Raw genomic sequence first — 133231 nt, 5'->3', positions numbered from 1 at the left:
AAATGGTCAGGAAGGCCAAAAAAAGACGACCCCATTGAAGATGGTTTTTTGGTGTTGTACCAGTCTTCTACTCTGAACGTCGAACTTGTCGAGTTGTAGAAGCTGAGTAAGGTCAATAATTCTCGAGAATTTTCTACAGATGAGTCCTGAAACTAAAGGACGTTCTTATCCCTCTACCTTCCCAGTATCATCATCTATTCCCACATAAATAAGGCATACTAGCCTACTTTTATGTCACCAACTCCCATCCAACCTCCCACGTTGTAATGACGAAAAATCTAGCAGCGCTCCTATCTCCTATGCTCCTTTTCACTCTAGGTAACCTAGCTGAATTGCTGTTACCGAATCCCAATCTTTCTTTATACATCAGAATGATGAATTAACATCAACTGACTCCTCACCCTTTCTCTTCCTCCCCAACCACCTCTCATCTTTATTGGGCTGGATCTAAAGATCAGCCTGGCTGGGGGCCCAATTTAAAAAAAGCCCATTCTCTAACGGAGTATCCGGATACCTGGCAACCTCCGGATTAACTAGCCTTATCTGTACATGCGAATCTCTGTGCAGATGGACCAAAATGAACAAAACCAATGAGACCGGTAGTAGTACCCGTAGCATGATGGTTAGTGCGTTGGACTGTCAGTCGTTATTTGACTTCCAGCGAGTGAAGAAGTGTGCATTAATCTTTGTTTTAATTTGCAATTTAAATTTTAAAGTGTTGAGCATTTGCTAAGTTGGCATTGTGCCACAGTTTTCAATAACTAATCGATAGCCTAGTGGAGGTGGCGGCCGAACAAAGGAGAATGTAAGCTGGGGAATGAGCGGGTTGAGGATTTGACCCTGCTCAAGTGTGTCCTTTGTGGAAACCAAGGGCACCCGGCTAACTATAGGGGTTGCCCTAAGGCCCAGCAAATGAAACAGAAACAGGTCAGCCAAAAAGCCGAAAAAAGTCGACACAACACAAAAATTCGTAGATCCCAAATTTTCCTACGCCCAAATGGTGTCAGGGAATGAGAACACGAGACAGGCTCCACCAACGGTTGCCCCAAAGGCCCCTGTGGCTAAGGCACCAGAGGTGCAGCCTGACATTGTAGCCTTGTTGTTGAGAATTCAAGGTCAACTAACAGGACTGCAAAGTCAGATAAAGGAGCAAGGCAAAAGGGTAGATCATCTCTACTCTTTGTTGCCTGGCCTGGCGCAATTTAGACCATAATGGGCGCGCTGCCGGAGACGCGCCTAAAAGTCCTAGCTGTGAATGTAAATTCACTGATTAGGATTGAACGAAGAGCCAATATGTTCCAATTGTTGAAAGACTACAGTCCCGATGTGTTTATGGCTAGCGAAACTAAGCTAAACCACAAACACAAATTGACTCATAAAAATTACAATATCGTAAGAAGAGACCGGCCCGACTCCACTCAAGGGGGCGGTGTCGCTCTCTTTATACGAAAAGGCATTAATTATAAAGTCATATACAACGATGAATTGCGAAAGCTCAAGACGCTAGAAGTTTGCGTTGTATGCATCTCTCTCTCTGAAGAGAAGCGGATGTATATGATTGCGGCTTATGCGGCTGGAGCTCCGCAGGTCACTTACTTTGCATCAGAACTCGAGATTGTTTTTAGGGAACTTAAACTGAGCTTGGAAGAAAACTATTTCATCTTGGCCGGTGATTTAAACGCAAAACATGAAGATTGGGGAAATCAACATAGTAATCCCAGAGGTAATCATCTTTTTAATTTGATGAATCTTTACAGCGTTGAATATGGCGTCGACCTGCTGGCTACTGAAAGGCCATCGTATCCAAGAAGCGGCTCCTTTCTGGACCTTTTGCTGTACGACACCAGACTGACAGTTACAGACAAAGTGGGTAATCACCCGCGAAACTGCTTACAGACAGTAGAGTACGACAGTGATCACTGCGGACTGGCTGCTGTAATGCAGATTCCGAACGAACGCGTGGAGTTGGAGGAATACGTTCCAACGCATTCTTACAATTACAGTAAGATGCGGTGGCCTCGTTTCACCAATGCCCTAGCGAGAGAACTTCGTTCGAGTGACATAGCCCCACCAAACAACAGAAATCTGACAAATACAGAAATTGACTAGCACTTACAACAGATGGACGAAACAATAAAACGAACGATGGAACGGACAATCCCAAAGTACAAAGAACGGGACCAAATAGCCGCTTACAGAAACGCGACAATTGACACACTACGCAGGCACAAGAGTGGCTTACTGACAAGACTCAAAAACTTGCACAGACGACTTACAGACCCACGCGACTTGGAGGTTAGGACACTGAAATCGTCAATAAAAAATGTCAATCTGTTGATTAAGGAGAACTACAGGTTATCAATTAACAAGTACTGGGACCGCAAGATCCGGTTAGTTAATTCGTGTGACCCTAGTATGTTCCCCAAAATCAACTCCAAAGAACTGAAGAGAACAGAGACGTACTCATGACAGTGCAAATTGATCCAGAGGAAGCCATCTTTGACGATGGCTTTTACATAATTGAAGATCCGAAGGAAAAAGTGGAGGCGGTGGGAGCTGCATTCCAGCAAGTGTACAGGGTAAATGTTAGCATTCGCCCCAACCACGACCTGGAAAACAGAGCCCTACTTAATCACTTTTACCTCCGTAATGATATCACACATTGGCGATCTGAGAACCGCGGTTTCATGCGGTTCAATGACGATTCCTTGGCAAATGCCATAATCGCCGAGCAAACGGGACCAAACTCATCTTCAAGTCAATAAAAAATAAAAAGTCAGCAGGTGTCGATGGTATATCCAACGTTGTACTAGGACATTTACCGACGGAAGCAATTGACATTCACACCACACTCTTCAACAATGCACTGAATAATGCATATTATCCAGTGCATTGGAAGACCGCTGTGGTTCATCCTCTCCCGAAAAAGGGAAAGGACAACTCCAACCCGTCAAATCTTCGGTCGATAAGTCTTCTTCCGAGCATCAGCAAAGTTTTCGAAAAAATCATTAATAGGGCTCTGACTAAGTGGGCTGCGGACAACAAAATAATTCCGGATAAACAGTTCGGGTTCAAGGCGGGTCATGACACAATTCATGCTGCGTCAAAACTCGTTTCTGATATCCAATGGAATAAATCCAAATAACAATGCACAGGTGCTGTTCTGGTTGATTTGGAAAAGGCCTTTGACACCGTATGGTTAGAGGGTCTTTACCTAAAACTGAGCAGGCTTGGCATAAGCAAGCCATTGTTGTATATACTTTATGATATGCTTAACGGTAGAAAGTTTGTTGTCAAAAGTAGTAATGTAACTTCTACCACAACATTCTCAATTAAAAATAGTCTTCAACAGGGAGCGGTGAATTCGCCGATTCTCTTCAGCATTTACACCAACGATCTGATAGGTAGTCTTACAAAGGCAATTGCGTACGCCGACGATTTAATTGCGTACAGAACGGCCCGAAAGGTTGGGTTATTAGAATTCTCTTGCAGCTTGATTTCGACAAGATTCAGTGATATTGCTACGACTGAAAACTGAAAATAAATGTCCAGAAGTCAGAGACAATTCTGTTCCGGACTCCGTTGGCTAGGGCCACGAGGGATACGTGCAAGAATTGGTGCAAGATGGTCATCGTTGATCTTCATGGGCAGCCATTAGCGAGCAAAAGTGTTGTGAAGTACCTCGGTATATGGTTAAATAATATAAATGCTGCTCTGACCAGGACCAGAGGAGCCTTCGCTCTGACGAAACGGCTGTTTTTTAGCAGTCGGCTTGACAACAGAGTGAAGGTAATTTGCTACATGGCCCTTATACGGCCAATGATCGTTTATGGTTGTCCTGTGTGGTTCAACGTTGCCCCTTCCCAGATGGAGAAGTTTCGGGTGTTCGAGCGGCAGTGTTTAAGACGCTGTACCGGCTTATATCGAACAGCCGAATCTTCTTATGTGCATTACTATTCCAACGAGGTCCTATACAACGGGGCTCGAATCAACAGAATTGACAATTTCGTGATAAAACTCGTTCGAGTTGTCTTCACATTGCAAGAGGTATGTCTTCGACCAACAATTTAATTTTCGGGGCCTTCTATCCGAACGACGAGTATTTTGAAAGTGCACGCTTGAGCGGCTTTATTCCACCAGAGGCATTCCTCTTTTAAGACAAATGCGGTCTGATACAGGATAGATTGACAGTCCCGTTAATCTACCACGTCAGACGAAGATAGGCGACGTGGATAGGCGACTCCTGTACAATCGGGACGTCATGGCACAAGGTGGAGCAGAGCTCCTTCGGTTCAGTAGGGCTGTGTCCGAGCGGGAGCGAACTGATAGGGTGAAGCAGGAGAACCAGTTTTGGTGGCTTCAATCGGCACTTGATAGTGGGTAGTCGGGATGGGGTTTAGGCCTTGGCCGGCTTACATACTTGTTTTATAGTTTTAGGGTTTATTTTTAAGTAGAAATTAAAAAATAAAAAAAAAAAAAAAAAAAAACAAAAAAAAATGTAAAAAAAAAGGAAAAAAAAAAACAAAAAAAATACATGCAATATAAAAAAAAACAAAAACAAAATAAAAAAACATACAAAAAAAAAACAGTAAAATATAAAAACAAAAAACGTTAGATTTGCTGCTGTGGTTGTTCTAGTTAAGTAGTTTATAGGTAGAATAGGTAGTTTAAGTTAGTTTTAAGTTTTATATTAGGGACCTTATTTAAGTAGTTTTTAAGCAAAAATAAAAAGGATATTGATATTAGTTTTTTTTTTTAATTTTCTAATTAATACAATAATAAATAAAATTCAATTGAAGTTAAAATAGATCTTAGGGCCGAAAGGCATTAGTAGTTAGTGTTATAGTTTAACTTAGAGTGTCCGTATGGGACCATTAAGTTAGTTGTAAGTTATGGATAATTAGGCTAGTTTTATGAATTTTTGTCTAGCTTTAAGATAGGTTAAGAATGAATTAATAAAAATGAATTTAAAAAAAAAAAAAAAAAAGTGCGTTGGACTGTCATGCAAGGGGTCTTGGGTTCAATCCCTGCCTGTGCCACCTTAATTAAAAAAAAAATAAAATGCTGTCAAAAAGCCTTTATAGACAAAGGTGGCGGCAAGCGGCAAAAATCTTAAAAGCCTCTGGTGCATCATCGAGGGCTGCAAGGACACCGCAGCAAACCGCTGGCTTCGAATGGGCTAAAAGCTTGCTACAACGAGGTCCAATAAGGACTCTACGTCCAAAAGAGTAAGGTCTCTTGAGGGGGCCGTACCGACACCAAAACAGCCTCGGGTGCACAACACCAGCACTCCCCTCAAGAAACAATCCAGTTTCAGTCGAGAAGGGCAAAGTCGTGGTTGCGGTCATTGACAGGAGCGATGATGATGGCACAATATCAGCTGATGGTTGGCAGTTGGTCAAGGTTAAGCTCTCGGGTGGCTTTTTGAGCATTTTGGGGGAGCTTCCAGGACCACTTCCTTCCAAAGGCGATGGGGGTTGGCATCAAGGACATGTCAAACTCATGGTTTGTGGCGACCAGAGGTCTTGTGACCTATACAAGCTTGCTGTCAGCCGGTTAGGTGAAATTTGGCCATTCTTAGCAGACCTAGAGCCCGCATTTGGATACCAATTGAACCTGCTGGTATCGAGGACATTTTCGAGATGATCAGAGTTTGCAACCCGTCCCTTCCGACGCATAATTGGAAGATAGCCAAGCTAGAGGAAGTGAAGAGTCTTTATAGGAGTGCCATTGTGGTACTCAATAAAGAATCCTTGGCTCCTCTAGCCCTAAACGAGGGCTCCATAAACTATGGCTTCGAATCCATTAAAATTCGAATCTATGAAAAAGATGAGGTTAACGCGAAAAGCGGGCCCAGGTGGGCCTGAGACGTCGTCTTCTCTCCTAACAGAGGGTGACGATGCACAAATCCTTCTCCAATCGCGACTCCACCCTCTACAAAAGTCGTAGACAGCCTATCCTTAATGGAGACTTAGGACGACTTTAACATGATCCTTCTGAGCGAGGACGAACTCTTGGGTTCAGTTCTTTTAACTGATTTAGTCTTTTTAGTCAGTACAAATTCTTTTGTACTGGGGTATTAGAATTTTTAGTCAGTAAGTTAAAATTCAGTTAATTAACTTTAACTGATTTTAGTCTTTTTAGTCAGTACAAATTCTTTTTTACTGGGGTATTAGAATTTGTAGTCAGTAAGTCTTTTAACTGCAGTTAATTAACTTTAAGTCAATTAACTTTTTTTTAGTCTTTTGACTTCTTTTAGTCTTTATAAAAACAAAGTAAAGAGATAAATATAAAAATAAGAAATATGTACATATGTACATCTGTATTTCTGTTATTTTTTTTTCAAAAAGTTTGAATACTGATGCGTTTTGAAAACGCCTTTAAAGATGTTGTTCAGATTTGTCATACATTCATGTAAACATAGTATAATATGTATGTATATAATATTGTTGTAGTATTTAAATAATATTTTGGTTTTCCCAAATGAACTGATATCATTAAAATATGCTAATTCAGTCTTAGAAAGAAAAAAACATGAGCAGATGCTTCTATTTCTTGCTTGATTGATATGTTACGGGTGGGTGTTTTAAGACGTTCGTGTTGAATGGGCCTAAATTACCTACAAATAAAGACATAATTCTTTTATTTTGTTTCAAAATTCAGTTGTAATCAAATAGTTTTGAAAAATTGATTATCAAATATTTTTTTTAAAGACGATTTTAATAATGCACACATATATGTATTTACAAAAATTAACAGATGATATGGAAAATTGTTCATCTAAGATCAAAGCTGACGGTGACGAGAATTACGATCTATATCTTGCCTAAAAATCTTCATCTTTGGACTCTCTTGAAAAGTTCAAAAACATAAAAAAAACTTTTATAAAATACAATACCCCTGTCCCGTGAGGGTTAACTCTTGGGTTCATCCTCAGGCACAGAACAAAACCGTGGTGGAGGTTGATCTGCCTAATTGCAGTCAAAATGCTGCAGTTAGTACAGATTAATCTCCAACACTCCATAAAGGCCTCGGCCTCAATTCTTCTTCGTCTGGCAAGAAACGGGGACGACATTGTCCTGATCCAAGACCCATGGATTGTGGGATCCGTTGTTCGAGGACTCCTGAGTACTACACACTGTGCGTGACAGATAAAGGTGAACCTAGATCTTGCATACTAGTGAAACGTAGCATTTATGTATTTTTACTCCATCGGTTCAGTGACAAAGATACCACCGTAGCTAGGCTGGAAACAACCAAAGGAAGTTTCTGGCTAGTGTCGGCGTGTCTTGGCCATGACCTCCCTGGAAAACCCCTGAAGCAAGTCGTCGCTGAAGCGCCTAATTATTGGAAGCGATGATAACGCTCATTATACTGTATGGGGCAGTACGAATATCAACGACAGAGGTGAGTCTCTTTTTTATTATATTCTTGGTACTAACCTCTTATTAAGTAATGTTGGAAATGAACCAACCATCATAACTAAAACTCGACAAGAAGTCTTAGACATAACTCTTGTCTCAGATAGTTAGTTAGTTAGTTTTAAAAACTTTATTTAAACAAAAAAAGCTTTGATTTACAATTCACAATTTTAACCTTAAGTTTAATATGGATTGGCCAATGGCCGTCTAGCAGATTGACATTTTTTTTAAGTTATATATGTAGGTATAAATATTAAACATTGTAGTTTTTGTTTTTTTTTTTTTTTTTATTTTAGAAGTCTCCTTCAGTAATACGCTTTCTATAGCACAGTGCGCTTGACGTGTATTTAGTATATAAAATCTCCCAGCTTACTTTTCCATTCAAAACTTCCATTGTGTTGTTAAAATCCATCGAGGCCACCCCAAAATATCTCACTCGAAACTCTTTTAAGATGGGAAACCTGGCAATAAAGTGAAATGTATCTTCCCTTTTCTTCAGATTCCATAGGCCACATAAAATCGGCAGATCAGGTCGATGAGGAATGAAATTTAAATTTAATAATTCTCCTCGTACTTTGAATATAATGTTTATCATATGGGTTTGTGCTTCTATGTAGATATTTTGCATATGTGGTGTTGCTGACTTTTTCTAATATCGCTGTAAATACTTTTCGCAAGTCCGTTACACTAATATCAGGTAAACAGCGGAAGTTTTCTCCTAGACTATTCACCAACTCCTCCCACTATTTGACTAGACCTCCCCTAGAAGATAGCAGCTTCTTAAGAACTTTTTTTGGCAATCTAGTATCATCCATCTCCATCACTTTCAAAATATATTCAAAATGCAGCTTTAGTGTGCTTAAAAACATTGGCGGTTCAGTAGTTTCCAAATGCAACATATAATTAGGTGTGCAGTTAGGTAACCGAAAAATGCGTTTTGAGAAATACCTTAGGGATCTTTCCACCTCTTCGAATTGGTTGCACCCCCAAACCTGAGCACCGTAGAGCATTATAGAAGCTGCGGTGGCATGAAAATTTATAATCTTTGCCCTGTGTTCGATGAATTTATTTTCAATACAACGGGCCCACTCTGAAGATACAGCTCTTTTTGCTTCCGCTAGTTTCAACTGGAAATTATTTTCCATGTTTAGATTTGCCGTGATTAATACGCCTAGGTATTTATATTCTCGAACGATTACAACACTGTCTCCCATATAAGTCCACTTTTCATTACTCGCATATCTACTACCACCATCCCTGAATATCATCATTTTGGACTTCTCTAAATTAACATTTAAATTCCAAGCTTTGCAGTACCTCTCCAGACGATTCATCGTTCGCCGCATTCCTTCAACACTTTCAGATAAAAATACAATATCATCCGCAAAACTGAGCCCTGGTATCTGTGTATTTGCAAACTGGATGTCTCCGCCAACTTCTTCCACGATATCGTTTATAAGGAGATTGAACAGTAACGTACTGAGGATACATCCTTGCTTTACTCCCATTTCAGCTGGAAACTCTTCAGAAACAGATTCCCCATCCCACACGTAGGCTATATTCTTTTCATACATCGCTTTCAGTAAGGTAACAATTTAACCTGATATCGTAATTTATAGAGCTTATAAAAAAGTGCTTCCCGAGCAATTGAATCCAAAGCGGCACGGAAATCGACAAAAAAGGCATAAAGTTTTTGTTTTCTTTTTTTGAAGATCTCCGCAAAATTAAACAGGCTGAATATTTGGTCCAAAGTCGAATAGTTTCTCCTGAATCCAGCTTGATTTTCGTTGAGTATTTTGTTATCCTCGATCCACTGTCTTAACCTATTGAAAATCAGAGTACTAAAGTTCTTTACAGAAGCATTCAAAAAGGAAATGCCTCTATAATTTTCTAGTATAAGGACCATATGATAATATGGTCCTTTTTTGTGCAAAGGGTATATAATTGCTTTTTTGAAGTTATCCGGAACATGCGCACTCTCAAATATTCTATTATATTTCTCAGTCAATGCGGACAGGAATTCGGTTGTACAGTTTTTATAAAACTCTACTGGGACTAGGTTGTCTCCCGGAGCTTTTCCCGCTTTAGATTTTTCAGTATCCTTTTTTACTTCATAAATTGCAAATGGAGCATCTAAAAAATCATCGACGAAAAACGGAGCTGCGTACTGTGAAAGCGGGGAAGATTGAGGTGCATTAAGCAGAGTCATAAATTAGTCACGAAGTTCAAACGCTCGGAGAGATGTTGCAATTAAATTGTTTCTCCCGTTAATATATTTGGCCGCTTTCCAAAATTCTGCCGAAGATTTTAAAGAATTAAGGGTGCATATGGTTTTTTGCTCCAGGAACTTTCTTTTCTCAAGACAGAGTTTCTTAAAATCCTTATTTGCCGCTGCATACATGTTTCTGAAAAAAGACGTGTTGAATTTCCTTAGCAGTCTTAGGAATGAAAACGATTTTTGTCTAGCTTTTTGACATTCTTTATCAAACCAGGCTTGTTTAGAAGCATCTTTAGGTCTCCCCTTCGCACTTGCTGGCGCAGCCTCAACTATTATTTCGGTGAGATCATTCATATACAGCAGGTTGTTGTCTAACCGTCGTTTAGCAAGTTCTATATTTAATTTATTTTGGTAAATATTTTGGTTTCTATCACTCCATTTCAACTCAGGTAGTAGGCCCAATTGTTTTGTGTTGGGCATTTCTTCACATCCTGAAACTATACAAGAAATTTCCAGGGGCATATGGTCTGAGAAAATCTGCGCTGATATCCTGAAATCTCTCAGAATTGCATTCCACTTTTCAGACACAAAGCAGTAGTCTATGACAGAGCATGACGCTCCACGAAAAAACGTGAACTCGCCATTCGTGTCCCCATTACAATTACCGTTTACCAACTTTGATTGATTATTGTAATATTCGTGGGCTTAGATCGAATTTTCTTTTTGTGTACTCCTATACTGCATTAAACAGGCCAGCTGTATTGGCACTAAGTGAAACCCAAGTGGGTGAGGATTCCGACCCCACTGAATTCTTTATTCAAGGGTATAACTTGGTGCCATTATTCTTTTCCCACCATGGTCTCGCCATATACATTAGGAATGATGTTGCTTATCAGTTTTTGCCACAATATGGTCCCTTCACAAATTCTTTTTTCAATTTTATGTGGTTTAAATTTTCCGTGAACAAGCAAATCATTTACTATTGCTTCCTTTTTCGAAGCCCAAATCTAGACAGAGTATCAACTTCTCGTGAATTTGATGCTTTGTCTGATTCCATCCAAAGAATTGTTTTTGTTTCGTCCTATCCTCGCACTGAAATCGTTGTTACGGGCGATTTCAATGTACACAATTCTTCATGGCTTCAACATTCTAGCCAGTCAACACCAGAAGGAGTGTGTATTGAGATCTTCGCTGAGTTAAACCACCTAACTCAGCTGGTCAACGAGCCCACTCGAATATCGGACGTGGTAGGTCGAGCAGAAAACACTCTTGACTTGTTTCTTACCTCTGACCCTGGTAAGTACACTATTCGTGTCCTATCTCCTCTAGGCACATTTGACCATTGTGTCATATCAGCAAATTTCTCGTGTAAAAACTCTCCAGTTAAAGAAAGAGCTCCTAAGAGAACCGTTTGGCAATACGAGAAAGCCAACTGGGACGTTCTCAATAATAACTTCAGAATCTTTAACTGGTCACTATGCTTCCTCGATAGTGACGTTGACGCCAGCGCTGATATGATCACAAGTTTGATTCTCCTGGGAATGAGAACTTTTATCCCGAATAGGGTTAAAAGAATCAGACCTAAGGAAAACGCATGGTTCGATGCGAGCTGTAAAGAGGTTATTAGGGTTAAGAAGGTAAGTTTCCGTTGTTTTAAAGCCAAGAGAGGAATTCTTCCTCTTCCTCGATTCCTACGCTCGTTGTGAATGACACTCCATTTGTTAGCTCCTTAGAGAAAGCAAATCTCTTTGCTAGGCAGTTCGCCGCCAATTCAACTCTGCCAGTGAGTGTTATGACTCCGCCTGTACTTGAGCGAGTTAATGATTCTATGGGGCAAATCTTTTTTTGCACTCGTACTGTAGCGAGAGTCCTAAAAGATCTTAACATACACAAATCTGCTGGTCCGGATGGTATCCCCGCTATTGTTCTGAAGAGGTGTTCTTCATCGCTGGCAAAACCACTTCGTAAGCTTTTTCATCTGTCCTACTCCTCGTCTCGTTCCGAGAGGATGGAAAACCGCATTTGTCCAGCCTATTCCCAAAAAAGGCGAATCTTCCTCACCGTCTAATTATCGACCGATTGCACTTACGTCCCTTCTTTCCAAGGTCATGGAAACGCTGATTAATTATCAGCTGAAGAAATATCTTGAAGAACGGAAGCTTCTTAATGACCGTCAGTATGGCTTTCGTAGCAATAGGTCCACTGGTGATCTCATGGTTCATCTCACCGAACAGTGGAACAAATCTTCACATAGTTACATAGTTTTGATATTTCAAAAGCATTTGATAGGGTTTGGCATCAGGCTCTCTTATCGAAAATGCGTGCTTTCGGTTTGCATGAATCCCTCCTTCATTGGATTAGTAATTACCTTTCGAATCGTTCAATACAAGTTGTATTGGATGGATTCAAGTCTGAAAACCACAAAATGCTGGTGTGCCCCAGGGCTCTGTTCTATCTCCAACACTCTTTCTCATTTTTATTAATGATCTCCTGTCTGCAACATCTAATCCAATACATTTTTTTGCTAACGATAGTACTCTTAGCTTTTCATATTCGTTTTCAGATTCACACCCCTCTTCTTCGGATGTGGAACTGCAACGACAAAATATGATAAGCTCATTAAATTCCGACCTAACCAGCATTGTACAATAGGGAATAAGAAACCGCGTGGAATTTAATGCTTCGAAAACGCAATGCTGTCTTGTATCGTTAAAGCGAAATATACCCCCCTGCCATTATCCATAAATGGCACTTGCATCGAGGAAACTGAACATCTCGATGTGTATCTTGGTATGTGTATCACCAACCACCTTTTGTGGAACGAACACATACGCGATGTCGCCAAAAAAGCCGCAAGATGTTTGGGTTTTCTAAGGCGATGCAAGAAGTTTTTCTCCCCCTCTGATCTGGCTGTTATTTACAAGTCTTATATACGTCCAAAGCTTGAGTATAACTCCCATATATGGGCTGGTGCTACTGCAACTTACTTAAGCCTCTTGGATAGTATTGAACGTAGAGCATTTAGATTGATTGGTGATATTACCATCATAAGATCATTTACGTATAATAAGGGTAATATATCCCCTTGAGTGTGCGCTTATTATAAAAAAAAAAAAAACTTTGCATCCAAACTATAAGCAATTTCAAGTATCTTAGCCCCCTTCCCATCACATACCTCATCTTTAGATCTGCGAGGTGTATTTATGATTGGTGCTGAAATTCCACTAACGAAGTTTTTTTGCGACAGTCCGACCCTTGCGTTAAAATCCCCAACCAAAAGCACATCCATTGAACCTAGTGTCAGAAGCGGTTCACAAAGCCGGTCGTAATCCCTCGTCCAGTGTGAACAGTTCAGGTAAATGGGAATGATATATACAGCAACGTCATTGGTTCTTAACTCCAAGATATCCATGTCTTCAACTAGCTTAAAATTTAGATTAACCGCTTCAAGATGTTTGCGATAGCCGAATAATTCTCCGCCCCTTCCACTTACAAATGTTTTCGTCTTAACTGCAGGAACCCATTTCAATTCATAATTCATACATTTTTTTTTAAATTTATCAATTTCATCTTCTAAAACATGTGTTTCAAATAATACGAATATATCGAAGCTTTTTACATAATTAAAAAAAAAATGATTGCAAGAAATTTATTTTTAAGTCCTGCAACATTATAACTTACTATACTTAATTCTATATTTCTAAATTGTTTCTGGTAGACGGACACTCCTCATTCCATTCCATCGTGTAAACGACCATTTGTTTTCAGTCTTAAGCTCGAGCTTGTGAGTGCACCCAAAAGATCAAAGTTGTCATTGACATTACGAAGAGGTTGAATTTGAATGCAACCAACTTCAGATGACATACTTGAATTTAACATTTGGTGATTGACGTTTCTCACAATTTTATTACCACGTTCAACTTCATTCATAAAATTCTGAAGATCGGAAAACAAATTATAATCACTTCCAAAAATGTTTCTTAGCACCTCCATGTGTTCGTTTGAGCAACAGTTTAATCCACGCGTTAAATCCCATGTAAAAAGTTTGTTGGCTATGAAGAGTTTGTCGTCTTTCAGCTGGATTTTTACTCGGGGGAACTTTGCACGCAGAAACTTGGCAATTGGTAACAGCTTGGTTTTCCTACGACGTGTATTGTGAGAAAGGTCCTTATGCACATGGATCTGCGTGCCTTTTAAGTTTTTTGTGTTTCTCCGTACATATTTTCCAAGCAGCAGTACGAGAATTAAGTGTATCTATAATCATTGCAGTTCGACTTGTAGTAGCAGATACCGAATGAGCATTTTCAACAACAGAGCTTGTGTCCGCAATGGCCAACAACCCAGCACAGACCGACTTAGCTTTTTCGTTCATATCTGTGTTGGCTTCCAAAGGCATGTGAACTACAAAGTTTGACTCCAGACTTTTTTGCAGCAAATCATCAATACGATCCTCCAATTCGTTGTTTCGCTGCTCCAGGCAAATGACTTTAGCTGAAATATCGTCATATTTTGTTTTCAAGCCAGAGAGTTCAGCGTGCAAAACTTGAAAATCAGCCTTGGATGCGAGTTCGTTTATTAGCTGTTTGTTGCTTTCGTTAAGGATTTGCTTTAATGTATCGATTGTTATTGCTATAGTACTCATTTTCGACTTTGAAGGTTCAGTTGCTGATAGAGGTGGATTTGAAATAAATAATCTACGCTTTTCCTCTCTATATTGTTCAGGTGAGATTTCAAATATAGTCCTCTTATTCATTAGTTGAGGTTATGATTTTAATATTAAAACTAACCCGCTTCAATTTTTCTTGATTTCTAAGACTTACGAGAAGGATTAGTTTCTTTGCAGATATGTTTGAATTTACAACTTTTTGATTAAATTTGTAAAATTTGTTGTGCACTTTTTCTTTAGTTTTAAGGATTTTTTTAGGAGCTTTTTCTCAAAAAAATTACCACTTTGACAGATCAAATGTCTCAGATAGTATACACCATATGATCTTGGATTGGAAAGTATCCAAAGAACACTCGTTCTCTGATCATAGATATATCCAATTCAATATAAATGTGGATGATAACCCGAGTCCATTGACTTTTCGAAACTATTGGAAAACTAACTAACTAACTTTGCCAGGAACGGTACAGTACAGCCCATTCTACCATGTTTCGCAAGTACTGACATACCAATCGCTGCTTGTAAACTGCTTCTAATGGAAGACGCTTTAAGGAGGGCAGGCACCAGGTGGAACAACATCCCCACGTGTCAAGTCACAAAAAACATCTGGCCAACACTGGATTTAAAACGTTCAAGGTGCTTGCTCTCTAAGCAGATCGCATATAAGCTCGATAATAGGTGTCATAACCAGACACTGTCTAATAGGAAAGCACGCCACGAGACTAGGCGTATTCTCAAACGACGTTTGCAGAAGCTGTATGGACGAGGAAGAGGTTCTTCATCTTCTCTACACATGCCCTGCTCTATCTCAAAAACGTAAGAATTACCTAGGAGAATTCTTCTATAACGATCTAAATCATATCGGTATAATCAGCTTCTCACGTTTCGTAAGGGATGTAAGCTGGACCTATTGAGCTTAGGAGGTAGCCTAAAGATTCATGTGGTATCACAATGGGCAATTAAACTGGCCTAAGTGTGGCCATTTCCTTCTTGGACAGCCACTCTATAACCTAACCTAACCTATCCAGTCGTCGGCATCGGTTCAGGACTTCGGTGGACCATAAAATCAATCTGTGTCGAGCTACAAGCAAAGTATTTTAATCAAGATCAGTGCGAAAAAGGCTCGTAAAAGCTGGGCTTAGAGCACTCAAGCCGGTACTGAAACCAGATTTTCCAAAAAAAGTCAAAGAAAATCGATTGATCTGGGTTCAGGAGCACCTAAATTGGACTCAAGATGTGTAGAACAATGTCATCTTTTCGGACGAATCCGTTTTCAAAATTTGGTTGGTTTAACACAATATTTTCTTCTAACTTACCTAGCTCTATCGATAATAATTTGCTTTTGGCATTACTATTCTGCTTTACTTTACTATACTTAGTTAAAGGCTTGCTGATCATAGCTTAATTTCTTATGAATTTACAATAATAACAGATTTCACTGTCTTGTATTTTATTACCTTAACTGTCTTAATATCTTGGTTCCGGGTTTTCTTAAATTGTTTGAACTATCGTAAGAACATAACCTAAAAATTCAACTTCTCTCACGAAATATTTGCTTTTTCGCTGTTTATTTTCATGTTGGTTTCACTGTCATCTGTCATTCATTGCTCTTTGAAATAAAGAGGGTGCATTCTTTATCCCAAATTGCATACGAAAGAACCCGTATTTTATAAACGCTAAAAGCAGTTTTTTTCTACCTTCCTTTTTCATCAAAATTTAATGGAATGCTCTTTCCAAACCTTATGTCATAAGGAATTAAGATTTTCCATAGTTGAATAGAATAATAGCGAAAGCGTTTAGCTTCTTGTAGACTATGACTAATCTATGCTTTTTTGATCCATCTTTGTTTAGACCTTTTTTATCAACTACTCACATTGGTGATTTATAATATTATTTTCTAGCAGTTCATTAATACCATTACCAACCAATATGCTTACAGCTTTAGAATATGGGTATGATTTCGACCATATTACTTCATCGGTAGTTAAATCTTGGCGACGACGTTTTAAAACATATTTTCGTTTTATCTGTACTCTTGCAGATTTGCAAACTTTTAACTATTTTGTCATTGAATATTAAAGGTAGTACTCCAATTTCATATTCTAATGTAGAAGCATCAGAAACAGTCCAAGCCCACTTACAAAATCACTGGAGTGGAGTAAAATGTGAAATGTTTCACTTCCAGAGGCAGGTCTAATTGCTGATTGCCCATCGACTTCAGCAAAAGCCAAGCAGCAACAACAACAGCCACAAAAAAAGACATCAGCAACAACAGCCGCAGCAGCAGAAGCAACACCAGAAACAACCACAGCCCAAGAAGGAGAAGGTGCCACCAATTAGAACCTATTTTGTAATAAATAAAATAAATAAAAAACAAAAAGTTAGCAAGTTTCTTTTCAAAAGTGACAATTTAACTTCTACCACAACATTCCAAGTTAACAATGGTATCCAACAGGGAGCGGTGAATTCAACGATTCTCTTCAGCATTTACACCATCGATCTGATAGGTAGTCTAACTAAGGCAATTGAATACGCCGACAATCTAATTGCGTACAGAACGGCCCGAAAGGTTGACGTTATAAGAATTATCCTGCAGCGTGATTTTGGCAATATTCATCGATATTGCGACGACTGGAAAATGAAAATAAATGTCCAGAAGTCGGAGACAATTCTGTGCCGGACTTCGTTGGCTAGGGCCACGAGGGATACGTGCAAGAATTAGCGGATCTTCACAGGCAGCGATTAATAAGCAAAAGTGTAGTGAAGTACATCATATCTGGTTAAATCAGTATTTATGTTTCGACAGACATATACATAAATGCTGTTCTGATCGTCGCTCTGACGAAACAACTGCAATTGGCTTGACCCAGAGTGAAGGTAATTTGCTACTTGGCCCTCATACGGCCGATGATCGTTTATGGTTGTCCTGTGTGGTTCAACGTTGCCCCTTCCCAGATGGAGAAGTTAACGACGGTGTACCGGCTTATATCGAACAGCCGTGCTATCCAACGGGGCACGAATTAACAGAATTGACAATTTCATGTTAAGGGTATGTCTCCCGCAGAAGCGAACTCAGAACTCATGTAAATGTATTTGAATGTATTAGTGAAAGAACGTTACTCTCTTCATTATCAAATAAATAGAACAACGTTGCATGATATGGTTTGGATTTTATAAAGCAAGTGGGTATTTTGTTATCGAAGGAGATGTTTTTTTTGGTCGACATTTTCTAATTATTGAAAATACCTATTTTATTTTAATATTTTTTAACTTCCCATTGGAAGTTATTGTAATGGGTCCTATTTGTCAAATTGAAAATTTTGCCATTTCTCGAGGTTTCAAGGTCCCTAGAGTCGAAATAAAAGGTTTTTAGAAACATGTCTGTGCGTGCGTGTGTACGTACGTTCGTACGTCCGTACTTTCGCTACGTTTTTTCGTCATCCATAGCTCAAGAACCAGAAGAGATATCGACTTCAAATAAATTTTGTTATACAGATAATAAGGCAGAAAGATGCAGAAAGGGCTCTCAAAAAAATTGCGTAGGTGGTTTTTTTACCATAGCAGTTTGAAAAAAAGGTAAACATTTTGGTTAACCCTAAATACCTTACGAACCAAAAACGCTAGAGACTTGAATTTAATTTTATATAATATATTGTAACGTGGTATCAACCAAGTATATTTTTTGAAAAAAAATCATTTAACGGTTAATTTTAAAAATCAGAAAAACTGAAAAAAAAATTTGTCACCTCCCAAATTTTACGACTAAAATATGATTTCATCTCCAAAACAATTTTGTGCAACGAAGAATAATGTTTTTGACATCTGATAAAATTTTGAGAAAAATCGAATTGACAGTTTTTTTACAAAAAATAAAAATCTAAAAAAACTTTACTTAAAGTTGGTAAAAATTGAATATCGATTTAAATATCTTTTCAAAAAGTTGAAATTTAGGCTTCAAACTTATTTTATCTTATAAGAAATATTATTTTCAACATTCAGTAAAATTTTGAAAAAAATCGAATTGACAGTTTTTGTACAAAAAATTAAAAACCTTAAAAAAAATTAACAAAAGTTGGTAAAAATTGATTTTCGACTCAAATAGCTTTTCAAAAATTAAAAATATTTTCTTCAAACTTATTTTATATTACAGAAAATATTGTTTGCGATATTCAGTAATTTTTATATAAAAATCCAACATTCCGTTTTTACATAAAAAATAAAATCTACAAAAAATAGTACGCAAATTTGGTAAAAATTGATACGAGATACATATAGACAAACTTTTAAGCAAGACAAATCGACAGACGGGTTTGGACGTTAACAGTGTGGGTCGCATTCCAGCCTCTTTTTTAAGAATTTTGTTCGTGGCAAGTGGTTATTTTAACGTACATACAGATTTATTACACAATATTCAATCAAAAAACGATCAAACCATGCAAAGTGACAGCGAAATTCCATCAAGTAGGTAGGTGTATTACATACGCGTTGAAAAAAAAGAACATACATACCTACATACATAGCTATCTTCCTTATTTTATTTAGCTGACCATAAACAAAATAAAAAAAATGCAATACCCAGGAGTGATAGTACGCAAAAAAAATCAAGAAAACAAAATATATGACAGCGAATTCACGATATCTACAATACCTCTTTACCCTTTTTTATACCTACACTACAATGTGCAACCACAAAACTTGCCGAAAGTTGAACCAAAAATCAAATTCTGCTTATACTACGTAACTACGTAATACCCAAATCAAGTCCATATTAGAAATAAAAAAATATTTCTTTTTTTTATATTTTCTGTTATTGTATACGGTAAGCAAAACAAGGAATACAAAAACTAAATGAGCCATGAGACCAACAACAAAAAAAATCTAAGAGAGGATGGGCGGGCGAAATTCTTTTGCAAAGAATTCTCTTCCTGAGCGCTGAGATGCAGTGGCATTGTGTGCGTTTACAAAGAAATTTGTTGTTAAAAAATGCAAAATAGACCTCTTTCATAAAAATTAAATTAAATAAACAGTAGGTGCAAGAACTTTTTACTTTTTTAAATAGAATAAACAAAATGCCAAACAAAAATTAAAAACATATTTTGGAACTATATAAGCACCCAATCCCTCACAATTGCACCACAAATGTTGCTATATTGAAATGTATTTTTAATCATGTTGCGACAAATATTTTTTTTTTCACAGTATGAGTAATATATATAAAAAACTAAAACTAAAAAATTCAGTTCGCCCCATGAATTCGCAAAAAATACTGGAAAAAAAGAATGCATTTTGTATTTTTTGTCTAAAAAAGTTACTATAACTATTAAAAAATTTAAAAGCAAATATCTGAACATATATTTAGAATTTAAAAAAAAGTTAAATTGACTTAGCTAGCTGTTATACTTTGGAAGTTTTATCAAATATTGCACCTATGCCACAATGCAAATTTGCCCTATTTTTCATAGTTTTCTACAATTTTTCTTGGAATAAATAAATAAATTTAAAAAAAATCGATGCTATTTATAAAAATTTATTGTTTTTTTGGAAAAGAATATAAAAAAAATAAAAAAATATATTTAACACACTGCCCCATTGCTTTTCGCAAGTAACTACCTGAATTTAATGATTTTTTAGTGATTCTAGTGCAGTTAAGGAACAAACATTTTTTTTTAATTTTTTATTCCTTTATAAATTTAGCCCAATATATTTTGATTCAAAACCCGTTTATTTCTTTTAAATATTTAAAAAAATGTAAACGCTACAAAGCTAAGCGCAAAGCACCAATCAATTTTTTTGCATGCGACATGCCCTTAAACCTCGTTCGAGGTCACAAACAATTTAATTTTTGGGGCATTCTATCCAAACGACGAGTATTTTGAGAATGCACGCTTTAGTGGCTTCAATTCGTCGAATTGATAGGGTTAAGCAGGAGAACCAGTTTTGGTAGCTTATGGGACCAGTAAGTTAGTTGTAAGTTATGGTTAGTTAGGCCAATTTAGGAATTTTTTGCTTTAAGACTGGTTTAAGAATAAATTAATACAAAATAATTGAAAAAAAAGTGTGTTGGACTGCCATGCCAAAAACCTTGGGTTCAATCCTTACCTGTGCCATTTTAAGTTTTTTTCACTGGTACTGCCTCTTGCGAGGAACTAACACATCCTACAAGAGTAATTCTTCTCATGAATTTAATTTTATTTTTTACAAATAAGTCGTTCGGATTCAGCTTAAAACTGTAGGTCCCCTAAATCCCTGACAACAGTACTCACACACAGGAACGGTTGAGAGCTATTGTCCTAGTTCTGAACGGATTGTTGCTCCACCTTAGTTATTTTATTTATTTTAGATTCCTTTATTTCCTACTTTTTGGACTCCTTTTTTGTATTTCAATTTATCGTTGTCTATTTTTATTCTTTATTTCACTACATTTTTGTATTCTTCCTTTTTTATCACTTTTTGAATTATTTTTTTCCTGTTCTATGAACATACTTCTCGTAATCTGTTGGGTTGTTGTCAATGCAATATTTCTTTTTTAAATTGTACAGTATAATTTTGTGTTGGTGTCATTGGTATTAAACTTTGATGTCCAAATTTTAAATAAAAGTGTTCCTGCTTGTGCGCCTATCAAAGGTTTAACTGCTATTAATATTTTAAAAAACCTTTTAAAAATATTCAACTAAAATGATTTTACAATTAAATAGCCGTAGTTGATGACTGCCAAATTAAGAGTGATCATCGATACTCAAAGTCTAATTCGAGATGAAGATAGCATGCTTGTTGTGCACAATTGCAGCCAATATATGTTTATGTCTATCAAGAATGAAATGTTGTTTGATATTACTATTAAAAATTGTTTACCAAACTTATGGCTTGGTCTTTTTTGACTAATGCATCAAATTAGGATGATAACTCGCCGTCTTGTTGAAAACACAGCTCTTTTACGTCACGGTTGTTCAATTGACGAAAGAAAAGGTTAGAAATCATGGCTCTACAGCGGTTACCATACTTATTTAATGTTACTTAACGTTATATTTATTTACCTTTTCCATTCTTAAATTTCTTTAAGTTAAGGGTTGAAACATTGAACTTGTTTTAAGGTTTCTTTCACAATTCTTGCCCTTTTCCCGGAGACTAACTTGTATTATATTTTCTCCATGTTGTCTGGTTTTAGAACTAAGGTAGACAATAAATGTCAATATCGAGTTAAAATAGCTCACCACAATGACCAAATGACGGGTACGTCTTAGCTGGTTGGGGTTAAATAAACACAGAAATAAAATTTATAAAACATTTTTTAACAGTAATTTTATTTTAATTATATTATCAAATGTGGGTGTTTTATATCACTGAGCCCTAATTTATTTATTATCAATTTAATTTGTATTTGTATAGTATAGTATAATACAAGTATTAGTTTGATTTGTTAAGATAGTTTTAAGTTTAATTGAGCTTAAGTGTTATGTAGCTTTCATTTTGTTTATTTCATTTCATTTAAATTATTTCTAGGAAAGATTCTTCAACGACAACGTATAAAGATTTATATCTTTTAGAGTATGGATTATTCGAGTTACATAGTTTTTGAAAATTAAAATATATTTATGTTATTAACATCCCATAGGAATTTATTGTAATCGGTCCGTTTTACAGAATGGAAAACATCGACATTTCTGGACGTTTCATGGTCATTACAATCCAAAATCTGAGATTTGCAGAGATATATATACATATATACGTCAAAATAACTGAAAACAAAATATTTTTTACCTAGATATTATACGAACTAAAAATGATACTATCTTCAGAATTATTTCATTATAAAGAAAAGTTTAAGTTAAAAATACCTTCCCAATCTAACCCAGGTCTGAAATAACAATTGATTTGCACATTTTCTAAATCGAATTTTCATTACGAAATGTTTCTGCTCTGGACATCGACGAATCAATAAAACATACTAAATGCCTATTAGAAGTGAAAACTCGCAACTTTATTAACGCAGTGAAACCAGGTTTAGAAATTTATTCATTTCAATTGTTTCTCTGTGAAACGTGTTTCAATTATTATATTTTTTTCTGCTACAATTGCGACAATAATATGCACAAGAGCAAGTTTCAACTTAAGATTGCGGAGCTATAATGTACCCATTATTTTTGTTTCTATAATTTATAGTCATACCTCAATCTGTCAGCAAAATGTGTGTTAGGAGCTCATCACTTCTTTTGTTTCAATTACATTCACTTTCATATTTAATGTAATGTTATGTATAACGACAAACTGTACACTGTACATAAAAAAGTTGACTTTTAGCTCCGAAATGCAATTTGACATTTTAGTTAAATTGAAATAATCAATAAGAGCTAACAATGAACGCACTTTCAAAATTACAACAATTTATTTCAATCATTGTGTTAATAATTGTTGAATTCAATTGGTATCCAACTGTAACACGTTTAATTTATTTGTGTTTAATCTTCTCGCCTGCATGTAAACTATTTCCTGATCTACATACATATATATTTTAGTGGACTTGAGTAAATTTATATTGGGACAAACAAAATTGTGGCCGTTTACGGCAAATAGTGTGTGGCCGAGTCGTAGAAAATAAGGCCCAAGGAATTGACCGCTGGAAACGTGCCCTTGGTAACTATATGAACGAAATCGAGCTCCACTCATAATTGATTTGAAAACTGAAAGCAGAAAAAAACAGACTTTCATGTTGTAAGTGTGTGCCGCGACTTGAGTCTAAGTTTTTTTCTCACGAGTATACTTTATTAATAGTGAGTGTTGAAAGGTTTGAAAAACAATAATTAAAAAAAAAAACAAAAACGCATGATCAAAGGTCAAACAACGTCTTAAGAAAAATTATATCACGGAAAGTACTTGGGCTTGTATTAAAGTTTATACCTCTCTCAACGCATTCTTTTCAGTAGTGGTTTTTTCTGACTGTGCTAATCACAGTAGTTGAAATAATATAATAATAAATGTATGTATATATGTATACTAATAATAATATAAATACTAATTCCAACTTTTGAGGGTCATCTAGGAAGGGTAAAAATAAGAAAGCTTTACAAATCTATTGTATATTATTTAATTGGTGTTAATTGTAACGCACAAGTGACAATACCTTCGAGTGTTTTAAGAAAAATGCATGATTTTAAACTGAAATTTAAACAAAGAATAAAAACATTTATTTTATTCCTTAAATGGTTACAAATTATATATGTATGTATGTACATACTTTTCAACAAGTAAGAACAATATATGTATGTACATATGTACATATAACTGACGAAAACAAATTCAAAGTAAATATTTTGTAGTTTTAAAGTAATTGCTACGAATACTTATGTACATATGTAAGTCAACGTTCTTTAAAGAATTGGTAATCTTCAAAAAATGTACAAACAATTTTGGCTTTAATTAATACAAAATGAAAGACAAATATAAATTACTCTCATCTATTTGATCAATTCATTTTCTTACGTTATGAATTATTAAAATATTTTCCTGTGTTTTACAGGTTTATATGAGCTTACTGAAAGAGTATTTTTTATTCATGAATAATTTCCTGAAAAAGTAAAAAAAACATTGTAGTAATTTTTTTATTAAACGCCGTTAAAGTTTCAATTGGTGAGTGGCTATGAATATATTATAGGAAGATATTAAATATCGCAAAAGTTGTGGAGCAATGAGAATGTTATTCAATTGATCAAAATGTATGAAATAAAAATACTTTTGACGAAAATTTTGCAAAAAAATCAAAAAAGCCAATCACCCCTATTACCGATGTCGAATACGACATCGAAAAAAAACGACACGACACCATCTGTATTCCATAAGTCGTTTTCGATCTTGTACACTCATTTTGATGTCGTGTGTAAACGTCAAACGACGTTGAATGCAGTCATTCTGCATTCCGTTCGACGAAAGGATACAACGGCGACAAAAAAAAAACCTTGATTTGTCGCGTTCAAAAATTCGATCCCGACATAGAAATGGAAGGCCGCAAAACAGTAAGTAACCTTGTTAAATTAATTTATTTTGAAAAATTTTATAATTAATAAAACATTTGTTGGACTTGAATGGAATCAACGAAAGCCTTGGTAAAATAGAAAAATGTACCAAAGAGATAGAGAGATACTTCAAAAAGTGTTACAGATTAGAGGAGGACAAGGCCAAAAGAGAAGAGAAGAAAAACTTCTTATATATAAAAGAGAAACGGAAAGAAAAGAAGCGCAAAGAAAAGAAATAAACAAAATAAAAATAATGGACCTGGAAATACGGAAAAAACAAAAAGAGATCGCCGAAAAGAAGCTATCTCTTAAATAAATCATCAAGTCCAATCTTATCCAAAGTTTATTTTTGTTATGAAGTTTTTTAGTTTCTGTAAATGTTTTTTTTTTTTAGCTTTTAGTGAAATGAATTGATTGTTTTTGGGTTTTTAATGTTTATTTAGTTTTTAATAAAAGAAAATTTATGAATTAACGAATATATTCATTATTTGGTTTCTTATTCTAGCTTCTGTAGTGTTATTGTCACTAAAGCCCTGAATACTGTTTTCGAGTTCTACATCGACTGACAGATTTGTTTCTGTTTCATCTGTTATGTATCCGTAATTGATTGCAATGTTGTATAAAGCACAGCAAACATTCACAATTTGTGTTCCTTTTTCGAGACTATAATGCAGCTGTCATGCGCTGAGAAGGCAACGAAACCGATTTTTTAAAATACCAATCGTCCTTTCGACTATATTTCTTGTCAAAGCGTGCTTTAAGTTGAAAACACTTTCAGGGCTTCCTTCTTGCGTGGATCGAAAAGGAGTAATTAAAAAGGGTTCGAGTGGGTATCCTGCATCACCTTTTTGATAAATATAGTGTTTTATATTCAAGATTTATTAACAAAGAATTTCAATTACCTAAAAGATAACTATTTGTTTCACCACTATTGAAGTTATCTTGCAGCATTCCCTTTACTTCACTTAAGCTCCAAACCATTGCGTCGTGACTAGCTCCTGGTTGTCTTGCATCAACATACCGAATACGCATTTTATGATCGCAAACCTGAATTTTAGAATTAAAAAATTGCTTTTAGAAAAAAGAAAAAAAAAATACTTACCAACATCGTATTGAGGCTATAGAAACCTTTTCTGTTGTAGTAAGAGTGTTGGAATTCTTTTTTGGGCGTGAATATTCGCACATGTGCCATCAATACATCCGATGACACCAGGAAATCCCGTCTTATTAAAAAAGGATAGCTTCGCTTCTGATTTTTCAGCCGGTGTCATTTGGAAGCGAATCCATTTGGGGCAAATATGTCTTTCTATGACATTGATAATTTCTTTTAAAAACTTGCTAACTGTTGGTTGAGCTAATCCCAAATTAAAGTCATTCCCGGCGCCGTGTTGGTAACTTTCTTCAGCTAAAATTCTTAAGGTGACTGCGAGCCTCAATATAATTGGAATTGTTGATGAACAATGTCGAATGCTTATTTTATCACTTATTTCATCCAACAAATACTTAAATGCTTCTTTTGTCAGTCTGAAGAACTGCTTGAATCTGTTAAAACGTAAACAATTTTTATTTAAAAGCAACTTTTGGGATAAAAATGTGAACTCACTTTGAATCAGGCAAGTCGAATGGATTTGAGTTGTGCCGTATCTGTTTTCTTCTTATAATAAATTTTTCTTTCAGAATTCTTTCCTCTTCATCTTCACTTTCACTACTTGTGCTGTAATACATTTCGATACTTATCATTTTAATATCCTCTTTATTTAGGTCCCAATAAATCAATAAAACCGCATTCGAGCTCTAAACAATGATTTTTTATTGAAACTTTATTTCAATTTCTTTTGATTTTGACAGATGTTTGTTACTTTTTCATTGTTTTAAAATCTGTTACAAAATCATCGCGTCGAAGAAGTTATGGAATGCCATTTAAAAAACGAGACGACAGTGAAAACGAGAGACGTCGAAAAAACGAGACGACATCGGTAATTGGGGTGAATAATTTGTGTGTCATTTCCAAAAAAATACATTTTGAAAATGATGAGGTAGATAAAATATCATGAGGATATAACACGATAGGTACTATCAGTGCTCCTTGTTAAACATTCCATTTTCACGTAAAAACTGGAAACAGAAAAAAATATTTCAGGAATGTTTCTTAAAGCATCCACACAAAAAAAAAAACAATTTAGAAACTTTAAAACATTGTTACCGAAATGTGTTCCTGTTTCCTGATAATTTTCTTTTGTGTGGACACACCTTTATAATAGTAATACAAACAAATACGCGATGTCGCCAAGAACGCACGTTTGCGTTTGTGACAATGCAGACATTTTTTATATCCTGAACAGCAATCCAAGAAGAGTTTTAAAAATGGTAGCTGATATTATCACTTACTTGATTACACCACTCGAAAATCACATTCTCTATCATTGTATCGCAAAAATTCCAGTAAACAATTTGCTAAAGGTAAAATCAAGGAATGGTTACTTAAACTTTTTAAAAATTTCTAAATCCATTCGATATCTGTACAATTATTCTTATAAGAGCAGTGGATGGGAACTCCAATTAGTAAGTCCGTTTAATAACTGTACCTCTGTAGACTGGTTTGGGTGCTCGTTTTTTTTTTAAAAGGCAATTAGCAATTTACAAGTTCGCAAAGCAAAGAAAGGTTTAACATTTGGAATCCCTCATGGTAAGTTGCTAAAAAATTGCAAAATGGAATGTAGCTCTAAATAACTGGGTACCAAAAATATTTTTAAACTGAAATTATTTAATTAATTTTAAGTAAGCTGTACCAATTTTTATACAAAAATTTTGAAAACTAAGGTTTTTGTGATCAAATGGAGTTTAAATTTGGGGAGAGTACGATAGCTTAGGCGACAAGATATAGTAACGGTTTTTCGTAGAGTATTCAATATTAATTTGCACCCACCCCAAAGCTTATAGTAAGCCCAAGCATAGGGGTACCGGTTGCAGCATAAATCCAGCCACCCCCAAAAATATTTGCTTTGTTTTTTTAGGTATTTACCTTTAGGATCATTCCGTGGCACAGTCAGTTTATTTTTAAGTAAGGGGCCAACTGAATTCAAGCATTACATTTTTGGGGCAGGTCAAAATCGAAAAATCATCAGTATATAATTTTTATTTCTAATCAAATGGAAGCACATTCAAATATTTATTCAAACAATTTACCGGATTGATTTCAATGGTAGCTATAACTGGCCTCTAAGTTAGGAGTTTGTAAAAAATATTCACGTCAACTTTCAATGCATTCAAGGTGTGTAAAGCTCGTAAGTGAATTCATCATCCGTACTACTGTCACTGTAGAGCTCGTTAAGTTCTAGAGCAAAAACAATTTACATGCTCCCATATGATACAAAAGTGTCGTTTTTGTTTTTAAATTTTGTTAAAAACTCTAAAACATATAAAACAGCATAAACAGCTATTTGCATTAATTGCTCAATTATTGATTGAAATAACTTACCTTAAAATTACAAAGTTATAAAGTGTAGAATTCTGGCTTTTGAAACAAGTATAATTTCTTACTGCAACTGTTGCCGTTGTTTAACGTACCAATATATTTTGTATTAGATTTAAAGTATTCGAAACGTTTTGAATGTGTGATAACTACTGTTTTTTGTTCGCGTAATGGAACTGCATTTCAACATTAGAAAAAAAAATTCAAATTGGCAAGTCAAAAAATGAGATTTAGGATGTCTACAAGAAATAGTTTGTTATACACAACACTGCTGATGATTTCGAAAAGTTATTGTCCTTATTACAATTTTCATTCATTCGAGTTGTTAAACTGAGTTAAACCGTTAAACGCAACCTGGATATAGCACGCGGAAAGAAAAGTAGTTTTAAGACTAAATTTGTTCTTGTTTTCTATATCACTTTCAGAATTTTTTCAGTGAGAACTATTGTGATTCTAAACTTAAATCTTAAAATTGAGCAATTACTCACACTTTCGTCCATACGACAGCTATAATATTGGGTAACTTCGAGCGATAATATCATTCTCATTCACAACGATAATTCCCGCTGTCTAATTATAAGTCTTAGTTAAATATATATGTATGGTACTATGTTATTGAAAATGTATCTTCCTTCTGTTCTTATTTCATGGAAATCAAATTAAATTGTAATTTGCACTTTGAGGTTACCATATACAGTGGGTTTGGTTTTGTATCCAGAACGGTATGACTTCTTTTAATTGGGTACCTATTTTTAGTGCCGTTCATATTAGTTACAAGAATTTCTCGACTGGGGAAACTGTAAAAAAAAAACGAACTAACAAAAGTTAATACTCTTGTTGTCACTTGGTTCACTTAAGAGGGTTAGATATAGGCATTTACTTTCACATTGTAAGTTAATTTATACTACATACTATTCTTTAAGCAAAGTGGCAACATAATCCAATTAAAGTTTTTCTATATTTCGATTCCATTATTTGTTTGATTCCTTCTCAATTTTTTCTTAGTTAAAATTGTTCAACTGTGACGTCAAGATGGCGACAAGGGAACACCAAATCAGCATATGTTTTTCTGATTATTATACCAGTGCGTAAATCTAACAATCAGATTTTCAGCAGTTTGAGACGACATACGAGTAAGTTACTTTATAAACTTCAAGCTCATTCTACGAGTATGAATGCAAAATTATACTAAGATAACTTGTTAGTTTTTCAGTTTTCATAACATTTAAACTTGGAATTTTATTTCTGTTACCTTATGTATTTTTTTGTATGTATTTATTGCTTTTTTAATGTGCAAATGTGTTCAAACAAATTTTTAAACGACATGATCGACCTGATGTCTTAACAGAAGAAGACGTTCACTTAAATTGCTTTTCAGAAAGATTTTTTGTACTAGCAAATCAAATTTCCAAAAAAGTTGCTTTAATTGGAAGCACGTTCCTGGAAGTTGACGTTTAAGATATTAAAATTTGCTTTAGCTTTAAGTCTTGTAGGTCATCTGTACCTGTACAATATATTGACAACATTTACTGATTTAAATCGGTTTTCTAGCGTACGTAAATATTGTATTTGAAAGTGACCCAACTTTTGCATTTTTGATTTTGCTGATTTAAAGTCATGTGTTTAATTTCTGGATCACAGGGTGTGGTCAATCTTTAGTTCTATTTTAAAATTGAAAAATTGGGTATCTTTTTTGTTGGCACTACGCCATACAGCCACACAGGCCAGCTGTTTTAGCACTAAGTAAACCCAAGTAGGTTAGGATTCCGATCCTGCTAAATTTTGTATTCATGATCTTAGATTACTGCCTGACGCAAGGAGATTGGGTTTCTTTAGGCGATGCAAGAAATATTTCACCTCTTCTGATCTGGCTGTTATTTACAAGACTTTATATACGTCATAAACTTTCGTATAACTCCCATCTCTGGGCTGGTGCTCCTGCAACTTACTTAAGCCTCTTGGATAGTAGTGAACGTAGAGCATTTAAATTGATTGATGGTAATATCATCAAAAGTTTATTTACTTCGCTTGAACATCGTCGGAAGGTTTCTTATCTGACCCTTTTTTGCCGTTATTTTAACGGTTTATGCTCTAGTGAAATAGCCACCTGCATTCCTCCCCTTAAACAGTTCAGCCGTAATACTCGAGCTTCTAGGAATGCTCATCAGTATACCCTCGAGTACAACTTCGGCTGTACTGCCAAATTAAGGGATTTATTCCTTAGCCGTACTACGCGAATGTGGAATGCCTTACCACACTCGATTATTCCTATTCATTGCAATATTCAGGAATTCAAAACCAATGTTCACTGACATCTCCTTTCAAAAACTCTCTTCCTAGTGCTCACATTGTGTCTGCATAGTAAGGGTAATAATATCCAAATGAGCGTGTGCTTATTATAAAAAAAAAAATTGCCTTATTTTTTAAAAACCAGATGCTACGAGTACATATTACAAATTAAAACTAATACCATCATAACATGCGTTGTTCAAACAATGTTTTCTAAAGACAAATTATACTAAATCCGACTAGGAGTGATAAAATTTTAGTTAATCACATGTTCTTTATATTTTGTCTTTCATGCTTTAATTGCCCACTAGAATAGGAGAACATATTGCGATATATTTTGCTCCAATTACTAATCGCACATTGAAAAGGTTCACTGCTCATACAGCTCACCAAAAATAGTGGTAATGAATCACTGTAAGTTATGCCGAACACAACCAAGCGCCATCCATTCTAGTGCCAAATAACAGTAACGAAGAGTTCTTCATTATTCAAACTATCCGCCTCCAAACTGGGTCATTAGGAAGAAAAAGTTATCTTTACTGATTCAGCACCACGTACGAACATACTCGTATGCCAAGAACCCCATTGCTATTGCCATCATATCTTCAGTAATTAGTCGAGCCGAAGTTTTTGTTTGTTCTTTTCATCATCGCCATGTTATCAGATCCACCATCATAATCGGTGGGTTCTAGGTTCTACCTCAAAAACAGAAGTCAATTAAATGTTGTTTCAGATCTCACCTAAAAGTTATGTTGAATTAATTTGAGTTCAGCTAGAAGATGACTCTGATGAGATAAATTTGATCTTGATATGAAAAAGAAGGGGGGAACAATGCGAATATGAATATAACTATAGCAGAGAGACGAGGAAAAGGATTCTGATGTCATTTATGATGGCATTGCGAACCACACTTCAAGTAGGTATCTGTGTTAGTCGGTCAACGAAATTTTGCATCTTAAATAGAAAACGGACTGCCATCAACCAAATCCAAACATAGAATACTCCCAAATGTTGATTTCATATAAGGAGTGATGTTGGCACCATAAACATAATATAGGACCCGACCGACGAGAAGCGACGATACGACGAAGAACGAGACATTCGCGTTGACGACAATAACAAGCAGAACCACAACAAAACGACGACAAGATGAATATGAATTGAGAAATGGAAATTAGCTTAGAGTTTAGACCAACACCAATTCAATAGTAAATAAGTAGATATTCGCACCAATGGAGAATCTAATTTTTAAGTGGTTCAGTTAGAGATTCAAGATTTGAGGAGGTATTAGGGTCAGAGTATAGGTGAACCGAATTGAATCTGAATTGAGGAAAACAAATCAATGGCCGGCTTTCTGTTTACTCGTTTATTGTATCTGCATCTTTATTCATTGTTGTCGACGGTCGATAGCAGTTTAATACAACGAGCTTGCAAGACAGTATTACAGGCTAATAATAGGAATAGGCAGAGTCTGATCCTGAGCTGATTGGTTCATTGCTTGAAATAGTTGATTTGTGTAAAGTATAAGAAACCAGAAAAGCAAATGGGAAGCTGACCCAATGACAATGGAATTCCAGAATGTATTATTAACTTCCCATAGGAAGTTATTATAATGGGTCCGATTTGTCAAATTGAAAATTTTTACATTTCTCGACGTTTCAATTTCCCTAGAGTCAAAATAAAAGATTTTTAGAAAGATATCTGTGCGTGCGTGTGTAAGTACGTTCGTACGTCCGCACGTTCGCGACGTTTTTTTCATCGTCCATAGCTCGAGAAACAGAAGAGATTCGATTTCAAATAATAATATAATATTGTAACGTGATATCAAAGAATTATATTTAAAAAAAAAATCCATTTGACGGTCTTTTTTATAAATCAAAAAACTGAAAAAAATGTGTCACCTCCAAAATTTTACGACTAAAATATGACTTCATTTCCAAAACAATTTTGTGTAACGAAAAATAATGTTTTTGACATCTGATAAAATTTTGAGAAAAAGTGAATTGACAGTTTTTTTTATTAAAAATAAAACTCTAAAAAAAACATTACTCAAAGTTGGTGAAAATTGAATATCGATTCAAATATCTTTTCAAAAACTTGAAATTTAGGCTTTAAACTTATTTATCTTATAAGAAATATTGTTTTCAACTTTCTAAAAAATGTTGACAAAAATCGAATTCACAGTTTTTTTTACAAAAAATAAAAACCAAAAAAAAATTAATAAAAGTCGGTAAAAATTGATTTTTGACTCAAATATCTTTTCAAAACTATGAGATATTGGCTTTAATTTACTTTTAAATTCCAAAAATTATTGTTTTTGACAGTTTTTGTACAAAAAATTAAAAACCGAAAAAAAAATAACAAAAGTTGGTAAAAAATGATGTTCGACTCAAATTTTGTTTTCAAAAATTTGAGATTATAGCTTCTTACTAATTTTTCCTCATAAGAAAGATTGTTTTAAACATTAGGACAAATTTTGAAAAAATCGAATTGACAGTTTTTCTACAAAAAATAAAAACCTAAAAAAAATTTATAAAAGTTGGTAAAAATTGATTTTCGACTCAAATATCTTTTCAAAAATTGTAGATATTGGCTTTAAACTACTTTTATCTTTCAAAAATATTGTTGTTAACATTCAGTTAAAATTTGAAAAAAATCGAAGTGACAGTTTTTGTACAAAAAATTAAAAACCTAAAAAAAAATTAACAAAAAATAAAGTTAAAAATTGATTTTCGACTCAAATATCTTTCAAAAATTTTAAATATTTTCTTCAAACTAATTTTATCTTATAAGAAATATTGTTTTCAACATTCGATAAAACTTTGAAAAAATCGAATTGACAGTTTTTTACAAAAAATAAAACTCTAAAAAAAAAACAATACTAAAACTTGGTAAAAATTTACTCAAACAGCTTTTCAAAAATTGAAAATATTGTTTTCGATATTCAGTAATTTTTATATAAAAATCCAACAGTCCGTTTTTTCATAAAAAATAAAATCTACAAAAAATAGTACGCAAATTTTATAAAAATTGATAGGAGTACATATAGACAAACTTTTAAGCAAGACAAATCGACAGTTGGGATGGGAAGTTATCAGTGTGGGTCGCATCCCAGGTTTTTTTTTCGTTTTTAATACTAATGATTCTAAAGCTCCAAAAGAAAAGCAAAGGGATTACAAACGCAACATCTCAGTAATACGATAAATGAAAAACAAATTGTTTTCTTTCAAATCAGTTTACTTTACTTAGAAGCAACTACGATGTGCACTGATATGTACCGGCTGGCTTGAATAGAAAAAAATATGCAATTTCTGTCTAATATTATAAAGGAATATCCAATTTCTACAGTAAATTATAATTATAATATCCTCTAAATCATAGGTTAAATAGTAGGAACATAACGCACCTCCGGTGCAATATCGACGCAATTGCAATTTTTTCTGAAATTGAGTTAAGAACGCCATAATGTCCCAAATGTCAAGTTTTATCCGTGGTAAAATTGACGTGATTGTATCTTTGCTAATGCCCAAAAGAGGCCACTTTTTTGTTTGACACAAAAGTTTAAACTATAACATTTTTCGGAGCAACAAAGTCGTAATGTACCTTGCGCTCCACAATAGTTCAAACCCTTCACAAGCTCAAAAAGAAACAGGTGAAAGATATAAAAGGTAAGAATATGAACTCTAACTCACTGAATAGTCAGCTATTTTTAGGACTCTTGAAGTCGATTCTGTAGGCCTATTTTAGGGCGATATAGTATTTTCAATAAGCAAGCAAAATTTAACCGTGATTCCTGAACATTTAAGAAAATTACATTTACGTCATTATTGCACCGGAGGTGCGAAGTTTGGCACATTTAAGAAAACATGAAAAAGAAGATTTTAAATTAAAACAAAATAAGACAAAAAAACAAGTATGTACAATAATATCACATATTATAGTTACATATACATATATTTTCAAGAATTCACTTTTATTTTTAAATGCTTTGACAAACACTTTAAATGAGAAGGTGCAGAGGAAGTTATTTGTTCGCTAAGTTACTAAGACACTGAAACTAGTGACCCAAAATTAAGTTGTTATGGAACTAATAATGAAATGCCGAGCATTGCGCAGTTTTTTTAATAATCATTATCTTATCATCTTTCTTATGTTTCAGATTCCTATTTTTCTAAAATTTCTTATCCAACAAACTGTTTTGCTGTTCTCGGATTTAAGACTAAAAAAGTCAATAAATTCATATCTTAACAACAGTATTGTACAATGTAATGGCAATCGATTGTAGAATATATATGTATATAACTTGTCGCAAAAGTGTCAAAAAGTGTAAAAAAGTATATATGTACATACATTAATAATGCATTTGTCAATTGATTTTTACTATAGAAGAACTCCTAAAATGTCCTAAGAAAATTATCAATATAATCAATAGTTGAAACAAGTCACTTGGACTGGATACGTTATCATTATCTGTGAAACTATCGTAAGTGAATTGATTTCTGCAAGTAGGTAAAACATTTGCCATTTTATCACAAATAACAGTACCTTAGGCTTACACTGACGATTCAAAATTAGCAAAGAAGTAGAGTTTGAGACCTGTTGATCAGTTAAAAGCAGTAGCCCCGAATAAGTTAATTAACTCGGCTTAATCCATTAAATTGCGAGCCCTGGAATAAAGAAAGTTACAAATAAAATGAATCGACAATTAAAACAAAATTTGCTTTTAGAATTTATTCAATACTAAGATAACAGTATAGTAATAGTACAGTATAGTACTCGTAGTGTGATTGTTAGTGCGTAGGACTGTCAGTGTCATGCCAGGGGTCTTGGCTTCACTCCTTGCCAGAATATTAAGGAAATATCGCTGCATAATAGAAATTAAAACGACACCTCAATTTCCGTCATATGCCATGTTAAAAGTAGCATCATGCATCAATCAATTTGGCACTCAGATTCTTCAACCCAAACACGGAACCTCACTAACAAAAACTGTTTGTTCATGATGGTACACCTATGTAGCAGGTGTACGTTTTATGCAATATAAACGAACGATAACGATGAGGACGATGGTGACGACTGCAACGCTGACGACGAAGAAAAAAAGCAAGTCTCTAAAGCAGAACATTTACACCCAGCACAACTGGTAAAATAGAGGAACCTTAGTTGAAGCTGAAGATACTAGCCACCACATTAAAGCGTATTCGGGTCTGTTTATAGTTCTTCTTTTGGTAACATCCTAGGTTCAACTTCGCGCCACCGCTGCTGAGAAAATCTTTCTTGGATGGAAACAGTTAAAACAAAACCCTCAAAACTCATCAAGACAGTTGTCATCTTTATGCTTCTGAAGGTTTTCTAATGATCTTTCTTCCGCTTCTTCCTTTTTATTTAGTGTCGTACTTTTCCATTTACCATTGTGTTATTTTTGTGTTTTTGTCAAATGAACAAAACAAAGATGATGATCATGAAGGTGATGGAATTCAATTAAAACGTGTTTTGTGACTCTATTCACTTTTCCAGACCGAATAATCTTTCTTAAAGTTATAAACTCACAAAATTGTATATGTACCTCTTGTACACTCAAAGAAAACAATAACACGCTAGTGTTAATTTGAATATACAAAATACAGAATTGTGTAGGTGGCGTCTCATTGGTATAGAACTTCAAGCAATGAAAACATGGAAACCCAAAAAAAAAATGTACTTATATGTCAATGGGGCTTACAACCCAGAATCACGCATTGGCTTTACACATCGGTAATCAGACCGATTTTAATGGACGCTATATCAGTGACTGATTTATAGAAAGCTATAAACCGAGATAAAGTCCAACATTCAGCTTGCCTATGTATTTCCGTGAGTCATTTGTTAATAGCCTTCAAAAAGTTGATGGAGTATATTTTTATAATCTTTACTCCTTTTCGCAAACTAGCTGCAGTCACATTCCTGTGCTACAGAGTACGGAACTTTGATATTTAATCTGCGTTGAATCATGACTGCTCAGCCGGTCCCGATGGTATTCCCCCGATAGTACTAAAAAAGTGTAGTAATGCTTTAGTTGAACCCCTTACGCTCTTATTCGAAATTCTCTAAAAACGGGCAAATTTCAAAGTATATGGAAGAAGTCATATCTAACACCAATTTAAAAGAAAGGTTGTTAAGGCGGATATAACAAACTACAGGCCCATTGCAAAGCTTTCTTGCATTCCTAAATTGTTTGTGAAAGTCGTAAATTTCGTGAAAGTGTAGCATTTTTTAGAAAAATCTCATTTGCGAACAGCAACGTAGTTTTGTGAAAAAACCGTTACTAATTTCCTCACATTCTCAAACACATGTTCAAACAAGGTTATGAAGTTGACTGTGTATACACTGACGTTTCTAAAGCTTTTGACTAACTTAGCCACGGAGTTTCACATTTTGGTGTTTGAAAAATTACCTTGCTCTCAACCCTTTAAAATGCCAGACAATAACTTTTATTAAAAACGAATTGTTAGTGGCGTATTAGAAAGTATTGTGTGCGTGTGTTAGGCTTTAAGTGTATTATTATCTTACTAACAACTAACACATGCACTTATGGTGAGCCTCTGATCGTAGTTTTAAGCTTGCTACAGGCTAACTAGGTAGGTAGAAATGGCGATCTCAAAGCAACTTAGCCTGAGATCCAATTAGCGCTGTAGTGCGCCGTTTTGATACCAAAAACTCGTTTGAACTTTGATTGAAAGGGATAGATTTATAGAGAAGTTAGAGCCATTTTGTCGCATTGAGAAAAAAGATTAGGTCTCTAATCATGAACTCCTATAGGCCAATGTCCGGTACAAACCGCAACAATCCTGGCTATGTCTTGCCTTGGCCCAATGGCGGATCCACGGGGGGGGGGGGGGGGTCGTAGGGGTTATGACCCCCCCTGGGAGATAATTTGTTTGCTTTTTCCCTTCAATTCAAAACTAATCGTATTGCGTTAATGGATATGACCCCCATTTTATTTTGAATTATTTATTTTTTTGTATATGAAAACAACATTTGTATTTTACTTCCTTAAACTTTGTTGCTAAAAGCACTACTTTTGACTGAAGATTGGAATAGGAGCATAATATGAATCAGATATTCAGCACTATTCCAAAAACACTGCACAAATTCATCAACTTTTGACCAATTGACGATCAGGGGGGGTCATATGAGCCAAAAAGCTCATACAGTTAAGTTGTATAAGTAAAGATTTCATTTAAAGATTTATTAGTAATTTAACGACATTTACCAAAAAGTGGTTTGCTGTCAAAAACAACTCAAATTTTGATTTTCGCTCAATTTAGAACTTGAAAAAACTTTAGTCATCCTTTAAATTATTTTCATTAAAATTGTTTCTAAGAAAAAGAGCAAATATTCAAGTTCTTAAGAAGAAACCTTGAGTAAGAGATCATCAATTTTATATTAAGTTGTCTTTGTCTTTGTCTAGCCTTCAATTTTATAATTACATTTTTTTGACACACATAAATAGTGATTATTGAAGTGATTTTTACTATGACATATAGGAACTATATAGCAAGTTTTGCTGTATAGTATAATAGTTTTTAATTAAATATGACATAACGACGGTAGAGAAGTCAAAAAAAGTGGGTACCCAAATTCCTTCCGTCTGTCTGTCTTTCCTGGCCCCTACAGTCCAAGCAAGTTCTGATTGAAATTGAGATTTTCAGCTGATCAGAGTAGAGAGTTTTTATCATTTCATCAATACAAAAAATAACAGCAGTCCCCACACAAATTTTTTGGTTCAAACATGTGAATTTTCTAAAATTTTCTCAAAATTTTCTGTTCTTAATTTAACTTCTTTCTACAACAAAAACATATTTTCGTATTGCTCCAGAAGAGTACCCCTCAAAAAATCATTATTTTGTTTTTAAGATTTCTCAAGAACTAATGAACCGATTTCAAAATTTTTCTCTTTCTGTGCAAGCTCTTGTCAATGATCAAATTGATGATGATTTTGTATGATCAAAAATGTATTTTTTTATTTTTAATAAAATATTAATTTTATTTACAAAACTTGATATCTCAGAAAGGAGCCAACATTTTTTTACGAAATTTAAATGTAAAATGTTCATATATTTATAAGCTCTTTATTTAGTGCTTGTACCAAAATTATTTTTAGGACAAAATTTAAAATGATTTTCGAATAAATAGGTAAATCTAGATTTTTTGACAAATAAAATGGCATTTAAATTATTGAGAAGAACTTATTTTGGAGATATGTACATTTTTAAACCTTAAAATATAGGCAATATTTTTAAACAGACATTTTGAAAGAAATTATCAAGTTCTTGCGACCAAGTCGTGCATTTCATTTCTTTCAAAATTGGTTTTCTGTTGAATACAAAAGATCTTAAAAAATTAAATAAATCTACTTTTTGAAGTGAATTTGCTTTGGATGCTCTAGAACTGAGATTCAAACATGAATTTCAATAATACAAATGTCCCAAAAAATCAAGTGACACTTTTGTTAAACTAATGGCTAAGTAAAAAACATAATAAACGTTTCATATCTATTCATATAAAAGCTTTGAAACGTGTAATTTATGAGTGCTACAAAACATTTCTTCCCAACTTTTTTGTTTTTAAGTAAAGTAAGTAAACCTTACTTTGTTTTAATTTAATTTTTTTAGATAAATTATGTTCTTAAATACAACTATTTCCTTGAATTCAAGAACCAAACCTTTTTGTCTCTACAATTTTTAAGTTTTGTTGACGCCTTTATAAGATCCAAATACGAGTAAGCTGATTAATAACGATAATAATAAGAGACTCCCGGAAATTGATTTCGAAAAAACTACGTCAAAAAAAGCCCGACATTTTTACATTCAGATCCTCTCTTATTTTCTGGATTTTTAAATTTTTACACAATTCTTCGCATTAATAGAAATGAAAACAAAAAGAATGTGTTTTGTTCTTGGAATAAAGCAACGTTTACATTTCAGCGCGAAATGCAGCAAAAAGCCTTTAAGACTAAGCTATTGTTTTTAAGCTTTTAAATATGGCATATTTAGACAACTGTTCGAATCTTGGAATGCTTTCATATGGGTGTTCTAAATAATTTGATAGCTAAATTTGTCATTTAAACAATTAGCATCCTTTACAAAACATTAGAGAAAATTTTTAAGCGGTGAGTAAAAACTCATCTAAGTGTGTGACCCCCCCCTGATGAAAAGTCTGGATCCGCCCTTGCCTTGGCCTGCAAAGAAGATCGTTTGTACGGATTTTATTATAGGTGGGCCATATCTTCCTATATATAATGCAGTTAGGTAAATTGCTCCACCTTCGGTTTGATTCAGTTTGGTAGATAGAAAAGATTTTACTCTTCATAGCACCAAGAGGAATGTTAACCATTTCCGCCGATCCTTACCTGGCTAGCTCGTCAGTTCGTTCATTTCCCAAGATACCACTATGGCCCGGAACCCAGATTAGGGTGACACCGAGGTTAATATTCTGGCTCGCAAGCTCATCGCGACATTGCTGGACCAATTTAGATGAGGATATGTCCGAGTTGATGGCTTTGACAGCTGCCTGACTGTCTGTAAAGATAGCCAAATTTCGGTTTTGGTTTGAGTTTTGTTTAAGCATCTTACATGCCTCCCTTATTGCCATCAGTTCAGCCTGAAAAACGCTAGCAAAGTCAGGAAGCCTAAAGGATTTAGCTACATTTAGGGACTCAGAAGAGATCCCAGAACCAACTCCGCACTCGAAACCTATCGACACGATTTCATCCTCCCAATCTTCTCTCGATGGGAAAATAACCTTAAAACCCTTACTAATTCTCAAAGTAGGAGTGCAGTAGTCAGTGTCTACCGAGATAATATCTGAGGGAATCAATTTCTTTGTGGTGCTGTGACCATAAGGTTTCGACAACCAGCTGTTTGATTCCTTCAGCCTGATAGCGCTGCAGGAAACTATGTATTTAATAAAAAGCTACAAAATAACGTTTAAGGCGTTCGTTGGGCAAGTACGCATGGCCCCTGTGGTGCCCACGCAAGCTGTTCTCTGAACCTTCTTTAGCTATTAATATTATAGGCTTTGCTAAGATCAGGCCATAACACAATCGAACCATATGTTAAGATTGGACGTACTACGGCAGTGTACGTCCATAAAATCATCTTCGACTGAAGTCCCCACTTTTTGCCAAAAGTTTTGCTAGAGGCGTAGAAGGCAACACAGGCCTTCTTAACCTGTACTTCAATATTTAGTTTCCAGTTTAGTTTAGGGTCGAGTATAATTCCCAAATATTTTGCACTGGAAGATAATGATAGGATTTGACCGTTGAGTCGAGGTAGCGTGAAGAGCGGTACTTTAGTTTTGGTGGTAAAGAGCAACAGTTCAGTTTTACTTTGGTTAACTCCTAGTCCACAACTCGTGGCCCAGTTGTTAACTTTCTTCAAAGCTGACTCCGTGATTTCACTAATAACAGAGGTGTACTTTCCTGACACCAATAGCACCAAATCATCCGCGTAGGCTACCGCCTTCACTCCACATCTCTCTAATTTAACTAGAATTGCATCCATGACCAGAAGCCATAGAAGAGGCGAAAGGACACCACCCTGGGGTGTTCCCCTACTCACGTGTTTTGTTGCGATTGTATTGGCTAGAGTGGCTCGAATCTTCCTAAAACTGAGCATGGAAATAATCCATTCTCGAATGAAGTCTTCTACACCGAACTTAACGAGCGATTCTTCTATGGATTCTGTAAGGACGTTGTTAAAAGCACCTTCTATGTCTAGGAAGGTGGCAAGAGTAAATTCTTTATAATGGATTGTTTGTTCTACAGTACGCACTACCTCATGGAGGGCAGTCTCCGTAGATTTGCCCTTAAGATAAGCATGCTGAGAGCTTTCGAGAGGTCGTCCAGGCTAGGCTAACTACTTTCTGAAATTCTGAAGTGAAAAAAAAATCTCTAAGCAGATCGCATATATGCTCGATAAAAGGTGTCATAACCAGACACTGTCTAATGGGAAACCACGCCACGGGACTAGGTGTATTCTCAAATGATTTTTGCAGAAGCTGTATGGACGAGGAAGAGGAGGAAACAATTCTTCGCCTTCTTTGCACATGCCCTGCTCTATCTCAAAAATGCAAGAATTACCTAGGAGAATTCTTCTTTAACGATCTAGATCATATCAGCATAATCATACCCTCACGTTTCGTATTAACTGAAACTGGTTACATTGAGCTTAGGAGGAAGCCTCAAAATTCATCTTGTATCACAATGAGCTATTAAACTGGTCTAAGTGTGTCCGTTTTCATCATGGACAACCTCAACCACCTTAACCTAACCTAACATATGGACATAAGAATAGATATATCATAGAGGGAAATAGTTATTGCAAACAAATTTTATTAATACAAAATCTTGTACAAATGTTTTTAAGTAGCCATTAAAACAAAGAATTTAAAAACCAAATGATCGATAATTTTTCCTATATAATTTCCGTGTTACTGTGTTAATAGACTGTGTTAATAATATGTCTCGAAAGGGACCTATTAGGCATTCAGAATATGTAGTCCCCCTCTATTTATTCTAATGGATTCAACATCAAAAAACCAACCAAGAGGTCGATATTTAAGAACAAATTGCTGACATATCGTCGTCGTTCGGAAAATTTTTGCACAGTGTAATTTAAAATCTATACCTAGAAATTTGTATACAAAGAATGTTTGAAAATAATGAAGATGGAGTGGAAGTAAACTTTTCAGGTGCTAATGTTGTTTCAACGGTATTTGTGCAAAACATCACCCAATGCGCATGCGCAGCGCAACTGCAGCACATCAGTAAACGAAATATGTCTTCCACTTCCACCGACGTCAGCAGCAGCACCACCAACAACAATCTACAACATGAACGGCTTGGATAATTACTGAATGAGTAATTCATCGTTAAGGTAGTTTTCTTTGCTCAGTAATTAAGGAGCTGCGAGTGTCGTTCGTTTGTAGTAGATACATATATAAATAGCCATATTTGCTTTTTTATAAATTTGCCAGCGTTGTAAGTAAGAAGGCTGTATTATTCGTCTATCTATGTTAAAGAATAGTAGAAGAATTACAAAAATATTGGGCTGAGGAATGGCTTTAGTTTAACGGCACTCAAACTCATGTTTGTCTAGAGTTTTGAGATAAGTTAAATATGTTTAAAAAAAGGAACAAACAAAAACAGAAAGACACATGAAGATGCTTAGAAGAAGATAAAACGGTTTATTGAGAGTTTCATCGCAATTGTATAATGTAACTTTGTGGGTAAGACAGTTTGTTTAATTTATGTGACCTATTTTACGTTACCCTTTTTCTTTTATTTAATCTATCTGTAATGAATTAAACATTTGAATGTCATTGGTTTATTTTAAGTATTAAAAAATTGATGTCCAAATTTTTAGATAAATAGATCGATGTTTGACTATAACGAGAATATTACCTTTTTCGACATAAATGACTGTTTCCCATGATGGGTGGTATTTTGTTAAACATGCTTATAAATCCAATAATTTTTGAGGTATCGAAGGTTTGAGACTTTACAATAATTATGGATTAAGCTAACCAGCGAACTTCAATTGATTAGCGTCTATGAATCAGAACCCCTATAAGATTTTGTTTTTAAACTAAACCCACTGTGAACAAAGTAGATCCAAATGTCCTCAGTATCTTCTGAATTTCTTTTGTTTCGGTGACTTCTGCAACCCTGAATGAGTAGCTGCTTCGTAATATTCTGAAAAGCAAACAAATTCCTACAATCGCAGTGACCATTGTAATTTATATTTTTGGTGAAATTCTTTTGATTTATAATTTTTACAATCTGACTAAAAACTTGATATTATTAAGAAATCAAATCTTAATCATTTGTACGTTCACTGCAGATGTGTACATTTCTTGACATCAGACCGCAAGTTTAGCTGTAACTCCGGTTTGCAGTTAAGGCACTCTATTTTTTTGTTTTTACTGATATGAAAACAATGAATATAATAAATGGTGGAGATGTAATTCCTATCTACTACTCTATGTATGTATTTATCCATTTATAAGCTATAGTTCTATCAAATAGGTTCCGAGTACTAGTTAAAACTGGGTAGTTTCTGGTAGGCTAGGGCGTTAATGCAATAACGTTTATTCAATGTTGTTTATTCTTTTTTCAATTTTGATACACATGTATGTATTGTATATACATACATATAATTCTGTAGTTTTTGCTGTACATTTATGTTTTAAATATCGATTTAGTTTTTAGCGGCGAAAGTTTGTTTCATGTTTCTGATGATACTACTTCAGAATTATAACGTCGTTAGAAAATATCGAAGAATAAGTGCGTTGCTATAATGCATAGCAAAAAGCTAGGTATATGGAAATTTAATATAGCAAGAATAATAGATAAAATCGTTTATCTATTGAATGGCACGGCGAAAATACCAGTTCACATTGGTCTTAAAGTTCTGAACATCAAAATAGGAGGGAAAAAACAGAGTTGGCCAAAGCATTCCACATTCTCGATGTGCGGTTTAAGAAAGAATCTCTGTACTTGACAGTACACCCGAAATTGGGCTCAAGGGTAAATTAATGAGTATTTCTGAAAGTGCGTGAATTACGGCTAAATCGTTTTAAAGGGTGGATTGCAACTGGCTTATTGGACAGAACATTGTTTGTGAAAATATTGATAAAACAACGAAAGGCATGCAACATTGGAGTGGTTTCCAAGCAATGTAATGGTTTCGGTTATAGTTCTATTGCCATTCAATTGCAAAGCTCTTTTTTTAATTCTATCCAAGAGATTTAAACTTGTTTTTGGGGCATCTGTTCAGATATGCGAATTATATAAGGAGAAATCCTAAGCACATATCAGCGTTTTTGGCAATATATAGATTATGTGATCATTTGAAAAGAGGTGATACACATACCGAGTACTGAAAGTTGATTAGTTTCCTGGATGCAATTGCCTTTCATCATCATCATCATTCAGCACCATCAGGGGGGTATGTTAATCTTTAACGACAGTAGACAGCTTTGACTTTTTGAAGCATTAAATTCTAGGCGGTTTTTGGTTTGCTGTCAAGATCAGAATTTAAATAGTTTATCATACGCTGCCGTTAAAGTTCCACATCTAGAACGAATATGAAAAGCTGAGGGTACTGTTGTTGGCGAAACAATATAATGCAATAGAAGTGGCAAACAAGAGATCATTTATGAATATAAGGAAGAGAGCAAACGAAACCCTTAGGAACACCAGCATTTATTTAATGAATTTCAGACTTGAAACCATCCAATGATGCAAATTTTCGAAAAGAGAGCTTGGTGCTCTATTAAATACCTTTGAAATATCAAATGCAATAATCTTACTTTCTCCAAAACGATGTAAAGATTTATTCCACTGTTCGGTGAAATAAACCATGAGATCACTAGTGGACCTATTGCTACAAAAGCCATACATTTGTTCATTCTTCGAGATATTTCTTAAGCTGATAACTATTCAGCGTTTCCATGGCCTTGGAAAGAAGGGACAAAAGTGCTATTGGACGATAGCTCGAGGGGGAGGGGGAACAGGCTGAACAAGTGCTATTTTCCATCTCTTTCTTTTATTTTTTGTATTGTGTGCGAACTTAAAGGGATATGAATACCCTTATAATGATTATACACAGTGCGAGCAACCAAGTAAATTATAATTTATATCCTACTAGCGACTCGGTACGTGCTTCGCTACGTATAAGGCATAGTAATAAAAAAAATAATTAAGTTCATTTAGTCAAACAAAAAAATATTTTACATTGCTAGCTATTTAAAAGTCCAAATAACCCAACTAATATATTGTTTATATTATATTTATCAGCAAAGAGTAACAACTAAAAAATAAAAAAAAAATTCTGTACTCTTACTATGGTGGGTCTATATGGGTTAGTCTAAAACAGTTGGATAAACAATAGTTTTAGTTTTTCCATTTTGAGCATGAATAAATAAACAGTTGGGTGTACGGGCTTTGGAACAGACAACATAAAGTTGGCCATATGAAAAACATGATTCTTCCAAATTCACACCACAAACGTGAAGTGTTTGCCCTTATAGGCCTTACTTATGAACATCGCAAATAATAAACGCACAGGATATTGTAATCTTTTGAATTCAAATGGAATATCAGTTGGAATCATAGGGATACTCGGTATCAAACACACTTCTCCCTTTGATTTACCAGTTTATATTGTAGCTTCAATGAAATTTGGCAATAACTTTTCCACTGCCAATTAATGTTTTGCAATAATATAATCAAAGAACCAATTTTCATATTCAAGCAATGCGGTGGTATACCAGCCGGGTCCAATGAATTTAAAAATTCAATCGGATAATTCATTGCCTCATGTTGATTCATAGCACTGTCAATTTATTTATGTATATGTCGTGACTACACCTGGCAGTTTCGCTTGAATTTGAAAATGAATGGCATTGATATAAATGTTTTTCGGTGCTAAAATGGTGCGTTCTCTCAACTAATCATAATTTATGTAATTCTGAAGAATATTCGGAAAAACACATTCAATCAACTCATCTATAGATTGCGCAATTGATCAAAATTTTTTCGAAAAAGTGATCAGTCCGTTGGTTTCTAACAGTTGTTTTGATAATTCATGGGCAGTTGCATCATTATGCAGATGAATACGCATATTAATGTTCAGTATCAATTTTCGTCCATATCTCCAACGAACTGATGACTTCAAACAGGCGTTTATTTCATCAGTAGGAGTTGATCGAGGAATGACAGGCAACGTTTGGCAGCACCAAAACAGCTGTTGATTACCGCGTAAGTCTTGAATTATTCGATTAAATGCTTCATTTGTTTTCTTAGTCGCTCTTGTGCACTCATCCCGTAAAATAATTGACGTTAATCGCAGAACTTTTGCCATAGCAAAATTTCTCGAAATATTGCAAGTTGGAGTTTTAATCACCCGTACATTCAATGGCAATTTTAATGCAGTGTGCGGTCCGACCACCTTCTAATAATGTAGCAGCAATTCCCGAAGATGCAAGTGCCAATACATTTTTCTGTTCCGATCGAATAGTCGCTAAAATCAATGATACAACGAAAGTTTTGCCTGTACCACCAGGTGCATCCAAGAAATATAATCAACCTGTGTTATTGGAAACGGCAGTCAAGATTGTGTCATACACATGATTTTGTTGAATATTCAATTTGGTTATATTTAATAGTACAAATAAACGTAGATCATTAGAATTGAACTCCTTCTCACGTTGCAATACACGATCAAAAAAATTATGTATCTCACGATTTGGTGCGGTCATACCCAATTGTGCTAATGCTTTATTTACAATCGTTAGACACATATGTTGAATTATTATTACAGCTCAGTTGTACATTTCCAAGTTAATCAACAAATCGGGATTTCTTTAAGTACCTATTAGTACAAATTATTTGTACATATATGGGAGTATAGAAAGATGTTGATTTTACATTTTTTTAAATTTTCTCTACGTACAAACCTTCTCTGGACTTCCACAAATAATTCAAGACCAAAATTAGCCAAACCGGTAAGGGTATTGTTGAGTTATAACATTACAACGAAAAGTGGCATTGATTTTTATGTATATACTAGCTGCCCGGTACGTGCTTCGCTACGTATAAGGCATAGTAATAAAAAAAATCATTATTAAGTTCATTTATTCAAACAAAAAAATATTTTAAATTGCTAGCTATTTAAAACTCCATTATATTTACATTATTATATTTATCAGACCATTGACTGTTCTCAATTCTTGAAGTGATTTTGGGTCATTGACGTTAACTAATAACAATCGCAAATAAAAACACTCTGCAATTTTTGGATGTACTGTATATATTCTCACAATAGCATCTGTTTGGAAAATGCCTGGATTGAAGACACATTCCATGTGTAATACTGGGGCACATCAGAATATAACAAATTTATCGCAAATGCATCAGTTTCGCATAATTTGAAAAAAGCGGTCAACATAGTCGCTGGTGGGTGTTCTGCTCTTTCCAATACATTTGCTTCATTAAAATAAATACATTGGCCATTCTCAAGATGCACAGCCAAGTGAACAACTACCGGATGTCTTTCGTGCATTGGAAACGACATAATCCTCCAGACAGCTTCATTACTACTTATATAGCGCCCTATTTGATACTGAGTAATTTCATCATTTCTATTATCACCAGTAACACCGAAATGAGCCATATCGCTTCCTTTATTTACATACTTGCAAATATATTTAATGGATTTGACTGAATTACAATATTCCACATTTATATGAGCATTGAATATTTTCGATAATAATGGACAATACGGAACCACACAACGATTATCAACTTCAACGTCCTGATTACGCATTCTATTGGTTGCCGTTTTGCCATTATCATTAGGTGATCTACGTCGATACAAAGGATATCCGTCATTGCCAGTTACTGTGTTTGAAGTCAATTGCCTTGGGTATCGTTTCGAACACTTTCCATCAATCATACATATCGAATTCATATTTAGTTCACCGTACGGACCATGTATCATGTTTTTAACGACAACGTGAAATAACTCAGGATCGACAGTTTGATCAGGAACTTCAGCTGAAATAACGTTATCGATTTGATCCGGAGTTATGTACCAGGCAATCCCCTTTTTTGCCATTCGATGGAATACATATGGCAACGAACCTCTCCAAATACACATAATTTTACAATTAAATCCATAAATGCTTTCAATTTTTGCCGAAAAAACACGTGCTGTAATGTCATGACGATCAACTGTAGTCTGTCCTTCAAATAAATTGTTTTTGATGTCATACCACTTTGGATTACATGTAAATGTAATGAACAGATCCGGTCGACCTATTTTCGTACATAAGACATTGAGTCTTGTGCATATTCGTTCATATGCCGTGGGCTACCAATATACGGCGATGGCAATATAGTTAAACGTCCAATGTTGTTAACATTAGCATCATTCATTATCGCATCCCGCAAATGAATATATTTCTCGGATCTTAATTTTGCTTGGTTGAAAGGAATAAAATTCAGACGTTCAGTTTCTATTTTGGCATTCATATCAACGATGTACTGATGATATAGTTTACCACATCTCAAGATATAATTTTGTTCTTGTGGACGAACCATCAATCGATACGAATAAAAGTTCATGGCACTAACTTTTTTCTGTACATGTAGACCTGAAAATAAATGCAAAACCTGACATTAGAAAATTATACAAATGAAATGTTAACACAATTAAAATAGATCAATTATTCACTGGTTCGTGGATCAATCATTGGTATATTAATATGGTAGCCATCGTCACCTTTCCAAAGCAATATTGGGTATTGTAATGCATCGTAACTACGATGCAGTTCCAAAACACGTTGCAATTAATCATTTCTGCGATGAAGTACAATAATACGGGATCGAAACTGATCATCAAAGATAACAATTGTCGGTGCATTGAATCGCCTTGCATGTTCTCCAAAAGGTGTTCTATCAGCCCTTATTACAATTTTGTGACTATCAGATGGCATACGATCAAGAGCAATTTTGAACAATTGAACTAATGCGTTATGCTGATGGAAAAACATTTGTAGCTCACGAATAATTTCTCGTCTTGTATTTTAAACAATTGCACAACGTTGATCCAATTCACCATTTTCATCACCAATAAAATAAATATGCAAAAATTGATAATCAGCGTCGGGGTATGGCAATAACGAACCAGCTTGATGATAAATCTGGCCCTGAATCTGTAAAACATGTAAGCAATTTTAGGTAGATGTTGATTCAGAATTTTTAAGACTTTATGATTCAGATTGATATAAGCATGAAACAATCCTGTTGAGGTACTTACCTTAAAAGTCGGCATAAAATTATCTCTAATAATTTTAGTAGCACCAAAAGAAGTCATTTGAAATGCCGAATTGAATTGCTGAATATTACTCAAAAACTGCTTCGACGTTTGAGATGTCCCAAAAATAAATGAATACAATGGTTCGGGTGGAGTTTCTAATGGTGGCAATCTTACTTTACAGCACAACACATGCCGGGCGTTTCACCTTGAAAGTTAGGTGCATCACAATGTGGACATATTGCGTCCATCATTCCAATGTATCCGTACATACTATAATCAATCTGACTATTGTAAATAAAAGCAGCACGCAGCATTTCATCCAAAACAGCACGACGTATTCGTGATCGCCGTGCAGGATTAAGTACAGGTACAGGGTCAACAGATCTATTCTGTGCAGTACGTTCACGCTGCGATGCATTAGCTTGTGTGCGTTCATCTGTAGTCTGAGACCGTCTTAATAATGCCACTTGATTTGCATTACGCGTTCGCCGGCCTATGTTTAGTCGTCTTGCTCGTGGCATTGTAACTTCACTCAATAATTCAACAATATTTTGGAAAATATAAACCCAACAAAGTAATAATTATCGCTTATAAAATGAAATGACATATGATCACATTAAATTTGTTTGACAATACTAACATTACTTTCTTCGATTGTTTTTCCAAAGGTTCAAATTGGCTTTTAAGTATTAGTATAAATTGTTTGTATATGGGAGAATAGAAAGGCGTTGGTTTTACACTTTCTCAAGATTTTTTTTTTAAATTTTCTTTACGTACAAACCTTCTCTGGACTTCCACAAATAATTCAAGACCAAAATTAACCAAATCGGTAAAGGCATTGTCGAGTTATAAGATTACAACGAAAAGTGGCATTGATTTTTATATATATAGATGATATAGATACAGATTTTTGGACCTATCATAATGAACATTTTTAAATTTGTTTTATTAATGTTTACATTTTTGTTTGGCTGTAAATACCAAATAAATATAAGCATAATATTCTAAATGCCAATTCAGTGTCAAAATCAAAATTAGAACAGCTTTGGGCGTTTTATTTACTGTGACTAGGTGCGAAATAAGGTCGGGTAATGGTGATGTGAAGAAATGTAGTGATAGTTTTTTGTAAAGACTGCGTATTAGGCGTAGTACCTGGCCTTGCCATACTAGGTACTAAAACTATTTAGGACGAATGTGAAGAAGTTGTGAATAATTATAACAATCATTTTTTGTCAAAGTAGACGTTGTATGTGATACGAAATTTTCTCGATTATCCCTATATATGTAGTTACCTAATAGAAAAAAGCATGGTAGGCTCTATTCGGACCGATGAAATAGAATAGAGTAAGATTTGTTCGAAACCTTATGGGTTGTGAAACTGCAGAATATCAGCTCACCACCGAGATATGTGAAAAGATCAGATGATTATTTTGCAAACTTCATTTTTATTGGAAACAAATGAATAAATAAATTGATTAAAATTTAATCTTAAAACTAAATTTTCGTTAATGCATCAAAGCTATAAATTAATACATATTTCTATACATACATAAAAGCTATTGAGTGTGAAAGAAAAGAAAACAACGCTAACGTTTATAAAATCAATCAGAACCACCAATCAAAGTATAGAAACAAAAGATAATCGGAAAAATATTCACCGTAGGTATAGATCTTCTCCCCAATAACAGTAATTAACTTATCTCTTATGTGTAACCCACATGCACTATTATGTATCAGTCAAGCCAGTTAATTTCTATTCTAAACACGAAATAAATGGCGGTCTACTTTTAACACATCATCTTTCTAAGCATAAATGCATATGAATACCTACATATATTGCTTTTAAATGTTTTGTGTTCTTCTTCCATCTGATGGGTTCTAAGAGGAGACATGAGAGAAGTCACACACTCGTTATACATATTTTGTTCTAGAGCTGAACCGCATGCATACCATGTATATGCATGTAAGACGTGCACCCAAGACCCCTTTTTTTAATTCACCTTTAAATTGCTGCAATTTATTATGTCCCAAACCTAAGCAATTTTGCCTTCTTTATGTTCTTTTGTATAATTTAGCCCAGCTATTTCACTCTGAGACCGGGAATGAAGAATCGATGCAATCGAGCCCGCCAAAGAAAGAAAAAGAAGATGTAGCAGCAGAAAGTTGAAAAGAATTTCCCTCGAAACTGAATCGCATAACAATAATAACGAATTGATTGTTACTTAACTGACAGAGCGGTGCTGGAACTACTTTGGCACAGGTCGTCGGTCGGAAGGTTCTTCTTAGAGCATCCGCTTTCTAATATTTGAATCGACCGTGCAAGCCAGTAAGCGAGCGACGCGACGCAACGCAACGATAGTAGTGGAGCTGATAGTTGATTATATTGGTGGCTTAGCTACCGCAAAAATTCCTGGACTATTTGTATGATGTGCATGTATACGCTGCGCATCCATCTTTTGATTTATTATTTAACAAATATTTTGAGCTGTTATCGTTGTATTTGTAAGTCTCCAAAAAATACCGAATTCATAGTCATAGGAAATCTAAATAATGATGGCCTAAAACTTTTATATATTTACGCGCATATGAACATTGGGACTCATTACAAAGAGTTAACATCACGAACGTGAAGATGATGTTGTGGAACAAATGCAAGCTAATGAGGAAATCTCTTAATAATGCAATCATTTAATTACAGTTGGAGTCAAAAAGTGTATGAAAACTTTATTTTCCCAGGCTGTCATCCTCGCATATTCGACATACATACAATTTAAAATCTGGCACTCATGCAGAGAGTTGAAGTGATGAACTCTTGAAAAACCTAATTTTCAATAGTTAACTTATAAATTGAACCCTTTTTCAGATTTTTCATCATAATAAGCAACTCGACAAAAATCAAAACTATCGAATTTTACACAAGGTGCAAGTGATAGGTTACTGAGAGAAATCAAATAGATAATATATGCGATATTAAAGAATTTATTGCAAATATTAGTAGATTTTTTATTGAAATAAGTATTGATATTCATATAATTCTATTCTATCTATAGAATATAATTGACATTTCAAGTCTAGCTTCTAAAAAGTTTATCTCAATCATTCTCCTGACCCATAAACGAAGAAAACAAACATCGATTAATCATTAAAAAACCTAAATTCTTGTTCCATTTGGTTTAAATAAGTTGTAAGGGAATTCATTTAACTGTTATAAGTATGTTAAAAAATCTATGATAGCAATTCATCATTGAACAAAAACAGTTTCGTTCTTAAGCTTATACCTACATTCAATTATCATATTTTCGAGTTATCTACTCAATTCTTTTGTTTGAATGTTACATACATACGTAGGTATATTCTTTTTTTTTCTTCTGAATAGATTTGTTTTTATAATGAATAAATTCCTTCTTTATACAAATAAGTTTATAATAAGATCAAAACCAGTAAGTATATAGAGAACCCAAATGTTTAAAGAAATATTTTAAATCATTAATTGAATTGAATTCTCTATGTGCTACATAACTGTTACCTTATATGTTTTTTATTATCTTTTAATGCGACCTTGGAATGAGGTCAGAAAGCTTCAAGCTAACATCATACATTTTATTCTCGAAAGCAAAAATAATTAGAAAACGAAAGTTTGCCCTACAAGTGCAACACATAAGTAAAGCAGCCAAAAGACTTAAACATTAAATAATTTCGTTTCTAATGATATCTAATTAAGACATCATTTTTGTTTTTTAGTTGTCCATATCTTAAGAAGCAGAAGAGACTTCGACTACAAATAAATTTTGTTGTACAGATAATACAGCATAAAGATGCAGAAAACTGAGCGGGTTGTTTTTCTACCATAGCAATTTAAACTAAAATCAACATTTTGGTTGAAAAAGCTAGCGACTTCAATTAAATTTTATACGTGAACCGGTATTGAATAAATATAATTTGAAAAAAAAAATCAATTTATGTTTTTTTTTTTAATAAATCAATAAAACTAAAAAAAATTATTATATCTTATATTTTTCAAAAACAAATTGACAGTAATTCAAAAATAATTGTATATAACGAAAAATAATTGTTTTTTTTTTAATTCAAAACATAAAACGTAATAAAATTACTGTACTACACACTGGTAAAAACTGATATTCAAAATAATTTTAATTTATACAATCCATTTTTAACAATATTACGCAATGAATTTTATAAAATCCAATTGACAGTTTAAAAAAACTAAAAATCTTGTAAAAATACTATTCAAATTTGGTAAAAAAGGATTTTCGCCACCAGTTAATGTTTTACTTCAAAATTATTTGATTCTGCTAAATTAATTGTTGTTAACATTTATAGAGTTTTTGGTATAAATTCAGTAGACATTTTTTATATATAAAAAAAACGAAAACCTGCAAAAAACAGATCACAACTGTTAAAAAATTATTTTCGACCCAGATACCATCATAGCAAAAAAATTAATAACGTCGAACTCTCTGTATTTTATTAAAAAAATGTTTTTATTACTTGTAAAGATAGAACCAATTGAGAGAAAAATAAAAAAAGTACATATTTAGGTATCAATTTGACTATCACTTTACATATGTGCGTAGCCGATTTACCCCTGAGTGCCAAGTTGTTTCATGACATAGAAATATAATTTTTAATATTCTGTAATATTTAAAGCCTGTTTTTTCCTGTAGAAATTTATTGATTTAACTCCTCGAATACATCTTTACATAAAACAGCTTAAACTTAAGTTTCCAATTGCATATCTACTTATTCTTTCGATCATGTCTCTAATAATAAAATTGACTTGTTACAAATAATACCATTTGAAAATTTTTAGGTGCTACAAATGGGAATTTATCAGTGTGTGTTGCATTCCAGCTTCTTTCTTTAATTTGAACTTTGATTGTTTTCCCTTTCTAACATGCTTCTAAGTTTAACGTGTCATTTTAAACAAAAATATTCCAATATTAACATCAAACATTAATTAAATTGTATACATTTATATTACAAATAATATTGAAAGAAGACATACATTACATATGCATTAAACAAAAAACGTACATACATTTAGATACATACATATTTGTGCCATAAACAAAATACGAGCAACAATATGAATTGTTTTTTATTAAAATTCTTTCATTTGTTTATAAAGCAGTAAAGAGAAAGTGAGAAAGAACTTCCAGTACCTACAAAAGAAAGAAAGACGATACTGGAAAATCGAGAACATCGCTTAAGACTAACCATAGTCCAACAACTACTTACTACTGGAGAAAGTCGACACGACATCTTTGTAACATTGTAAGGAAAAGAGAGAGAGACGGAAATATCATTGCAAATACATATTTTTAGAATCTTTTAATGTAAGACCAATGAAAAAAAATAACCACTTTAGACATTGGAAACTGGAAGTAATATGAGATACTCTTTACGTACCAGCTGAACATTCCATAATTACAAATAAATATATTTTCTTCACTGAGATATGTTCTCCTTAGTAGGTATGTCTGATTGTAAGAAAGTTTTAAGGTTTTAAAAGAACTTATTGCTGACGATCAGTGGTGATGATGGCATATGGCAAACAAACTAAAAAGAACAAAAAAGTAACTTCTGGTTTTTGTTTCTCAAAAAATAAAAAAAAAACCGATTGGGGCAAAATTACTGTTTTCACTTGTCTGTCAAAAATATGTAGCTATAGGTTTTTAATGTTTATTGTTATTTTTATGCCACAACAAGATGAATTTCAAAAGTGTACCTGCCGTCCATATGGAGATTTTAAAACTAGAAATACTATTTTTAATCAGTTTAATTCCAACAAAATATAAGTTTAAGCGAGAAACTATTGAGATTCAAATTTCGAGTTTAATAATGGTTGTACAAAAGTTGAAAAGATTTGAACACAGCACTTTCATCCCTATGGTTTTTTGTTTGTTTATAATTATATTTTCAACTATAATTTTGTACGATATTATATGTAAACAAAAAATAATTAATATCTAGATTGTATTTATATGAAGCTAATATCCCCTTAAGGCTAACCTAGTCCAGTCAAATGTTGGATACGTTGGTAGGGCGAGTTAAGGTCGTCTAAGTCTTAATTTTGTGCTTTCAAAACTTGTGTTAACTGTACTAGAAACAAAAAAACTGTATTTTTATGCAGTTATTCTAGGGTTTTTTCAGGATACCAAAAACTAGAAAGTAATAAGTTTTCTTAGAGGTTAATAATCTTAATTCTTTAATGAAGGTAGTAAGTTAGGCAGTTTTAAGTAAAGAACTCTTGATATGGTTTTAAAATATAAAAATTATAGATGAAATATATATATGTAATTTTTCGCTCAGGAATGCGTGGTAGTGGCTCATTTTCACCGAACATCTATTACACCTTATAATTTCCAGAATAAGAAATTGAAACTTTAAACTTTATAATTTTAAGGCTTTAGTAACATTAGTTTGCTGATCTAGAAATTGTTATCTGTCAAACGAAGCACTCCTTATTGTTGCACTTATAAATAAATAATAATAAATAAATAAATAAGCATTTTAATTCATTCAAACTAAATACAAATAAATGTCTAAAACAAGATGTAAGAAGAAAACAAAGTCAAAAGAACTTTACTTGCCGCAAAACCGTAAGTCTGATTGGAAATGCATTATTAAATAAATTGTGTATAAATGTATAAGAGTTGCATAAAATACATTAGTTCAGTTATATTACATATTTCAGAAGTCCTGACTGAACCACTCGATTTAGACAAAACTAAAAATTTGAATGCCAATCGATAGACTATGGACTACCATTCCGAATTTAAGCTTTTCCAGTGTGAATTCTAGAGTTTCCGTTTTCAATTCAGGATATAACTATAATTACAAATTTCAGCTTGCAAAAATTATTTGAAAATAGCTTCGACCGACCGGATGCTCCTCAAGAATTCCATTTTGGACCGTTATTGTTTCTTGATATTCCTGATGCTTCCAGGACCTAATTATACATACATACATATCTGCAATTAGTGTATGTTCTGTTCAATAAAGTTTTAATTTAATCGGCTAAACTAACACTTAATGTCCCAAATGTGAAGTTATGTCTTGTTTCTATAAAACTTCACCAATATAATCGAACTACTCAATTAACAGTTCAGAATTACAATTCGTAGTTCAGTAGAAATATCTTCAAGCTATTTTGGAAACTTTTTTTCATTTCCAACATTGATTACCTACCGATAATTTGGATCATTTAAGCAAATATTTAATGATTAATGATTTTATATCCCAAAATCTGATTCTTAGATTAAAATGTTTGTTATTCTTGGTGTACAATGTTGCAAGGCTACGACTGTTAAGTGTTGTCAAACATGCGTTGAACCCATAGTAATGAGTTATAATCTTAAATAAACTTGGAAACACCTTCATGAGCTGAAAATCTTATTAACACCACAATGTTGGCCACTATTTTTCAGTAGTTTACATACTATCTATACTACACTCATTCTTGGGTAATTTATGGATAATGATGAGCACTTGTTGTAGAATTAATTGGCTTTGATTTTTGCCTTCATAAATATGACCTTGACGTGGTATTTTATAATAAATCAATTCCACTTCTTTTCACTCAAAGTTTTATTTACATTTAAATTCTTAACTTAATTACTTCAAACATAGTTCCAATCTACCATAAAAGCTTTTTAAGAAAAATCTTTTAAAATGAACAGTTAAAAGCTTTCTTTATTTACACTATACTGCAGTTATAACCTTGATCTTACTCAATTCTAAGGTCTTTGACGTTTCCTTCCATTATTGAGATAGTGAGAGAACCCAAGAGAACCAAAAATCTCTCACACTCCATGATTATTGAAGTTATACAAAAATGCGAAAATCTCTACCCTTCCATCTAGAGATCCATACCTACTCGCTGTTGCAAAAACCACTATAGACTATCGTATCTAGCAACAGGAAACATTTTCTATCCAAGTAAAAGAAGGGGAAATAATAGAGCTTGAAGAATTTTCATAGTTTTTCTTCTTTCAGTATTTGAAAAAGCAAAGTTGAATTCTTGTTCTAGTGTGTTAGACATAGATATAACACACTCACACTCACTGGAATGGTAAATTAATAAATTTCTCCAGCACGTACAAGTACCAACATAACTATAAAATGCAGAAAAGAAAAGAACTGAAAGAATAAACTACTGCTAAGGCATATAGTATAGAAACCAGCACAGCACCCCACCAGTCAGGCAACCATCATCGGTTCATCGCCGTTGTCATCATTTATATCGTTCTTTACTTCTTCGCGCTGTAATTATGTTTGTTTCTCCCCTTTTTCTGAGTTTTGTTTCGTTTTGTCTGCTCACACACTCATCTGTTATTTGGAGAGTCTTTGGAAAAGGCATAAAAAGAGCAACATTTATAGGTTCAAAGTCATTGCCCATGATGCAACTAATGTAGTAACATCTTTACCCAATTACCATCAAGTTTGGGAAAGCCTTGTTTCTTGTCTGCTCCCAATTTAGTGTATTTTGTTCTTGTTTTGTGAAATTTCATTATATTGGATTAATTCGGTTCTTCCTTAAAAAAATTGTGTATTAATAAATTTATATAAATGATTAGAACTTTTTCGGTGGAGTTTTGTGTGGAGCTTTAGCTTTTTACAATCATAATAACGATTAAAAAAAGGGATTATTTTGAGAAATCAAAAAGAAGTGAAGCTGTGAAAAAATCACAATTTATTTATACAAGCAGGATTATTAAAAAGAATTGAAGACAAACATTCTTGAAGGTCAGCTACTGGAATCATATTGGATATATATATCACATTTTACTTGAACTGCTGTAAGTAGAATAAATTAATTCATTAATAAAAACTGATAGTTAAAGGAAAAAACTTACCTAAAATTGACAAATATTTCAAAAAAAAACTATTAAAATAACTGTTATAATAAAGTAACATATGTACTTTATATTTTGCATTCAGGTGATATTAAAAGCAAGACGGAAATGGCTAAACAAAAGAGCTGGTTAACAAACTCTTTTTTTAAGCAAATAACGTTTATGCTTTTGTTCAATCATTGAAAGCTCCTGGAAAGTTAGATTTGTATTATCTACAATTAATATTGCGAAAACTATTATTCTTTTGGAAAAATCTCAAAAACTTAGTGCTCTTAATAATAAAAAACAAAGGAACTTTTGAATTTTTTTGAATTAAAGAAACTGAATCTGATTCGTTAGGTTCCAATTAAAATATGTACGCAAATAAAATTAAGTTATATCGCAAGGGTATTCATTTAAGTTAGCTTTATGGATTCGAAATAAGTTTGAAAATATATAAAAAAAAAACAATTTATAGTTAAATTAAACTCGATACAGAATTGTTTTTCGCTTTAAAAGACTTCCAACAGTAAAGGCTTCATTAATAAAGTTCAAGTTTGAGTGGAATGTTATGAAATTTAAGTCAATTAAGGAACTTTCTATTGTAAAATTTTTACATATGCAACTTTATGACCTAAAAATAAAGAACTTATCAATCTACATATCTCTCGTATCGACGAATCCCTTCTTCCTTGGATAAGAAATTATCTTGTGAACCATTCATTGTTTTTGAATGATTTCAGTTTGAAAACCCATAGCTCAAATGCTTGTGTCCCGCTCCCTCCTCATTTTTATAAATTATCTTTTGTCTGCAACTTCTAATCCAATTAATTGTTTCGATGACGATAGCACTCTTAGCTTTCATATTAAGTTAACATCAAGCAATTGCTACAAGTTATTGCACAGTACTATGTTCACATCATTGACAGAAACAAATGTCAGTAAAAGTAAACTTTATTCACAAATTAAAGTTATCACTTTTTTGATTTTTTTGTTTTCACAAATTAAAGCTATAATTCTTGAGTTTGAAATATTTAAATGGTAAGTATTATAATAATATTTATAATTAAAAAGAGGCTGGGATGCGACCCACACTGATAACTTTCCATCCCGTCTGTCGATTTGTCTTGCTTAAAAGTTTGTCTATATGTACTAGTATCGATTTTACCAAATTTGCGTACTATTTTTTATAGATTTTATTTTTTATGAAAAAACGGACTGTTGGATTTTTATATAAAAATCACTGAACATTGAAAACAATATTTTCTGTAAAATAAAATAAGTTTGAAGCCAATATTTTGAATTTTTGAAAAGCTATTTGAGTCGAAAGTAAATGTTTACCAAGTTTTAGTATTAATTCTTTTAGAGTTTTATTTTTTGTAAAAAAACCGTCAATTCGATTTGCTTCAAAATTCTATCGAATGTTCAAAACAATATTTTTTATCAGATAAAATTAGTTTGAAGCCAATATTTTATGGATTTCAAAAGATATTTGAGTCGAAAATCAATTTTTACCAACTTTTGTTAAATTTATTTTAGGTATTTAATTTTTTGTACAAAAACTATCAATTCGATTTTTTTCAAAATTTTACTAAATGTTAACAACAATATTTTTTGAAAGATAAAAGTAGTTAAAAGAAAATATCTACAATTTTTGAAAAGATATTTGAGTCGAAAATCAATTTTTACCAACTTTTATAAATTTTTTTTAAGGTTTTTATTTTTTGTAAAAAAACTGTCAATTCGATTTTTCTCAACATCTTTCAGAATGCTTAAAACAATATTACTTATAAGATAAAATAAGTTTAAAGTCTAACTTTCAAGTTTTTGAAAAGATATACGAATCCATATTCAATTTTTACCAACTTTTGTTAATTTTTGTTCGGTTTTTAATTTTTTATAAAAAAAACTGTCAATTCGATTTTGTTCAAAGTTTTACTGAATTTTGACAACAATATTTTTTGAAAGATAAAAGTAAATTAAAGCCAATATCTCAAAGTTTTGAAAAGATATTTGAGTCGAAAATCAATTTTTACCAACTTTTATTAATTTTTTTTAAGGTTTTTATTTTTTGTAAATACTGTCAATTCGATTTTTCTCAAAATTTTATTGAATGTTGAAAACAATATTTCTTATAAGATAAAATAATCTTGAAGCCTAAATTTCGAGTTTTTGAAAAGATATTTGAATCGATATTTAATATTTACGAACTTTGAGTAATGTTTTTTTTAGATTTTTATTTTTTATAAAAAAAACTGTCAATTCGATTTTTCTCAAAATGTTATCAGATTTTTAAAACATTATTCTCCGTTGCTCAAAATTGTTTTGGAGATGAAATCATATGTTAGTCGTTAAATTTAGGAGGACACAAATTTTTTTTTTCACTTTTTTTGATTTAGAAAAAAAACCGTTAGATATATTTTTTTCAAAAAATATACATCTTTGAGATCACGTCACAGTCTATTATATAAAATTTAATTCAAGTCTCTATCGTTTTTGGTTCGTAAGATATTTAGGGTTAACCAAAATTTTCACCTTTTTTTCAAACTACTATGGTAAAAAAACCACCCACGCAATTTTCTTGAGAGCCCTTTCTGCATCTTTCTGCCTTATTATCTGTATAACAAAATTTAGTTGAAGTCGATATCTTTTCTGGTTCTTGAGCTATGGACCACGAAAAAAACGTCGCGAACGTACGGACGTACGGACGTACAGACGTACGGACGTACGGACGTACGGACGTACGAACGTACGTACACACGCACGCACAGACATCTTTCTAAAAATCTTTTATTTCGACTCTAGGGACCTTGAAACGTCGAGAAATGTCAAAATTTTCAATTTGACAAATCGGACCCATTACAATAACTTCCTATGGGAAGTTAATAAGAAAATCATCCTAACTAATGCGAAAACATCAAACCTTAAACATTATATTTTAACAAGAATATAGTTTAATTCCTTTCGTTCCATATATTTTTTTAATTGTTCACTTACTTAAGAGTAGTTTCAAACATTATTGCTACTATTAAAAAAAATGTTTGTATTATCTACAAATAGTTTAATTTTCAATAAGGTATACAATGTTCATAAGAAATAAACAAAATTGTATCATAACTGACTGTCCTCCCCTCTGCGTAGGCTCTTTGATGTAAACCAACTTGTTTTTCTGTTTAAGGAAAAGCAAACATTATGCACAAAAAAAATTCATGGATTTAATTTTCAGATAACAATCATTCCTTTAATACTTACAAAAAAATACCCATCAAATTGAAATTGAAAGATTGAATTCTATCCAATAATTTTTAAATGGGGATTACATGCTGTAATTAGTTTCATTTCTATTGATCTTTTAAAAACTTTTAAAACCAATAAGTGGGTATAGATAAATATATACAACAAATACATTAAAAGTAGTCTAACTTTGCACTAATTCTTCAGAATTATATTTCAACCAACCAAAATTTGTGTATGAATTTAAGCGTTGTGTTTCTTTTGATTCATCAGCGCAATCAAAAGAAAGAAAAGTTCCTTTCCTTGAAAAACTGAATAACGAATTTAATGTTTAATAAAATATACATACTTGAACTTAAGCTTTATTATGGACAGTACATACATTGACATTTTTTAAAGTGCTGCATTACTGTTGATGCGACACTGACAGAATGTGATATTACTGCCCTTTTTTTGGAAATTTAAGTGATTATATGGGTCGTAACTTCTTTAACATGCGAATACTTGCGTCCCTTTTTTCTAAGTTCATTTAAACCTTGACTAATTTTCATTGTCATTGCAATGCCTACGAAATATCTTGGAAAACGCGATCATCACATGGTATATTTTACTAATCATTGTTTAATGATGAGTCATAATCCGTGTAGAATAAAATGTTTCAGAAATCGAATAATTTCTTACGTCAAAAAATATTAAAAGGAAGTTGACCAAAATACCCGATGACTTGAGCCATTCTTCCTCCTTAAAAATTATTGAAAGTATCTGTAAATTGTGCACTTAATCCAGTTCTCAGCATGAAATTGACAGTAATTAAAGTTCATTCCAAAAACAAGGCAAATCTTCTTCTCATTCAAATTATCGACCAATAGCACTAACGTCCCGTCTTTCTAAGGTCATGGAAACGCTGATTAATTATCAACTTAAGAAATATCTTTAGGAACGAAAGCTTCTTAATGAGCGGCAGTATGGCTTATAAAGCATTACCGAACAGTGGAACAAATCTCAACACAGTTTTGGAGAAAGTAAGATTATTGCATGCTTTTGGTATCGACGAATCGCTTCTTTAGAAATTTTCTTTCGAACTTTATAATTTATCTTTCGAACCGTTTAATTCAAGTTGTTTTTAACAATTTCAATTCTGAAAGCCATAATATAAATTCTGGTGTGCCCCAGGGCTCCGTTTTGATTCCGACCCTTTATCTCATTTTATAAATGATCTAATGTTTGCAACTTCTAATTCAATTAATATTGTTGACGATAGCACTCTTTAGCTTTTCATATTTTTTCCAGACTCAAATCCTTCTTCTTCGGATGTGGAACTGCAACGACTAAATATGATGAGCTGATTAAATTCTGACCTGCACAATATTGTATATTAGGGAATAAGAAACCGTTGAATTTAATGCTTCGAAAACCCAATGCTGTCTTGTATCGTTGAAGCAAGATATACCCTCCTTGCCACTATCTATGCGTTGCACTTGCATCAACTAAACTAAAAATGTCGATATCCTCGGTATGTGCATCAGTACCTCTTGTGAAGCGATCACATATGCAATGTCGCCAAAAATGCTGCAAGATGTCTAGGTTCTTAAGACGATGTAAGAAATTTGTCTCTATGTCTGATCTGGTTACAATCGACAAAACCTATATATGTATGTACGTCCAAAACTTGAATAAAGCTCTCATCTCTGGGCTAGTGCCCGATTAACTTATTTAAGCCTCTTGGACGGTATTCAAAAAGAGCTTTCAAAAATGATTAACATCATCAACTCAATTACGTCACTCGAACGTCGTCCGAAAGTTTCTTGTCTCACGCTTTCTTACCATTATTTTATAGGGCTATGCTCTAGTGAAACAGCCAGTTCCATTTCACTTCTAAAACAATTTAACCTTTTAGGAATATCCATCAGTTTACCCTTGAGCCCAACTTCGTCCGTACTATATGAAGTACAAATGTGGAATGCCTTGGCACGCACTATCTCTCCCTGTCATTGCAATGTTAAAGAATTTGAAATCAATGTATACACTGAAACCTACTATCCAACCTTCGCTCTTTCCTAATGCTCACACTGTGTTTTTGGCACATTAGGTATATTAAAGGTATACAAAACCCTTTTAGTGTGGACTAATTATTAAAAAAAAATCAATAATTTGATCTGAACCAAAATCAAAATTCCTGCAAAAATAATTACACTTCAATACCATACATTTATACATTCATGCATAAGTTTATCGTAAAAAAAAGCCGGCAAACACACACTTACCTGTCATCATATAAATAGATAACGTCAATCACACACACACTGAAAATTCCGGTCAATGTAAATTATAAAGAAAGGTCTTGCAGCGAAAACTCTCTCACAAATTCAGTTTTTTTATTTTCGTTTTTTGTTTTCTCGATCGGGTGACCCAAATACAGATAATTATTATACCCACCATCACAGTTTTTATTCCCATTCCCAGTCATTCTTGTTGCATAGATGTAGAATAAGCCCATCAGGCAGTTATTTAGAGTTTCAGACTGGTTTCCCAAAAGTGGTAAAAGTAACAGGAAGGGATACAGTCAAAGAAAGCGTCACCATTACGTTGCGATGTATTCTCCATCGTAGTCAGCGTCTTCGTCATCATCACTTCAGCTTTGCATTTAGTTTTTCGTTCCAAAGTTGTGAGACTTCTGTCGAAAAAGGGTATTTACTGCAACAGGGCCGCTGGCAGAATAAAAGAACTTTCATAAAACGAATAGATTTGTCTGTCCCGATTAAATTTAAAATCAAGAAGGCCCCATAACATGAGCGATGGGACTCAATAGTTATAAAACTATTTCCGGAGTGTTTGTAAGTAGGTAGATTATACTTGTATGTATCCGATGTCCTACAAATGAACTAAACATGAATAATCATCGTCAGTGCTTCTAGTTTAATGTTGCTTTCTACTTCGACAATATTAAGTTGTATGTTTCACGATTCCCACACGAAATTGTCTTGTGTAAGTAGAAAGAAGAGCTAAATTATATACATACATATACATATATGAATTTTTTTTTAGTAAAATTAGCGAAGATATAATATTGCAGAAACATTTAATCTTGACAGAAGACTCAACAAAATTATTGCAAGCGTTGTTTACTATTGTGCTAGTTATATCAATGAAAGCCTCCACACATTAACCCTTAATACATTGGATTTGATTTAAAGTAAAATATTGCATCCATATCATACTTGTGTCATGTTTACTCAGTGAGGGAATTTTAAAATTATAGCCGTGTGCAAGATTAATATAGAGAAATATCCCTGTACTTATTATTGAGCAAATAACAACTTTACAAGCCCCTGGAATCTGATCAAGATAGCCCTTCACGATGAAGATGCTCGCCGAACTTGCTCGTTTGCCTATAATGGCTGAAACACAAACATGCTTCAGCTTCGGCTTCGTCTGCGTTACGATGGGCCTGTTTCGAGGTTGCTTTGAATGACATTTATAAAATGACACTTCTGTCATTAGCAGCTGGTATTTTTTCTCAAAAGTTTGTTTCGATTTTTCGTGCAGTAAAAGATATGAATTTTGAAATCGAAAAAAGTGAATTTATCTCGGAAGTAGCTTACACCAGCCTATCGTGAGTATGTTCAGCTATTGGACCAAGAAGAATCGCAGACTGAGAGACGTTGGTGGCTCGGGGAGCTAAATTTTCGTAGTTCTTCAATCTATGAGGAGTTCTTTTAAACTTTTTTTTTGTTCTACAAAAATAAAACGTTTTCAAGAAAAAATTGTACAGTTATTCTATGTATAATAAATTACCTTACGATTGTCAAACGACACGTTAGGTAAAAGATTCATTGTGATAGTATGCATGAAACTGGCTGAACTCGTAAAAGTCAGGCAAAGCCGAAGCTGAAGCGTGTTTGTGTTTCAGCCATAAATCCCTCCTTGGCAAACCACATTTATTGATAAATCAATTTGTTCTTGTATTTCACAAAGTGAATAAGAGCGATAAAAGAGCGCAAGCAAGTAAGCAAATTCCTTAACAGTTCAAGAAATCTAATATTTTCTTAATAACCTTGAAAAAACTTTTGTAATCCAAACTTTTCTGTAGCATTCTACAGAAGAATTTCTTTTAGAAACGGGCGCTTAAAAGATGTAAATCAATAGTTTTAGAAACTCACGAAACATTATTTTAATAAGTAGAACCAACATACCAAGTATCGGCGGATATTATACTTAGGTAAGCTTCTATAACCACAATAACAGATACATTTTTTGTACAAAAGCAAAACCACGTTTAACCAATGCGGAACAAAATATTTCCATTTGAACTGTTCCTTTTTTATGGAAAGCACGACATGTTCGCACTTATATGTTTATTCACCTGTAAATGTATATCATTACAAGATAAATTAATTCCATGTTCGAACAGAAGTTATTTCCCATAATGGAAATCCTCAATACTGTTCAAGTTTGTAAGTAATCGGTATTTGCTACAGATACTATGTAGAATAAATAGTTTCCCATTCATGTAATACTTTTGCATAGTATCGAATAACACGTCATAGAAAAGTCAAAACAGAAAAGAGGATGTAAAAATGCTGTTCCGTTATGAATAATACCACACCATAATGACCGCAACGACATCATCTTCATCTTCGTCATTGGCATCTCATCATCATAATAATAAGACCATAAAATCCCAGTTACGTTCCTCTAGCCACACGATAGAGTTTCATTTTTATGGAAAAATCGAAAGACAAAGTTTCTGGATGGATTGTGGTCTGGATAATGTATTCACCCAATTGGAGCTCATTGATCTTGTTATGTTATATTTTTTTAACCTACAGACACTATCTTCGCTCGATCAAAATATTTCATTATAAGTTCTGGTATGGCTGCGTAACATCTAGTTTATGGGTATAAGTCTTACAATTAGTCTCAGATATGGGTTTGATATGGGCATTAATTGGACCCTCCAGAAAAATATTTACTTCAAAAGTTAAGTATCAATAAAATGTGGACAAGTTAGACTATCAAGTAAACATTATAGTATACATGAAAAGTTGGTTATGTTTAGATTATGCGTAGTTAAATCAATGAATTTCTATTCAAGTTTACACATTATCACATTATAAATAAAATCTTCAAAATTTAAGCTTTCACTGTACACAAGGCAAAACAAACATGCGTATTATCAAAATAATAACAAGAATTGAAAACGTACGACCACGCCACTTATATAGGGTAATTGCGGGAGAGATGCCGCGCTTTTTTAAAAATTGATGTAATTTTTTATAAAAGTAAAAAAAACACAATTTTGCAAAAACAACTTAAAAATGGATTTATTTTCTACCATTATAAAACATCAAAATAAAAAGTTATAAATTATTTCATAAATATTAATAATAATATAAAATATATTATGTGTGCCATCTCTCCCGACATGTGTGGGAGAGATGCCGCATATTAAATTCATTGAATTTGTATGTTATTTTTATTTTGTTTTATCTCCAGCATGTTTTTTTCGTTCCTCATCACGTCCACAGTCTGTGCAGAGGGAAAATTCCGGGTTTGTCCATTAAATTGTTTTCAGTTAAAACTTTGTGAAGAACTTCAAAAAAGTCATTTGCTGCCGATCGATTCATACCCTGAGCGCGGGAAAGGGAAAGCCCTTCGGATTGTCTTAATGAAATGTCTTTATTCCTTTCCAAAAAGGAGGCAAGCCATGCATATACAGCTTTTTTTTTTAGTTGAGTTAAATTTGTGTTTGATATTCATTTTCTCCGCTAGCTTAAACGCCAAGCTCCTAATTCCTTCTCTGTCAACACCAAATCCTGCAGCCGCTAATTTTTTTATGTGATCTGCTAGCTTTCTTTTATTTTCTTTTCCAAGAACACCTGTCAATAGATATACAAATTACCTTCATATACCTTCACAAAGTTCAATAACTAATTAAGTAAATAATTACCCATAAAGCCTAGTGGTTTCTTTACAAAATTTCCATCTTTTAACCGTCTCGAAAGAGTTCTAGCCGGTACGCCAAACAATTTTTCGGCTTTCCGAACGGACATCCCATCTTCAATGCTTTTTCGAGCATCCTCCAATGCCTCTTCGCTCCAACTTCCTTGGTTTGTTGTTCTTTTATATTTTCGTGGCATTTCTTATTCCTATATTAAATTTTAAATGCAAAATAAACAATTTAAATATGCGGCATCTTCTCAAAAAAAAAGTGCGGCATCTATCCCCGTAGTGAGGGAGAGATGCCGCACCACGTTTCATATCGAAAAAAAAAACGAAAACTACAAAAAATCACACCAACCACTTCTTTAGACACTATTTAATGACACAAGATACTTACACTTGAGAAAACACGCGAGAACTTGTTTTTGGATCCACAAACTGCAACATACTGAAAAATTTCCATAGTCTAAAAGGGTGCGTAAAACAAAAGAAAGAAAAAAACTCGCGTTACATATTCTATGCAAGTTGTTTTTTTGTGTACGTTTTCTTTTGAGTACTTTATGAACAGAAATAAAAAAAAAACAATTTCCGTGGATGACTAGATGTATGAGTTTGGTTGAGTGCGGCATCTTCCCCGACGCGGCATCTCTCCCGCAATTACCCTAGTTTATAGTACAACATTTTTTTACAACTTGTATTATTTCTCTACAATAACATTTAATTTAATATTAAATTCACAGCCACTTCAACTAAGTGATTTATCAATCAATTTTATTTGTAAATCCTTGTTTTTCATATACGCGTATTTAAACCAAGTACAAACGACCTTTGAATTACCGTGCACATAACAATAAATTACTGATAATTCAACATAATCAACAAATTAGGCATGGCTTTTCCCATTCGATTAATAAACGGTTCCATTTCACTTTATATCTATGTTTTTATTTTAGATTTAAATAGGTAATATAATTGAGTTGATAATATAATTTTCTCTTTTATTCAACAGGTAAACGAGGGGAAGAGGTTCTCTTCTAAAGTCAACGATCGGAGGAATAATAGTAATTTATAAGGTGAGAATATTTCATTTACATGCAACATTTTAAACGGAATCAAAGTATTTACAGATATGCACATTAAAATAGATATACTAAAAACAGTTTTAAGAATTCAAATATTTATTAACCGAAATGGAAGAACAATCTGAAATTTGGACTTCAGTTTCTTTGTATTGTAGTTTTGTTTTAAAATCAAACAAAAAAAAAACAAAGATAGCACAAAATACATTTTTTCAGAAGTAGATGTTAAAAGAGGAACATATTATATAGACATTAAATAGAAACAATAATTCCAAAAATCTGAACTAATTGTTTGACAATTTTGTATTTTAACAATAGTTTAATATTTCGTTGCTTGACCTCTGCTTTTAATAATAGCTGGACATCTGTTGGACATTGAGTCAACTAATCGGCGGCATTTGTCGACTGAAATTTATGACCACTCATGCTGAATTATCCTCACAATTCGCCTTTGTTTATGGTGTAATGTTTCCCAACCGCCCTCTTAATATCACCCCACAAATGCTCTATTGGATTTAAGTCAGGCGATTCCGATGGCCACCCAATAACATAGATTTGTTTATATTTAAAGTATTTGTTTGCATATTTGGATGAATGCTTGGGAGCATTACCCTGCTGTAGAACCCATCTTAGATGCATATTCTTTTCAGTATAAGGCAGCATCGTGTTCTTCATGATATTTACATACGTACATTGTATGATCCATTTTGCCTTCTATCAACCCCAAACTAGTATACTACCACCTGCCCAGTAGGAAATTTCAAAAAATTCATCGGTGAATCACCAACTTATTCCTTGGTGAATGGAAGCTACACCCCATGAAAACATGGTGAAAACATCAGTGAAATTAACATGGGGATTGGATTGGCGTTCACCAAGTTGTGAATTTCATGGTTACTGTTCAGTGAGGAAATCACCAAGCAAGTGCATTTGGTGTATTCCAAAGTGAATTGTAGTTGATGAAAAATACCGTGAACTCACACCGGGGAAATCACTGGGTTAGTGGAGTTGCTGATATACTTGTGTACTTTATATTGGTGAAAAATGTGATGAATGTTCACCAAGGAATTCACTTTGCAAAATTGAACGCCTTTTCCATAAATGAATATTGACCAGTGGTTTCCTTAGGGAAGCCAATGTAACTCATTCACTAATGCAAATTGACATGGTGAAAAATGTAGTGAATGTGCATAAATGAAGTCAATCATGTTTTTATTATCGAATCATTTTTTACTCATACCTAAATCTTTGGATAGAAATATTAAAAAAAAAAAACAGTCATGTAAATTTTTATGATTTTATTGAAAAAAATGATGCCAATGTGCAGATCCCATTTTTTAGCTGCTCCGTGGTGACACACAAACGTTTAATGTCCGCTCTCATTTTGTCTATCATATCTTGTTGATTCTATACAAAATGTAAAGCAGATATATAGAAATTTCATTTAATAAAATAATAATAGTTATAATTACCGTTTTCTTAAAAATCCGCCTTGCCTGCTTTGTGGGTGAAAATTCAATGGAGTCCATTGCCGACTGTTTAGATCCGGAAGCCTTTAGAAAAAGAGCAATAAAATAGGACTAAATAATTGTAGAAAGGGTTTTGTAATTTAAATGAAATTACCTGAATATTTTCCTTGTCCATTTGAACACAAATTCTACCAATTTACCAAAATATTCACTTTTTTACACTTATATTTTATTTTCCAAACTCTTTTTAATAATTTTAAGCTTTACTCACTTGTTGACTCTTTGAACAATGGAATTCAACTGGAAAACAGTTTCTCGAAAAAACAACAATGCTTTAAAAAAAAAATCACTTACCCCGAACACTGTGCGTTGTTGTTGGAAATAACTTTGTTTCTAAGCAAACCAGGCTGAGGATCGCGAATCGAAGTTTTTATGATATGTAAAAAATCCGAACATTGCAATCAGCGTTACCACTTCTCAAAAAAAAGTGGAAGTAGGTTTTAGGAAAAAAGTGATAATATCTTTTCATATTGAAAACAAACAATCAAATCCAAAATAAGACTAGGGTCCAACTTTAAACATTAACAAACAGAAAAAAATAATACACATATTCACTGCAAATGCAAATACTCAAGCGATTTTTAATTCTCTAGAAAGTTTTAAGACTACGTACAAGAGTGAGAGAAAAAAAGAGTGGATTCAGTCTATTTTTATTAAAATTGAAGTAGGTAAAAAACAAGATATTGAAAATGAAGTAGATTTCAATATTTTGATGATGGTGCGAATTAGGAAGTAGATTTTAAATTTATTTGAAAAAAAGAAGTAGATCTACTTCAATTGAAGTAAAGTGGTAACGCTGATTGCAATCCTTCAACCATCCGTCGCCATCACCGTCGGTCGTTGTTGTTGGAAATAACTTTGTTTCTTGAAGCAAACCAGGCTGCCGAACGGGATATGCAATTTTTTATTATATGTTAAAAACCCGAGCATTGAAATTCTAAAACTAAAGCCAATCTCCGTATTATTCAGTGGCAGGTAGAGAAGAAAAAGGCAAATATAAACAAACACAAAACACCCATCTCGTGCTTCATATCGTGAATGAAATATTTTACAAGGAAAAAGATAGGGTGGATTGTATAATCATAGGAAAAACGCAATGCCTTTCAGTAAGGATTTCATTGCATGCTATTCCTCAATGATTCGAGTAGCTGATTTCCTTGGCGATTTCACACAAAATTTTCATTGGTGAGCAAATTTCCTACTGGGTGTATGCTTAACCGTCGTCTGGGTGTATTGTGGACTAGTCTTCTGTGAACTGTTCAATCTAAGATAATAAGCTGTAATTCGGCTCTAATAAAACCTTTTAAAGGTTTGAATGGATCATTTTTAGAAGCACAAATAATTTTGCGATCTTCTTTTGTGGTTGTTTTTCTTGCGTTTGCAATTAACTTCAGAGACCTTTTCACGTTTCCAGCGATTTCTCGTAGGGAAATTTAACACCAACAAAACAAAAACACACCTTCGAGCCAAACTGTTTCTATTTTAATATAGAGAAACAAAATTTATAAAAGAAACAGTTAATCTGCAATGAGTGAACAATTAATGAATAACTAACGCTCTTGTTATTTTTCATAAATTAGGCCAGCCATGTTATTGACAGCAGTTAAATTTTTGTCTCACTCATGTTGTTGTTTTATTTTATTTTACTTTGAGAAAATGCAGTTGTGTCTATTTTAATGTCCATCTGTATTTGGTTTCTATTTTAAAATAAATACATTTTATTTTATTTGTATTCCTTATTTTAAACCACATTTAAGGAGAATCAAGGAAATCAATTTTCTTATTAAATTTCAAAATGTGTGCTTCGGAAAAGTTTAATAATTATATAAATATTTATTTTATTTATTTATAACAGTTTTCAAAAAGATTGTTTTTTTTAAGAGTTAGTTAATTTTTTTTAAATAAATGGACTTCCTTACCTCACATTAACCCAACTTTTTTAATTGAATTGGCCTTGCTGTCAGTTATTTGTAAAAATGTTTTTAATTCTCTACAGACTTTAGAGAAACAATACAATCCAAGGTATGAAGGTATACGAAATGATCTTTCTATGGTTAAAACAACAATGTTTCCAATGTTCCCTCATTATTTCTGAAAAACTATAGCGTTCTAACAGACTCCAAAGGTAGTACTTGGTTTAACAAAAGTATATGTTTACACAAATTTAAATCTGAAACGTGGCTAACTCGTTGATTACATTCCAGACAGAGGTCTAGATCAGCAGCATCTGCATATATGTATGTATGCATAATTATACCTACATATATGTACGCCGCGCCGCCGCGCCGCGCCGTAGGGCCGTGTCGAGGACGAGGCGTATATTCGTGTACCTAACGATGTTACTCTATAGGGCAAACGCCATTCTGTCGACCACTTTGTAAAGTAACTTGAAAATGGGATGAAGCTGGAGGCTTAAGGCTTTAATACATTGCACTCAGTTGTTGTTTCGCGCATTTTGAACATAAGTAAGGAATGGGCAGAGGTTGCTGCATCGCGCTTGATAGTTCGAATAGTAAACACATAAAAATAGTTTTATTTACTAAGGCCGGGCCTTGTTGATGTTCCGAACACTGAGGGAGAAGGGTAATTTACGTGAATTGCACTTTTTTATATTAGTGATGATATAGATGATATAGTCTTGATATAGTTTTTTTTACTGAGTGAGAGCACGATCATGACTCGCGAAAAAAACTTAGATGTCCATAATTTCCAAGGATATACATTTTTATGACAGGATAGAAATGTATTTGTCAACTCTAATTCTCGGACGATTATTTTTGTGCATTCACTCTTTTTGCACTAGAAAAAAAAACTAGAAAACTTGAAGTATTTTCTTTTTAGTAAATTAACTTTTTTCTTTGCTTCATGGAAAGCTGAGGCTATTATATTATATTTCTTCTATAAAGACGAAGATGACAATAAATAATACGTTGGTAAATTCACTGTTAACAGTTTTATTGGTACGCTTGTTATTTTAATAACGCGCCAAAAAGTTAAGGAATCCAATTCATTTATGGTTTTGTCTATTGAAGTCATTAATTTCAGTATTTATGTGAAAGTTGCCTCATTTTGTATGTGTGATGTAATGTCCTTTAGTTCCAATGGGCTCCAAGGTATTGATAATTGTGTGGGACAAACACGAGTTTATGATTGAACCAATAATTTGATCCTGGAATGTTTGTTGGTTTACAAAATTAAGTTAAGTTAATAAGTAATTAACTTCGAGGTTGCATACAAAAATATAAGTATAAGTTTTTATATTGTACTTACTTTTTATTGTGAACAAATGAGTATGTAAAAATACATTTGAATGTGAAATAGTTTGTAAGAGTGATATATTTTTATTTTCCTTTAAAATAAGATTAATTTAAATTAAATCAAACTCATTTAAATTAAATTAAATGAAATTAAGTTAAATTAAATTAAATTAAATTAAATTAAATTAAATTAAATTAAGTTAAGTTAAATTAAATTAAATTAAATTAAATTAAATTAAATTAAATTAAATTAAATTAAATTAAATTAAATTAAATTAAATTAAATTAAATTAAATTAAATTAAATTAAATTAAATTAAATTAAATTAAATTAAATTAAATTAAATTAAATTAAATTAAATTAAATTAAATTAAATTAAATTAAATTAAATTAAATTAAATTAAATTAAATTACATTACATTAAGTTAAATCAAAATAAATTAAATTAAATTAAATTAAATTAAATTAAATTAAATTAAATTAAATTAAACTAAATTTAATTAAATTAAATTAAATTAAATTAAATTAAATTAAATTAAATTAAATTAAATTAAATTAAATTAAATTAAATTAAATTAAATTAAATTAAATTAAATTACATTAAATTAAATTAAATTACATTAAATTAAATTAAATTAAATTAAATTAAATTAAATTAAATTAAATTAAATTAAATTAAATTAAATTAAATTAAATTAAATTAAATTAAATTAAATTAAATTAAATTAAATTAAATTAAATTAAATTAAATTAAATTAAATTAAATTAAATTAAATTAAATTAAATTAAATTAAATTAAATTAAATTAAATTAAATTAAATTAAATAAAATTAAACTAAATTAAATTAAATTAAATTAAATTAAATTAAATTAAATTAAATTAAATTAAATTAAATTAAATTAAATTAAATTAAATTAAATTAAATTAAATTAAATTAAATTAAATTAAATTAAATTAAATTAAATTAAATTAAATTAAATTAAATTAAATTAAATTAAATTAAATTAAATTAAATTAAATTAAATTAAATTAAATTAAATTAAATTAAATTAAATTAAATTAAATTAAATTAAATTAAATTAAATTAAATTAAATTAAATTAAATTAAATTAAATTAAATTAAATTAAATTAAATTAAATTAAATTAAATTAAATTAAATTAAATTAAATTAAATTAAATTAAATTAAATTAAATTAAATTAAATTAAATTAAATTAAATTAAATTAAATTAAATTAAATTAAATTAAATTAAATTAAATTAAATTAAATTAAATTAAATTAAATTAAATTACATTAAGTTAAATCAAAATAAATTAAATTAAATTAAATTAAAATAAATTGAATTAAATTAAATTAAATTAAATTAAATTAAATTAAATTAAATTAAATTAAATTAAATTAAATTAAATTAAATTAAATTAAATTAAATTAAATTAAATTAAATTAAATTAAATTAAATTAAATTAAATTAAATTAAATTAAATTAAATTAAATTAAATTAAATTAAATTAAATTAAATTAAATTAAATAAAATTAAACTAAATTAAATTAAATTAAATTAAATTAAATTAAATTAAATTAAATTAAATTAAATTAAATTAAATTAAATTAAATTAAATTAAATTAAATTAAATTAAATTAAATTAAATTAAATTAAATTAAATTAAATTAAATTAAATTAAATTAAATTAAATTAAATTAAATTAAATTAAATTAAATTAAATTAAATTAAATTAAATTAAATTAAATTAAATTAAATTAAATTAAATTAAATTAAATTAAATTAAATTAAATTAAATTAAATTAAATTACATTAAATTAAATTAAATTACATAAAATTAAATTAAATTAAATTAAATTAAATTAAATTAAATTAAATTAAATTAAATTAAATTAAATTAAATTAAATTAAATTAAATTAAATTAAATTAAATTAAATTAAATTAAATTAAATTAAATTAAATTAAATTAAATTAAATTAAATTAAATTAAATTAAATTAAATTAAATTAAATTAAATTAAATTAAATTAAATTAAATTAAATTAAATAAAATAAAAATAAATTAAATTAAATTAAATTAAATTAAATTAAATTAAATTAAATTAAATTAAATTAAATTAAATTAAATTAAATTAAATTAAATTAAATTAAATTAAATTAAATTAAATTAAATTAAATTAAATTAAATTAAATTAAATTAAATTAAATTAAATTAAATTAAATTAAATTAAATTAAATTAAATTAAATTAAATTAAATTAAATTAAATTAAAATAAATTAAATTAAATTAAATTAAATTAAACAACAGAAGACCATCAGCAACACGGCCACAAAGAGGGATTAGCTTAACTTATCTTTCAGCTAATCTTTATCTGAGCTCTGTGTACCTAACTATACATGCAAGCGCTTGTCTGTCAGTACATGGCACCGAAGCACCTACTCTTTTCGTCTACATATGGCATGACTACATTAGCCATAGCTATAACTATGATGCCTTAAAGAGGATTGATTAAGGCTAGCTTGGAAAAGTAAAACAGAGGCATACGTCGCGTCGTTCAAAGTATTTTAACAAAATGATATTGGAATAACACGGATAAAATATAACGAAAAGAGTGGATTGCTGTTCCAATATGTTTTTTATTAAAATCACATGAGATGAACAAAGCAATAAACAAACCCAAAAGGCATGTACATAAGTTTGGATGCATCCGTACGTACGGACCATATCTTAAGAACGCGTTGAGATATTGACTTAAAAAAAATTTGTTTCCAGATAAAAAAATGAAGATATGCAGACAAGAATCTAAAGAAATCAAGTAGTAAATTTTGTTTAATAAAGGTTTTTTAACAAAAAAGAAAATATTTGGTTGTTCTCAAATAAAATTTTATATCATGTATCGTTTTAAAACTAAAAACAATCTTTTTAAAAATTGAGCTAAAAAAAATGTCCACAATATCTGTGCTTAGTACTGATGAAAGTACTTTACTGTGTAGATCAAAGAAAACTGTTTTGTTAGCACAAATCTCTTCGATATCAAGAACATTGAAGTTTACTCCGGGTTCACATTTATCATCACTCATCAATAATACTAATAATACTCCAAAACAAATCAGCTGAAGGCTGCAAAGTGCGTAATAGTTTATATATCATATCATCTTTTTGTAGACTTTTTGAGTTCTTAGTATTAAGCGTCTTCCCTTCTTAACCCTTTCTGTTCAAAAGAACCTTCCTCTTGTGGGTCACTTACTTGGATGTATGCACGCTATGGCTTCTCTACATAGTTCTTAGATATGTTGGTGGTTGTCCAATTTTATCCCACGGGGAGACACGGGACAGATTTGTATAGAACTGTTAAAAAATCATTTTTTACCAGCGATAGGGGCAGTTTAAAAAAAAAGGTACGTTAAATGGAAAATATTATATAATAATATTGGTAATACTTACAATTAAGTTTTATACATTTTTTTAAAGCCAACATTCTGTTCTATTAGCCAGCTTATAAATCAAGTCAAAACTATGTTTAGTTTTTGAAAAAAAAAATTATTTTAAACTCAAAATTTGATTAAAAAATGTTAAAAAAAGGTTTAAAGTGTAATGTTTCAAAACTTTAAGATTATATACTATTGTTTTTTAGAATTCATTGCTTTTGATCAAAAACTGAAAACTAGATGGCATTTATTTTTTAACTATTGTTTTCCATTTTAAATAATATTTTTTTTTAATTGCTCCTCCCGTCTTAACGGGGGTAGATAAACACCACCCTCCCATAAAAAATGTTTGTTTTTAACTGTTCTATACAAATCCGTTATAATATCTTGTCGCCTGAGTTATCATACTATTGCCTATCTCACCTACATAAATGAACGGTGACGTGATACATATAGGTGGTACCAATCAATATTTGCAAACAAAAAAACTAGGTACATTTGCAAATAACACTATGTTTTGAGGTCTCCATAAAAAAAAATTAAAAAATGCAACAAAAACTAAGATTAAAAGAAAACTTGTTGGCCATGCCACCCAAAGATGGCGCAAAGTTACTGCCATACTGCCAAACACCAATCCATAATCGTTTGACAGTTTATTGTCTAGGTATATCACTAAACGGTTATATAGTGTATACCTACTTTCCCTTGTCGGAATCAAATGTGTTGACACTCTTCAGTGAAGTTGTTGGCGCATACACCTATGTTTTTGTTCCTTGAGACAATTCATGACACGCTTCACGCGCAGCTCCGCAGCTCCTACAAACCGCTATACTACTGTCACCTTATAAATGCTAAATGTGAGTTCTATTATAAAGTGGTGCTGCTGACAAAGAAATGTTAAAGTAGCAAAACCATCGCCGCACCATTCTTTTGCGATCCTGTAAAATAAATTTCTTCTCGTCGCGTCGCTCGTCGACGTTTTAGGGAAAAAGCAAGATCACATTAATTTTGTAGGTTGCACCAAAAAAATATAACAACATATACCCCCCCCCCCTTCATCAATCTCTTTCTAAGAAGAATCTTAAAATGCTTAACGGTTAGTGGATTAAAAGGAAAACAAGTTCAAGTTTTGTGCAAGGAACAGTTTGCTGGTTTTTCGCCTCACATCACAGTTGTAACTAGTGATCCACTGTATATATATATATATATAAACATATAATTTTCGTTTGGTCATTCATGATTGCTATGTTCCACTTTGTTCTTCTGGTTTCAGTTCTATATTTTCTCCTTTACTTTACGCAGCTTAAATGTGAAAAACATAAAACAAAACAATTCAAACCAACGGAAAAGAGAAGGTTGTATCAGTTGAAAGCCTCTGCATCATCATCATCATGTAGGCTTCTTGGTCTTCGGTATTAGGCTTGAACGGTGTATCTAGGTGCCTACATTTATATAAAATAAATTGCAGATTTCTAATGACCAGAAATGGTAAATGAGAATGTGAATATACTGCGCACTATTACAGTGTCGAATAGATAGATAAAGCGGTTAATTTAAACAAGTTTGCCGGATCAAGTTTTTGGTTTCATATACACGTATGTATATACTATACACGTTTTTGTTTTTATTCCTCTTTATCACTATGCCTTAGAGAGAGAACCATAAAAGCCTGCATTTGAATAGAATAATTTCTAGTGAAGTAGGAATTGGTCGCTTATAGTTAATAGCTGATACCATCATTTGGATGAATATAAGGAGCGAGAAACTAAAATATTGTGGCCAAGCAATGTAAAGAAAACCCACATTGCAATAAAAAGCATTTAACCTACTCCCAAAATATTTTGGAAGCAGTGAACTTTCTTAAAAGTCAGTATGTTGTGCATGGTATTGCAATTACAGTCTTTCGTCTGTCGATTTGTCTTGCTTAAAAGTTTGTCTATATGTACTCGTATCAATTTTAACCAAATTTGCGTACTATTTTTTGTAGATTTTATTTTTTTATGAAAAAACGGACTGTTAGATTTTTATATAAAAATTACTGAATATTGAAAACAATATTTTCTATGAAATAAAATAAGTTTGAAGCCAATATTTTTAATTTTTAAAAAGCTATTTGAGCCGAAAGTAAATTTTTACCAAGTTTTAGTATTGTTTTTTTAGAGTTTTATTTTTTGTAAAAAAACTGTCAATTCGAATTTTTTAAACATTTTACCAAATGTTGAAAACAATATTTCTTATAAGATAAAATTAGTTTGAAGCCAATATTTAAAATTTTTGAAAAGATATTTGAGTCGAAAATAATTTTTTACCAACTTTTTTTCGGTTTTTATTTTTTGGTAAAAAAACTGCCAATTCGATTTTTTTCAAAATTTTACTGAATATTGACAACAAGATTTTTTGAAAGATTAAAGTAAATTAAACCAATATCTCAGAGTTTTAAAAAGATATTTGAGTCGAAAATCAATTTTTACCAACTTTTATACATATTTTTTAGGTTTTTATTTTTTGTAAAAAAAAACTGTCCATTCGATTTTTCTCAAAATTTGTTCTAATATTGAAAACAATATTTCTTATAAGAAAATATTAGTAAGAAGCTATTATCTGAAAGTGATTTAAAGATATTTGAGTCGAAAATCATTTTTTACCAACTTTTGTTAATTTTTTTTTCGGTTTTTATTTTTTTGTACAAAAACCGTCCAATCGATTTTTTTCAAAATTTTACTGAATGTTGACAACAAAATTTTTTGAAAGATAAAAGTAAATTAAAGCCAATATCTCAGAGTTTTGAAAAGATATTTGAGTCGAAAATCATTTTTTACCAACTTTTATACATTGGTTTTTAGTTTTTTTTTTTTGTAAAAAAAACTGTCAATTCGATTTTTTTCAAAATTTGTTCTAATGTTGAAAACAATATTTTTTATAAGAACAAATTAGTTAGAAACTATTATTTCAAAGTGTTTAAAAGATATTTGAGTCGAAAATCATTTTTACCAACTTGTGTTAATTTTTTTTCGGTTTTTATTTTTTTGTAAAAAAAACTGTCAATTCGATTTTTTTCAAAATTTTACTGAATGCTTACAACAATAGTTTTTAAAAGATAAAAGTAAATTAAAGCCAATATCTCAGAGTTTTGAAAAGATATTTGAGTCGAAAATCAATTTTTACCAACTTTTATACATTTTTCTTAGGTTTTTATTTTTTGTAAAAAAAACTGTCAATTAGATTTTTCTCAAAATTTTATCAGACGTCAAAAACATTATTCGTCGTTGCACAAAATTGTTTTAGAGATGAAATCATATTTCAGTCGTAAAATTTTGGAGGTTACAAATTTTTTTTTAGTTTTTTTGATTTATAAAAAAACCGTTATATTGATTTTTTGCAAAAAATATACCTGTTTTGTATCACTTTACAATATATTATATAAAATTTAATTCGAGTCTCTAGCGTTTTTGGTTCGTAAGATATTTAGGGTTAACCAAAATGTTCACATTTTTTTAAACTGCTATGGTAAAAAAACCACCCACGCAATTTTCTTGAGAGCCCTTTCTGCATCTTTCTGCCTTATTATCTGTATAACAAAATTTATTTTGAAATCGATATCTCTTCTGGTTCTTGAGCTATGGACGACGAAAAAAACGTCGCGAACGTACGGACGTACGGACGTACGAACGTACGTACACACGCACGCACAGACATCTTCCTAAAAATCTTTTATTTCGACTCAGGGACCTTGAAACGTCGAGAAAATTTTCAATTTGACAAATCGGACCCATTACAATAACTTCCTATGGGAAGTTAAAAAACAGGTAATTAAACATCTTATCAGGTATTTGGTTTATTCATGAAATTAAAATTATTTTATATCACTATCCTTAGTTCCTTCACTTCTGGTTCAAGAACGTTTGGACCGCTTTTTCGTATTGGTTTCCTGCCAAATAAATAGAATATCAAAAAAAAATCCAGAAAAAAAACACCAAATTATGAAGAAACTTAATTTTCGCGTACATTTTGTTTTGAGCGATTTTACAACGTAATTTTTATGGTAACAATACATAATTCACTGTTCATACGCCAGCGCTCGCGGTAATGCAATGTACAAACTAAAATGTTTAAAGAGAAATATTGAAATATTTAATATTTGACCTTATTTGACCTGGCCATTTTTCATTTAGTATTTGTCACTCATATCTTCGTCCCAATAAGGAAATAAAGCTGAAAGGAAGATGGGTGATTTTCGGTGTACACATTTTGCATTGTATGCATGAATATTAAAACTCGACATTATTTTATGACACCGTTAAATAAAGCCAATTCAAAATGAGGTCACTTTCCAACAGTTGGCCTTGTTATACTTGAGTAAAGAGAAGACCAAATTTGTCGTGGAGGGCTAAGTTGTCCAAAACGAACTGCATCGACCTGATACCACTCTTTTATCAAGCGACTTAAATGTTACGGGTTATTTTCTAGCCTTATAGTAGATATATTTAAACAATTTCATGGTTGCGTAACATGAAATTTTCTTTATTGTCATGCGTTGTTCGATTTTTATTGTGCTGTAATTACATATGTTTGTACACATATGAGTGTGCACAAGTCTTCAGTATCTGGGTTCAAGTTTAAACAAATGTTCAAACCTTTGAAAAGACCAACCACTTTTCAACGAATATTTTTAATTTTTGTTAGTTATTTTAATGTTTTTTCCCTCTATTTCGATAATATCGTGTTTTCAACGATTTTGGATATCAATGAAATTCTTTATTCCCGTGAAATTCTTTCGATGGCATTTGCATGGCCACCACGGGCACAATTTCAGGTTTATATTCGTATAAGCTCATCAATTATCGCTGGCTTGTTGGCATAGTCCATAGCCCCACAGGAAAAAGTCTAACGGCTTCAAATCGCACGACCGAGACGAGCGAGCGACTGGACGTTCTCCAAACTTGGTTTCTAATGAATTGATTGTGCTCCGTTGGAACCACATTGCCTCCAAGTCCATATCATTCAATTGGGTCCAAAAACATTCGGTTATCATTGAACGGTAGCGATCCCCATTCACAGTAACGTGTCTGTCTTGATCATCACGGAAGATTGACGACCCAATCACGCCACCTCGCCGGCCACCAAACTGTATTTTTCTCGGGTGCAATGATGACCGACCAATACCGCATATTTTCTTTATTAACGAAGCCATTCAGCCAGAAATGGGCCTGATTTTTCGATGAAAACGCGAATCATTTTCAGATTCTTGCTCAGCCCAATTCACCAACATACGACCCTTCTGGTGTTCAAGCGGCTTCAGTTCTTGCGTCAATATAATCTTGTACGGCTGCAGGCCAGAATCTTTTAGCAAAGTTTGCCACAACGACGTCACAGAGATGCCCAACGCATGAGAAAGACGTGTGAGAGGCACATTTGGGCTTTCTGCAACTAAAGCCTCAGCTTCAGGAATATTCTCGACACTACGGGCACTTCTTTGTCTCACTGGCACGGGAACATTTTGTACTATGCCTGAAGATTCAAGTGTGTCCACTAGACGTTCAATTGTTGATCTGCTAGGACGATTATGACGACCATAAATTGGACTGGCGCAGTTAACGTTAAGGCCACTGACTTCGAATTTCGGTAGTAAATGTTAATAATTTTTACTTGTTCGCTCATATCTTTCCCTTATGAAAATAAAAACCTTTCTTAAGAGAAATATTAAAAGAGCGGCAAGAAATATAGCGTCGATTGCTGTCCCCGTCTGTACTTTTGTAGCGCCTCTGTTAAAAAACGTTTTAATGAGGTTTTAACAAATTTGTTTAAATGAGAAGTTTTAAGAAACTTGGAGGATCTAATAAAATGCTTAACAAGAAAAAAGATAAGTTGTAACACGTAGATGAATCTACATTCTTTACGAAGAACGATTAAAATGTTTGTTTTTATGTATTATACAAAATGTGATAACACTTCAAAATCTAAACAAATTTATTTAAAAATAATATTTTATTAATAATTTTTTTCAACATTACTTCTCCGACTTTATTTAATTGTTTTTAACCATAAAAACTTCAATGCATTACAGTGTAATGTTAACTTAACAGTTGTTGCAGTAGCGAATACGAAAAAAAAAACAAATATGCAATGACTAAAATCAGCTTAGACATTAGAAATGTGTAAAGGCCGATGAAAGAAAGTTTGACGTGGCTGTTGAGTATATGGTCTTCGCTTAACAATAACATTAGATGTAGGTTAGTTTGTGTATTGTTTTGTTATACTATTTTCTGTTATAGTTGAGCGATTTCATTAAGAACTTGGTTTTATGTTACCTACCTTAACATAATATTTTTGCTTTTAACTGTCTTCAAAAAAGTTTGTTTTACAAGCCTTTGAATTTCACAAATTGAAATAATGTTGAATATTGTTCTTCTCCCTTGCAATGATGTATTGTAAACATTTACTAACCAATAACAATAACCAAAGTTTTACACACAAAAGAAAGATAATACAAATTTTGATTTGGTTCTTTGATACCCCTTAAAACGATAGTTCAAACAAATTTTACAGTTCTAGCTGTATTGATAATGTGTTTAATTAATGCAGAGAAGAAATAAATAATGAATCTTTCTAATTAAATGCTAACGGTTCTATTTATTAAACTGTTTATCAATAGTAGGTATTACATTTAAACACCTTCTGATTTTCCACCTTCTGAATCATCACTTCCAACTCAACCTCAAAACTTTTAAGCAGCATTCATGTAAAGTGATACCCAACCATACAAGAACTCATTTTGAATATCCTTCGAAGACATTTGCTCCCACCACAACTGCATCATTATCAGTATCTGAATTAAGATCGAAAAACAATGTCATGATAATCTTCAACTCTTGTTAGTAGTTTGGTCACGTTTTCTGGTTTGGCCCAACATCGTGATGTATACATTGTGCCCCTACTTCACTCAGATACATCTAAATTCTTTTTTTGATCAGTAAATTTCACTAATTACCAATAGCAAAGCCATTTGATGCTGATGTAAATACTAGACATAAAATAAAAGTACCTTGAAAATTCTTAACGAGGTTCAATGCCAACCATACAACTTATGGGCTAACAGTCTTCTTTGACATCCAAATAAACACCAAACAGAGATTTTTAACTAATGCTTATTGTTGATACATAAGAAAGACACAAAAAAAACAACAACTGCAGCCGAATACCTTAACAATGATCATACTCTATTGCTTTTATGTATGCAGGTTGTTAGAACCTTTTTCGAATTTATGTCAGTATGGGTTGAAGGTACCGTTTGGGGATCGTGGCCGTAGATGAATCTTTGTCTGAGGTAAGGTTTCGACTGCAAACGAATTGAATATTAGCTATTGTGTGTCTGTACACCAGAAAGTTCTATATATGTGTACGTAGAAGAATAAAACTAAAGCTTAGATATTATGTTAAGGGATAGGTTTAGGTCCACAATATGGCATTGTTATTTGACTCCAACTGAGATATCTAACTCCAAAAAAAGTTTAATTCGGGAAGAAAGGAGATTAATAGTTCAATTTGTTATTAGCTGGCGTTATCCTGTGTTCTGGTTTATGTTAGGCACAGTTCGTGTCGATTATATGAATATCAATCGCTCCGAATAAAATTTTACTTTAAAGGTGAGGTAATATTACCAAAGGATTTTAATGGTCCAAATAACCAGAAAAAAGTTGTCTTAATTTAATCTGAGGTTAATCTTTGAGATACTTACTTCCTGGATTGCAAGTATTATATTCTAAGGTCTCAACAATAAAATAAGTATAGGTAGATGCGTTATTAGTGACACCTAATCATGAAACTAAACAGTTTGATTTCTTAATGACTTGCTTTACTTTTTGGATAAAATTATACAAAATCAACTATATACTTATCTTGCAGTATTTTAATTAATTTGCTGCTTCTCAAAAACTGTATTGTTCAGTACACTAGAGTTAATTTTTTAAAGTATACCTTATATTATATACAATCTTACTAATTTTTGTATTCTTCGTAGTATACTAGTATCTGCATACCTTTCTGTTCTCTTTATTTGATCTAACTTTTCTCATTTTTAAATATTGATTACTATATCCCCTTCTGAAAACTAGGAAGAACAAAATACTCTCTTCCAGAAGGAATGAGATACAAAAATGTACAGAATAAGATACAAAATGTATTGCAATAGATATATACAATATACATACATATCCAAAGAACCCCACTTGGAGAAGGACAGAGTCCAGAAGTTACAATCTTTAGTAATGTTTAAAAGCAAAAATATAACCCGGGTAAAGCTGTTGCTTCTGCTGCTGCTACTGCTGCTAGTAGCGATGTTCCTCGATTTTGTAACCGTCCGCGTCGCCGTTTGCCGTCTTTGTAATCGTAGCCATGCTCGTAGTTGTCGATAACAAGTTAGAAACGCTTCACTAACAACGATAAAGTGTAAGATGCCATATTAGAGTAGTTCATCGAACTTCGAGGATTCTACAAATATATTCCATTGTATGGTTAACCTATGCGAATAACTAGTTCGGATGTGTTGTGTACCTCTTCTTGGCCAAGTTAAGAGTACGCGCACATAAGAACAGAACAATGAAATTTATTACTAAGGCGGGTCCAAATGTTGTCTAGGCATAGTGTAGGTACCTATAGAAGAGAACAAAAGTCGAGGAATCAGGAGGACGATTAAAATTTGTATTGTATGTATATATGTGAAATGCAGTAGGGATGCGAAAAATAAAAGAAGCACAAAGTTTTAGGTAAAGGTACCTGCGAGTAGCGTATTGCTTTCAAAGCTTCTTGGATTGAATATAAAATAGGCAAAGAATGTGTTTACACTTTGTAAATGTTGGAAAATTATTGTATTTTTCTTCTCAGTTGCTGTTATTTTTATTAAACACCAAAGATATAATGAACTGTGATTATTCTATTTTTATATTATTTGAATCCTACTGTTTGTTTACTAACAATGTCATTATTTTCATGTTGCAACCGGCATGCAGAACTTCAAACAAATCTTGTCAAAGAAGTTTTGAGATAAACAGTATATTTTTAGTATCTATAACACCAACTTTTATTTGGCACCAAAGTAAGCTTTAATACTAATCCTTGGTTATCTCTATAGTAAAGCTCTTGTAACTCGTAGTGATTTGGATTTATTTTGAATGATTATTAACTTCCCATAGGAAGTTATTGTAATGGGTCCGATTTATCAAATTGAAAATTTTGACATTTCTCGACGTTTCAAGGTCCCTAGAGTCGAAATAAAAGATTTTTAGAAAGATGTCTGTGCGTGCGTGTGTACGTACGTTTGTACGTCCGTACGTCCGTACGTCCGTACGTCCGTACGTTCGCGACGTTTTTTTCGTCGTCCATAGCTCAAGAACCAGAAGAGATATCAACTTCAAATAAATTTTGTTATACAGATAATAAGGCAGAAAGATGCAGAAAGGGCTCTCAAGAAAATTGCGTGGGTGGTTTTTTCACTATAGCAGGTTGAAAAAAAGGTGAAAATTTTGTTTAACCCTAAATATCTTACGAACCAAAAACGCTAGAGACTTGAATTAAATTTTATAAAATATATTGTAACGTGATACCAAACAGATATATTTTTTGAAAAAAATCAATATAATGGTTTTTTTTATAAATCAATAAAACTGAAAAAAAAAATTGTCACCTCCAAAATTTTACGACTGAAATATGATTTTATCTCTAAAACAATTTTGTGCAACGAAAAATAATGTTTTTGACATCTGATAAAATTTTGACAAAAATTGAATTGACAGTTTTTATTACAAAAAATAAAAACCTAAAAAAAAATGTATAAAAGTTGCTAAAAATTGATTTTCGACTCAAATATCTTTTCAAAACTTTGAGATATTGGCTTTAATTTACTTTTATATTTCAAAACATCTTGTTGTCAACATTCAGTTAAAGTTTGAAAAAAATCGATTAGACAGTTTTTGTACAAGAAATTAAAAAACCGAAAAAAAAATTAACAAAAGTTCGTAAAAAATGATTTTCGACTCAAATATCTTTTAAAAACTTTGAGATAATAGATTCTAACTAATTTTTTCTTACAAGAAATATTGTTTTTAACATTTGGTAAAATTTTTAAAAAATTCGAATTGACAGTTTTTTTACAAAAAATAAAACTCTAAAAAAAACAATGCCTACTAAAACTTGGTGTAGTTATTCAGTCTGCTCGATGCAAGTACCACTCATGGAAAGTGCCATTGGAGGAGGGTTACGATTTTGCGACAGTAGACAGCATTGAGCTTTCGAAGCATTAAATTCTACACAGTTTTTGATTCCCCATTGAACAATGCTGTCAAGATCAGAATTTAATGAGCTTATCATACGCTGCCGTTAGTAGTCCACATCCGAAGAACAAGGATGAGAATCTAAAAACGAATATGAAAAGCTGAGGGTACTGTCATCCGCGAAACAATTTAGTGGATTAGAAGTTAAAGACAAAAGATCATTTATAAAAATAAGGAGGAGTGTCGGAGACAAAACGGAACCCTGGGGCACACAAGCGTTCATTTTGTGAATATCATATACCTACTAAAACTTGGTAAAAATTTACTTTCGGCTTAAATAGCCTTCCAAAACTTAAATATATTGTCTTCAAACTTATTTTATTTCAGAGAAAATATTGTTTTCAATATTCAGTAATTTTTATATAAAAATCCAACAGTCCGTTTTCTTCATAAAAAATAAGATCTACAAAAAATAGAGCGCAAATTTGGTAAATATACATATAGACAAACTTTTAAGCAAGACAAATCGACAGACAGGATGGGAAGTTATCAGTGTGGGTCGCATCCCAGCCTCTTTTTTTTTTTAAATAATCGATGTTATGATAAAAATGTATTTCTTTTTAAGTAAGTTTTTGACGATATTGTTCCGAATTTCTCTCTCCTTTTTTGTTGTTCCAATGTCAAACACTTAACGGATCATCGTATTTCTGTATCTCTGTTTGCTGAAAATATGTAGGTCCATTTATCAATTTTTTAACAAGAGTCATACACTTAGCTTCCAGCCTTTGTTCGCCTCTAAAATGCGCACACTTCTACCAGCACTTTATTGGACTATAAGACGGTCAATCACCTGAAACCTACTCGTACCTTACTGTAGCCATGAAAAAACCTTTAAATTTTCAAAAGTACTTTGCCTCCGTAAATAAGATACAAACATAAACTGTCGCTGTCGCTGTCGAAGTTCTGCTAGTTATTCATATTTTAATACCCACCACCACGAAGGAACTCGTTCTATGCCTGAAAGTGAAATTCATAATATGGTTGCCAATTCTTCACACGCACTACGATATCTTATAGTCAAAAAACTAGAAATTTACAGAAATTTCATTTTTGTTCTTAATTACAACTACAATCATTTTTACGACCTCTCTTATTTTATCTTAATGATTTTTTTTTTCATGGCAGGCAATTATAATCTTCTCCATACCGAAGTTTAGTTTGGGATTTTAAACAATATTCTATAATTGGGAAAGTTTATGATTCTTAAGAAAGTGTTTTTTTGTTTTAAAAAGAAAGTTACGGAGAGATAGTTTTTTTTTGTATTCACATTAACGTTGACATAAACTTCTATTATTTATTTTCTTTTCGAAAAAGGAAGTTATTAATACATTTATTTGAGGATTATACTATGATCAAACATGTCAACGTGTTTTTAGTGAAAACTAAAAGTCTATGATTTACTTATTTCAACAAGATGTACAAAAAGTTCAGTAAAAGTATTTACTAACGTGTGTATTATATATATATGTTGTATAATCTACGGATACATAATCTTTCGCTGTACTCATTTTACAAAAATAAAGCTTTTAACCGTTCCAAGAAATTATTATTATAATCTATTAAGTTAAGATGATATTTTACAAAAGAGTTCCTCAGATTTGTAATTTATGATTATCTGCATGATATATAACACTGCTTTATTTTTAAGCAGAACATTTATTTATGTTGTATCATTTTGCATGAATAACGGTTTATAAAACAGTATTAATATATTAACAATCACACTGAGAACGCATCGCAGATTTCTAAAGTGTAAAATATAAATACCGTTCTAAATATTAAGGTCTACAATAGAAATACCGTGTTTCACGCAAGCATTTATAATTAAATTGGAAATACTGTTCCAAAGTTTAAATGTGCCGTTTTCTCGAAAGTATTAAATTTTTAGGTTTAGGGTAAACTGTCAACTTATAAAAATTTCTATTAATTGAATGCCATTTGAAATTCAGTAAAATAATTTGGGCACACAAATTAACTGCCATCGCGATTTGAAGAAGGGTTTTTTTGTATATTTTTTTATAAAATAGTTATTTTTTTTTTCAGAAGTAAAGTAGAGTTATAATAAATTTCTGTAAATTGTTTAATATAATTATAAGAAAAAATGTAAATAATTACTGCTACAATAAAATATAATAAAATATAACTGCCATCGCGAATTTTTAACTGTATATTTCCATTTTAAAATTTAACATTTTATCTCTACTTAACTTAAGTTAAAAAGCTTCTTTTATTTTCATCGCTAGAATCAGTCAGTATTTCAAATAGAATCTTATTAGTTTAGAAGACCTAAATAAAAAGCTCTGCTTGCTGCCTTACACACAGAACATTAACCGCGAAATGGTTTCGTTTCACCAACTCTTTCTCCTGCATTATTTTCTTTATCCCAAGAGTCACTAATAAAAAATGGATAGACCCACTTTACTAATACAACAATCGTTGGTCGACTTCTTTTGGGACCATGCCATCTATTTTTATAACGGATGGGGCACAATGGCATAGTATACTTATGCTTCAGTTTAAGTTTTTTCTTACCATCTGTTTTTTATTTTATATTATCACTTCAGTATCACACTTGAATTTTACATTAATGACCTACCAACTCAAATAGAATATTGGTCACGCCTGACAACTTTTGAAGTTGGTTTGTGCGAGATTCTTTTTGCGATACAACTTGTACCTTTCAGTTCATAAAAAATTTAAAATAAAATTCAATTTTCGTTTGACTTAAGGGGAACACTCAACCCCAAGAAAATAAGAAGTTGTCTTCCAAAGCGTGACAAGCTTGATAACAATCATTTTCTGTTTGTGGACTAATGTGAGTCGATGATAAGGTATTTTTGGCTTGTAGCCCAGGAGTTTCTTTTCAAAGATGTGCGAGAAATGATGACTGGTCACTTTGCCTTCTGGCTGAGATCGGCTCTGAATGATGAGCATGATATGACTAAGCCAACATACGACTGCTGACCTAGTAAAATTTTTTTTTGTCGCGAGTGTCTCTAAACACTTTGAATTCTTAATACACAATTGATAGTTATTTTGTCTGCAAATATTACATTCGCGAAAAGTTGTTTTTGTATGTACCTTTCTAAAATCAAAGCTAAACAACTTTCTCTTTCATTATTCTTGAATACATACAGACTTTTATAGACGTTTTTTAGTTATTTGCCATCATGAATGGAAAAAATGCATGATTGTCTCATATCGTATAATTCTTCTTTGTCATAGGATAAGAATATAAAAAAGTATCGATCATTTTCAAAAAGGGTTAAAATCCACTTACAATAGAGATAACTTTTTGAATTATTATTAAATGATTTAAAGAAATACCTTAGATAGAAAAGTGTATGAGAATTGCGGCAGATATGCCTCGCTTTTTGAAAATTCAATGTAGTTTTTTCTAACGTAAAGTAAACATCATTTTTGCAAATAATTTAGCTATGGTTTTATATTCTATCATAGCAAAAGAATTTCCACAAAAGTTACAACTTTCAAAAAAAATTAAAACGAAATAAAATATATTAAATGTGACATCTATTCTTGTGTACTTGCAACCCGCGTTTGCCACACACAACTCTGAAACTGGATAAAACACCCTCCAACTCGTCTCCACATGGACATTTTACAGCAAATTAAAAAATTTCATAGAAAGATAGATAGCTTAAAATTTAATATATATTAAATAACCAAATTTTTGGTTGAATACTTAAAGAGGTTGGGATTCGAACCACACTGATAACTTCCCATACCGTCTGTCGATTTATCTTGCTTAAGTTTTCGTGTTTTGTTATAAAAGTTGCCAGTTGAATTATTCTTCAAATATTAAAAATTAACAACAATATTTTACACATAATAAAATAGTTTGATTTCAAAATCTATTTTTGAGTTAAATTAAATTAATTTCAAGTCAATATCTCCTGTTGTTCACGACGTTTGGATTTTTATAAAAAATCTACTGAATGTCGAAAAGAATATTTTAAGAAAGCCATCAAAACGATTTTTCTCAAAATTTTATCGAATATTAAAAAAAATATTTCTTTAAAGATAAAATTAGTCTGAAACCAATATTTTAAATTTTTGACTGTTGTCGAAATCAAAGTTTGAATCGAAAATCAATGTTTACCAACTTTTTGTAATGCTTTTTTTAGGTTTTTATTTTTTGTTAAAAAAAACTGTCAATTCGTTTTTTCTCAAAATTTTACCGAATGTTGAAAACAATATTTCTTAGTTGAAAGCAATAATCTTAAATTTTTGAAAAGATATTGAGTTAAAAATCAATGTTTACCAATTTTTAGGTAATGATTTTTTAGGTTTTTATTTTGCATACAAAAAAATGTCAATTCGATTTTTCTCAACATTTATGGACGTACGAAAATGTCACGATCGAGCGAACGTACGTTCGTGACGTTTTCGGGTTTTTAGGGACATCTCTCTAAAAACCCATTATTTCGACTCTAGGGACCTTGAAATGACGAAAAATGTCAAAATTTTCAATTCGACAAATCTGGGAAGTTAACAAGCGATAAAAAAACCTTTTGCCTGAATGATCAAAAGTAGACAATTTATTTAGTGCTGCATCTCCCTCGACGCCGCATCTCTCCCGGAAGAACAATAATAAAAATCGCACTTTTTAATGATGTTTTAATATACTTTCCTTAAACAATAACATAATATGTACCTTTGATAACTAATAAGTCGTTGAATTAATAAAATCTAAAACAAAATAAAATAAATCTCTATCACATTCTACTACTTCGTTTAAATTTAATAAATTGAAAATATCTCTAAAGCTTGAGCTGAAGTCAAGTTCTCTTGAGAAATCAACCACTTACGTTCGTTATTCAACAGACATTCTCTTTAATAAAAAAGGAATACCTACTTTAAAGTAATACAATATACTCGTATCATCATTGTTATTTAGTAACATAATATGAATTTGAATTTTACCAAATTTTACCAATTAACACATTCTTTCTTTGCTACTTTAAAAGCATAACTTCAATGCTTTAATATACACATACATATGATATATGTGTATTAAAAAGGACTAACGCGAAGAGATATCGATGGAATTTTTTTTAGAAAAATTAAGCTAAAAAGATGTCACTCCTATTTGTATATACTAATTCAAAAACGACAAATTTTGAGTTATGACAAATGTGTGTATATTAAAAAATAAGGTCAAAATATCTTGCATTCTATGTCAAAATAATATCAACTGCTGAATTTTAGAGCCTTTCAAATTAAATATAATAACTTACCTGGACCTATATCTTCAATAAATGTAAGATATCAACAAGAAACATAAACCATCAATCACAAAATCCAGGCATAGTGTCTTTGTGTGTTGCTGGTAATTGTTTGGATTATCGTGTATGCAGGTGATGCCAGATTAAAAACCATAAAAGAAAATTTTAAAATACAAACCTGGAGGATCACATCACATCAAAAACAACAAAAACCCGCTAGATGACCTAGAAAGGCCAACAACTATATTCCCGCATGCCGCATCATAAGATATACATATCATATTCATTTTTGTCAGTGTAGCCCTAGCTATCTTTTATCGTTTCATAGCTATCTGCCGGAAATATAAAAAGCTTCTTCTATCTATGTAAGGATATATATTTGTTAAAATTTCATGAACATAAATCAACTCCGCATGTGGATGTACGATTTTGTATGAATAGATAAAATGATTAAATTCGTTTTATTACGGATGGATGCGCACATTCGCATACTCTCATACTGTGCATTTTTATAAACTTGGAGTCTTACTTATATAGATTTCCGTTTAACGCTTCATCGTTGGATGCGAAAAAAAATAGTATAAATAATACTCGAACATAGACAGTTATACAATATGTATGTAGATTGTAGATGTACCGGAAAAATACTTGTTGCTCTTGTTGATGATAATACTGAAGGTGGCTTTTCTTCTTCACAAATTAAAATCATAGCCACTATATTTATAATCATTTTTAGTAGCAGGTGCATATTTCAAAATCTAGGTTAAGTTTTGGGCTTTTGAAGATAAGAGACTTTTGTTAAAGATGTTAATCGGTCACTCAAAGTATAAGGATGATGTAGCTTAACAGTTTGATTATACTTTTCATAGATTACGATTTATGAAATGAGCAATGCAATATTGTTTGTGAGATAAAAAAAATTAATATCAATATCCTTGTTTGTTTTTATTACACTTCAGTCAAAAGCCATTTCTTATCAGTTATTATGAAGTCAATGCCTCCAGTTTTTACCAACTTTGCACAGTATTTATTATTATTTAAAAAAAAAAACTTAGGTACTGTTAGATTTTTCTACAAACTTTGAAAATAATATTTTGAATAACATAATATTAGTTAGCGATATCTTTAGTATTTGAAATAGATATTCGAGTGGAAAATCAATTTTTAACAAATTTTATTGGGGTTTTTAGGTTTTATTTTCTTTAAAAATATTCTCAAAATTTTATCAGATTTCAAATAAAAGTTATTTCTCGTTTCATAAAACTGTTCTGGAGTTTATGTCGTTGTTTGTTCTTAAATATTCGTATTAAAAAAATATTTCTATTCTGTTTTTTGATTATAAAAAAAACGTTACTTGATTTCTTTTTTTCAAAACCTTACCTTAATTTGATATCAGGTCACATATAGAAAATATAAAATTCAATTGAGTATTGGTTCGCCATCCAGTTAATTTTTTGAAAGAAAATGGGGTTAATTTCGCTTGTCAGTTATATTATTAAAAAATATAACATTAGTTACATACATTTCCAGCTTGTAGATACTAGGAGCAGTTAATTACTGAAGCATTTAAGCTAACAGAAAATGAAACTCAATATTTATAATCAAGTCGCCAAAGAATTAAGTTTTAACATAATTCTTTGACCACATGTATTATAAATATCAGATCTTATAATAGGTATATTTAATGATAGATTATTATATGAAACTTTCTGCGTAATCAATGCAACGTAGAATATAGGTCACTGTTTGTGAATGACTAAACAATGAATGTAAACACCCTCAGGACAACATGTTTTGGTTGATGTAATCTAATGTTCAATAAATTCTCTAGACTTTTTCCTCAAGACTCTACCCTGAGGATATGTTGATTCTTAATATTTTTTTGTTTCAATACACTTTATCACAGTCAAATAAAATTCCAGCACATTTACTAACCGATTCAAAGAAAAACTTGACGTGTGAGTAAAGAATTTACTACAAACTCGAAAAAATCAAAATTTAATTGTATAACCAAGTGTGTAAAATACAAATGTTCCTTGTTGTTATTACTAGCAAACACGTAAGGAACTGTTGTTTCCAAATTATAATTCAGGCCAACATAGAATTGAAATTGAAAAAAATAAATGCATCATATTTTTTAGCGTTAGTTGAGGTAATGCAGAATGCAAAAACACACATTTTTTAAACTTTATGTTTTTATATCACTAGTATGTAGTAGAAATTCATACGTCTTTCAAGTACTATAATATATGTACATAGTTTATCAAAATCAATATAAAAGCAACACTGTTTTTGTCTGCATATTTTGCAATTTTGATTTGCTATTATTTCCGTAAAATAGAATTATGCAATGGTTATCAAATTGGTGCGAAAGAAATTAAATTTCTGTATTACATGCTGTTTATCAGCTTTGGGACTTCTCTCCCTGTATTTTGAAATTCTTTTTTCATATTGGTCACTATTTACTTGCGACGTAAAGGAACTATATGCGTCAGGTATTGTATTCATATAAAATTTTGAACTCAAGATTTTAATCAAGAATGATATTACGATGGTAAAGAAGTCGAAAAAAGTGGGTCCCCCGATTCCGTCCGTCTGTCCTACTGTCCTCGCCCCTACAGCCCAAAATATTGATTCTATTCTCGTTAGACGTTTTTCAATATCTCCCCAAACAAATGTTTTGGTCAAAAATAGAAATTCCAATCTCCCAAAAACAAACCGATAAATTTTGTTAATTTTCACTAACCAAAACCATTTTTGCTTTGCTCCAGAAGGGTACCCCATAGAATCGTTACTTCGTATCCGTTTTAAGTTTTCTTAAAAAGCAATCAACCGATTTCAAAAATTCTTTTTCCTGCACAAGCTCTTTACTGTCTTAATAATATTGCATGACCAAAACTGTTATTATATTTATTTTTGATTTAAAAAGAAATATATACATACATCTATACAATTTTTTTTTCAAAATCGATAAATAGGCGATATATAGTAGATACCTTCTAAAATAAACGTTCTTTCAACCTCAAATTCACTCGCAAAGCACTTTACTCTTCAAATTTCAAAATTAAATGAACAAATATTGTGCAATTGTACCCACAGACGATACAATATTTTATATTGTGCAATAAATATCAAAGGGCTTTTGATTTTCTTCAATAATATAGCACAACTTGCAATATTATCCCTAGACGCTAAATATTATTGTGCAATATCAAATATTACACTTAATCATACTTTATTGATGCACATCTATGCGTGTGCATGGATATGTACATTTATATATCTCTAAATAGATTGTCGCCACTGATTTTGTTAAAATACAAGAGAAAAAACAATCAAGTAAACGCACTTATTACCTATTTCTATAATCAGCAGTCGAGAAATATGCAAATTAAATTAATTGCTCTTGTTCCAGTATGTGGACTTTTGTGGTACCAGAAAATATCGAGTTCTAACTAGTACTCCGTACGTATTTGCAGAACTATAGCTTAGTACTACTGTGAAGAAATCAATTGGTACCAATTGAAGCTATAATAACTCGTAAAACAACCAGGTCCTAGTTTGTTTTAAGGATTTGCTTAGTATCGGTTTTGATGGATCTAGGGCCTAGTAATTGGGTGATGAAATGAGTTAATACCGATTTTATTACTGATTCTACGAGTAACACTGGTTCTTACGTTGAAACTCTGTGAAGAAAAATTGTTTCATTACATAGAGCTTGCAGAATTCCTTATTCAAAAGATTTATTATTGACGACTGCTTACAATTCTTGGTGACCCAAAACAGAAATTCAGTTTTTTTGGCCTGCACCAAAAGCTATTCCATTCTAACATTTTGATGTAAATATTAACTTTGCCCCATGCTTACATGCAATAGAATAAAATTCGGTATTATTTTATTCAACCAAACATTGTGGGTGCAAAAAATCATCTTTTTATCCATCTTTTTATTTCAATACAAACAAAAAAACACTGCTTATATTGCATGCATTCATTATTCAAAATATAATTTCAAACAAAAAAGTTTGGCTCAACACAGATTTGTGGTCCAAAATGTATACCTATGCATAATAAATTTTACCAACAATAGGTCAAATTGTTGTATTTTCCATTAATTTTTAGAGAACTAAAACTGGAATGCATGTTGTAGGTATGAATACAACATTCATTTCTGTTGTTAGAAACAAACTTACGAGTAATTGGAACACCAATCTTATTAATTATAGTAAGTCAAATCTATACAAAAGAAGTTCTTTTCTGTCATATACGTTACCTACTTATGAGCATTGCCGAACGAATCAATTTTTAAAGCCCTAAAGCTTTTTGAGATGTGAATTAATGTTTTTTTTTTTCTATCTTGAGGGGTAAACTTTCACTGTCTTTGTCTTTATTATTAATTTGCATTTCATGGGAACTTAACGGTTTGTTATTATATTTTTCTGATCTTCGTCTTTTTGTTCATAAAACTGTTCTCAAGAATATAATACAGAGTGAAGAGTTTTAATTCTTGAAAATCTATCTGCACTACACGACGAACGCGAACGGCGACAGTTCTTATACATATATCTATCTATCTTTCTATCTCAATGATAAAGAAGAGTTGTTAAAATGCCAGCAGATTTCAACTATAACATAGGTCCCTAGGGAATTTGTTATTTGTCCTATAACAAAAGTATAATGTTTTTCATAAGAAAATCGTGTAAGGAAATGTGTTTAAATGTGTTAAATCCCTGAAAAAGCCGTGGATGGACGCATCCGTGATTAGGACCATTAGCGAGAAAGCCTAAGATTATGTTATATCCCGTAAAATGTTTATTAATTTGAAACATAATGTATGCAGAGATTATCTTAGAGATATCTGAGTTTTAATGTCATCGATCTCTGAGCTAAGTTAACCAGAGTTCACAGAGATGGTAATTACTTAACTTTAATTTCATAATTAATATTTAAATACAAAATTATTAACTATGTTATGAAAGATGTTGCACGTGACTGCATACATACTTATTGTTATTCTTCTGACTACTGATTTACATTTCTTACAGTAATAAGAGGTTTTGAAAATGATTCAACCGCTAAGTTAATTTCAGAATCTTTGTTAGAGTTATATTTCGTTTTTGGCGATGTGACGCTTTGTTCTGTAAAAAATACTGATTCAATCACTTTAAAAGTATAGATTTAAGCGTGTCAAATTTGTACTTAAAATTCACTTTTTTTTATTCTTTATAATGTTGGAGTTCTTCAATATAGTCTTTATACCATCTAGTCTGAACTATTTAGGGTTTTTTGCATCGAACTCTGACAACATAAACTTCAAGCTTTGGAAAGAGACAAGACTGAGACGAGGCGTTTTAAATTAAATATCTCTACTTTTTCTTTAAATTTTATAAGCAATTAAATACGTGTCAAAAATTAAATTTGTAGGGTATATGTAAGTTAAATGATATTGATATCTTTAAACGAAGTATCTTAAATTTCAACTATTCAGTGTCACATATTTGTATAATTAACTTATTGGCTTGTAGATAGTAGAAGCATTATAACTTTTCCGCTTCTAAATTCGATTGTTCATAGATAATTGCTCAAAAATATACGTTCTAGTTTAGTGCTTAAGATACTCTCATTGAATAAAGATCACTTTAGAAATATTTTTCTTTTTTAAAAATATTAAATCTTAAAGTGCATTTAAAATTTACATATATTATCATAATTCACCAAACGCAAACTAGATAAATGTAATTTGTCTACTAAAACCCCCTGTGCCATCGATTTAAATAATTTACAAAAAATTTTAATTTATTATTTTTCGTCTTGATTTCATTAAGCTACTTCATGATTCCATTAAAACCTTTTTTTATTTATTATTGTTTTGTTAGTTTGCATTCGCGTGTTAAGTTGTTGTGATAGGGTATATTAAAGATAACATTTTTATAAGACACAACAAAAAAGAATATAACCAATATAAAAATAACTCTTGTAGGAAACTTAATGCAAAAGCCTTTTTTTGCAACGCTGTGGTGATTTTCTTAATGTTAAACTATTTTCATCGGCCTATATTTTAAATCCGATTCAGAAAAAACTAGGTCAGCAAAATAATTGATTGATAAGTAAGTATAGAGCAACAATCCAAAATCATTGTATATAGCTAGTATCCTACTTCAGTGGTGGTTCGTGTTTGTGTTTAACAAAGCTTTATCTATCTTATGAGCTTGCTCTAGCTGTGGCCGCTGAGTTTTCTCAAATGATAAATTTGAGTACGGCTCGGCTTTACTCCGCTTACCAACCGACTGACCAGCGACGACAAATATGGAGATGGAAGGAAGGGATACCTATTTGAAGTTTTCAGATAATTTGTAAGTTTAGGGGTAGAATGGGGGCTTGAAATAATAAATCAATGATTGAATTGAGGACCATAAGATAGTTTCAGTTGTATAATGAATTTGGCATGCGTAACATGATGGTGTTGTTTTCCTTTTAGCCAGTTAATTGTTCGACAGATGAATAAATAATCTCATGCCCACTGATTGTGAGAAAAAGAATTATTGAATAAATTGTTTTCTTTTTTTGTGACTTTGTATTAATTGTGATCAACAATAATACAAATAAAAAATAAACAAATTTAGGGAAGGTGATAAAAACATTAACTAAAGTTCATTAACTAATAATGTAGTGTTCATGTTTTTTAATTTGTGTTTAAAATTCCCGATTTATCACTCTACGTATATATGAACAAGGCTTATACGTATACCACAACTATTACGGTAGTTAGCTAGACATGGCACTTGGTACCATAAAAGGGTGATAACTAAGGACATTGTAATATTAATAGACACAAAAATGAAATAAGAAATTCAAAATTAATCGCCAAGAATAAGGTTACATTGATGTTTAAAATTTTAGATTCCCAGTGTGTTATAGTTTATTTATCTAGTAATTCATTAGATGTTACCTTATATCTATAGACCAACCATTACTTAAATGATTACCCTTAGCACTTTTTGATATTTTTATATCCGGGTAATGGAGGAAAATAATGCAAAATAGTTTTTTTTTACAAAAATGATGTAATTTTTAAACACAAACGTATAACTAAAAACTAATCAAATAAAATATTTATTTTTAACACAACATTTTAAAAATATGAAACAATTTAACTATATTTTATTTAGAATACAAGCCTAGAATCTGAAATGGAAAAAAAAAAACACTTAAATGAGATTTTAGTTTTTATTTCTGCTCATGATGAAAATGCTGCATCAATCTTTGAGTTATTTAAATAAATGAGTATTCTTGTGCGTTTTTAGAAGGTAACAACTTTTTACTATAAAAATGCATTTAAATTGCCTAAAGACATGTGAAAACAACATCACCATCATCAGAAAGGGTTTACCATGTCCATGTTAAATTTTTAAGAGAATAAAGAAACTATAAATTTTGTTTCGTGTCGAGGTCCCTAGATTCCAAGTCTCTTCATTAAGTTAACATAAATGCCACAAAATGCCCCTCACACCCGTTCAAAAAATAAAACAAATTAAAGAAAAACCAGAAATAACAAATAATTTTGTATTTTAATCTTTTTTCACAACGTATATCTTATATCTCTATTCCAGCTTGCATTTCGCTATGTCATTCATATCCTCCGGCTACAAATAGCTTGGTACCGCGTTTCGGTGTAACAAAAATGTTCTATAGACATTTAATTCTCTATCTACCCTCCTCCAACATAGCTGGAGCATGGGCTGTGTGTATAGCCACTTCTTCTATTAGTCAGATAAACTAATCGCAAATCAAGCTCATTCGATGATTAAATTCGCCTCAAGGTTAAATGACCACGTGGGAACACCATACCACACATTTATGACGAGATACTCATCTCCCAACATCATGCGAGTGGATTGTAATATTAATCCTTGTTTGTGTATAGAAAAAGACTTCCGGTTAGGTTTGTGGTATAGGCAACTTGCAAAAGAATGAGGAACCAAGCTCTGGAATTGCATCTTTGCATGTAGGCACACGTAGGAGGATCCTTGTCTTAAGAAATAGTTATTTCAATGATATATGATGGTCGCCTTCTATTTATGTACAGCGAACACTATATCTATATAATACGCGCGTACATTCGCGTTTGCGCATCTCGAAATTCTGTGAAATTTCAATCCTTCTAACCAATACACATCGTCTATTTGAGGGAAGAAGCAGCCATGAGAAGGCAGCGTGCACATGTCCGTCTGTCCAAGTTGTGTTGTCAGTCGTTAATCGATTACGATTGCGATTGTCAAGTTGTTTATAGACATAATAGCCCTTTTGCCCAAGAATAATGTGCAAGGGTAAACAAAAAGAACAGGCAATAAAGAAAAGTTGATCAACGGTTTCCTGTTAAAGAATCGAATCAAATTTGATTTCTTCTTGGTGCTTTTGAAATTGCTTAATATAACTGCCTGCAAAAGCTTGTTGCAATTCTTTTATGTAAGTTATCGATTTTTAATTACATTTTGTCTAAAAAGAAATAAAATTTACAAATCTTCATTTAGAGAGACAAAAGTTGAAACACATCTGCTTCAACGTGAAGGTTGGCATTAAGAGAAATAAGTTAAGATGGTAGCCACATGATTAATAGTTGTGATATTCTGAAACACTTATTTAATAAAAAATGCGATCTATTAAGATCATGATAGCATAGAAAATTATTAAGAATACGGACGGTGGATCATTATGAAAGTAAATGATGAAAATATAATTAATCAAAAGAAAATACTTAAGTTTTTTAATTAAATGTTGCACGGTTTGAGACATAGCAAAAGAAAATCAAATTAATAAAGAAAGAAGATTTTTAATAATGAAAATTATTCCAGAGGTTACAATGAATGAATGAATGTATTGCGGATAACACTGGAAGAAACCAACGTTTGGCTCCTTAAGTGGTGTCCACCTTTCAGTCATTACATTTTACATATTTACATATTTAACAAAAATTATCTGTCTTTCTGCATACATTATAACAAAACGTTTTGACCAAAAAACAGCTCCTCCAAATCATGGTTGTTCAATTGATGAACGAAAAAGTGAGCAATCATGGCTCTATAGCGGTCACTATTGGCTGGAATATTTTGGCCAGCATCGCTATTAAGGAAGTACGGACAACAATTATTTAACCAACCCAAAGTCAGTTTTTGTGCATTTAAAAGTGACGCAATAAAACCCTGAGTAATATCATCACTCCAAATACGCGTATTTTATTCATTGACGTATCTATTCAACCAAAAGTGAGCTTCTTCACTTAACAAAATTCTTTTATGAAAAAGAAGCAGAGCTACGACTTTTAAAATAAATGTTGCACAATTTAAAAGCTTTATTCAGGCTTCAGTCTATTCATGTTAAAATGCATTACTAAGCTAAAAACCTCACTTAACAGCTGACAAAATGACCACTTAAAGTTCTATACCCCCAAAAATACCACCCTTTATATGTGTTCCTTAATCAGGTTACTTACCAAAGCGATAAGGAAAATAAGACAGTTAACAACATCGACTCGAATATATTAGGAAAAGGTAAAGACAATAATTTCAAACTTTCTTATCTCATAAAAAAAAACATTGTATTGTAAAATTTTGAGAAACGCCTTCAATTATAAAATATTGTTAAGCTATAAAAATGCTTTCTGCGACTAAAATTTTACTACACAAATCTTGGTTGATTATTTATTATTATTTAGTTAAATAACAAATAATTATTTGATATGACAGGAAAAATTTTAAATTAGTTTAGTCATCACTCATCAATCAAACCGCACACGTGTCAGATTCTGCTTTAAATTATGACTTTATATTATCATTATTTGAACCTTACTCGTTATATCTGACAGCAACTCATAATTTATCAGTTATTTAAGTATACCCTCTGCTAGGTGGCTGTTTATTTATACCATAGTGCCTGGGATTCAACACAATTTTATTTTTGAATTAATCACTGGAAACACTTTAAATTTCCTCTAAATTAACACCCCATAATTCCTAAACAACAACTATAAAACCTAACCTCCTTGACCGCCCACCTGCACATTCTATACCCTATAGAATCTACTTGTTGTTCTAATGGCGTTAAATTATTTTTTCATTCACTAAACCAAGTTTTCTTATTGTATGTGTATGTACTTATATAGAATACACTCGTAAATATAAACTCACAACTCATCCAAAACGAAATAATTAAAGAACGTGGCTTGCACCAGAACACAGAGTCCTGCGGTGATTTTCAAAACAAAAAACTAATAATAATACTTGTCTTGTCTACATTCAAGATTTACTGCCTGCATCTATTCATCCTAAGGTGAGAGGAAAAGGTGATCAATGTTCACTTTCTGTGTGTATATAGTCATATAAGAAACGATACCTCAGGGTTTGTAACTAATGATTACCGCATTTCATTCAATAATTTACAAAACAAGAAACGAAGAACAAGAAGGTCTTGAGGCAATCAAAGGGATAATTAGGAAAACTGCACATTACATCAGCAAACCCAGATAGCTTTGGTTAAGTCTATAAAGGGGTAATGATGACGATGAACGGACCAAGAAAAAATAGTATAATAGTACAGAAGCAAGCTTAATTCTCGCTCTTTCTCAGCGAGAGAGGTGAAAGACCTCTAAGCATACTCCGCCGCAATATATTGAAAGAAGGCAATGCATCTCTAGCTGAAGAATTTTTTATATTTCGAACTTCAAATAACATCCTAGGGTCAGAACCAAACTTATCCTACAAAGTAGCCTTGGATCCTACTTCATCTAGCAACTTTTCAACACGCTTTAGTTACGTTATCCTTTAAACTTTTATTAAAAGTATCAGAATTTAAAAATGGATATTACTCGTAACCTTACCCCTTTAGTATGCGAAGTAGTACGACAATTGATATTTTTTTAAGATTTGGGATCTAGATTTTTTTAAGGAAATTGAAAGCTAAGATCATGGAACATACTAAATTAAATACGGGCCCTTCATAGAAAATAGTAAATACCTGTTTTTAGTTTTATAGAAAATCCATCCTTGTTTAATATGTGTCCTCATTAACTCTTCACATCCAAAGTAGAGTCTTTTTTCCATTGGAAAACAGGTGTGTTCCGTCCGCGCGCGCTAGTTTAAAAATTCTTCATGAGACAGGGAGACAGATAATATAGTATGGTTAATTCTCCAGATTAGATATTTTATATGAGTTAACACCATAGAACTTCATTGCACGTCTGTTGGCTAGTTGGACGGTCGGAAATTGTATTGATAGATACTAGTATTTCTTGATTGTAAAGAAGTACAAAGACAAACTCGTATATTGTTCATACATACGTTATCCATATATTCATCAGTTAAGCATGGAAAGGCAATTTAGCTCAAACAAATAAGTATCTAGATCAAGATTCGAATCAAATGTTCCTTTGTAATTATATGGTGTATCAATAACATTATTATTTCTTGTGTTGGTTCTTTTGCCTGCAGTTATATAAGTGAATGCTGTTTGTATGTATAAATAAGATTCTGGAAAATGAACATAAAAGTAACATTTTCGAAATATGGTGATACAATGCCATTGAAATGAGATAGACACAAATATCTCATGATAATGATGGAATGGGTTTCGTTAGCTGGTATTTTGAGCTTAAAATCGTTTAATCAATGTCTCCACCTGTACAGAAATATAATTGTTTTGGTATTTGATTTTTTGTTTGCACTTTCAACTTCAAAATTTAAAAAGAATCTCGTTATAATTTAAATCCATATGAACTTATTCAAATTAATTCACAACATTTACATATTTACCGATACTCGACCTGGATGAAAGAATCAAAAAATTAAGATGGTTTCTTTTAAATGTGTGTCTTTTTATGAACTGGCATCCACACGCAAACAAGTTGAACTTGTCATTTCTAATAAGACTTAATTCAAATATTATATTAATTATACTGGTTTATAAAAATATTAATTCTAGTCTGATCCTATACTTTCGATGGGTTTCTTAATTCTATATGTTTGCAAGAATTTTACATAAAATTGTAAGCACACAAATTGTTCAAAGTTCTAAGTCGCTAGAATATGGTTCTTAACAAGGCCTAGTGCGTAGTTGATTTGAAAACGTATTAAATATAATTTCAAAATTGTTTTTAGGGAGATCTCAAACATTTAAATTATTTAATTTCAACCGATTTCCGCACAAAATAAAGAATTGTATCCAACTCTATGTTACATATTGTTGCATCCCCGAGAGAATAGAAATTAAAAAAAAATGTCCCATTATAAGTTTTTTATTTCAATTAAGTTTTAAATTGGTAAAACAAATTTAAAAAAAAAACTTTAAAAAATATAATATAAAGTGAAGCAAAATCTATTTGCATTACTTTTCTAAAAGGCGGTCACAGCGTCAGAAAATGTGTAAGCAATTTGTGACTTAGGATTTCTTCTTTACAAAGCCATACTAGTTTTTTTTTACTTCAGAAGGCAGCTATAATGGAAAAAGATAATGAAGGGTGGAATCTGAACTTCTTCTACACAATGAACCAGAGCAGGTTGGAATACACGTCCAATTGAGGTTTAAATCATAAATTGAAAATTAAGAATTATCATTTTTTTTATATTTACATGCTAACTACTTCATCTTCAAAGAGTTTATTTTGTCTCTTCTAATTTAACGCACTCGATCCCGATAAAATAGTTAGCTGCTACACTTTATCCATATGTGTATTCCAAGTTACCTAAATTTTTTTAGAAAACGCGCTTAATAAGATACACTGGGATATAACCGGTTTAGCAGAAGTAAGGCGACAAGGCGAAAGCATACAAGAACTCAACAACGGAAATATATTTGCTTACTTCGGAACTAAACAAGGTCTTTATGGCGTCGTCGGTCGGTTTCCTTATAAACAAAGAGTTAAAAAAGAATATTCAAGAAATTAAATTATTTAACGATAGGATAATAGGAATGAAAGTCAAAGTAGAGAATTGTAACATATCCATCATACAAGTCAAAGCACCAACTGAGAAAGCAACTGATGACGAGATGAATCGCTCTTACAAGACACTGGAAATAGCGACAGCACACTTTAAAACAGAGATTTTACTGATAATCGGTGATTTCAATGCTAAATTAGGTTTCAGGAAAAATGGCGAAGAAACCATTATGGGAGAATATGGCTACAGTAATCGAAATGAAAGAGGTAGTCGTCTTACCCAATATATTTGGCAACAAAAAATTATAGTTGGAAACTCGTTATTTAAAAAGAAAAAGTAAAATCAATGGACCTGGAATTCACCACGCCAAAAGTACAAAAACCAAATAGATTTTATTCTTTGCAATAAAAGATCAATCCTTAAAGATGGGTCCGTACTTAATAACTTTCAATTCGAATCAGATTCATCGGATAGTACGCGCGGAGTTGTTAATCAACCATAAAACTAGACAACTTCATAAAACTACAAGAAAAGTATTAACAAAATCGATAAGTACAGATATCATCAAAAGTTATAATGCTGATCTTCTTCAAGGTTAAATGAACCTACTCAAATAGCATATAACAAAATGGAAAAACTATAAAAGAATCTGCAGACAGGTATATTCTTACTGCTGTATCTCAAAAACCGCAAAAACTATAGAGTGAAACTCTAAATATGATAGCACTTCGTGATAGTATTCGAAAAAAGACCAATCTGAATGCCCAAGAAAAACAGGATCTGAAAAATATACGGAAGAACATCAAGAAACGTTGTCAAGAAGACATCCAAAAATTCAATGACAACAAAAAATTCAAAGACAGTAATCGAAGAAACGAGATCAATAAACCGTTAATCAAATAATAGAAAAATGCAAAGAGTATATAACATCACAATATACTTTGCCTTCATTGATTTTGCAAAGGCGTTTGACACAGTAGAGCAGAGATTTATTTGAAAAGCGCTTCTCAATCAAGGTGTAGACGAAAAAATAGTTCGAATCCTAAAGAAAATGTATGACAGCAGCACATCCCACATAAAAACGGAATGCATCGGACCAGATTTTAAAATAATTTCAACAGCACTCTTTTCCGCAGCCTTAGAAGGAGTATTTAGAAAGCTAGACTGGGAAGACAAAGGATTGAAGATAAATGGCAAATGTCTCTCAAACCTCCGATTTGCCGATGAAGCAGTGAAGAACTTCAAACGATGCTGAACGAACTGTGCTCGGAATGCGGAAATATTGGGTTGTCAACAAATCAACAGAAAACTAAAATTATGACAAATGGTGCTTCTAATCCAGTTAGTGTTAATAACAATATATTAGAATACGTTGAAGACTACACATACCTTGGGCAGATTATCGCATTCAAAGACAAATTTGGATAGGATTTCTTCTTACTTATGGGCTTGTTTTTAGACTAAATGATTTTGGTTTTAGGTAAGTATTTAATATTTTGAGGTTTTAAGACAATTTTATAGGTCCTTGGGGCAAGAATTGAAGTTCTTGACTATTCTGAGAGAAATGGTTCTTACGACAACAATGCACGTTTTTAAACGTAACGATACCGATAACATTAATTTTTGGCACAACAATGTTTATTCTTCGTGTTTTGAAAATAATGTTCTTGTTTTAAATATAAAAGTTATTAAATTTTGAGAACTTTATTTTTGGTTTTAAAATAAAAGTTTTCAAGACTTAAATAACACTTTACTGTCTTAAGTTAAAATAAAAAGTTGTTGGGCAGATTTTAACCTACATATTTTCTTGAGACAAAGTATAAAACTTTTGGCATAACTATTTTTTTCTCTGAGTAAAGTAAAAAAGGATATAGAGCAGCGAATGACGAACGCTTGGAGGCAGTTCTGGAACGTTAAGCTTCCTCTTACATTGAATATTTCGAATAAAACAAAGAAATATGTGTTTGACTCAACAGTTCTTCCAGTCCTCACCTATGGGTGCCAAACTTGGCAAGTCACGAAAAACACTGAAATGAAACTCCAATCATGTCAGAGAGCTATTTTGAACGTTCATATTGCCCAGCAAATTAACCATCAGAATATAAGAAGTCAAACTAATTTTGAAGACGTTAGACACAGGCTTAAGAAACTCAAATGGGAATGGGCAGGACATGTAATACGTACACCTGATAATCGATGGACAAAATTAATAATCGAATGGATACCCTAAGAAATCAAAAAAAGCGTAGGTGGACAACATAAACGCTGGAAGGATGACATCCGAAAAATATGCCCACTTTATTGGAGAGAAGCACTAGATAGAAGAAGATGGAGAAGTCTGGGGGAGGCTTATGCTCAGATAACCTAAAATTATACCTCTATTTTCAAATAATATCCTTGTTTTGTTGGGAAATCTATCCATAGTAAAGTAGGATTTTGCACGAATAACAAAAACAATAGCCATAGTGAGAATAACACCGATAAAAGTTACAGTAGAATCTCACTATAGATAGGTTTTTGACATTTATACGAGCCTCGAATGGATTTATGTGATTTCGTTCTCAAATGTTGGTACGATTGATATTGCATTTGTATCTCGATGGCTGTGTTCGTTAAGTATTGAATTTGGAATCATGTGTGTTTTCCATTGCGGAAAAAACGAATCTATTACTATTGATATTATTAAGTTTTGTTAGTGAAAATGGACTAACTGGGCTTATTTTGCAAGAAAAAACAATAGAAACGATATTTATGTTTTGCTATGTTTCCTCAGTTTAGAATAGATAAATCTCAACTTGATTCAGGTATATAAAGAATTGAGGCGAGCTTCAAGCTCGCTTCAACACCACATGTTAATGCAGTAGTCTACGAACAAACCCCCTTTTTGAAGTTTTTTATTATTACTTTGACAGATCTTCTTTGAGTTGTACCAATTTTAAAATACAAAAATTTGGCCACTTCGGATCGTTTTGTTGGGAATTTCTCACTTTACTATTATGAAATTCGAACAAAACGCAAGTAATGTATATATTTAAATTAGTTTTAAACCTTGATAGAATTATTTGTCTCTTGTAATTTAATTAATTTTACTTACACATACTTGTTTAAATGTAATGTAAATATATTCAATCAAATGGTAATTATAATATTATTGTAAATTTTAGAGTATCAATGAGTGAATAAAGCTTGGAATAGTAATAATTATAATAATAATAATAATGATAATAATAATATAAATAATAATAATAATATAAATAATAATAATAATATAAATAATAATAATAATAATAATAATAATAATAATAATAAAAATAATAATAATAATAATAATAATAATAATAATAATAATAATAATAATAATAATAATAATAATAATAATAATAATAATAATAATAATAATAATAATAATAATAATAATAATAATAATAATAATAATAATAATAATAATAATAATAATAATAATAATAATAATAATAATAATAATAATAATAATAATAATAATAATAATAATAATAATAATAATAATAATAATAATAATAATAATAATAATAATAATAATAATAATAATAATAATAATAATAATAATAATAATAATAATAATAATAATAATAATAATAATAATAATAATAATAATAATAATAATAATAATAATAATAATAATAATAATAATAATAATAATAATAATAATAATAATAATAATAATAATAATAATAATAATAATAATAATAATAATAATAATAATAATAATAATAATAATAATAATAATAATAATAATAATAATAATAATAATAATAATAATAATAATAATAATAATAATAATAATAATAATAATAATAATAATAATAATAATAATAATAATAATAATAATAATAATAATAATAATAATAATAATAATAATAATAATAATAATAATAATAATAATAATAATAATAATAATAATAATAATAATAATAATAATAATAATAATAATAATAATAATAATAATAATAATAATAATAATAATAATAATAATAATAATAATAATAATAATAATAATAATAATAATAATAATAATAATAATAATAATAATAATAATAATAATAATAATAATAATAATAATAATAATAATAATAATAATAATAATAATAATAATAATAATAATAATAATAATAATAATAATAATAATAATAATAATAATAATAATAATAATAATAATAATAATAATAATAATAATAATAATAATAATAATAATAATAATAATAATAATAATAATAATAATAATAATAATAATAATAATAATAATAATAATAATAATAATAATAATAATAATAATAATAATAATAATAATAATAATAATAATAATAATAATAATAATAATAATAATAATAATAATAATAATAATAATAATAATAATAATAATAATAATAATAATAATAATAATAATAATAATAATAATAATAATAATAATAATAATAATAATAATAATAATAATAATAATAATAATAATAATAATAATAATAATAATAATAATAATAATAATAATAATAATAATAATAATAATAATAATAATAATAATAATAATAATAATAATAATAATAATAATAATAATAATAATAATAATAATAATAATAATAATAATAATAATAGTAATAATAATAATAATAGTAATAATAATAATAATAATAATAATAATAATAATAATAATAATAATAATAATAATAATAATAATAATAATAAAAATAAATAAAAAGGGGAAGACGAAGTTTCGAAAAGTACCATTCATAGGTATGAAATTTAAAGACAATTGAAGCTTATATAATTAAGAAGAATTGTATGTTCACATTAAAATATTTATTTCTGAAACGTAAGTCCTTAGAATGTTTGCGTAAAGAGCTATAGACTAAGTTACCTTTGAATCTATAAAAAAAATAAAAAACAAGGATCACACAAATTGATTTTATTTAATTATTATAAAGATACTCGCATATCAATGAAGAAAAAGGTAAGGGTATATGAAAATGTTATTTTAAATTAGTTATAATATGTTTTAGTTACATAGTATTGCTTGTTAAAAAATTGAATAATTTTTTTGTATTTATTATTACAAAAAAATGTGTAAGAATCAAAATAATGCAGTATACATACACATATTTGTTTAATTAATATACATATTTTCAAAATAAAAAGAGAGTTGCGAAGTTACGTATTTCTGACTCTTGGTGCTTCACAAATTCGATCCCTACGTTCTTGAATGGACTGTGGATCATTGCTATAGAACTTATCTATCATGTTGCTCCTAAAAGATCTTAAATCACAAGATCTGAACCGTCAATTGTAACACCGCTAGAAAACTTCTCTTGCTAAATTGTGATTTATTGACTCTTGAATTTGTAAAGCTATTAGGGACAGACATACAAAAACAGTAAACTGGCCATGTTAAAGCTTCTAAGATTCATTTTGCAAATATGAACAAAATTTCATATTATTCAGCTGCAGGTGTTCTAGACCCTGTTTTTTTGTAGGTTATTTTTGTCAATATTTTAACACTAAAAATGTCCATATTTTTATGTTTATGAATTTTCGCCCTTAATCTTTTGTTAATGACATTAATTACTTTTTTACAATTCGTAAAGTATGTGCTGCTTGGTGAATTGACCTTCCAAAAAGAGGTCATGTGAAAGAAACTGAGAATAAAATTGTGTATTGTGGCTTATTTATACTAACCAGGGGAAGAACCAAATTATCCAAACTGCATCCATGTAACAAAATGTGGCCATCTAATGTTCTATTTGTCTTCCCATTGGAAGTTACTGTAATCGATTGCCTAATTAATAATAGGATTATTTTATTCTTCTTAATATTTGTTTCTTGTATAACTATGGATGCTTTTGGCGCAATGGTGCCGTAAACCACATTTTTAGTTTGTCCGTTGTCATGTCACCAAATGACCAACTGGAGATTCTTTTATGTAACCACTTGGTCCATCTTTAAAAACATAAATATCCCATTCTATACAATTTATTCACAATAAATTTCATGGCAAAATTACGTTTAAAGGGTTTTAAGTTTTTCTATTTATTTATTTTAACGATTTGATAAACTTATCTTTATTGCTTGAGTTTAAATTCATATACAACTGTGTATACATATGTGAGTTATTAAAAAATTAAAATTAAAAAAAAGGGTATTTTCTGGAATGATAACGGTTCCTAGTACTCCACGCTTGTAACGAATTTGGGTTTATATGTTTCAAACTATTGACGCTATGTTTTTTGTGGCTTTTTCTTGGCGTTTGCAATATAATATCGGTAAAACAAAAATCATAAATCGGACTATCTCAAAAATATTATTTATTTTATTTATTTTAAGCTTAAAAAATAGTTTATGAAATCAAATCAATTTTACGAAAATGATTTTCTTTGCTTCACTGATTGCTTTAAAAATTAAAGAAACAATAAAGAATCAACAAAACATCATGGATGGCAACCAACCACAAAATTGAGACAGAATGCTCTCTTGCATTAAACTTGGCAATCTGATTCGGTCTCTGAACTAAAAATTTTCACTCTTCTAGGATTAGATTTAATGATGGACGTGAAGATGAAAAAGAGATGGAGAGGTTTGTTCATCTAGTCCACATCACGTTCGCGTTCGTTCGCCCCTTCGATTTGTTCTTATGGTGTGAAACCTGTTGGTGACGAAGACGGCCATAATGATGATAGAATTATTATTATGATTATGATTGCTATTTTTTCCTATAGCAATGCAATTTTCCCACAAAGTTGTTACTTGCCATCAGGTATCAGGTACAGGCATATACATAAATATTTTATAACAGTGTGTTTCCATTATGGGAAAGACCAATCAAAACACCATGATGCACTTTGGTAAGACCCTTATGGTCAGCGTGAGTTGCTATAATCAAGCAAAAATCTTCTCAGTACGTGATAAATGCAAATTTTTTTCTCATTAGATTTTTGAATTACCTGAGTTTATTGCAGTGTAGTATATGTTTGTATGTATACAGAAACCATGACCATATGTACGAGTATGTAGCTATATTTCTTCCAGAAAGTGTGACAAGTTTAAACCATGTTGCTTGAAAGTATTTACAGTGTAGAATCCTCCATATCGGTTGAGTTAATTTTGTAAATAAAATACCATCTCTTTGAAGTGGAAACAAATTAAACTTAGTGTTGCCACTGTAAGAAAATGGATGTTATCCATCTATCCGCGTTCTGCTATTGCCAATATACTATATTGGTTACTCTGTAAAAAAATGTCAAGTCATAAAAGTAACATTTTTCATATGTTTGTTTATTCTTCAAACATTTTAAGCCTTTTTTCTTTCTCTTTCAGTTCAAAATACTTTAACATTTGCAAAACGAAATAAGCATCTACCCGTCATAATGAAAGCTTATTATTAGGCTACTCAAATTAACCCAGATAGAAAGCAGAATTGCCAATTGTTGTGTTAGGCAATAAGACATAAGTAAATAAATATTAATTTATCTAATACTATGAGTATACACACAATATATCCTGTTTTTTGCTTGTCAACAACAAATTTGGCAAGTTATTGTCAGAAATCTGAATTTTGGATTAAATTCAGCAAAAAAGCTGATTCATTAATAAGATTTAAAATCTTTTTTTTACCTTTAACTTGAAAACAGATAAACCACAAAATAAATAAAAAGAAAATTAACTGACTAAAATGTAATAACGGCAACGCTATTAACAAATTGTTCTCCTACATTTACTATGAAGTTATCTTTATATTAACTAAAATCAATCAAAGGCCTTCTTCTTCTTCGACTGACAGGTTATTTGCGGTTACTGTTTTAAATTATTTTTTGTACCCATCCTCAATGTCTATCATCATCAACTGTACAATATTTCACATCTTCTCTAAAAAAACATTACAATGGTTCTATGTGTGAATTTTTTTCTAGTAAAGTTATAGGTAGGTACATTATATCTCAAATCCAAAATAGCTTTTGTGTTTGCCTCAGTGAGATACATAATTTCCCGTGAACTTGAATAACCTGCACGCAAGCTGCATTGTGGCAGCGCCAGCGTCGTCGTTCTAACGGAACACAGCATTATAGACGTTCTTAGATAGAAAGACAAGTTTATTAACAACAGTTGAAGATTTTTTTGTTTTGCTTAATTAGCCGTGAAGTTCTGTCAACTTCAAGGAAATGTATGATATTTTTGAAAGACTTTTTAACAACAAGCTGTCCTGAAAAAAAATTGTAGCTGGGTAAACTTTAAGTACGTTTGTACCTACTAATAATGGTTAGTTAATTTGTATGTAATGATGTCAAGTAGTAATTTATATTCTATCTTTTGTAATAAGTATGTTTTAAAAACACATATATATCTAATTATGGAACGGAATAAAGATCGATAAATTTGTCTATTGAACCCTTTTTTAAAAAAAAAAAAATGGTTAATTGGCTTAAAAAAACGAATAAAGACTTATAAACGTAAGTTCATGTTTATGTATACTAATTTTGAGCTTAAACTTAATAACATAAACATTCAATTTAAAAATCATTTCGCACTAATCTAGTTTTGCTATTTACTTACAAGTGATTTGGGTCGCAAAAACCCATTTTTTCACCCTAAATACACTGACGCAAAATTTTAAACAACTATTGATAAGGGTTTAACAATTTACTAAGGGATTCCAAAATTGTAAATCTTTCTTTTCGTGTAGCGAACTAGTAAATTGCTAATTGCCCTTTATTAAAAATTAAGCATCCAAACCTGTGTCTTAAAAGTGTAAAAAAAATGTACTTTTAACCTTTTTTGAATCTTTGTCTTACGTTTTTATTTGTTGTGTACCTACGTGTGTTACATTATTTATTATCATTTTGTTCCAGATGCGGACAACGAACTTTGCTTACCGCACTGCGATAGCGTTGGCTACAATTGCATGTTTCGTTTGCTTACTCCCCACCGCATATGGACGCATGGCATTCGAAAAGCTCACCGACTACGACTTTTCCGGTACGTCATACTTTAGTGTAAAAAACTTGTCACTATATGAATGTCAGGGCTGGTGCCGCGAGGAGCCGGATTGTCAGGCAGCCGCATTCAGTTTCGTTGTGAACCCACTGTCACCATCGCAGGAAACTCACTGCCAGCTGCAGAATGATTCAAGTGCACACAATCCGTCTGCGGTACCACAAAGGTCAGCCAACATGTACTACATGGTAAAACTGCAGTTGCGCAGTGAGAATGTTTGCTTGAGACCGTGGTCGTTTGAACGTGTACCTAATAAAATTATTCGGGGTCTCGATAATGCCCTGATCTATACAAGTACAAAAGAAGCCTGCCTGTCAGCCTGTTTGAATGAGAAACGATTCGTCTGCCGGTCTGTTGAGTATGACTACAACAACATGAAGTGCGTGCTCAGCGATTCAGACAGGCGCAGCAGTGGCCCATTCATTCAATTAAATGACGCACAAGGAACTGATTACTTTGAAAACTTATGCCTTAAGCCCCAACAAGCTTGTAAAAATAATCGACAATTTGCAAACGCTCGCATGGGAGTGTCAGATGAGAAAGTAGCACAATATGTGGGCCTGCATTATTACACTGACAAGGAGTTGCAAGTTACATCCGAGTCGGCTTGTCGACTTGCCTGTGAAATTGAAACTGAGTTCCTCTGTCGATCATTCCTTTACCTTGGCCAACCACAGGGTTCCCAGTACAATTGCAGGCTTTACCATTTAGATCACAAGACTTTACCTGACGGACCGTCGACCTATTTGAATGGCGAACGTCCTTTGATTGATCACGGTGAACCAATTGGCCAATATTTCGAGAATCAGTGCGAAAAAGCACCACCAGTAGCGCCAGGTTCATCGCCACAAGATAACACCTTGCCCGTTAGTATTGATGCCACTGAAGATCCAAACCTTAATAATTTGACAAGAACTGATGTGAACTGTGATAAGACTGGAACTTGCTATGATGGTATACTAATTGAATTCCATTTGAGCTTCTATTTTAATAATTGGTTAATTTTTCTGCTTTAGTGTCAGTTCACTGCAAGGACACACGTATTGCTGTTCAAGTTCGAACAAACAAGCCATTCAACGGACGTATTTATGCTTTGGGGCGTTCGGAGACATGTAACATTGACGTGATCAATTCGGATGCATTTAGATTGGATCTAACAATGGCGGGACAGGACTGTAATACCCAAAGTGTGGTAAGTAGTGTATTTAAAAGAAACTATTAGAAATGATGGTCATGTTATTTTTTTTTTTAGACCGGAGTCTATTCAAATACAGTTGTTCTGCAACATCATAGTGTTGTCATGACGAAAGCTGACAAAATTTACAAGGTCAAATGCACGTATGACATGAGTTCCAAAAACATCACTTTCGGAATGATGCCCATCCGCGATCCAGAAATGATTCACATCAACTCTTCGCCAGAAGCCCCACCACCAAGAATTCGCATTCTCGATACAAGGCAGCGTGAAGTCGAAACAGTGCGCATTGGAGATCGTCTAATGTTCCGTATTGAAATTCCCGAAGACAGTTAGTGTCGAAGAAGAGAATTAAATTTCGTTTTATTTATAAAAACTTGTCTTCTTGGTTTTAGCGCCCTATGGAATTTATGCCCGTTCGTGTATTGCCATGGCCAAGGATGCTCGTACCAGTTTCAAGATTATTGATGATGATGGCTGTCCCACTGACCCCACAATATTCCCCGGTTTCACTGCTGATGGCAATGCCCTTTTGTCAACTTACGAAGCCTTCCGTTTTACTGAAAGTTATGGTGTGATTTTCCAATGTAATGTCAAGTATTGCCTGGGACCATGTGAACCAGCTGTTTGTGAATGGAATATGGAATCATTCGAATCATTGGGTAGAAGAAGGCGTCGTTCTATTGATAGGTAAACACTCAAAATTATGAATGTATTTATATTGCGTAGACATAATATTAGTCATTCTAAAATATTATTTTTTTTAGTTTAAAAGCCAAAAATTATAGATAATCATAAATAATGTCCCAAAATATGAATTTGCAATCATATAAGAAGCAAACAGTAAAATGTTAAAAAAAGTGTTTAGCTTAAGGCCATTAAAAGCTGCACATTTTAATATTTGTTGTTAGCACATTACTAAACAATTATGCTGTGGCAAATTATCTTTTTATTTTGGGATCGCTTTAATAATCCGTTCTATATTTCTATATTACATTTTGAATTATTAATAAATGTTAGACTTCAAAGAACGTTTCAATTCTGCCGTAAAACGATTTTGAAAGAGTCGAAAACGACTGATAATGTCATAAATTGATTAGTAATTTTTAAAATATCTCTTTTTTTTAGTAACGAAACCAAAGAAGCTGATGATGATATGAACATTTCTCAAGAAATTCTTGTTCTTGATTTCGGAGATGAGAAAAGAGAATTTTTCAAGGCGGATCCAAGTACCGATTTCGCCAAAGGTAAATTAAAATTCGTAAACAGTGTTGAACTTGGAATTAGCACACACATATATATAAAGTGACTTAAAATAAGCGGTATAATTACGCCATGCACAATTCATCAGTTTTTAAATTGAATGTTCAAATAAATACAAATTCAATCCAATAACAATAGACAAATAATTCATTTTCATCCATTTTCGATGAACATTTGATTTCATTATAAAGATCAAATTTTGAACCATTTTTAAGCACTTTTCCATCGGTATTATAGCCGTAACTTGAACAATATTTGTTTTAATGGTTTTATCTTACCACGTCAAATAGCGTCATATTGGTGGCTGATTGATGTCACCAAAATGTGAAGTTAAGCGGCTAGGAAATTTCTCACGCAATAAAGCCATGATTGGTCGTATATTCTATTATTTGTATACAAAACGTGTTAGAAATGTGACTAATCGCTGAAGAAAATGTAGTTTGTATACTCAATTTTGGGAAACTATTCAGCCTTGAAAAATTGGGCTAGATATTGGCCATTAATCGATGACAACACCTGCTTTATACAATAAACAGAAGCTTTTACAAAGCAGAAAGACAAAAACACAAAAAAGTTGAATAAATATTATTTTTTAAAATGCTTTTAAATTTGAATTGAATTAAAATTGATGCTTGTCCTACATCTATGGCAACTTCCTCTTTCACCATTCATTATTTGAATTCGTATTTATTTTTAAATTACAAATTGATGAACTAAAAATGTTTGATTTTAATATGTTTGAATAGCGCTTATTTAAAGAAAACACAAAGATATCAGCTAATTCTCTGTTCAGCATTGTAAATTATATACCAGACTTACAATTTTTATAATTTGTAGATAAAACTGTAACAATAATCGAACCATGTCCAACAAAGACATCCGTGCTAGCTCTTGCCGTTACATGTGCCCTAATGATTCTGCTTTATATCTCAACTCTTTTCTGTTATTACATGAAAAAATGGATGCAACCGCATAAGATTGTTGCTTAGATATTAAAAAAAGAACTGCTAACATACATTGCTTTTCAAAATAGTTTTAAAATAGTTGCATTTTTACAATAAGAAAAAATTATTTCTTTCTAATACTTGAGTCTCCATCACGCTCTGACGCACACGCATCTTTAATGAGCGATAAACATGCAGAGAACTTACCTTATCGAAGCATATTACATTTGAAAGCTTATTTATACACTTAAGATGACACACACAACATTTTTTTATTTGTATACAAAAAAAAAACACCATTAGCATTATTAGTTATTATATCAAGCCACCCACAAAAGTGGGGACAAAATACACTTTCTATTAAGTTCAAGCTGATCGGAAGTAGGAATTGTTTTCGTATTTAGTAGTTTTCAAAGTTTGTAGCTGTAAAAGTATGACTTAATTTAGATACAAACTAAAACATCAATGATTTTCGTAACATCACAATTCTTTTTCTGCCGATGATAACTGATTGAGAATTGTTTGAAAACACTTTAGTCCTCTTTACCCGATCAATTCGAACTTAAATAGAGACTGTCAAATTATTTATTCACTTTGATTAAAAATTATATTTTATTTTTTATAATATTTGTTTGAAAAACAAAAATTAAAAAAAATTAGCCAATATAAACATTTTAACTAAATTAAGGATACAAACAATATTACAAGTTCTATATCGATTAAAAATGGGAATAAAGTGGTATCCTCTTGAAAAAAAAACACTATGTAACAGAATTAGTAGTTAAATTATAAATACTTTTAAATTAATTATTTTTAAGAAATCAAACTATTTATTATGGCAGACATTGCAATAATTACTGATTTAAAAAAATAATAATTTTAATGGTTACAAAAGAAATAAAATTTACTTATAAGGTGATTTAATATTTTTGTAATCTGTAAATATTTGCAAGACTATTTATAAATAAACAAATCTAATGAAAATTAAATATCATCCAAATATTATTCACATTTTATTTTTATTAGGCTTATCAATGTTTTTGAATACATAATAGACAGAATATCCGTTCTGAGTTGTATACGAAATACTAACAGGGAGGACCATGGATGCAATTCGTGCTCTGCTGTTACACTTATTTGTTTTTATTATTATGTATTAATTATTTGTAGACAAATAATTAAAATCACAACTAAATCCAAACAAACTAAACTGACGACGCGACGGCGGCTGCGTAGCGACGAACGTGCACTCAAATGAGTACGAACGCGACACAAAGGAGAGAACGAAAAAAAAGTGCAACAATACAGCTAGTTGACGAAGCTGTACCCGCGACTGCTCAGCTGGGCTGGGTTCTTTTGGAAGAATTTATTTGTATTAATTATAACAATATTGATCGATTTATAATAATCAATCAAATTGCTACAATTTAGAAATATGTGGTTACAAGTACCTACAGTGGGGTACGTTGCAATAAAAATGGGCGCCAGGAATTTTTTTTAAAACCGAAAAAGAAAATTCCAAAACTCTTTGTGGTTAGAAAAGAAACACAACGAACAATTGATTTTTAATTTAAAAATGTATTTCTTTGGGAAACCGTGGGATTGAAGATCCCTGGACTAAAACCCAAAATGTTTTCAAAATAAAAATTAGCGTATTACAAAAAAATATTAAATAATAAAAAAAAACAAATTAAAAAAAGAAAATGGGCTTTTACCACCGGCCGCGTACCGTAAAAAAAGAAAATGGGCTTTTACCACCGGCCGCGTACCGAACAAAAGAACAAAAAGAACAAAGAACAAAACAAAAATAGCTACTTATCTTTTTTCTATTTCCCTCCTCTTAAAATCCTCACACCTCGATCCTCTATCCTCGAATCTCTAATTTTCTTTTTAATTTCTTCGATTTCCTGATTTCCTTCTCCTCGATTTTTCCTTTTTCTTTACAAACTCCTCGAACTTTTCCTTATCTTCTTACTGCTCGCTTGTAAGGCTCTTTCTAGAGTGCCTTCCAAGCTAATTTCCAACTACTTTCTTCCTCCCTCGTCCATTCCAGTCACACACACATTCATACAACACAAGCATCCGTTTTCGTGATTGTCGGTCACGGTATCGCGGCTTCCTGGAAGCTTTACGCTCATCAGGAAAGCCACCGTTGTTGACTCTCAGCGAAACTTTACTTCCACACACACAATCACGGTTTCAACAAGTTGTTGGATGAGTTTCCAAAACTTGCCGAAACATAATGGCGAGTTCAGACCCCTTCCCAATCCCACCCTTACCTCCCAAGAAATGTGTTTACTTTTCGAGAAAAGCAAACCATTTCTTAAGGCTCAGCCGGGGGTAGACAACAACAACAAAGGATAACCATCATTACATTTAAAAGAAAAAAGAAAAGAAAATCATTAGTGTGGCATATTAATTAAACAAAAATGACAATGAAAAACCAAAAAAATTACTACTACAAAAGGGACTTGACTCAAACATTAACAAACGGTTTTAAATCCTTAACATGCCACGTTCCTCGCTCCTTACCGCGATCATCTATTAAGAGATATGTCCAAGGTGACATTCTCTTGCTGACCTTGAAAGGTCCTACAAATTTGGTCGCCAACTTCGCCGCGAAATAATTTGCTGAATCGGACAGCGCGAAGTTCCTACGCCAAACGAGATCACCCGTGTGATATTGCGCGTCCCTCCTACGTAAATTATAAGTCTTAGCAGCCTTCTTTCCCGCTGCTTCCAACTTCCTAGCTATATCCTCTCTCAGTTTCCGAAACTGCCTATCAATTTTCGTTCTATCTGGGTCCCTATCGCTATCCCTAATTCCTACATCATGGCCACTAGTTACCATGTTCCTACCGAAATTTGCGAAGTATGGCGACACACCTAAAACCTCATGTTGCGAAGTTCGGATTGCACAGGCCACTTTTGCCAGTTGCGAATCCCAACTCCGCTGGTTTTCCGAAACATACGCCCGGAGCGTAGTTTTGATAATCTGATTTATCCGTTCCGCCGGATTCGCTTGCGGATGATAATTCGCCGTAAACCGAAGTTGTGACCCGTACGCTTCGCTAAGCGTTTTCAGTTCCTTGCCACGGAACTGGGGACCGTTGTCACAGACGATCCACTTTGGAATCCCGAAAAGAAGAAACACGTTTTCTTCCAACTCCCGACATACCGCTTTCGCCGTTGCGGACCGTAACGCGAACAACAAGGGGAATTTTGTAAAATAGTCAACGACCGTCAAAATATAAACGAACCCTCGCGACGATTTTGGTAAAGGACCCACCAAGTCCACGAAAATCATTTCCCACGGTTGGGAATTACCGACTCGTTCGGTCATTAGACCAGCTGGATTTTCGTTCACCGGTTTCACACTTTGGCAAATTTTACAGTTCCTAATATACCTAGTAATATCACTCCTCATTTTGGGCCAGTAATATTTTTCTGTTACCCTAGCAAAAGTTTTCTTAACGCCCATATGTCCTGAAAGCGGAGCATCATGGCACTCGTTAAGAATTCTCGTCCTATCACTTTTCCCTAACACTAACTTCCACTCCTCACCATTATTATGAACGACTATATGGTTCAACTTAACATGTTTATAGAGCCGCCCATTCTCAACTCGCCAAGATGGGTATTCTAAAGGGCTCTTTTCTACCTGCGATTTCATTTTAATCACCCAAGGGTCCGAATCCGCTTCAGAGATACCAGCTACTTCTGGAACTCCCCGCGACAACATATCAGGAACGACATGTTCTTTGCCCTTTCTATGGATGATCTTGAAATCAAATTGTTGGAGCCGAATGGCCCAACGAGCTAACCTACCCTGCGGATGATCAGTTACGACTGTAAATCGAACACCTTCGAGATACGGCCGCAACTTTTCAATCGCCCAAAGGACCGCCAAACATTCCTTTTCGGTCGTAGAGTAGTTTCTTTCATTTCTATTCAATGACCGACTTAAATAACAAATGGCTTTTTCGCCATCCTCAAACTCCTGAGATAATACGGCCCCGATGCCATAGTCCGACGCATCTGTTTGTACAACAAACGGCCTTGAAAAATCCGGACATGTCAGAATCGGTGCCGTAACCAAACACTCTTTGGCTTTCCTAAAACTCTCCTCACATTCTTTTGTCCACTCAAATTTCTTACCTTTCTTTAAGAGATCGGTAAGAGGCCTAACTAAATTTGCAAAATTTGGTACAAACCTACGGTACCAAGAAATAGTCCCTACAAAGCTCCTAGTTTCCTTCACGTTTTTCGGTGGAGGAATCCTAATCATGCTTTCCACTTTTTCCGGGTCAACATCAAGCCCGTTCCTATCAACTACATAACCTAGAAATTTTAAAGAAGGCCTACAAAAATTACACTTTTCCCTACCTACTTTTAAACCTGCTTCTCCTAACCTTTTAAAAACTTCTTTTAAAATTTCTAGGTGCCTATCAAAAGAATCGGTGACGTTGATAATGTCATCCAAGTACACAAAGACGAACGGTTCTAAGTCAGGACCTAAAACGTCGTCAATAAACCTCTGCCAAGTTGCCGGGGAATTGTGCAAGCCGAAAGGCATCCTGCAAAATTGATACAGGCTACGCCCTGGTACGGTAAAGGCTGTGTACTTGCGCGATTCTTTTTCCATTGGAATCTGCCAATAAGCAGATTTAATGTCTAAAGAAGACAAGTACTTCGCGTTTCGAAGCTTGTCTAAAATAGCTGAAATAAATGGTAGTGGATAAGCATCCCTATCTGTAACCTCATTCAATTTCCTATAGTCAACACAGAACCGATAACTGCCATCTTTCTTCTTAACCAGAAGTATTGGCGATGCCCAAGGACTCTTCGACTTCTCGATCACTCCAGCCTCCAACACCTCCTGGAGCTCTTGATCGATATGTCTCTGAATCGCTGGCGAAACAGGGTAATATCGTTGTTTTATCGGTTTCAGCAGACGTCCTAATCTTGTGCTCAACTAAGTTGGTGCACCCTAACCCTTCGGTCATTGATTTAAAAAGTTCTTCTAACACTAATTCTAACTTCCTATTTTTAAAATCGTTCAAATCCGATTTTTCCCTAATCGCTACCATGTCTGTCATCGAAGCCAATCTCTCTTGGCTCGAAAAATTCCACATACCTGATTTCAAATCCAGGACTATGCCCGATAGTGCCCAAAAATCGGCACCCAAGATCAACTGGTGTGGAAGATTCGGAATGACCAGACATTCTATCAAAAAGGATTTGTTCTCAACCTCCACTGGTAGAGAAACAGATCCAGCTACACCTACACCTGTTCCATCTGCTAACGCTACTGACCCAACACTACTCCTTCCTAACCTAAGCCCTAACTCTTTAAAAATTTTCCACCCGTCACCACCAACAATGGTACGGGAGGCTCCTGAATCAAGCAGTCCTAAAAACTTGATTCCGTAAACCCTAACTCCTAAATATGGCCTAGTGTCCCTACCATTTGCCGCTAACGTGAAACTTAGAGTAACTCCTACCTGCTGATCGTCAGCAGACGACCTTCCTAACGCCGACGGACACCTTGTCCTGCTGACACAAGGGCCCGATTCCCGTTTCCCGAAGAATTACAATCCCTACGATTTACTCCCACAGCTCCACAACCGAAGCAACGTTTTTGAACTGGACATCCCGAAGCTACATGTCCTTCCTAGTTGCAATTATAACACCTGACTGTCTGCCTGAATGGATTCTCCGAAACTGGAGCAACAGCCGCTACTCGGTGTTGTCCAGACGAACTAGGTTGGTAACCGCACTCTGGTTCCAACAAATTTTTGCTTCTAGAAGGTGGGGTAAAACTATCTACGTTCACCTTAAGGGTGTCTAATTCCCTACCTAAGATAGCAAGTTCCTTAACCGTCTTTGGTTTGGCACTAGCTATCTGTACCTGATAGAAGGGATCTACATTTTTCCTTAAAATAGAAAGCATCCTTCCCTCTGACAAAGGTTTCGATAATCTACGAAACAATGTCCTCATCGTGGTAAGATACGCGCCGAAAGTTTCCTCCTTTCCCTGCGAACGCCGATTAATCTCCTCCAACAAGAGATCATCGTAATTCGCAGGAAGGAACTCCGCTTTGAGTTCCTTGACGAGTTCCTGCCAATCCACTAAATCTTCCCTAACCGACCTAAACCACATAAGTGCCCTACCATTCAAAAGCTCCGAAGCGGATTTAAAAAGGTGGCTTTCAGGAACATCGTTAGCTAGACGAAGTTCCTCCACTCTTTCCAGGAATGAATTTACTGATACTCCACCTGAGTCACCAGTAAACTTCACCCCCCACTTCCCTAAACGTTCGGTGCATTTCTGTTGAACAACCATTTGTTCAACAGAAGTGTCACCCCTATCGACCCTATTGCCTATTGGAACCCTAACTGATATGTTCCCTACTGCAGGACTACTGACACCAACTCTTGGCTCAGCCAACGTCACTGTAGCAGGGCCTAACGCAGACCGCGAACCAACACCTTGGGTCTGACCAACTTGTGTCTGAAGTTGGGTTTGAAGCGGAGCATCATGGCACTCGTTAAGAATTCTCGTCCTATCACTTTTCCCTAACACTAACTTCCACTCCTCACCATTATTATGAACGACTATATGGTTCAACTTAACATGTTTATAGAGCCGCCCATTCTCAACTCGCCAAGATGGGTATTCTAAAGGGCTCTTTTCTACCTGCTATTTCATTTTAATCACCCAAGGGTCCGAATCCGCTTCAGAGACACCAGCTACTTCTGGAACTCCCCGCGACAACATATCAGGAACGACATGTTCTTTGCCCTTTCTATGGATGATCTTGAAATCAAATTGTTGGAGCCGAATGGCCCAACGAGCTAACCTACCCTGCGGATGATCAGTTACGACTGTAAATCGAACACCTTCGAGATACGGCCGAAACTTTTCAATCGCCCAAAGGACCGCCAAACATTCCTTTTCGGTCGTAGAGTAGTTTCTTTCATTTCTATTCAATGACCGACTTAAATAACAAATGGCTTTTTCGCCATCCTCAAACTCCTGAGATAATACGGCCCCGATGCCATAGTCCGACGCATCTGTTTGTACAACAAACGGCCTTGAAAAATCCGGACATGTCAGAATCGGTGCCGTAACCAAACACTCTTTGGCTTTCCTAAAACTCTCCTCACATTCTTTTGTCCACTCAAATTTCTTACCTTTCTTTAAGAGATCGGTAAGAGGCCTAACTAAATTTGCAAAATTTGGTACAAACCTACGGTACCAAGAAATAGTCCCTACAAAGCTCCTAGTTTCCTTCACGTTTTTCGGTGGAGGAATCCTAATCATGCTTTCCACTTTTTCCGGGTCAGCATCAAGCCCGTTCCTATCAACTACATAACCTAGAAATTTTAAAGAAGGCCTACAAAAATTACACTTTTCCCTACCTACTTTTAAACCTGCTTCTCCTAACCTTTTAAAAACTTCTTTTAAAATTTCTAGGTGCCTATCAAAAGAATCGGTGACGTTGATAATGTCATCCAAGTACACAAAGACGAACGGTTCTAAGTCAGGACCTAAAACGTCGTCAATAAACCTCTGCCAAGTTGCCGGGGAATTGTGCAAGCCGAAAGGCATCCTGCAAAATTGATACAGGCCACGCCCTGGTACGGTAAAGGCTGTGTACTTGCGCGATTCTTTTTCCATTGGAATCTGCCAATAAGCAGATTTAATGTCTAAAGAAGACAAGTACTTCGCGTTTCGAAGCTTGTCTAAAATAGCTGAAATAAATGGTAGTGGATAAGCATCCCTATCTGTAACCTCATTCAATTTCCTATAGTCAACACAGAACCGATAACTGCCATCTTTCTTCTTAACCAGAAGTATTGGCGATGCCCAAGGACTCTTCGACTTCTCGATCACTCCAGCCTCCAACATCTCCTGGAGCTCTTGATCGATATGTCTCTGAATCGCTGGCGAAACAGGGTAATATCGTTGTTTTATCGGTTCCGCAGACGTCCTAATCTTGTGCTCAACTAAGTTGGTGCACCCTAACCCTTCGGTCATTGATTTAAAAAGTTCTTCTAACACTAATTCTAACTTCCTATTTTCAAAATCGTTCAAATCCGATTTTTCCCTAATCGCTACCATGTCTGTCATCGAATCCAATCTCTCTTGGCTCGAAAAATTCCACACACCTGATCTCAAATCCGGGACTATGCCCGATAGTGCCCAAAAATCGGCACCCAAGATCAACTGGTGTGGAAGATTCGGAATGACCAGACATTCTATCAAAAAGGATTTGTTCTCAACCTCCACTGGTAGAGAAACAGATCCAGCTACACCTACACCTGTTCCATCTGCTAACGCTACTGACCCAACACTACTCCTTCCTAACCTAAGCCCTAACTCTTTAAAAATTTTCCACCCGTCACCACCAACAATGGTACGGGAGGCTCCTGAATCAAGCAGTCCTAAAAACTTGATTCCGTAAACCCTAACTCCCAAATATGGCCTAGTGTTCCTACCATTTGCCGCTAACGTGAAACTTAGAGTAACTCCTACCTGCTGATCGTCAGCAGACGACCTTCCTAACGCCGACGGACACCTTGTCCTGCTGACACAAGGGCCCGATTCCCGTTTCCCGAAGAATTACAATCCCTCCGATTTACTCCCACAGCTCCACAACCGAAGCAACGTTTTTGAACTGGACATCCCGAAGCTACATGTCCTTCCTAGTTACAATTATAACACCTGACTGTCTGCCTGAATGGATTCTCCGAAACTGGAGCAACAGCCGCTACTCGGTGTTGTCCAGACGAACTAGGTTGGTAACCGCACTCCGGTTCCAACAAATTTTTGCTTCTAGAAGGTGGGGTAAAACTATCTACGTTCACCTTAAGGGTGTCTAATTCCCTACCTAAGATAGCAAGTTCCTTAACCGTCTTTGGTTTGGCACTAGCTATCTGTACCTGATAGAAGGGATCTACATTTTTCCTTAAAATAGAAAGCATCCTTCCCTCTGACAAAGGTTCCGATAATCTACGAAACAATGTCCTCATCGTGGTAAGATACGCGCCGAAAGTTTCCTCCTTTCCTCCGCTCCGAAGCGGATTTAAAAAGGTGGCTTTCAGGAACATCGTTAGCTAGACGAAGTTCCTCCACTCTTTCCAGGAATGAATTTACTGATACTCCACCTGAGTCACCAGTAAACTTCACCCCCCACTTCCCTAAACGTTCGGTGCATTTCTGTTGAACAACCATTTGTTCAACAGAAGTGTCACCCCTATCGACCCTATTGCCTATTGGAACCCTAACTGATATGTTCCCTACTGCAGGACTACTGACACCAACTCTTGGCTCAGCCAACGTCACTGTAGCAGGGCCTAACGCAGACCGCGAACCAACACCTTGGGTCTGACCAACTTGTGTCTGAAGTTGGGTTTGAATCTTAAGTGGAGTCTTTTCTTTTTCCACTTCCTCTTCCCTATCGCTATTCTCACTATCTCCAGTGAGATCTCCTAACAAACACAAAACCTTGTTCCGAAGTGAACTAACTTCATCTTCTTCATCTTCGGCCTCACAAGGTGTCCTAGCTAACCTGCCTATACACCACTCAATCTTTGTCACTATCTTAATGTACTCCGATGACTTTGGATTAGTCGGAGGTACTTTAAGAAGGACCCTAATCTCCTCAATCTTGGCTTCTATTGCCTCTATATCCTCTTTATAAGTGAAGGGGTAAACTAAACTAACTTCCATCGAGTTCCTCTTAACGAGTAACCTCGATGACCTCAATGCCTTCCGCATTTCCTCAACGGTCCCTACTTTCAACCCTCTGACCTTCATCTCGTAGGCCAATTCGTCCTGCGCTAATCTACCAATATTCATTTTAATTTCCAACAACAAAACTTTTAAAAAAAATTATTTAAAAAAATTATTTACAAAAAAATTAAAGAAAAAAATCTACTTTGTAACCCTGAACTAAAAGCCTAATTCGTAAATTAATTTATTTTTATTAATTTAAAAAAAGTAGTTAAAAATAAAAAAGTCCAAAATTATTTCCTAACAAATTCTAAAAGTAATCAAAAAATTGGGATGGTCACACCAACTCGAATTAACTACACTCAACTCTTTGAAAATGTGAAAATTAACTAACACTCAAAAATAGAAAACACACTCGCCAAAAAACTATCACTCAAGAAATAAAAACTATCACTCAAAAAAATAAGTCACTCGAATAATGGAAGTCGGTAGTGAAAAAAAACCTCTCTCTTAAACACAAAAAAAAGAGAACAATAAAATTGGGAACACAAAATGTCGAAGAAAAAAAAATTGTTTAAATATAAATAATCAAAAAAAGGAAAAAACAATTTAACTTATACGAGACACCACACAAAATATCAAAATTAATAAAAAAAAAACGAGTTAACACTGCACAAATAAAAAAATTATACTTGCGATTTTTGTTTTCGCTTTTTAAACTCCCTCGATGAATTTTTTAAACAGAAATGTCTCTATATTTTTCACCCTTCAAAAACATTGGTAACTCCGTTGATCAATTTATCCAACCAAAACACCTCGAATAAAACACCTTTTCCTTTAAAACACCTATAAAAAAAACAAGACGAATTAAAAGTTCTTTTTTTAACAATATATAGAAAACAAAACACGATACGAAATCTACCACCGAAAATTCTTCCACTCGGCCCCACACGTTGGGCTCCAATTTGTTACACTTTTTTGTTTTTATTATTATGTATTAATTATTTGTAGACAAATAATTAAAATCACAACTAAATCCAAACAAACTAAACTGACGACGCGACGGCGGCTGCGTAGCGACGAACGTGCACTCAAATGAGTACGAACGCGACACAAAGGAGAGAACGAAAAAAAAGTGCAACAATACAGCTCGTTGACGAAGCTGTACCCGCGACTGCTCAGCTGGGCTGGGTTCTTTTGGAAGAATTTATTTGTATTAATTATAGCAATATTGATCGATTTATAATAATCAATCAAATTGCTACAATTTAGAAATATGTGGTTACAAGTACCTACAGTGGGGTACGTTGCAATAAAAATGGGCGCCAGGAATTTTTTTTAAAACCGAAAAAGAAAATTCCAAAACTCTTTGTGGTTAGAAAAGAAACACAACGAACAATTGATTTTTAATTTAAAAATGTATTTCTTTGGGAAACCGTGGGATTGAAGATCCCTGGACTAAAACCCAAAATGTTTTCAAAATAAAAATTAGCGTATTACAAAAAAATATTAACTAATAAAAAAAACAAATTAAAAAAAGAAAATGGGCTTTTACCACCGGCCGCGTACCGAACAAAAGAACAAAAAGAACAAAGAACAAAACAAAAATAGCTACTTATCTTTTTTCTATTTCCCTCCTCTTAAAATCCTCACACCTCGATCCTCTATCCTCGAATCTCTAATTTTCTTTTTAATTTCTTCGATTTCCTGATTTCCTTCTCCTCGATTTTTCCTTTTTCTTTACAAACTCCTCGAACTTTTCCTTATCTTCTTACTGCTCGCTTGTAAGGCTCTTTCTAGAGTGCCTTCCAAGCTAATTGCCAACTACTTTCTTCCTCCCTCGTCCATTCCAGTCACACACACATTCATACAACACAAGCATCCGTTTTCGTGATTGTCGGTCACGGTATCGCGGCTTCCTGGAAGCTTTACGCTCATCAGGAAAGCCACCGTTGTTGACTCTCAGCGAAACTTTACTTCCACACACACAATCACGGTTTCAACAAGTTGTTGGATGAGTTTCCAAAACTTGCCGAAACATAATGGCGAGTTCAGACCCCTTCCCAACTATTCTTATTTCTCGAGAAAGTTCAAAGAAAAACAAAAATCGAGAAGAAGTCTAAACTAGGCATTTTCCTATTACAATTAATATTACACGCGAGATTCGAGGTGTGAGTTTTGTACCAAAAATGAAATCAAGCGACTTTAAAAACGCGGCGTTAAAAACCCATTTCTTTTTACAAAATATTAAATGTTAATTTCTAAATCTACGTTAAGAATTACAAATATTGAATTAAAATAGATATGTTGTTATTGTTGTTGTTGTTTAAGTAGGGTCCGCCTGACCGCATACTTCTTCGGCTCATCCGACGGCATTTTCGACCTTGTCGAAAGAACTCGTTCTCTAACTCGACCACCTGCTTTTGTTGCTTTTGCAAAATAACGGCTAGGTACACCTGTGGCTGATGAGACCATGGTTGCCCTCAACTTTGCCGATATTTTGTAGCCACAACTCGGAAAAAGAAAACAGCCAAAGGCTGGTTTTTGTTGCGGTAAAATTTACCGTAACAAATCCCACCCTTACCTCCCAAGAAATGTGTTTACTCTTCGAGAAAAGCAAACCATTTCTTAAGAAAAAAGAAAAGAAAATCATTAGTGTGGCATATTAATTAAACAAAAATGACAATGAAAAACCAAAAAAATTACTACTACAAAAGGGACTTGACTCAAACATTAACAAACGGTTTTAAATCCTTAACATGCCACGTTCCTCGCTCCTTACCGCGATCATCTATTAAGAGATATGTCCAAGGTGACATTCTCTTGCTGACCTTGAAAGGTCCTACAAATTTGGTCGCCAACTTCGCCGCGAAATAATTTGCTGAATCGGACAGCGCGAAGTTCCTACGCCAAACGAGATCACCCGTGTGATATTGCGCGTCCCTCCTACGTAAATTATAAGTCTTAGCAGCCTTCTTTCCCGCTGCTTCCAACTTCCTAGCTATATCCTCTCTCAGTTTCCGAAACTGCCTATCAATTTTCGTTCTATCTGGGTCCCTATCGCTATCCCTAATTCCTACATCATGGCCACTAGTTACCATGTTCCTACCGAAATTTGCGAAGTATGGCGACACACCTAAAACCTCATGTTGCGAAGTTCGGATTGCACAGGCCACTTTTGCCAGTTGCGAATCCCAACTCCGCTGGTTTTCCGAAACATACGCCCGGAGCGTAGTTTTGATAATCTGATTTATCCGTTCCGCCGGATTCGCTTGCGGATGATAATTCGCCGTAAACCGAAGTTGTGACCCGTACGCTTCGCTAAGCGTTTTCAGTTCCTTGCCACGGAACTGGGGACCGTTGTCACAGACGATCCACTTTGGAATCCCGAAAAGAAGAAACACGTTTTCTTCCAACTCCCGACATACCGCTTTCGCCGTTGCGGACCGTAACGCGAACAACAAGGGGAATTTTGTAAAATAGTCGACGACCGTCAAAATATAAACGAACCCTCGCGACGATTTTGGTAAAGGACCCACCAAGTCCACGAAAATCATTTCCCACGGTTGGGAATTACCGACTCGTTCGGTCATTAGACCAGCTGGATTTTCGTTCACCGGTTTCACACTTTGGCAAATTTTACAGTTCCTAATATACCTAGTAATATCACTCCTCATTTTGGGCCAGTAATATTTTTCTGTTACCCTAGCAAAAGTTTTCTTAACGCCCATATGTCCTGAAAGCGGAGCATCATGGCACTCGTTAAGAATTCTCGTCCTATCACTTTTCCCTAACACTAACTTCCACTCCTCACCATTATTATGAACGACTATATGGTTCAACTTAACATGTTTATAGAGCCGCCCATTCTCAACTCGCCAAGATGGGTATTCTAAAGGGCTCTTTTCTACCTGCGATTTCATTTTAATCACCCAAGGGTCCGAATCCGCTTCAGAGATACCAGCTACTTCTGGAACTCCCCGCGACAACATATCAGGAACGACATGTTCTTTGCCCTTTCTATGGATGATCTTGAAATCAAATTGTTGGAGCCGAATGGCCCAACGAGCTAACCTACCCTGCGGATGATCAGTTACGACTGTAAATCGAACACCTTCGAGATACGGCCGCAACTTTTCAATCGCCCAAAGGACCGCCAAACATTCCTTTTCGGTCGTAGAGTAGTTTCTTTCATTTCTATTCAATGACCGACTTAAATAACAAATGGCTTTTTCGCCATCCTCAAACTCCTGAGATAATACGGCCCCGATGCCATAGTCCGACGCATCTGTTTGTACAACAAACGGCCTTGAAAAATCCGGACATGTCAGAATCGGTGCCGTAACCAAACACTCTTTGGCTTTCCTAAAACTCTCCTCACATTCTTTTGTCCACTCAAATTTCTTACCTTTCTTTAAGAGATCGGTAAGAGGCCTAACTAAATTTGCAAAATTTGGTACAAACCTACGGTACCAAGAAATAGTCCCTACAAAGCTCCTAGTTTCCTTCACGTTTTTCGGTGGAGGAATCCTAATCATGCTTTCCACTTTTTCCGGGTCAACATCAAGCCCGTTCCTATCAACTACATAACCTAGAAATTTTAAAGAAGGCCTAAAAAATTACACTTTTCCCTACCTACTTTTAAACCTGCTTCTCCTAACCTTTTAAAAACTTCTTTTAAAATTTCTAGGTGCCTATCAAAAGAATCGGTGACGTTGATAATGTCATCCAAGTACACAAAGACGAACGGTTCTAAGTCAGGACCTAAAACGTCGTCAATAAACCTCTGCCAAGTTGCCGGGGAATTGTGCAAGCCGAAAGGCATCCTGCAAAATTGATACAGGCTACGCCCTGGTACGGTAAAGGCTGTGTACTTGCGCGATTCTTTTTCCATTGGAATCTGCCAATAAGCAGATTTAATGTCTAAAGAAGACAAGTACTTCGCGTTTCGAAGCTTGTCTAAAATAGCTGAAATAAATGGTAGTGGATAAGCATCCCTATCTGTAACCTCATTCAATTTCCTATAGTCAACACAGAACCGATAACTGCCATCTTTCTTCTTAACCAGAAGTATTGGCGATGCCCAAGGACTCTTCGACTTCTCGATCACTCCAGCCTCCAACATCTCCTGGAGCTCTTGATCGATATGTCTCTGAATCGCTGGCGAAACAGGGTAATATCGTTGTTTTATCGGTTTCAGCAGACGTCCTAATCTTGTGCTCAACTAAGTTGGTGCACCCTAACCCTTCGGTCATTGATTTAAAAAGTTCTTCTAACACTAATTCTAACTTCCTATTTTTAAAATCGTTCAAATCCGATTTTTCCCTAATCGCTACCATGTCTGTCATCGAAGCCAATCTCTCTTGGCTCGAAAAATTCCACATACCTGATTTCAAATCCGGGACTATGCCCGATAGTGCCCAAAAATCGGCACCCAAGATCAACTGGTGTGGAAGATTCGGAATGACCAGACATTCTATCAAAAAGGATTTGTTCTCAACCTCCACTGGTAGAGAAACAGATCCAGCTACACCTACACCTGTTCCATCTGCTAACGCTACTGACCCAACACTACTCCTTCCTAACCTAAGCCCTAACTCTTTAAAAATTTTCCACCCGTCACCACCAACAATGGTACGGGAGGCTCCTGAATCAAGCAGTCCTAAAAACTTGATTCCGTAAACCCTAACTCCTAAATATGGCCTAGTGTCCCTACCATTTGCCGCTAACGTGAAACTTAGAGTAACTCCTACCTGCTGATCGTCAGCAGACGACCTTCCTAACGCCGACGGACACCTTGTCCTGCTGACACAAGGGCCCGATTCCCGTTTCCCGAAGAATTACAATCCCTACGATTTACTCCCACAGCTCCACAACCGAAGCAACGTTTTTGAACTGGACATCCCGAAGCTACATGTCCTTCCTAGTTGCAATTATAACACCTGACTGTCTGCCTGAATGGATTCTCCGAAACTGGAGCAACAGCCGCTACTCGGTGTTGTCCAGACGAACTAGGTTGGTAACCGCACTCTGGTTCCAACAAATTTTTGCTTCTAGAAGGTGGGGTAAAACTATCTACGTTCACCTTAAGGGTGTCTAATTCCCTACCTAAGATAGCAAGTTCCTTAACCGTCTTTGGTTTGGCACTAGCTATCTGTACCTGATAGAAGGGATCTACATTTTTCCTTAAAATAGAAAGCATCCTTCCCTCTGACAAAGGTTTCGATAATCTACGAAACAATGTCCTCATCGTGGTAAGATACGCGCCGAAAGTTTCCTCCTTTCCCTGCGAACGCCGATTAATC

At 32.7% G+C, this 133231-nt stretch overlaps 1 protein-coding gene and 3 long non-coding RNA genes across 4 annotated transcripts; 1 reads left to right on the top strand and 3 right to left on the bottom strand.

The window, feature by feature from the left end:
* Positions 1–57365: 57365 nt before the first annotated feature.
* Positions 57366–118128, top strand: LOC129946500 (uncharacterized). The gene is made up of 8 exons (XM_056056715.1): positions 57366–57761; positions 67984–68047; positions 113638–114736; positions 114799–114974; positions 115035–115308; positions 115373–115667; positions 116106–116224; positions 117078–118128. Exons 3-8 carry the CDS (start codon positions 113638–113640, stop codon positions 117227–117229), a joined length of 2115 nt encoding a protein of 704 aa, XP_055912690.1. The 5' UTR covers positions 57366–57761; positions 67984–68047; the 3' UTR covers positions 117230–118128.
* Positions 66528–67608, bottom strand: LOC129946502 (uncharacterized). Its single transcript, XR_008781617.1, has 3 exons — positions 67372–67608; positions 66982–67180; positions 66528–66910 (listed from the first exon to the last, which is right to left on the bottom strand). It is a non-coding gene; the product is annotated as an uncharacterized LOC129946502 (long non-coding RNA).
* On the bottom strand, positions 69337–69759 carry LOC129946501 (uncharacterized). Its single transcript, XR_008781616.1, has 3 exons — positions 69677–69759; positions 69526–69606; positions 69337–69460 (listed from the first exon to the last, which is right to left on the bottom strand). It is a non-coding gene; the product is annotated as an uncharacterized LOC129946501 (long non-coding RNA).
* LOC129946503 (uncharacterized) lies at positions 111108–118916 on the bottom strand. The gene is made up of 3 exons (XR_008781618.1): positions 118278–118916; positions 111736–112018; positions 111108–111664 (listed from the first exon to the last, which is right to left on the bottom strand). It is a non-coding gene; the product is annotated as an uncharacterized LOC129946503 (long non-coding RNA).
* Between the last annotated feature and the right edge of the window lie 14315 nt (positions 118917–133231).

Source organism: Eupeodes corollae, chromosome 2 (assembly GCF_945859685.1).
Source record: "Eupeodes corollae chromosome 2, idEupCoro1.1, whole genome shotgun sequence".
Classification (NCBI taxonomy): Eukaryota; Metazoa; Arthropoda; class Insecta; order Diptera; family Syrphidae; genus Eupeodes; species Eupeodes corollae.
The sequence above is the reverse complement of the archived record's forward strand: the minus strand, read 5'-3'. Positions and strand labels throughout refer to the sequence as shown.

Excerpts from the sequence above, each read along its gene's own strand:
- LOC129946500 (XM_056056715.1), top strand. The coding sequence starts at position 113,638 with ATGCGGACAACGAACTTTGCTTACCGCACTGCGATAGCGTTGGCTACA. Across the intron at positions 114,975-115,034 it reads ACTGTAATACCCAAAGTGTG|ACCGGAGTCTATTCAAATAC; the intron begins GTAAGTAGTGTA and ends TTTTTTTTTTAG. Across the intron at positions 115,668-116,105 it reads AGGCGTCGTTCTATTGATAG|TAACGAAACCAAAGAAGCTG; the intron begins GTAAACACTCAA and ends TCTTTTTTTTAG.